Source organism: Macrosteles quadrilineatus, unplaced genomic scaffold, assembly GCF_028750875.1.
Source record: "Macrosteles quadrilineatus isolate MER2022 unplaced genomic scaffold, UCM_ALF_1.0 Scaffold_2__2_contigs__length_208266976, whole genome shotgun sequence".
Taxonomy (NCBI): Eukaryota; Metazoa; Arthropoda; class Insecta; order Hemiptera; family Cicadellidae; genus Macrosteles; species Macrosteles quadrilineatus.
The window spans coordinates 24,759,067-24,903,245 of record NW_026542595.1 but is presented as its reverse complement, the minus strand read 5'-3'; the positions used below and the strand labels follow the sequence as shown (position 1 = coordinate 24,903,245).

The window sequence follows — 144,179 nt, the reverse complement described above, 5'->3', positions numbered from 1 at the left end:
TGTGTAGAATTGCAAATGCTTTTTAATAAATTTCAGAGCAAATGCAGTACTAGGTCGATTTTAGTATGCAGAATCCTATGTGGGAGCCTAATATTTCAACAAAAGTAATTTCAAAAGCAGGACCTTGCGTATAAAACAAGTTTTGACTTAATTCTTAATAGTCCTTATTAAAGTGTTTTAAACGTTTAACGCATGTCAGCTGATTGCATCTAAGTTGTTTAAAGGTTTATAAAATATTTTCGTATAAACTAAACAACCTGGCCGTAGCGACCACGACGACGGCCAGCGGGTTAAAATTAACTCCCCCCTTCCTCACAACGGTACGCTCTGGAAACTAAAATATTCACCAAAGTAATAGTTTTGTGTTTTTAATAAAGAGTAGTATAAGTGTTAGTTTCAGAACTGATAATTAGGCTTTCTATAACGAGCAAATCATCCTCAAAAGTAAAAGTAAAGCAAATAGATAACAGAGTTAGAAAACTTTCCGAAATGTTTCAGAACAACACGTCTTAATCAGAAAATAATTTGTGTATGCTGTATCATAAAAAATACATCAGTGAACTTTATTTTCCGCCATTTAATCATAGATTTTAAGAAATTAGGTCAACTAAGTCTCTTTTTAATAAAAGGCTATTATTGAAATTTACTATTAAACTCTCTCAAATTAAAAACAAGTTCATTATTATCCATCATATGATATCATAAATGTTACAAACAATTTCATCCTCAAAAGTAAAAGTAAAGCAAATAGATAACAGAGTTAGAAAACTTTCCGAAATGTTTCAGAACAACACGTCTTAATCAGAAAATAATTTGTGTATGCTGTATCATAAAAAATACATCAGTGAACTTTATTTTCCGCCATTTAATCATAGATTTTAAGAAATTAGGTCAACTAAGTCTCTTTTTAATAAAAGGCTATTATTGAAATTTACTATTAAACTCTCTCAAATTAAAAACAAGTTCATTATTATCCATCATATGATATCATAAATGTTACAAACAATTTGTTCGCAATTTAATGAATTTAGGAAGTCTCAGCAAATATTCTTAATGACTCAATTACCCTACATTTTAGTTCCAATAATATTAGAAATTTAGGCAAATAAATGCAGGTTTACTGCAAAGGCAAAACTAAATTTGCTAAAAAACTAATTGCGAGATAAATACCCCTGCCGCATCAAACCTGCAGTCTAAGCGAATTGTCATTTGCCTGATTGGATTTTTGCATAAATATTTCCTTAAAAATATAAGTATTTGTAAGTAATGGACGAGACTGGTTTGTCTGTAAGTAGTACAATGTCTGGATAAACTCATAAGAATGAGGTGTAATGAGGTTTTATAATATTTCTAAAATTATTTTTTTACGTTTACCCTTGAAACGTGATAATGCCCAATTTTTTATACAGCCATAGTGTAGAGCAAAAAAGACAAACAATTTTGTATGTTGAAGCATTTTTGTACATTAAAGATTTGCGGGTGAATTTACAAAAAACTGTACATTTACAATTCTAATGGAGGCAAATGAAAAAGTTTAAGTTTATTTGTTTTAATCAAATTTGGCAAATAGATTTATTTCATCATATACTGTCAAAATTGATAAAGAAGACGTTGTACTCCCCCTTAGAATCAATCCAATGTTACATATTTAAATACAGCAGGAAATTAATATGACTTGTTAATTTATTCTCAATTTGTATTGGTTATAGCTATTTTTTGTATTATATGTTATGTATATTCTTTGTCATTTGTTGTTTTGTTGTACAGTATTGTTGAATTATTAATAGGACTCTTTAAGTAAAAAACCTGTCAGACAAATGGAAATTCGCTTAGTCCGCAGGTTTCCTGAGTTTGGGGTATTTTAGGTCTAATCTAATCTACTGGACAACAGGACGTATGGTACGTGGTACTGATAAAATAAATTGGTTCAGTTTTAAAAGCGTTTGAGATCTTGCTAGTGTCTGACATAAACCGCATACATTAAACATGCTCCCTTATTTATTTATCCATTCTTATGGATCCGATCAGTTGGAGACAATTTTAAGATACATCCAGCCCAGGGCAGTAAACACTTCTTTGATTGGACATATATTATTTATTTATTGATATTTTATTAAATTATTATAAATGGCTGTGACCAATCGTAACTATTTATACAAACTACTGTTTAACACTTGATATTATAGACAAGAGTACAGTTCGAGCTGTAAAATGTACTTTAAATACTCACTCAAACCATTGACTATACCCAAACGTAACCGGACGTGATTCACTAATAACAAGCTTAGATTTTACAACAGAAAGAGAATCCTAAGTGTACTAAAAGAAATCAGTGAAATTAGTCACTTCATACAGAGCTCTTCAATCAAAGTGAAAGTAAAATATTTTAGTACCAAACTAAAGAAAATTATCTACAGTAATACCGGGAGAATTGAGCCGTTAACTGATTTCTTTTGCAGACATATGAGCAGGTTGAATATGCATATTGTGTTGAAGTTGACTGTGAATTGTTGGCAAGATGTCCCGCATAATGCCACTAAAAAATATTAGACCTTTAGAGTACGGGAATGATTAAGCTAATTTTTAACAAATTTGACATAGTACCAGATCCCACTTCCAAAGTATTATATTGTATGTGCTTCCACTATCCCCACACTCGATTCCCTTTGTTTCCCAACAACATACGTTTCCTCCTACAAAATCTATTCTCACATACCTATGATTTCTATTTTTCCCCTTTCCTTTCCGAAAAAATACCAACCCACATATTCTATGTTAAGTCGGTATCATATAAAATTATTTTTTTATCCTCGCGTCCTTTTATTCTTATACACCCTTTTCCTCTCATCCTATAACCCTCTAACTAACTCCCTTCGTATTGTTTCTCCCTCATTTCGCAAAATACTCTTCCCCTATTCCTCGTTTCTCTCGATCTTTTACCCACATTTCACCCAACTTCCCAAGTTCCTTATCCGTCCTACTTCTACAAAATCCCTTTCCACAAACCAGAACCCTACTTCATCCTTCAATCGCCTTTACCTCATCCTCACAAAACGTCCTTCTCGCTATCCCTGATATTTTTCACTCAATTACTCCTAACCGTCTCCTCCCTTCCGCATAAAATCCGTCTCCGCTATCCCACATCCCAGGCGATCCTTTATTGACCTAAACTATCCATTTTATTCTTTCTCACACAAAATTCTCTCCTCCTTATCTATAAATTCTTTCCACTCTGTACCTTCCTCCTTCGTAAACATGCTCCCGTCTCCTACATAATCCCTTTCCCGCCTCTTACATCTCCCTGGTTCGAGTCCTTAATCATGGTCTTGGTCATGTTCGGGGAAATGTTCGGAGTAAAATTTTGCTGATATTTATCCCCCTTCTCCCTTCTCCCTACTCGGTTCGGGGTCTTGATCGGGGAAAAGATCGATAGTGTGTCACCGCCATTAACCTACACGAACTAACCCTTTTCCTCGTCCCAGTTAACCCGTCTCTTCCTTCTATCTTGAATTTCCCTTCCTTTATCCATATTTAGCTTACCATCCTCTCACCATCTCACTGGCAATCTCTTCACTTCTTTCTACCGTAAAATCCCAATTTCTAATAATTTTCACTCCGTTAACCACACTACCTCTTCATAACCTTATCCGAAAGAAAAAAATTCCATAACCCTCAATTTTTTGACGTTTCCAACAACAAAGTAAATTCCTTGTGCTATGGATTTTACCAAATTTATAAGAAACAGCGTTATCCGGGTGGCTTTGTTCACCAGCTATTGAGCAAAACCTACCCTTAAAAACCATCCTATTTTCTGTCCAGCATTTATAGTCCAAGCATCGAGACATTGTAGCGGAAAAAATCATGTATACGCCAAATTTAGTACACTCTTGTAGGAGAAGGGTCCCTAAACAACCTACTAAAAGTACTGACTGGTGGGGTGGAGCTAAGGGGGCTAGGGGGGTCTAAAGGTCCATTTTGTAAGTCTTTCGTAAATAACTCGAAGATATAGTAATTTCAAAAAGAATTAGGTTGTCATTTTTTCCAATCCAAGATTGCCTGCAAAATGGACCGCAAAATGTTAGGTAAGATCTTTTTTGTTTTTTTGGTTAACGTGACAAAGCCCATACACCTAAGGTCAAAATAACCAATAATTTAAAAACTCGCCAAAACTTCCAGCAATTTGACGCTTTAGTCATGTAAAATTGGTCCAAAATTAAGGCGAGGGCGAGCAAAAAAAAGGTTGTAATTTAAGAAAATATTACGAATAATACGGTTTTTCGCCAACGTCTTAATTTTGGACCAATGTAATGAACAGACTCTATTCTCTTCTCTATTTTCACCCCACGCTGTAAAGGGTCGCCAGAATTTTATCCCCCTGAAATTTTATCCCCCTGGACAAAGCTGACGTCACTATGATGTCACAACCCCTAACCACAACCCAAACGCTCAAAAGTTTGTTCGCGGGCGGAATTTTACCCCCGCGGATTTGGAAGTCCAATGAAAATAGACAGAGCGTGATTAATTAGATTAGCAATAAAACCCGGAACTTTACCCCTGTCCATATAACTAGCGTTTAGACAACTGAAGATGTACGGGCCGGATTTGTACCCCCCGGAATTTTACCCCCTGACCAGATATAGAAAGTATTAAATTACTGTTGCTGCCATATATTATTTATTTATTTGTGAGTTGTGTATTTGTACGACGGACGACGAGCAGCGCCTGGGAGGGAGTTCGAGAGCTCTACCTCTACCTCTAGCTGACCGTGCCTCAAGGTCAGACCAGACCGGTTGTCCTCCGTCATTCAGTGGTACCACTATAATAGCACCTCTCTTCCCACCATTCAGTGGTGCCACTACCCGAGGAAGTACCCATGCCGAAGGTTCAGTATTATGGGACCTTCGAAACATTAAGCTGATAATGATGCAAATAATACAAAGGAATACCGTTCTAAATGATCATTATTGCACCACGTCAACCATCAACCATCAGCCTAAGAGGGATTCCAGCTTATTGATTTCTAGCCCTGTCAATCAGGGTCATTAAAACAAACTTTGTACAACTAACCCCCTAAATAAACAGCATTATCTAAAATAAAATTGGCTTTGAGTTGGTTCGTGGACACATCTAAGTTAATGTCGTTTTACACTTACAGCCCAAACAAACACCTAATTCAAAAAATATTCAACAGTTTAAACAAAAATTATTTTGGCTACTGGGGACTCTTGAAAAAATGACATCTTCTTAATATGACTATCCAAAAATACACCCTAAATATTTTAATAGAATACAACTGAAATCGTAATGATTTTCAAATTTTCATCCATAACAAAATTCATGTTCCACCAATATCACATGTCGTTGGGTGACATGAAAGCAACATAGAACCTGTGTTTTATTTAAATATTAAATACTAAGATACACGTAATCATGATGTTTTCTTCTCATCTCGACAGCAACGAGGGAGTCTCGCACTCGCAACCACCGAGACAATCGTAACCAGGATATTCTGCGCGTCAACACAACTTTCGTCACCTATGCCTGACTGTCCGAAGTTATATAAAACTTATTATTTTAAATTTTGTCTATCAAATACAAATATATTTTTGCCTTACGTTTGTGCAGTTTATCTATACCCTACTATTATACAGGGTGAGTTTTAATTGTCCCCCCCCAACTTTTTTCTACGTTTTTTTAAATATCAATCCCAGACCGCTTCCAAACATTGTTGGGTAGTAAGTACTTCATTTTGACAAGGTGGTCATTTCCGGCCGCCATCTTGGATCCGCCATATTGGATGCAAATTTTTTTTTCAAATGTAAAGGTGGGGTTGTGACCCATTATTTCGAACTAGATTTTTACCCTGATTACAATGCCGCAAACTGTTTTTAAAAATCTTTATTCATTCTAAAGTTATGAGGGCTTTTTACAACTTTATTTTTAGCACATTTACTGTATAATGCAAAAAATAGGTGCAAAAACTACTTAACCAACTGGGCTTAAATTTTACAAAAATATAGTTACCATACCAAGGACCATTATAGGACGATTCACATTTCGATACTGACCGTAGGCTTTGCCCTTTTGGCTTTAAAAGTTGTGAGGTGAACATTTTAAAAGTAAATATTGATTGGTCTCCATGGTTGCAATGAGAACACTAACAATGTTTGTTTACATTTGCTTTGACATTTAAACTTAAACAAGAAGAACTGCTAAACTGCATTTTCACAATTTCAGACAGCTGATACAAAGAAATTAAATACAATATTAACTATGAGGTAGGTTTATGTTAATCTAACCTTTTATCATGGATTATTTATTCTAAAAATATGTCAATGATTATAGAAAAAAAAGATTCTATTTTTCAAACCGTTGCTGTGCCATCTCCGGCTCTGCTTTGGATTTTTTAAAGCGTCTAAGTTATGAAAATAATGTTATTGATATGTTTTCATGGAAACGGTATGAAAATTACAATGTATAGATGTTTTGTATGAATTTGGAGGCTTCTTTAAATAAATTCTAACTGCTTAACATGTGTTAGCATAACTTAACATAACTTGCAAATCACATTGTTTTTTAATATGTATATTTAGGTAAATTAAGTTATTGTGTTTTGCTAAACCTATGCTTAAATTAAACTAAAGAATATCATCAATAACTAAATTGTACGTTGTTGATTTTTGTTTTCTAAAATCTCTTGTATATGTGTAACTATATTCAATTATCAAATGGTAATACAAAATACTCTTATTTCATCCTAACATAGCTTTTAGTTCACATTTACTTTATTTGATACATTTGTTATTTGTGTTTTGCCACACCACTGATTAAATTAAACCAAGGAAAATATCATATAACTAAGTAGTACACAGTTTTTTATGTTTCTAAATCAATGAAATATCTGTTACTAGTTTACTTAATGGTAAGTGTGAAAATGTAAAGGCAATGCACATGGAACTGTTTAAAAGAACTGGTTTGTACATTAAGTTGTTTGTTAATATTTTTGTAGAATAGAATTAGAGATGCAATGAAACATACTGTATTTGCTATTAAATTTTTTAAGTCATGCAAATTTTTTTGATATGCTTTGATAATCATATTAGTTTTGTCAGCTGTCTTTAATGCTAAACTATTTGTTTACAATTTTTTATAGTACCTACAGATATAGTTTCTTTAATATTTCAAAAGACTGTATTGATAACAGCAATATTCCTAAAGTTTATAACAGCTGACTTAGTTTTGCTGATGATTTATTGTGAGTGAAGAAACTGAAGATGGAAAGATTTGTGATTTAATATAAAAAAAGAGTGATATTTTTAAAAAAAATGTTCATTTAAATTTAATACAGTAATTAGTATTTTTTCAACTTCAAAATTGAAATTTTAAATGTCAATAATAAATTAAAAGATATGCAATTAAGGGAGATGAAGGTAAATCATGTATGTCAAAGTTTTATTCAAAGATTTTGTCAGTTTTTCTCATATAAGCCTACAAAAGATTTAAAATTAATCAAAACCAAAATGGTGGTACTTACCAGATTTAAAAGTCATAACTTTAACTTTTCTATCAAGGCTATAAAAGTTGAATTTTGTTTCTAAAAGCGTTGGCGGATGTGTAACTATTATATGTAACAGATGTAAAGATTAAATATTTCTATTTTGTGTCCTCTTCCCGTTGCAAAGCATGGGTACAACAGCTAGTTATTAATAGAATTACGTAATATTTAGAATCATCATAGACTAACCAACACGTATGTTTAATCCATAGTATTTTTGAATTTACGAATTTGTTTGAGCAGCATGAATTTAACTGGATTGCCAAAAGCTTAAGAAATTGCATATGATGTAATAAATCGTGATTAACATTTTTTTTGTAACTTTATCTTGATTTATTCTTTTTTTACTGCATGATAAATCTAGAAACCTAATTGGAAAAATCATTTGTGGGTTTTCTTTGAAAATATAGACTACGCTTTAAAGATATTGTATTCTAATCAATTAAACGTTATAGCGAAACTGTATTGATAATTTCGTCACTTTTTTCTGATAGTATCAAATGACGCGCAATTATTCTGCTCTTCAGATTTTAAATATTATGTGAAGCAGCGATGGAGAGTTCAAAAGATTATACAACAAATCATGTTGTATTGCATATAGCTACAACCAAGAATATAAAGTGCAAATTGGTTTCCACTTTTTTATATAGAAAGTTATTTTACAAATATCTTTATTTGCAAAAATGATCTAATTAAAATGACCAAGCTATATTTACAGTAAAACTAGCTATTAAAGAGACCGAAACCTAAACTAAAACTAATAGAAGTTTAATTTTTTGTGTTTAAGAAAGAGAGAGAGAGGCGAATTAATTATTTCCATTATAGGTAAATATATAAAAAAAAACACCGATATCACTCACTATCTGTGCAATGTATAAAAACACGTAATTCTACCCTCCTTAAATTTTAGACACCATTACAGTTTCCTTCTCTGAGGCTGGTGAACGCTTTTTAGATCTGATTATGAGCGGACTGTCTAATCGAAATCGATCTCCAATTAGCATGATAAATATATTTACTGTACCGTATTGTATGTGAATTCAGTTTATGTATGCACATTTTCGAGGTGTGTGTTTAGACATTTCCATTCACAAAATGAGGGGAATATTTCTCAGTGAAGCTATTGTGGTAGGGTCTAGGGTGGTGATAGCCTTTCATAGAAGTTCATATAATTTTATTTTGTTATTTTGGGTGTTAAAGTGTTATTATTATTTGTATTCAAATTTTTACTTAATTAGTTTCCGTGAACTAATTATTTTTCTTGTAATAACATCCTTAGTTTATCAACAAAACCATTATCATAAAATAACCTTTTAAAACTTAGTCGTCCAGATCATTCAATTGTTTCGAAATAACTCGTCTTTGGCTCGCTGGGGGCTCCGCCACCAGGTCCCTTATTTATTTTAGCTGTAAAAAGTGCTGCCGGGGACAGGATGATATCAAGGATTTTTTTCTGCGTTAAAAACCAATCATAACTTGATAGTACAGTAGCAAAGTATTTCGTAGACCCACAGAGGGTTTGTTTAAGGGGAATAACAATCAGGTCTTGACATGTTACAGTCTCGATGTGGGTTGATGCTCTAATCATCGAAGACTATGGCTATAAAACTAACTTTAGTTTAATTAGTAGAGAAATAAATGTACAATCTTTATCGAAAGGGGGAGTTAACAATATTTTAGTTAGTCTTAGCCCCCCTTCCGTGGCTGGTGACCGGGGTTAACATCATCGGTACTTCACACGAGGGGGGGGGCGGTTTAAAATATAACGTGTTAACATAAATGAAGACTTTCAAAAAATCTTTTCAGACCATCAAAGTTAAAAAATTCAAATTAACTATCTAGAACATCTAGAAAACACAGGTTACATAATTCTTTTAAAGGAGGGATTATACAGGGGAGGCCTAAGATGGGATTGGTCACCATATAACTTTTTATATTGATTTATGCCCAATACCAGCTTATCTCATAACTATCAAATCCCTAGTCTGCCTGGAACCGCATTAATTTATGGTTATTCTCCATAATAGTTAACGGGTTTGGCCAAAAAACGTAAAAACCTACCTTTTTTTAAAATCCACCATTAAAATTTTTTTTGAGGGGTTGAAATTTTGAAATGTAACTTTTAGGATCTTTCCTTTAATCTAAGGAACATTAAAAGTGCAAATATAGGTCTGAAAGTAATTTAAAAAATAAAAAACATGTCAAAATCCAAATTTTTTTAAATTTTAGAAGTAGGTCGTTTTTGGGGATGAAGGGGTGTGATTTTCGGAAAATGCCTAAGAGCGTTTTCTAGAAAATGTTATTACTGACGATGAAAATTCTTTCAATCATTTTCTAACTCTTACAGTTTTTTAGTTATAGCCGTTAAAAAACGCGTTATTTTTAAAAGAGAAATCTAAGGGATTGGGGGGGGGGGGGTTAAATTTGAAAATGTAACTTTTTTGGATTTTTTTTATACCTGATCAGTCAGTTACACATCGGGCTGTATAGTTAATTAGGAGTTATCGCGTTAGTACTACGTTTAAGTTTAAAAATTGTGAATTAAGAAAATACAATAATTGCTTTAAAAAGAAGTTAACACTGAAATGTTATAAATTCGGCACTCTTTATGTAACGTTGTGTGGTTGCAGAAAATAACTAACAACTAGCTGTTTTGCTCTCTCAGGAAACTATTCTGTACTACCAACGGAAAGAAAACTCAGTGCAGAATATAGCGCAGTCCTCTTTATATCATAAAACATCTCAATGGTTAAAGGTTAAAACTATTGCATAAGTGTTGACCTATCAAGAATTAAATTAAATCTTAGAAATACATAATAAAATACCCCCGCCGCAGCAAACCTGCAGACTAAGCGAATCTCCATTTGCCTGATTGGATTTACACTAAAATGTCTCATTAATTAATGTCTCATGTGATTAAAAATATCACATTTATTCCCTATTTAAATAGCATTAGTTTAACGAGTACTTAGGTTTGCTGCAACAGGGAAGGTAAAAAGGTTTTTTTTGTAAAATGTTAATAGTTTAGTATGAAATTAATGCATTTTCCAAATTTGATCAAAATATGTTCATAAACAAGCAAACGACAACAGTTTATTTATTCTCCATAAGAATAACATGGGAATTTTAAATTAACAGTTTTTTGAAATTTTCTCCGTAACCATTAGGCGCATAATAACGCTTCAATATACTAAATTATTTGTTTTTGTTAACTCTACAAAATGGTTTGGAAATAAATTGTGAAATTTTATGTTTTTAGGGTCAAAAATGGGAAAAACCAATTTTTACCCCCTAAAACCCCCCGTAGACCCCTGTTCCCATAGTTCGATCATGCTGGTTCGCGAACTCGTTCGAACAAACGTAGGTTTACCACGTTTTTACCAAATTTAATCAAAATCGGATGATTTTTGCTCGAGTTATCGCGCTAACGGACACTGATATAAATATATACAGGGTTAGTAATAAGTGTGGAGACCCCCTGTTATTTTTTTAATGGCCCATACTAGAATAACTAAACTCGGCACACCTTTATGGCATGTTATGAAGTACTTTTTGGGCATAACCGTCACTTGGTGTACATCCCCAAAATGGGGGATTTTGGGGGAAACTCAAAACTTTCAAATACAAAGACCTATCGAGTGACCCCTCATTTTGAAGTTCCTGGTAAAAGAAAACCAAAAACGCAAACTAGAGGTCTTTATCTCAATCCAGTAAAAAATGGCAGCCAATTGAAATTCTCAGAATTTGAATTTAACTTGCAGCTTGCCAAGTCTGGAGACCCCCTGTAAATTTTGTAGCGGCTCACACTAGGAAAACTAAACTCTACACACCTTTTTGGCATGTTATGAAGTACTTTTTAAGCCTAATAGCCACTTGCTTACCAAACCCAAAATGGGGGATTTTGGGGGAAACTCAAAAGTTTTAAAAGATAAGCCCCATCAAGTGACCCCTCATGTTGAAGGTTCTGGTAAGAGAGACCTATAGTTTGCGTTGTTAGTTTTCTTTTATAATGACCTTCTAAATGAGGGGTCACTCGATAGGGCTTATCATTTAAAATTTTTGAGTTTCCCCCAAAATCCCCCATTTTGGGTTTGGGAACTTATGAGAATTTCAATTGGCTGCCATTTTGTACTGAACTGAGATAGAGACCTCTAGTTCGCGTTGTTGGTCATCTTTTACCAGGACCTTCAAAATGAGGGGTCACTCGATGGGTCTTTGTATTTGAAATTTTTTAGTTTCCCCCAAAATCCCCCATTTTGGGGATGAACACCAAGTGGCGGTTGTGCCCAAAAAGTACTTCATAACATGCCAATAATGGTGTGCCAGGTTTAGTTTTTCTAGTATGGGCCGTTAAAAAAATAACAGGGGGTATTCACACTTTTTACTAACCCTGTATATATACAATATATACAATAATAAATTAAAAGAAGATGATTCAATGATCCCAAAAGCGATAAAAGTAACGCTGTTGTAATAATCAACAAAAATGATTATGAAGCAAAAGTGGACACTTTTTTGAAAGACAACAAATTTAAAGTCCTAACCAAAGATCCAACCAATGAATATTCAAAAACAATTTATAGTAAAATAATGAAATGTAAAAGTCTAACCAAACTAGAACAAAACATGCTAAAATCAAATAACTCAAAAGCCCCAATACTAAGAGGACAACCAAAAACACACAAAATTAATATACCTATCCGACCTGTAGTAAATTTTCAAAATGCTCCTTCCTATAAACTATCAAAATGTTAGGACAACAAAATAAAAATAGTATCAATATGGATAATAGGCACAATATCAAAAATACTTACGATTTCATTGAAAAAATAAAAGATATAGACATTCCAGAGAACTCTTTACTGATCACATTTGATGTTTGTAACATGTACACAAATATCCCAACAAAAGAAACACTAACCATTCTGAGAAAAGAACTAATTGAAAAAAATATATTAAACAAAAAAGAAATTGAAGATATTATTCAGCTTACACAATTGACACTGAAACAAAACTATTTCAGCTACAATTCCTCATTCTAGTCATTCTATTTACAAGAAGATGGTGTTCCAATGGGTTCCCCTCTATCTGGAATAATGGCAATTTACAGGAGAAATTCAAAAAGAACAAATACATTTTCTAGATATTACAATCTCAGCAACAGACATACATTTAACATATTTAGAAAACCTACGACCACAGACATCATTATTCCATACTATTCCAATCATCCTTGGAGTCATAAAATCGCTACTTTCCATTCACTTATCCACAGACTTGTTAATATTCCCTTGAATAAAGAAAACTTCAAAAAAGAGAAAAATACCATTAAATACTTAGCAGAGAAAAATGGCTACAGGGCAAAAATGATGGACAATATGATAAAGAAGAAATTGAAAAACAAAATACAAAAGCAAAGAAAATCAACGGAAAATGAAGAGAAAAAGAAATATGTGTATACCTTATAACAAATATATGACTAAAGCAATAAGAAATACATTTAAAAACTCGGATATAAGAGTAAGTTACAGAACTAAGAACAATATATTCCAATTAATCAATAAAAAAATCAAATACACAGAAAATAATGAAGACGAAAAGTACAACAAATCAGGAATCTATAAGATAAACTGTAGTGACTGTAGCAATTAAACATCTCAAGTTTTAAAACAAGATTCAAAGAACATCTACAAGCATTGAAATTAAAAAATCAAACATCAATGAAGTCGAACTTCACCGACCATGATGAACTCAGACCACAGTTACAAAAACATGAAAGAAAATCCAACAATTTTAGAATATGAAAAAGAACATGAGAAACTTAATGTAAAAGAAGAGGTAAATATTTATCTACAAAACAAAAAGGACCCCAAGAACATACTTAACACAATGATTCCAAAATTAGACCAACCTATTTACGATAAAATTGAAAAACTAAGGAATGAAAGAAAAAACATTAATATAGTATAATGAAAAAAATAATACCAAAATTTATTAAGATTTATTTAACATATTTCATTACTAGCTGTAACCCGCGGGCTTTGCCCCGTTTAACTTCTTAATTTTCAAGATTATCTCGTTTGCATGGCTCAATCACGTCCTGGTTGAAGTTTGTTCGCTACGCTCACTCACCTTTAGGTTGGAGCTCGTTCGCTACGCTCACTTACCTTTAGGTTGGAGCTCGTTCGCTACGCTCACTCACCTTTAGGTTGGAGCTCGTTCGCTACGCTAACTCGCTATATGAGGTTATGGTAAATATGACTTCTCCGAAACATGTCGTCATTAAAAATAAAATAATTACTAAAAGGGTACTTTGTTAGCGATGTTTTTGATTTTTATTATATAAGTAGCCCTAAACATGCAAGAAAATAAAAACATATATACATATATATATATGAATTTGAACGGATGGTGTTTTTGGTCTATAGGGACCTCAAAACGAAAAAGTAAATCGGTCCCGGGTCCAGGTCTTACCATGAGTACTACGGTAATAGCTTATTCCCTATACGGGAAATTCGCTAAAAAAGGTGAACGTTACCAATCCACTCACAATTTTTACTTAATTGTGTTTAATTTGCCAAAAACCCAGCTAGCCTATTAGCTAAACGTAATTGACCTAACCTAATATGAAACTAAACATTAAAGTAGGCTATAAAATAAACAAAAAATATTATAATGAGTGTAACTATCGGCCATCCTCTTACCAGACAAATAGACGTATCATTGATGGTGGAAATACACATACAATTATCTTTCCCTAAAAAAATACGAAATCGGTGGTTGATTCAGGATTACCAGACCCCTTCACGTTTAATTCATAGATTATCCTCTTTTAGTCCAATAAATACTGCAATGTAATACGTTATAATATCACCTAGGCCTACATCTAAAGTATTTGGGCTATTTTCTTATTTACATGTTTTTACTCATCCTTAAGTCCAAACGAGTTTAACATACTCACTACCAACGGCTTTCCTGAACATGGGACATGCGTACAATTTATTTCTGAGTCAAAACTTCAGTTTATAACATTGAATAATTGGCACGTTTTCTTAGGGGGAAAAAGAGTTCAAGGAAACCCATAAGCAACCCTTAAGCCTGGTTTACACGAGTAGAGTTGTGGGTAGAGTAGAGTTGCTAGTAGAGTAACTATCTTGTCCACTCTACCAATTTCATGCAAGCGCCTGTTCACACACAGTAGAGTGTTGATGATAGTGTCCCTCTTCTTCTTCCTGTTCCTGTTGATGATAGGTTTGAATTCCTCAATATGAGCGTTGTTGCAAAGAAAAGAAAATTAATTAAATCAGTAATTCCTAGATATTTAAATGTGCTTATAAGAGAAGTTGCTGAGGCTATAGATGAAGAGTCAAATAGACAAAGAACGGTATGGGTAAGGGAATGGCTTAAAAGAAGAAATACATGCGGAGCATCCTCTCTCTTGTTAACTGAGTTAGCCATGGAAGATGTGAAAGAATATAAGAGATGTTTGAGGATGACACCAATAAAATTCAACAAACTTTTGGACATGGTGGTTGGGGACAAAATAAAACGGGAAGACACAATGATGCGTGAAGCGATACCTTCTAGGTTGAAACTAGAGGTTACCTTAAATTTTCTAGCAACGGGGAACAGCTATAGGAGCCTATCTCATTTCTTTAGAGTTTCAATACCAGCAATTTCTAAATTTGTGCCAGAGGTTTGTGAAGCAATCTCTGAAGTACTCAATGATTCAATAAAGGTAAGTGTAATAAGTTTATAGATGTACTTAGATAATTAAAAATATAATAAGGTTATAAACATAGCAAGGACAATGAAAAATTCTGTTAACTCTAGTTATATTCTCAGGTGCTGTAATCCAGTCTTAACTAGGTAAATTAATGGGAATTAAACATGTACCGATTAGGTTAAATAAAATAATGTTTGAAAAAAACACACTTTTATTGATAATTAATTGACAGTTTGACAACAAATAGAACTAGTATACAGTCAATGTTCATTTTTTTGTAATTTCCATTGCACGATTAATCAGAAGTGGTGTAGTTAACATTACCGGCATCTTCGATGGAATCATTTTGTTCATATTGCAAAATTACTTCCTGAGGTAGACTCCTTCGTCAACAATATACAAATCAGGGGTGGGATAACGGCGACTTCCATTGACTGTGTAGCTATTAGTGGGAGTGGGCGTCCATGATTCCTCCTGTGATATAACACACAGTCTGTGTTTCATTAAAACACCCTGAATCTCATGTTGAGCTAGCAATGCTGTTGCCGTCGGTAATACTTTTAGGCTAGCTGCAACAAAGTTGCCAAATGCATCATGTTCATTATTTGGATTGTTTTCTATTTCATAAACGGATTCGGTGACATGTCGGAGATTCTTGACTGCATCAGCTAAATGTTCTATCTTCCTCTTCTTAATACTTGGCTTTTCTTTGGCCTTTTCTGATGCCGACCTGTTGACGGACAATTTCTCCCGCGTAGGCTGTACATGTGTTTCAATTGTTGACTCCAAATTGGATTCAGGGTCATCAATAATTGACTCAATCTCTGTTTCCTCATTGTTTTGAGTCTTCTGTATAACAGTTTCCTGAAAAAGAAGAAAACAATATATAATATGTATGGTATCATAAATTTCTTATTTTTGTTACAGGTTCCACACAAAGAAGAATGGCAACATATTGCTGAGGGATTTGAGAAAACTTGGAACTTCCCCAACTGTTGTGGGGCAATAGATGGGAAACATGTTGTAATTAAAGCACTTATCAATTCTGGAAGTGAATACTATAACTACAAGGGAAGCCATAGCATTATACTTATGGGAGTCGTTGACCACCGATACCGCTTTGTGTATGTTAATGTGGGTTTTAAAGGATCAAGCTCTGATGGAGGTGTGTTTCAAAATTGTGGACTGTACGAAGCATTGGAAAATAATTTATTACCTGATGGCTTATTTCTTGTAGGGGATGACATTTTTCCATTGAAAATGTATTTGAAGAAGCCTTACTCTGGGTACAGAAGACGTCTTACTATTATGGAACAAGTGTACAATTACCGGTTGAGTAGGGCAAGAAGAATATCTGAAAACGCATTTGGAATATTGGTCAGCCGTTTTCGGGTTTTTGAGCGACCATTGTCAGTGCATACTACTACCGTAAACAAAATAGTTAGCGCTTCATGTTGCCTTCACAACTGGCTGGCAGACACGTCCCCTGAGACATATTTTGCCCATGGTTCTGTTGACATTGAAAATTTGGATACTGGTGTTGTAATTCCTTGCAACTGGCGGCAAGAAATAAGTGAACTAAGAAATCTTGAGCCTTTTGGTGGTCCTCAGTCAACTAAAATGGCAAAAAAATGAGAAATCACTTAAAACATTACTTTAGCGGCGAAGGAGCTGTTCCATGGCAGTATAAAAATGTATATTGATCTTGCTTGTTACTCACACAATATGTATACTCACGCTCACAAGTATGCATAATATTGGCTAATTAATGTATTAATTAATTAATGTATTAATGTTGTAGAGTTGTAGTGTATAATTTTAAATTAAAGCATAATGTTTACTAACCACAGAGTCTTCAGTTTTTTTATTTCCTTTTGAACTTTTAACTATGTTATCCATTATAGGGAACCATTTTAGGCTAGGGACATAAACTTCAGCAGAGCCCGAACCAGATTTCTTCGACCTCTGTATTTTTACGCACTCTTGGTTATAAGTGCATCAGAGGTTTTTGATTTTCTGCTTCAACTCGTTAACTCCAAAGCCAGCCATTCCAAACCTTGTTACGATTTCCTCTTCTGCGGCTTGTCTTTTGTTTCTATTTATATAATGAATAGTACCGAGGTTCCACAGGCAGTCATATTCATTGTACAACTCAATGAGTTTACAAGTTTCCTCTTCAGTAAACTTCATAATAAGTTTATTCATACGGAACACGCCTGGACACACGAAATACAACAACACAAGTCTCCAAAAACAGCAGACGGCAGACATTTAAGACAGCTTCACTCTACTGGAAACTCTACTCTACTACTGACTCAATCATGTTTACACGGGTATAGTGTGCAGGAGAGTGACAATTTTGCTAGTGGTGGGGGAAGTAGAGTAGAGTTACTATGCCACATATCGCTAGTAACTCTACTCTACCACCTACTATCTACTATACTAGCTACTAGGCGCTAGTGAGTGTTTACACGGGTAGAGTTACTCTACTAGCAACTCTACTCTACCCACAACTCTACCCGTGTAAACCAGGCTATACCTATAGTAGATGGAACATAGTTCTCCGGCTGAAAGAGAAAGTTTAGTTCAAAAGTTTATATACCTAATGAAAAGTATTTTAAAAAAACTATATTTCCACCCATGTTTTGGTTAATAACTTTCACTATAGATAGGAAGAAGACCCATTCCTCAGGCTAAGCAAGGCCCCACTAGAAAAACTTTTTCTAGTGGGGCCTTGGGCTAAAGCCGCTGGCAGGCAGTTTTGAACGAGTTGAACTATAGTGAGGTTTCATTATGTAGGCCTACTACTACTGTACTGTAATGAGTTTTACAGAACACCAACCAGCTGATTATATACTGTAGTTGACAATGAGTGAGAGTGGTTAGTTTATAAACAAAAACATAACCTCTCTTAGAGAGGTTATGACTAGTGATTTTTTGTCCTTTAGTCGGTGGTAATATATAAGGATTTGTACGGATTTAGTAGTTTGGCGTAAAATATCGTACGTCACTCGTCTAAAATGTGTTTACCGGAGTCGTATGGTAATCCCGTACTCGACTTCGTCTTGCTCGGGAACGACCACCCTCGTCTGGTAAATTTTCAGGACTAGTAACGTAATATACAGTACTATAATTTGACAGTTTGTTCAAAGAACAGAGGTTAAGAGGTACAGATTCTGCTCCCCAGAGATTCTAAAGTTTTATGATTAGGTATAAGAATAGTATCAACAACATGTGATTACAGTTAAAAAGGTTTTGGTTATGTATAAAATAGATTTAACATATTTACACAAGAGGGTTTCACCCACCGGATGTTACCACGTACACATTTTCCTACAAAAAATAACCTCGAGGCAGTATTAAAGTGTTTGTCGAGTTGAAATGAACTGTAAAATACTACAACAAATATTTAAACTGATGAACTGAAACTTCGTAATTGTTTCTGAAGTATTTACAAAATCGTTTTGAAAATCCGTAAATTATTCTTTTTTACATGTGATTTTAACTACTTAATAATAGTTAAAAAATTATTTTCGCTCATCCATTACAAGCTCTGATATGTTAAGAGCACAAAAAGCACACAAGCATTGGCAAAAATTAGTTTTAGAATGTTGAGAGCTTTACAATAGAGGCATGTTCAATCCCAAATTATATTTCAATCAATATAATCCGCCATCTTGAATTGAAACTCAGGCTGTCAGGTAAAACCCCCGTAAAGACTAAAAAGTAAAAAATAATTTATAAGTAAAAAAACTTTAAAAAATACCACTTTTTTAAATGCACCAAAAAGTAGAAAATAATTTGTAAACATGTGTGGAGAATAAAAACTTGTAAAATTTAAAATGAAAAACGTGGGGCGCCTGCAATAGATAAGGTAATAATAAAGCTGTCGGTAGGGAAACAAACAAATTCACACAGTACATCCTGTTTGTAAGATTTACATCTATATTTCCTAATTGACGTTAAAACTAGCTAATAATTCAATAGGTGAAGAAAATATTAAATTAGCTATTGCATGCGCCCCATGTTTTTCGTTTTAAATCTTACAATACATATTTATAAACTATTTTCTACTTTTTAGTGCTTTTAAAAACGTGGTGTTTTTTAAATGTTGTTTTTTATTTATAAATGATTAACCTTACTATATGTAGCTACGCAGAATTACTAACTGCTTATCATGGAAGTACAAAGATTTTTGTTTTAAAACAAAACATATTGTTTTATCGTAATATAAGCAGACATTCGATACAGATAGTGTTTTATTTTTAGTCTAGAACTAATTGGAACTGGTGACGAACAGAAATTGAGGAAAATGGGGAGACGAATAAAGGGGAGAAGTGTAGGGTGAGTGGGTGGTGCGGGTGGTGGGTGGTGGATTAACCCCAACCCCAGCCAGGGCCGACACAGCAGTAAAATAATTAATTTACCATATACTGTATGATAACACAGCACATTGCACTTGTTGTACCGTACTGAATCAAACTTAGATAGGACTACTAGTGATACTAATGCACGTGCTAATTCACTACTAAACGTGAAACCTTTTTAAAACACTTTAAATTTAAATATTAACCCCGCCGCAACAAACCTTCGGACTAGGCGAATTTCCATTTACCGGGCTGGATTTCTACTAAAATGTCCCCATCAGATTTATTTCATATTTAAATAACATTAATTTTAATGAGTAGTTAGGTTTGCTGCTAGGGGGAAGGCATCGAGGTGTTTTTTCTATTGAAATGTTGATAGCTTAGAATAAAATAAACAAAATTTCCAAATTTGATAAATTTGATAAAAATATATCCATAAACAAGCAAACTACAAAAGTTTTTTTTATTCTCCATAATTTGAGAATAACATTCTCCATAAGAATAACATTAATTTAATTTATCTCCGTAACCGTCAGTTATACAACAACCCTTAAATACAAAATTATTTTCTTAAGCTCTACAAAATGGTTTAGAAAGAAATTGTAAAACTTTGTGTTTTTAGTGTTAAAAATAGGAAACCCCTATTTTTACCCCATAAATACCTGTTGCCATAGTCCAATCATGCTGGTTCGCGAACTCGTTCGAATAAACCTAGGTTTACACGTTTGTAACAAATTTCGTTAAATCGGATCATTTTTGCTCGAGTTGACCTCGAAACGAAAAAGTAAATCGGTCCCGGGTTTAGGTCTTACCACGAGACCTACGGTAATAGCTTATTATAGGAAATTCGCTAAAAAAGAAACTTAAAAAGGTAATCTTGAGTTTAAACCTTAAAAAGTCAAGCAGTAATTACAGTGGGTAAATGGTGTGGGAAACATACATTAATACACTATTAAAAAATATTCCATTTGCTTCAATTATATTTCCTGGTCCGTTATAAAATGTAAGTGTTTCAACATAATGATTACTCGAAGTTTATGTATATCAGAATTGATAGTATAGAGTATTTTATACAATAATGCTGTTTTGTTTTATGTGGACGTTTAGCTATTGAACCTCGTTAGCGTATTGAAGTAATCAAACATACAAACTTGTTTTAGGTACCACAAAATTTTTAAGTAATTAGTTGTAAATTAATTGAAACTAAGTAAGCGCTCGTTGTACTATTCAAACAAAGAATATTTATATATTTTATTATGTCATTGTACGGCACGAAAATGCACTTTGCAATTTGAAAAGCAAGAAAAACTTGGAAACCAAATTTCCAATAATAAAGTAACATCCTTTACATCTTAATAAATTTTCACACAGACAAAAAATTACATGTGTACAAATCGTATAACTGTCATCGTTGCAAATATAATGAATATTCAGGCCTATACAATAACATTATTTTTTATTGTCAACAATCAACCTACCATCTGCGTTATTGTTTAACTGCAATATGTCTGAATGCAATAAAAAAATGGTGCATAGGTCAAATATGAAAGTATATAGTTTATTATAAAAAGTACAGTGTTGCCAATACCGCAGACTGCTCGACCCGGTTGCTATAGCAAAGCTAGGTCACTCAGTGCCAACACTCCGACGTTAAAATACTGTACTTATTGCTGAGATTTTAAAAACCAGAAAAATCATCTGAACAATTTGAACTAGTAAGTTATATAATTTTAAAATGTGTTGTTGTTTGAAGACGTTCTATAATGATGTTCTTGATTCTTTTGATTTATGTTTTATAACAAAATGAAATGTTTACAGAAGAATGAATCACCCCTTTTATGGTAGTATCCGGATGACTTATATTTTAAAATAAAAATTTTAAATTAAATTAAGTACATAAACATCCAGTAAATCAATATCCTATTAAAAACGTTTAAAAGAACAAAATAGTCTACTAGTAATGTCAATAAAATTTGTTTTAAAATATGACTAAAAAATTATATCACTAGAAACAAAGCAGTTTAATCAATTTAATATAACATTTTAAAATAAATAATTTCATTTCATACAGTCCGTAAGTGTGCAGTTATTTTTCGTTCCTGAATACAAGTGTAACTGTAAAATGTTCTGTTTGAATTAAGCCCCCACGTATTTTATGTTTAGTACCCTGTTTAAAATAAAATATGGAAAACATCATGGGATCAAGCACAGCCAAATAAAAACAATGGATAAAATGTTATTGCAATACCGTGAATATTTGAATATGTGTAAGATGGTACTAGGTGATCAATGTCATTGAACACTCCAATCATCATCAGACTTATTAACAGAATTTTTCTAGAATACCAAATTACAGTTATTGAGAAATATGTATGTCTAAAACTACTCAATAATTCATTTAAGAGTTCCAAAATTCAATAGTTTGCATGTTAACTTATTTAGCGTCTCGTTTATTTAAAGTATTGTTGTAATAATTGCTGAGTTTTGTAAGAGTTGAGATCAATTCTGTATTCTTCAAAAATGATAACAGGACATTTACCGTGCATTTTTCCTATGTTAAGATCAAAAGTTGTTGATATTCAAACAGTTAACTTCCTTTTGGAATATTAAATACCCCCGCCGCAGCAAACCTGCAGACTAAGCGAATTTCCACTTACCTGGCTGGATTTCTACTAAAATGTTCCCTGAAAATTGTCAGATTTATTTCCTACTAGCTGTTGTACCCGTGCTTTGCAATGGGAAGAGGACACAAAATAGAAACATTTTTAATTTTTACATCTGTTGCATGTTGCATATAATAGTTACACATCTGTCAACGCTTTTAGAAACAATATTCAACTTTTATAGCCATAATAGAAACGTTTAAGTTATGACTTTTAAATCTGGTATGTAGCGGATACCACCATTTTGGTTTTGATTAATTTTAAATCTTGTGTTGGCTGATATGAGAAAAACTTACCAAATCTTCGAATAAAACTTTGACATACATGATTTACCTTCATGTCCCCCCTTCATGTATCTTTTAATTTATCATTGACATTTTAAATTTAAATTTTGAAGTTGCAAAAGTACCTACTAATTATTAAATTTAAATGAACATTTTTATAATTTCACTCTTCTTTATATTAAATCACAAATCCTTCCATCTTCAGTTTCTTCACTCACAATAAATCATTAGCAAAACTAAGTCAGCTGTTATAAACTTTAGAAATATTGCTGTGCCTTATTAATACATTATTTTGAAATATTAAAGAAACTATATTCATACGTACTATAAAAGATTTCAAACAAATAATTTAGCATTAAGGACAGCAGACAAAACTAACATGATTATCACAGCATCAAGGACTAAAAAATGTAATAGCAAAAAATACAGTATATGTTTCATTGCATCTCTGATTCTACTCTACAAAAATATCAACAAACAACTTAATATACAAACCAGTTCTTTTAATCAGTTCCATCGTCCATTGCCTTTACATTTTCACACTTACCATTAAGTAAACATAGTAACAGATATGTCATTGATTTTAGAAATAAAAGAACACTGTGTACGCTTAGTTTTATGATATTTCCTTGGTTTAAAATTAATCAGTGGTGTGGCAAAACACAAATAATAAATGTATCAAATAAAGTAAATGTGAACTGCAAGCTATGTTAAGATAAAATAAGAGTATTTTGTATTAGCTACTATTGATAATTAAATATAGTTACACATAAACAACAGATTTTAGAAAACAAAAATCAACGACGTACAATGTAGTTATTGATGATATTCTTTAGTTTGATTAAAGCATATGTTTAGCAAAACACAATAACTCAATTTACCTAAATATACATATCAAAACAATGTGATGTGCAAGTTATGTTAAGTTAATCCAACACATGTTAAGCAGTTATAATTTATTTAAAGTAGCCTCCAAATCCATACAAAACATCTATACATTGTAATTTTCATACTGTTTCCATGAAAACATATCAATAACATTATTTCCATAAATTAATTAGACGCTTTAAAAAATCCAAAGCAGAGCCGGAGTTGATACAGCAACGGTTATAGAATCTTTTTTTTCTATAATCATTGACATAGTTTTTGAATAAATAATCATTAGGATAAAAGGTTAGATAAAAATAAACCTACCTCATAGTTATGGAAAATATTATATTTAATTTCTTTGTATCAGCTGTCTGAAATTGTGAAATATGCAGTTTAGCAGTTCTTCTTGTTTACATTTAAATGTCAAAGCAAATGTAAACAAACATTGTTTGTGTTCTAATCGCAGCCATGGAGACCAATCAATATTTGCTTTTAAAATGTTCACCTCAGGGGCAAAGCCTACGGTCAGTATCGAAATGTGAATAATCATATAAGGGTCCTTGGTATGGTAGCTATGTTTTGTAAAATTTAAGCCCAGTTGGTTCAGTAGTTTTTGTACCTATTAGTAACACACATACAGACAGACACCATTAGATTTTTATACATTAGCATAGATTTAAATAATAATTTTAATGAGTACCGGTACCTAGGTTTGCTGCTGCAGGGAAGGTATTGAGGTGTGTTTTTTATGTTGATAGCTGAGTATGAAATAAACAAAATTGCAGAAATTGTATCAAAATATATCCATAAACAAGCCAACTACAACAGTTTATTTATTCTCCATAACAATAACATGTGAAATTTAAATTTAAAGTTTCTTTATATTATCTCCATAACCGTTAGGCATACAACAACGCTTCAACATACAAAATTATTTCTTTTTTTAAGCTCTACAAAATAGTCTGGAAAGAAATTGTGAAATTTTATGTTTTTAGATTCAAAAATGGAAAAAAAACTAATTTTTACCCCATAAAACCCCCCATAAACCCCCGTTCCCATAGTCCGATCATGTTGGTTCGCGAACTCGTTCGAATAAACGTAGTACCATACACTTTTGTACCATATTTCATCAAAATCGGATAATTTTTGCTCGAGTTATCGCGCTAACGGACACATATATATATATATATTATATATATGAATTTAAACGGAGGGTGTTTTTGGCCTATGGGGAAAAAGTAAATCGGTCCCGGGTCTAGGTCTTACCATGAGACCTTCGGTAATAGCTTATTCCCTATATGGGAAATTCACTAAAACACGCGGATCACTTTAAGGCAATTTAAATTGATTATTCATATTTGATTTAGAGAGATTAATGTACATATTTGATACAAGTGATAAATAATAACATTCAATGACTTGCCTTGTTAAGTTTGTACTAAAGAGATTGTGGCCATCTTTATATATGACATCCCAAAACACGTAACCCAACCACACATAACCAGGCCATTAGACCTTATATCATTTTCAATAATTGTTACTCATTCTTGTTATTGGCTTTTAGCGAATTTCCCATATAGGGAATAAGCTATTACCGTAGTACTCATGGTAAGACCTGGACGCGGGACTGATTTACTTTTTTTTTTGAGGTCCCTAGAGGCCAAAAACACCATCCGTTCAAATTCATATATATATATATATATATATATATATATATTTATATATATATTTTTATATATATTTATATATATATATATATATGTGTGTCCGTTAGCACGATAACTCGAGCAAAAATGATCCAATTTTGATGAAATTTGGTATAAACGTGTAAACCTATATTCATTCGAACGAGTTCGCGAACCAGCATGATCGGACCATGGGATCGGGTGTTTGTGGGGGGTTTTATGGGGTAAAAATAGGTTTTTCCCATTTTTGACCCTATAAACACAACATTTCACAACTTCTTTCCAAACCATTTTGTAGAGCTTAAAAAAACAAATAATTTAGTATATTGAAGCATTATTGTGCGCCTAATGGTTACGGAGAAAATTCCAAAAAATTGTAAATTTAAAATTCCCATGTTATGCTTATGGAGAATAAGTCAACTGTTGTAATTTGCTTGTTTATGAACATATTTTGATCGAATTTGTAAAATACTTTCATTTCTTACTAAACTATTAATATTTTACAACAAAAATCACCTTTTTACCTTCCCTGTTGCAGCAAACCTAAGTACTCGTTTAACTAATTGTATTTAAATAGGGAATAAATGTGATATTTTTAAGGATGCATTTTAGTGTAAATCCAATCAGGCAAAAGGAAATTCGCTTAGTCTGCAGGTTTGCTGCGGCGGGGGTATTTAAACTAATTACGGTAGTAGGCCTGGATAGTAATGCACATTATGAATTTATATTTTAATGTTAGTAACTATTGGTCTAATTTGTAGTCTATAAAGGTAGTCTGTATCATGTTGTCAACTGCAGTAAATGGACAATAGTTCGTATTTAGTGTTAGTGTGATAATTTAGAAGATGCAAACAAGCTGGCGAAATGTACGTAGGGTAACAACAATAAGGTAATATCTACATTAATATAATTCAAGCTGATTATGCTGATACGTTAGCATGTGCGCTCAACATGTGACTGACCTTTCCTCTATCTTCGCGCGACAATTCAAACTTTTCTATTACGACGTCCTCATTCACATTTCCAATGTTTCCAACAATTTTACTTTTTAAACATTGATACAACTATGGCAAAATACTCCCGTCGCAGCAAACGTGCAGACTTAAGCGAATGTCCATTTACCTGGCTGGTTTTCTACTAAAATATTCTCTTGAAATAGTCAGATTGAATTCATATTTTAATAACATTAATTTCAAAGAGTACTTGGGTTTGCTGGTACAGGGATGGTATTGAGGTGTGTTTTCTTATTCAAATGTTGATAGCTTAGTTAATATACCCATAAACAAGCAAACTACAACCGTTTATTTATTCTCCATAAGAATAACGTCAGAATTTTAAATTTACAATGTTTGGAATAATTATCTCCGTATCTATAAGGCATAGGCCTGTAACAACGCTTCAATATACAAAATTATTTATTTTTTAAGCTCTACAAAATGGTCAAAATCATTTACGTGGCCACAACTCTTCTTTATTATATATAAACTTTTAATATTAGTAGGAAAAGGATAACAAACTGTAAGTCTAAAAAACCTTTGACCACAGAAAACGTACTAGTACGTTTTCTGTGCTTTGACTAACAGTATGGTAATAGGCAATGATGAAACGATAGATAGATGAGATGATAGTTAGACGATAGACAATGATAGCTAGATTTCACAGTGGCAGATTGTTGAGGTTTTGCCTAGACATACTGTTTTACGAGGGTAATATGTGTATAGCCTATAAATAAAAACCCTTGTAAAGTAATAATAAAACAAAACATACAAAGTGTGAGGTATTTAACGCTCAAGTCTTAAGGGCCCAGGAGCTAGTTGTATTAAGAAATGGAAGTTGTAGATAGAAATGGAGTTAATGGTGACCTAGTAGTGAAATAGTTGAAGATGAAGTAATGAGCGTATAGGAGCTAATATGGCATTAACTAAAAGGGCAGTCATTAGACAGCTAGAGGTGTAGTCATGAAGGTCCAGGAGCTAGCAGTCAGTTAGCTACAGGTACGGTCATAAGAGTAGAGAAGCTAGTAGGTAGTAAATTAGCTAGAACTGAGGTCCTGAAGATCCGAGAGCTAGTGAGTTAGCTAGAAGTAAAGTAATGACGGTTCAGGAGCTAGTAGTGAGTTATGAAGAGGTACAGTCATAAAGGTCGAGCTAGAAGTGAGTGAACTGTGGGTACACTCACGAGGGCCAAGATGGAAGTAGTGAGTTAACTAGGGGCACCATGAGATGAGATTGAGGAAATACAGTAGTAGTAGCATTGACTAGGAGATAGTAGTAAGGTAGGTAGAGGCGTAGTCATGGAGGCTCAAGAAAGCTATAGTAGCTTATAGTAGTGAGGCAGCTAGAGGTGTAGGCATGATGGCCCAGGAGCTATAAGTGAGGTAGCTAAAGTTTTAGTAATGAAGACCCAGGGGATGGAGCTAGTAGTGAGGAAGCTAGAGGTGTAGTCATTAGGGCACAGGAGCTAGTACTGAGGTAGATAGAGATATAGTCAAGATAATCTAGGAGATAGCTAGAGGTGTAGTCATGAAGGCCCAGGAGTAAGTAGTAAGTTAGCTAGAGGCATAGTCATGAAGACCCAAGAGCTAGCTAGTGAGGTAGCTAGAGGTGTAGTCATGAAGGCCCAGGAGTAAGTAGTAAGTTAGCTAGAGGCATAGTCATGAAGACCCAAGATCTAGCTAGTGAGGTAGCTAGAGGTGTAGTCATGAATTCCTAGGAGCTAGTTGTGAGGTAGCTAGAGGTGTAGTCATGAAGGCTCAGTAGATAGTAGTAAGGTAGATAGAGATATAGTCGAGAGAATCTAGGAGATAGTAGTAAGGTAGCTAGATACGTATATGAAGGCCCAGGTGTAAGTAGTAAGTTAGATAGAGGCATAGTCATGAAGACTCAAGAGCTAGCTAGTGAGGTAGCTAGAGGTGTAGTCATGAATTCCTAGGAGCTAGTAGTGAGGTAGCTAGAGGTGTAGTCATGAAGGCCCAGTAGATAGTAGTAAGGTAGATAGAGATATAGTCGAGAGAATCTAGGAGATAGTAGTAAGGTAGCTAGATACGTATATGAAGGCCCAGGTGTAAGTAGTAAGTTAGATAGAGGCATAGTCATGAAGACTCAAGAGCTAGCTAGTGAGGTAGCTAGAGGTGTAGTCATGAAGGCCCAGTAGATAGTAGTAAGGTAGATAGAGATATAGTCGAGAGAATCTAGGAGATAGTAGTAAGGTAGCTAGATACGTATATGAAGGCCCAGGTGTAAGTATTGAGTTAGCTAGAGGTGTTGTAATTAAGGCCCTCGAGCTAGTTGTAAGGTAGCTAGAGGAATTAGCTGTCATTTTGTTGACAGTGGTCCGATTTCAATTACAGTATCCTTATGCCAATTGTTTATTTTTATCACCCTCATGGTTATTTGGATTTGAAACGTTTTAGGGTGCCATTTTGTTACTAATGGGACGATTTTGGATTTCTTTATGTCAATTTTAATTCGTCAAGACCTGTAAAATGATACCAAACTCGACTATACTTACTATATGGACATTTTGTGCTACCCTCTACCAACGCTGCCACTAAGTGCAAAATTTTCTATATTAACTATCATTATTGTAACCCCCAATAGGGGGGGGGGGGCGAGCTGGTCTAGTGGTTGGAGCACGGGATTTCGGTCCAGAGGTCCCAGGTTCAAATCCCGTCAAATCAGCAATGGATTTTATCTAAGTGATAGAGTAATGCCGCAACCCCTAGTTCTAGTCCGTCTAGTCTGAAGTAATGTGAAAAACAACATAAAATTTCCCAATTTCTCGACAATCCATTTTGAAGAGCTTAAAAAACAAATAATTTAATACATTGAAGTGTTTTTGTAAAGATTGAACATTTGGTTACGGAGAAAATTTAAAAAAAATTAAAATTGCTATGTTTTTCAGTATAACCTGTTGTAGTTTGCTTGTTAATGGATATATTTTGATCAAACTTGGCAAATTTATTTATTTTATACCAAGCTATTAATACGAGTATTTTACTAAAAAAACACACCTTATTTCCTTCCTGTAGCAGCAAACCTAGGTACTCGTTGAACCTAATGTTATTGAAATAGATTTAATTGAAAATTAAATCAGACAATTGGAAATTAGCTTATTCTACATTCTACAGTATTTGCTGCGGTGGGGGATATTATTTGCATTTAATGGATAAACTATATCTATATTATTAACACTTTCTATATTATCACATGATTATTGCTATAGCCAATCAATTTATTTGTTAATTCTGGCCTAATAAATGAGTAAATGACACATGACTAAGCGTGCTTTATGGCCAAGCAAATGGCTAGACAGATTTATAACACTAGGAAGATCATGAACCCCTTTACCGGGCATGGTTACGTACTTATAGCCAGTTTTAAAACTACAGAATTTATATTATTTTTTTCGCTATCCCATGGTTCAAGAACTTGAATTATATTAATGTAGATATTACCTTATTGTTGTTACCCTACGTACATTTCGCCAGCTTGTTTGCATCTTCTAAATTATCACACTAACACTAAATACGAACTATTGTCCATTTACTGCAGTTGACAACATGATACAGACTACCTTTATAGACTACAAATTAGACCAATAGTTACTAACATTAAAATATAAATTCATAATGTGCATTACTATCCAGGCCTACTACCGTAATTAGTTTAAATACCCCCGCCGCAGCAAACCTGCAGACTAAGCGAATTTCCTTTTGCCTGATTGGATTTACACTAAAATGCATCCTTAAAAATATCACATTTATTCCCTATTTAAATACAATTAGTTAAACGAGTACTTAGGTTTGCTGCAACAGGGAAGGTAAAAAGGTGATTTTTGTTGTAAAATATTAATAGTTTAGTAAGAAATGAAAGTATTTTACAAATTCGATCAAAATATGTTCATAAACAAGCAAATTACAACAGTTGACTTATTCTCCATAAGAATAACATGGGAATTTTAAATTTACAATTTTTTGGAATTTTCTCCGTAACCATTAGGCGCACAATAATGCTTCAATATACTAAATTATTTGTTTTTTTAAGCTCTACAAAATGGTTTGGAAAGAAGTTGTGAAATGTTGTGTTTATAGGGTCAAAAATGGGAAAAACCTATTTTTACCCCATAAAACCCCCCACAAACACCCGATCCCATGGTCCGATCATGCTGGTTCGCGAACTCGTTCGAATGAATATAGGTTTACACGTTTATACCAAATTTCATTAAAATTGGATCATTTTTGCTCGAGTTATCGTGCTAACGGACACACATATATATATATATATATATAAATATATATAAAAATATATATATAAATATATATATATATATATATATATATATATATATATGAATTTGAACGGATGGTGTTTTTGGCCTCTAGGGACCTCAAAAAAAAAAGTAAATCAGTCCCGCGTCCAGGTCTTACCATGAGTACTACGGTAATAGCTTATTCCCTATATGGGAAATTCGCTAAGCGTTGAAGCGTTGTTACAGGCCTATGCCTTATAGATACGGAGATAATTATTCCAAACATTGTAAATTTAAAATTCTGACGTTATTCTTATGGAGAATAAATAAACGGTTGTAGTTTGCTTGTTTATGGGTATATTAACTAAGCTATCAACATTTGAATAAAAAAACACACCTCAATACCATCCCTGTACCAGCAAACCCAAGTACTCTTTGAAATTAATGTTATTAAAATATGAATTCAATCTGACTATTTCAAGAGAATATTTTAGTAGAAAACCAGCCAGGTAAATGGACATTCGCTTAAGTCTGCACGTTTGCTGCGACGGGAGTATTTTGCCATAGTTGTATCAATGTTTAAAAAGTAAAATTGTTGGAAACATTGGAAATGTGAATGAGGACGTCGTAATAGAAAAGTTTGAATTGTCGCGCGAAGATAGAGGAAAGGTCAGTCACATGTTGAGCGCACATGCTAACGTATCAGCCTGACTCACTTGTTGAATGGCTTACACTGCCATCCTTATCACAAACCGCGGTGTTATTATTCTTCTTCGAATTGAAGCGGTCCGAGCGAAGGGTACAGAGAACACCGAGCGCAGCGCCAGCAGCTAAGGCCTCCTCGATCGATTGTGCTGTAGTGGGGATACGGCAATGCGCAGCGGCGGGTGCTTTATCCAGCGAGAACAAGTAGGGGACCCACACCGACGCCGTTTCACTTTATGCAGCTGCGAGACGATAACAATAATGGGCTATAGGGCTGAAAAGAGCTGGGGAAATGCCAGATGGGCTATAGGGCTCCGAGAGAGAACGACATCTGCTATATTATAGAGGAAACCTTCAGAGGGATAGAATGAATTTTCGCCATCTATCTGCCTCATTATTTCGATTCGTGATTTTGCATGATTGAAATTTACTTTGTGAAACATTAATAATATTTAATTATTTAGGCAATCACTGTGGTAGTATGAGAAATAATTTCAGGCATAATGTGAAACCTAGATAAAAATTTGTTATTTGTTGAATAAAAAATCAGAGTGATTTTGGTACTCAACGATTTTTATACCTAAATTTAACTGTTTGTTAAATTATTTTCTAGTCGATTGCTGTATTGAGAGCGTATCAACTATCAACCCTTGCCAGCAGCATTCAGCAATCAGCATTGCCGTAGCTAGTGTCGCATTCTGGCGGATATTTCTGCACTAAAGTGATTGTTGCCAGACGGATCCAACAGTAAGCAGAAATTCTGCAGCACCGCCGCGCCGCTACCCCGCTATAAGGTTAATATTTTTGTTGACGCCAGGCTAAAGCGACAAGCATTTTCGTAAAGAAATATTTCTGAGAGAATTGTACTGCAGCAGGGTTGGAATTCATTATAGTCTGCTCTGCTCTAACAATAATTATTGGACTACAAATTATTTTGACATTTCGTACGGAATAATCTACCTATCTTTCTCTTGGTTTGTAATAACGTTGTGTTTCAATGCACGAATTTCTTTTATGTAGCCTATCAATAAATCTTGTTTCCACACAGTATTATAATATAACACTGTATGAAACATATAACATGTTAATATTGTGTTATATTGGTGTTATATTATTGTGTTATATTAGTGTTAATATTTTAATATTTCTTCTTTATACTCAATACTCTTATCAATTCATTGTATTAGTTTGTACAGTATTTATAGTGAATATCCACGTGTTGTTCCGACATTTCATTTTAAATTGTGGCAATTAGCAATGTATGTATGTCGGTGATTTTGCGCTATTTGGGAAGCTATAATTTTTTTTAATTTTTTTAATGTAACAATTGCTGTATTCTGCATACTGATTGTACCTATCCAATCACAATAATGGTTGTGTTTGTACTGTATAACGTCTCTCTTATAAAAATTAAATTGGAACAGAACCACTCTCAAAGTCTAGATATATTTTGAAGCCCTATTGCGCGGCGTCGCTGCTTTTATTCCATCCGATCTCTCATTCCCCGCTCCGCGCTCCTCTCCCTCGTTTCCCCGTATTCTCCCGTCCTCATTCCCTTAATTCCCTTCGCCCATTTGTTCTCAATTCTCGCCTCTCCTCTGCTCTCCCCTTCCATATTTTCTTACCGTATCTCAAAGGTTTTAGAACTAGTTTTTCTTTTTGATTTTGCTTAATTAAACTATCAAAAGGTACGGCATTTACAATTCGTCGAATCGTGCTCATCGCACTTTAGAAATAAAATAACGAGCTATATTAGCACATAGTGTTAGCTACTAAGTTCTAACCCATAAAATATAATAAAACTACAAGGAAAACAAGCAAAAATGGGTTCAATCTGGCAGTCTAATCAGCTAATAAATTGTTAGTGTAAACAATCAACTGCAATTCAATAATGGAAGAACGTATTGAATTTTTTTATAGATCAGGAATATAAATAATAGTATATTTCATCACTAGAGCCTAAAGTGACTCTTTTTGACCCGACCGAGGTTTAGTTTTACGATCGAGGCGAAGCCGAGGTCGGAAAATGAGCGTATTTAAAAAGTCACTTTTTGCCCGTGTGGTGATAGGTGAACTCTATTTTTCGTCATATTGCATCATTAAAGACGGTGACACACTATCGATCTTTTCCCCGAACAAGACCCCGAACCGAGCAGGGAGAAGGGAGAAGGGAGGTCGAAGGGAGGATGTTCGATAGTGTGTCACGAGTCCGTACACCGATCAAGACGCCGAACAAGACATCAGGCCGAGCAGGGAGACGAGCGCTCTGGAGGCGGTTTTTTGGGGAAAGATCAAAGAAAAGATCGGTCCGATGTACGGTCCGATGTACGATAGTGTGTCACGGTACATTTTTGCCCCGTACATCGTCGCGAGCGCCGCACCGAGCGGCCGCCTGCGCTAGCATTGATAGTTCCGCGCTCTCACTCGCACACACTCTCTATCTCTCTCCAAACTTCCTTTTGCCGCGCTCGGTAGAATTCGTCTGGTCTTGGTCATGTTCGGGGAAATGTTCGGAGTAAAATTTTGCTGATATTTATCTCCCTTCTCCCTTCTCCCTGCTCGGTTCTGGGTCTTGATCGGGGAAAAGATCGATAGTGTGTCACCGCCTTTATTAACAAAAACAAAGCTAGAAAATTAAATCATTTTTATGTAAAGATAACCTCTCAAAACGACTTCCAGCTTGTTTTCAGTTCTGCTAATGCAAAAGGGCAGGTGTTTAGTAAGATTAAATTATTTGATCTATTACGGTTGTGTTATTAAAATTGTGATTGCCATTAAAAAAAAAGACCAAACTATCTATATTCGTCATTCGTCTCAGTTTCAGTATTTTAAAATCTATAGCCATATAGTACAATAATTTTATGCCAGATCAACTGACACTGATATACAAAAATAAGGAAGAAAATAGAATGTTGACAGTTATTACTCCATGAGTGGTTCATATTTCAACCACTACAGTGTTAGCAAAACGGGAGTGCCGATGGAGACCAGGTAAAGTCCCTTCAAACGCACGCACCCCCACAGGTCTCCATCGGCACATGTTTAATAGTCAAAGAGGTTAATATGCATTTTATTGCAGCTTACAGTAGAAAGAGTAATTATCAATTGAGAAGTGCATAGGCCTAGTCAACGATATCACCTTACAATTCCATCGCATAGCTGCCTCTGGTCTGAATAGAAACTCCCTAAAATAAAAACGAAAACATCCAATAAAATTCACAGTACACATAATTATAACGTTGGTGTCCTGACATCATTAAACGAATCGTCCACACATATCCTTTATATCAATTTCACTGCATCAATTGTTAAATAAATAAGTGTAAACAAAGAAAAGTAAAAACAACAACATATAGTTTGTTTTGTAAACAGTTGAGTCAAAAATAAAATAATAGTCATTTGAAAAAAAGAACTGGTCACATGTTGAAGGAATTTTAAACGTAAACACACTAGTAAAGCTACGTAATTAATTGTCTATGTTTATTATCCATTCCGTTGTCAGTTCTAATATTCTTGATAATTAAACCACCCTCGTTGAAACAATGTAAACGTAATTCCCCATATTCATTCAACAATAAAATAATCAGCGCCTCCAAACGTAACCACAATTAAACACGCTAAACAACTTTTTTAGATTTCATAAAAGGATGGTTAGTATAATTCAGTATCCTAGGTCAATGATGACGTTGTGTTCAATCCATGTCATTCATCTCTATATCTTTGGAAAAAACCCGTCTGAGGTTGTGGTGGTAATTTAAAATCGTATTCCTGAGGCTTCTTGATCTCCTTCTTTATGACATCTATATTTCCGGGCCTAATCCAAACAAAGTTTAAGCATTCAAAAACATTGATTGTAAACAAAATGCCACCAAGATAAATTAAAACATGTAAAAATTGTGATTTTCCTACCCTTTCCTAAAAAATTTGAGCAGTAAAATAATTTGCATATCCTTTTTTAAGACTCGTGTACAGAGCCTCGACTTGTATACATCGATGGTGTTACTTATATCGGTGGTCTACTAATCTTACTTATTTCCTATAATCAATGACAAAATCAGAGTAAATAAAATAACCTCATAGTTCTATAGAGCATTTTTATATTTAACCAGCTGTTAGTTAAAACAAATTATTATCTATATATATAAAAGGCAAAGCCCTCACTGACTGACTGACTGACTGACTGACTGACTCACTCACTCATCACTAATTCTCCCACTTCCCACTTACCTAGGAGGCTGAAATTTGGTACACTGATTCTTTAGGCATTAAATAGGAAAACTAAGTGGTTTTTATTCTGATCGGACTCTCGGGCTCCGCCCCAGTGGCTCTGGAGTTTCCCATGTTAACCTAATGAGTACTCATATTTAAATGGAATTAATGAATCATTACAGCTGTTTCAATTAAACAAGTTGGTTCTGTTCTATGATGTTCAATAGCATTAAAGTTACAAGGATTACCAACAGAGTGCAGCACTATTATTTTTTTTTAATATTTGACAACAGCTAATTTGAAACCAAAAGGTGAGTGAGCGTAGCGAACGAACTTCAACCCGGAGGCGAGGTAGCGTAGCGAACGAGCTAACCTGAAGGCAAGTGAGCGCAGCGAACGAGCTCCAACCTAAAGGTGAGTGAGCGTAGCGAACGAACTTCAACCAGGACGTGATTGAGCCATGCGAACGAGCTCACGTATGAAGTTAAACGGGGCAAAGCCCGCGGGTACAGCTAGTATTGCTATAAAACAAATCGAAGATTACAAAGATTACTTGAAAGAATAATTTGAACATCCTACTATTTTACTGTATATTTAAATAATCCGTCATCCTCTTATCAAAGGCTTGAACGTATCAATGATTAGCATTACACATAGTACAAATAAGTCAACCCTTGGTATGTCTTTTAATCTTATCCAAATGCTGAACTTGTGTTACAAACGCTGAATGTTTACAGCTGTTATGTTAAGCAAATTATTATATTATACCAAAAGCTAGTTTAGAATCTTAGCGTCGGCTGCTAGACTTTTCAAAAATTAAAACTTAATTTCTAAATAACTGGGACCCTAAACTAAAATTATGGCTTTGACATTCCCTAGTTCTCAAAGTTATCTATCTTTCAACACAAAAATCATCAAAATCCGTCGAGTGGTTGATTCAGAATCGTCAAATAAAAAACCCTGTTGCGTTTTAATATTATAGATAGATAGATTGTCTTACAGCTGGTCGTTCGTTTTAGATGAGTTGTCTATCCTGATATCCAAAAGTCAATGATAATGTTAAAGTGTTTTTATAATTTACTAGCTGTACCCGCGGGCTTCGCCCCGTTTAACTTCATAAGTATTCGCATGGCTCATTCACGTCCTGGTTGAAGTTCGTTCGCTACGCTCACTCACCTTTAGGTTGGAGCTCGTTCGCTGCGCTCACTTGCCTTCGGGTTAGCTCGTTCGCTACGCTAACTCGCCTCCAGGTTGAAGTTCGTTCGCTACGCTCACTCACCTTTTGGTTGGAAATTAGCTGTTGTCATAAATAAAAACAAAAAAAAAAATAATAGTGCTGCACCCTGTTGGTAATCCTTGTAACTTTTATGCTATTGAACATCATAGAACAGAACAAAACTTGTTTAATTGAAACAGCTGTTAAGATTCATTAATTCCTTTTATATATGAAAAACTAGCTGTACCTGCGGGCTTTGCCCCGTTTAACTTTATAAGTGAGCTCGTTCGCATGGCTCAATCACGTCCTGGTTGAAGTTCGTTCGCTATTCTCACTCACTTTTAGGTTGGAGCTCGTTCGCTGCGCTCACTTGCCTTCAGGTTAGCTCGTTCGCTACGCTAACTCGCCTCCAGGTTGAAGTTCGTTCGCTACGCTCACTCACCTTTTGGTTACAAATTAGCTGTTGCCATAAATGTAAAAGACATAATAGTGCTGCACCCTGTTGGTAATCCTTGTAACTTTAATGCTATTGAACATCATAGAACAGAACCAACTTGTTTAATTGAAACAGCTGTTAAGATTCATTAATTCCATTAAAATATAAGTACTCATAAGATTAACATGGGAAACTCCAGAGCCACTGGGGCGGAGCCCGAGAGTCCGATCAGAATAAAAACAACTTAGTTTTCCTATTTAATGCCTAAAGAATCAGTGTACCAAATTTCAGCCTCCTAGGTAAATGGGAAGTGGGAGAATTAGTGATGAGTGAGTGAGTGAGTGAGTCAGTGAGGGCTTTGCCTTTTATATATATAGATAAGATTAACATGGGGAACTACAGAGCCACTGGGGCGGAGCCCGAAAGGGTTTTTGAGATAAGAATATGCTTTAATGCTAATCGGGAATGTGAGCTATCATCATGCCAAATTTCAGCCCAATCCGTCCAATAGTTTATGCGTGATTGAGCAACAAACACACACACAAACACACACACAAACATACACACAAACTCACAAACTTTCAGATTTATAATATTAGTAAGATGTTTAAATTTGATCTAGACTCTATATACGATACTGTGAGACACTTAACCGAATTCTACCGGTATACAAGGAAATCGTAAACAAAACACGACATCTACAGAAAACCGGACAGAACTAACAATAAAATTGGCTTCAGCTTCAGCATGGGATGGGATGGGAAATCCACTAAGGGACTATGTTTTATCCATGCCGAAATGAAAGCGGCAATACTAACACTATACGAAATACTAATACAGATGACGTCATTTTGAACCAATCACAGTGCAGAGTGGAGCTAACAATCTAACCTCTCGCTACATTCTGGATACTTTTTTTCAGCTAATCTGCCATATTTTGAGAAACAAAAGTAAACTGCCGGCTCCGTCCGTAAAAATCGAGGTTATGTCTTAGTGATTGCAAATAATTAAAAGTGCCTAGCCATGTTTAAGTATTAGAAATAAAATTATGTATGGAAGCTTTTTTACTATAAAACTCTCTCTGACTGTACATTTCCTTCTGTTATTTCCCAGTTCCTTCGATGTTCTATGACCATCCACTGGCGAACAGCTCTCCGTGCTGTGCTGTAAGCAATGCCACACGTCGGCTCTGGACCCATGAGCGGGCTTTCAGCTCCTTTGTTTGCCCACTTGTCAGCTCCCTCATTGCCAGCAATACCTTTGTGCCCTGGAACCCAACTAAGGATGATCCTGTTGTTTTTTCCCAGGGCTTTCATGGCTTGATGACAGTCCCATACAGCCTTGGAGGTGTAAAGTCAAAACTGTCAAGTGCCATTAGTGCTGCTTTGCTGTCTGAGTTTATGTATACAGTGTGGCCTATGAGACCGCGCTTCAAACACACTCTCGCACACTCAGACAGGGCAACAACTTCTGCCTGGAATACAGTGGCCATTTTTCCCAGGCTTACGCAGAACTGCGCCTTGGGTCTGACTCCATATATTCCAGCCCCCGTGCCCGTTGGCTTTTCGAGCCATCCGTATACCAAGTGATTCCCCTTTTCATGTATTCAGGTTCACCCTTGTCCCAGGCATCCCTGTCAACAAATTTGACATTGTATGGTTTTTCTAGATCTGTGATCTTCACCATCCTGTCTGGTAGCATTTCCAAGTTGTTCATCTGCACCTTGTCTACAATTCTTGTGTGCTCACTGGAGGCATTATACTTCCAGTTGCCACTGCAAGCCATTCTGTAGGCTGCCATCCTCGCCTCTCCTTTCACAATGATGTCGAGAGGTGGCAGGTTTAGCACTACTTCCAGGGCTGCAGATGGAGTGCCTCTCATGGCTCCTGTGATGTTAAGGCATGCCACTCGCTGGATCTTTTGTAGTCTCTTTACAGCGGTAGTTTGCATTACCTTGGTCCACCAGACCACTGAGCCATACACCAACATCGGTCTTGCAGCCCTAGTGTATAGCCAGTTAGTCATTTGTGGGCTTAGACCCCAGGTCTTCCCAACTACCCGTCTCATCACCATAAGTGTGATCTGAGAGCGTTGCGTTATATGTGCCAAATGGCTGTTCCAGGTGGGCTTGTCGTCCAGCATTTTTCCTAGGTACTTTAACTCCCTCTTAACCTGGATCTGATTACCGAAGAGAGTTGGTACTCTAGCGATATCAACATTTCTCTTCCTTTTAAATGGTACCATTACAGTCTTCATTGGATTGACCCTCAGACCTTCCTGGTTACACCACCTCTCTACTATGGACAATGCCCTCTGCATAAGTTCCAGGCAAGTGTTCCTAAATTTTCCTCTTATTAGTACAACAATATCGTCAGCATATCCTTGAGCGTACATGCCCTGTGCATTGAGCTCGGACAGGAGATCGTCGACCACCAGGTTTCACAGATTTGGTGACAAGACGCCACCCTGTGGGCACCCTCTTTGGGCCTTGACCCCTCTCACCGTCCCACACAGAGAAGCTTGCGCTCTCCTACTTTCGAGCATGTTGCCTATCCACCTCACTACAGTGCTTTCCACATTTCTTGACACCAGCTTTGACACAATAGAGCGAGTACTAGTGTTGTCAAAAGCTCCTTCTATATCAAGAAATGCAGCCACCGCTATTTCCTTATTCGAGATAGCACTTTCAATCTTGCTAACCAGCACATGCAGGGCTGTTTCGCATGACTTTCCTTTTCTGAAAGGCATGTTGGTTCGGATGCAAAGGACGGCTTACCAGGACCCTATCCTTTATTCGTCTATCCACTAATTTCTCCATGGTCTTCAGGAGAAACTATGTAAGGCTGATTGGTCTGAAAGCCTTGGACACAGCATATGTGTCCCTTCCAGGCTACGGAATGAATACCACCCTTGAGGCCCTCCATGCTACTGGTAATACTGTTAATACTGTACTGTTAATACTGTTCTATGAAATGGCGACCATACAAAGTAGGTATTTTAAGCCAAGTATGAATGGAGATGAGTGTAGGATGAGTGGCGCGATCTTGTAGTCTTGTTTAACTCCACTGGCTAAGCTGGTCCTGAAAAGACGCACCAACTGGAGTATCAACTGGTCCCCACCTTCCTACAAAAACCCAGGATAGATGCCATCGGTACCAGGAGCTTTAAATGGTTGAAATGCCCTAAGAGCCCATTTAATACCGTTAAAGGTAATCACAGCCCTAGCGCAAGCCCAATCTTCCCTTGCCGTCCGCACCCTAGCCTCTCTTTCTATCTCCTCCTGGACTATGCTTTGCGGTTGCAAGGATCCTGGGAAGTGAGCGCTCAAAAGGCTCTCCAGCACTTCTTCTGGGCCGTCTGTATATGTGCCATCCGCCTTAAGCATTGTTTCTAAAGGATTAGACTGACCTCGAGTTAGTACTCTTTGAAGCTTTGCACATTCAGAAACACTCTCCATGTTCTGACAGAATTCTCTCTATGACTCTTTCTTAGCTCTTCTAATTGTCCTATTGTAAACAGTGAGCATCTTTAAGTAGTTGTTCCAATTTCCTGTACGCTTTGCTACATTATACAGTCTGCGAACCTTCCTCCTCAGAGCTTCTAACCCACTATTCCACCAACAGGCTTGCCTGGACATGTTCTTTACAGTCTCCGGGCACGCTTCTTGGTATGAGCTTAGTATGGCCGCATTTAGAGAATTCGCCATACTCTCCACCCCATGCCCTTCTGTGTCTTTTAATTGTCTTAGTCTGTCTCCTAGCACCTCTCGATACTGGTTCTAGTCTATCCTTCTCACGTTCCTATAGGTCTCTTTTGTACAGATCGAATCTATAGTGAATTCAATGTAACTGTGATCTGACGCTGAGTGATCATCAGATACCCCCCATTTTACCTTTAATTGTCACCGCATAACTACTGGCCAAGGCTATGTCCAAAACCTCTTCCCTTAGTACCACCCCTCTCATCTGTCTAAAGGTTGGTTTGGATCCCTTGTTGAGTATAACTAAATTAGATTCAGCTATAAAACTTCAGCTATAAATGCTGAAGGCACCTACAGGTGCGATAGCGGCAGATGCCCTTGGGCTGAGTAGGAAGACCCTGCGGAAGGTGGTTGGCTTTATTAGCGGCCATTGGGTATTCCGTGGACATTTACACAAGATGGGAATTCAAGTTGAAAGCCTCTTATGTAGGAAATGTGGAGAAAGAATGAGGACCTGAGAATGAGGGTGCAAAATAAGCTGTTCTAGCTTCGCTGCAATCCCATGGTACTTACAGCCTGGCCCTCTATTAAAAAAAGTCTATTTGAAACACCCCAACATGAATACAACCCTGGATAGTCTAGTTTTGGCACAGTAAATACAATTTATTATAGGTACAGAAAAACAATAGAATAAATTATTGGGTGACATGACAACAAATACACATAACCTCTAATCACAGTTTATAAACAAGACAATCAATATGGCGTAAACTCGAATAGATCACTTTTTGCCGAGAGACGAAGAAGAAAATGCACTCAACCAAGGCACGGCCGCTCTAACTACAGGCCTCGCGGCCATGGTGGCCGACATAGGAAAAAACATAGGTGTGCTAGATCACATGATTGTAACCGTCAAATTAGTATGTATTTGTTTTGATTTGATTGTTATTGTTTTTATAATAATAATACTAATTTGACAGTTACAATCATGTGATCTTTTGTTTGCAATCCGAGTGACGTCAGAATATGTGGGAATAGCACACCTATGTTTTTTCCTTACACCATGGGCCTCGGCCTAGTAGAATTGGCAAAGTCGCAAGTGGTGTTGTTTAGTGACAGACGTCCCATAAGATAAAATGGCAGACAGGTGACATCAGCTCATTAATTTGCACTTTATTGATATAAATTTAAATTTAATTAACATAAATTTATTAAAATATTGAAAATAAAACATACAGAATTGAAAACCGAAACAATATGAATTAAAAATCTGTATCCGTACATTTTAAGCGGAGTCAATATTGTCATAGTCCAGTAACTATCGAACTCTATTATTAATAGAGATCGATGCCAGTAACGAATCTTTCGAAAATACACAAATACCATTACCATTAGCTGCTTCCAAACAGAACAGCTGTTACAACACCACTTGCGACGTTGCCACTTCGAAGGCCGCGGCCTGGAGTTAAAGGCTGCCGTGACCAAAGCCCCACTGGGAAAACTTTTTTGTTTTTCTAGTAGGGCATTGACTCAACCGTTCACTCAGCAGCTCAACAGGTGGAGTAGTTTTAGTTGGATAAGTCAACTGTCAATCGCTTGAAAAATACGAAACTATTGGAAAGGATCGAGTCAACAGTCTACTACATATTTAAAAAAATAGGGCCCCAGAAGAACGCGGCCTGGTAGAATTGACAACGTCGCAAGTAGTGCTATTTAAGAGTCCTTGGAACCTATACATTTTAACTCATAAAACAATAAAAATACTACAATGCGAATTTCTAATCCCACAGTTAGTATACTAGATACCTATTTAAATTACTTACAATCACTTTGGTTTTTGAAAAAAAAAAAAAAATTTAAGATGGTAAATCACTCTTTAGCGGCTGATTAACGAAACTAACATCATTGCTCTAATGGTGGGCAAATCCAAGATGGCCGTTGGTTTCCATCGACTCCCTTGGAAAACAATTCAAAACTATAGAGGCAATTTCTAATCCAATAGTTTATTAGATATTTAAATTATAATCACTTAAGTGTTTAAAAAAATATTGTTGGGCGATAATTAACTCTTAAGCAACTGTTTAAAATTATCCAAGATGGCTGCTAGCCTCCAAGAACTCTAAAGCCAGACGTTCCATGAAAGCTGGACTACACGAGCGTATGAAAACGCCGATAGTACGATCAAAAATGTCTAGGACTACACGAAGCCGACAATTAATTAGCAGCGGGCAGCGGATTGAACGCAAGAGCATTGACTACACGAGCGTATCTTAGAACGCTGCCGACTGTCCTCGGCCCTCGCCCAATGTGACTGACATTTGGACCGTTCCAATAATGTGCACGATACAGGTCGGATGTGTAGCTGGTGTATTGCCTTATTCTGGTACTTTCCTGTAAATTAATTTGTATTTAACAAAAGTTTTTAAGTTCTATTACGTCTGTGGTAACCTAGATGCGAAATACGCAGCAGAAGTGAGGAATATCCTCACCAACCCTCCAGCAGAAGAAAAGTACATTAATTTAAAAAAAATAACTTATAAAACGGTTTACCTTGACCCAGGAACGGAAGACGAAACAACTTTTGGAACGAGAAGAGTTAGTTGATCGGATACCATCACAGTTCCTGAGGCACATGCGTACTCTACTCTAGCTGGAACCATGGTACCTGATCCACTACTGAGGTTTCAGTGGCTTAGCCGTCTTCCTTCAGCATCACAAGCCATCTTGGTAACACAAAAGGCTGCAGACCTCGATCGGGATCGATACACTTGCGGAGCTCGCGGACGTTGTCCATGAAGTCAGTCACGGCCACCTTTAACTACAGGCCATGGCCTGGTAGAATTGGCAACATCGCAAGTGGTGTTGTTTAGTGACAGACGTCCCATAAGATAACATGGCAGACAGGTGACATCAGCTCATTAATTCGCACATTATTGGTTTCAATTTAAATTTATGAACATAAATTTATTAAAATATTGAAAATAAAACATACGTAATTGAAAAGCGAAACAATATGAATTAAAAATCTAGATCTGTACATTTTAAGCGGAGTCAATAGTCATAGTCCAGTAACCAATCTTTCGTAAATACACAAATACCATTAGCTGCTTCCAAACAAAACAGCTGTTACAAGTTACAACACCACTTGCGACGTTGCCACGTCGAAGACCGCGGCCTGGAGTTAAAGGCGGCCGTGAGTCAGTCCTCACCATCGGAGGCGTTCTTATCAGCTCAAGCTCAAAATCAATCTAAAGACTGTTTTCGTTGGCAACACTGACAGAAAAGAGTAAAAAACAATCCCAGACAGAAGAACAAACAAAATGAATTGCCAATACCATAACATAACCTCACTTATCGACTTATCAGAGAATTATTTATCATTCAATTAGGAAATAAAGAAAGACGTAAATTAATAATCGTCACTCACTGATGACTGACAGTTCATTATTGTGAAATTGTGGTTAGCCATCCTTTATCTTTGTTGGGATTAAAAATGATAGAACAGAAATCAGTTGTCACAAACCGGCCAAGAGATTGTTTGGCTTGTAGGCTTATCAGCGGATTTGGCCTGACAGGTGCTGGTGCTTATGTTGCTAAACAAACATTTAACATGAAAAAAGGTTATGGTCGGTCTCTCATACTCTCTGTTGCTATTGGTAAGTTCCTCAACGGACATCTGCATTTTCCTTTATTTTATTTTCTCTGCCTTTTTAGGTTGGCCTATTGAGTGGATTTCCCCTACCCACCTTAGGGAATAAGCTACTTATTTTACACTTAAGTCTCAAGGTAGGACCTGGATCCGGGCCACAATAACTTATGGAACAGAATTCAGTTGTTATAAACCGGCAAAGAGATTGTTTGGCTTGTAGGCTTATCAGCGGCTTTGACCTGACAACAGCAACTTACATACAGTAGACTCCCTCTAATCCGGACACCTTTTAACCGGACTACACTCGGCGGAAATGACATCTCTTTAACAGGAAAGTTTTTATCAGCACATTGGTTTAACCCTCCAAGTGTCTCTAGTTTTGGTCTTAATGTTCGCCCATTTATTGCAAAATCACAGGGTTTTATTAAACTGTATCTTAGAAACTTAAAAACGATGTAAAGTATACTGTTTTATATATCATTTTGTTTGGAAAATTATGGGCTTCAATGTAGGTAACATATAAAACATTACAAAAAAAAATGTTCAACAATTTTTGTGGGGTTAACATTTTTCAAAAATTATAAAATAAACAAAAAAAATTTATGTTTGCGCTCAATAAATTGTTACAATTTATAGGTCTAAAAATATTTTAAAATAGCCAATTTGTTCAGAATTTTATGAGGATTCCAAAAATATAATAATATAAGGAAGTAGATTTGCAAATAAATAAGTTATGGGCAAAAAACAGATTTCGGTACATAGCGTTTAGCTAAGAATGCATAGCCTAACCATAGCTAGGAATCTGGCTGATAATTTACATCAATATCACTACCTACTTCTTCAGGATCATCAACCAGCCCTTCAAAATCACTTAAATCTTCTTATAATGCACCACGTATATCACTACTTTTGATTTATAACACTATAACAATGACAAACGTAATAAAACACATCAGTCATCGGTGCGAGGTTAACCAAGCTGTTTACAAATACGCACGTCAGCTGTCTGCTACAATTATGATCGGCTCGAGAAAAAAAAAAGCGCTTAGAGACAGACCTCGGGAGAAAGCTTAGAATATGCCAAATAAAACGATACCTAACTCGATCCAGTTCAATCCGATTTTGTCAGTCATAGAGCCTTCGCCGTAAACAGTGTTTGTGAGTCGAAAAATCGACACAAAACACTACACAAAGTGTGTTATGTGTCGATTTTACGACACATAAAACTCGGAGGGTTAACCGGACTAGATCGTCAGGAAGTGTGTGGTACTAAAATAACTGTTCTCGTGGGAAAGATTTGAGACCAGTGATCACGTGTCTAAATACAATGCTCTCCTAAATTTAAGTAACTTAGAATATCACAGTAAACGTTCTGTTTTAACGAGTTTTTAGGGACATAAGTTTAACCGGAAAAATTGTTATCCGGACTGGCCTCGGTTCCGAGGACACATGACTTGCACCATACATAAATGCTTCAGTAGTGATTCATTCTTTGATTTCTCTAAGCACGTCGGGATTAGGTCAGGTAAGAAAGAGTACAGTCTAAGTAAACATTTTGTACCATGGCCTCACTGGCGCACCAGCCAAGGGGAGCAGTTTACCTCCCCCCAGTCTCTCAATGTTGTTTGAGGAGCATTTACTGATTCCAATCAACATTTTCAGGTACTATAGGCCTTGGTGGGGCCAGACTTCTTGATCTTCCTCCATTTGATTCTCTACATTAACCACATGTAAGGTATAACATAAATATATGCTATGCATTATACATTGATGTAAACTTTTGCAAATAAATAATAAAAAAATTTAATGATAGCCTTTTTATTTTTACTTCATTCTGACTTTTAATTATTGATTTAAATAGAGCTATTAAAGTTGATAAAAATAAGGTAGGCCTACTGTAGGCCTATATAGAAGTGTAACTTAGGTATAGACCTGATAAAACAGATCAACTTTTTAGTTGCACTAGCTTCTGTACCCGTGCTTCGCAACAGGAAGATGTAGGCTATAGGGTGAGAATGTAAAAAATACTAAGGACTAATTTTGATTGAATTATTATTTATTTACAAATAAATATGAAGAAAAAAAATCTGTACTGAACTGTTCTAGAAACCAACTTTTCCAAGTTTGGTGTCTGTCTTGGGGTTAGCAGTGAGATTCTGTACAGCAACAATGCATTCATTGATCTCAGTCTGTAGTGAACGTAGATCATGGATGTAGAGTAGCCGCAGTACCTTGGCAGCCTGGTTCATCACATAATCACCGGTATCAAACCCTAGATCTGCTTCCAGGATAGGATATGGCTTTCCCTGCAAGAACAAAAGTAAAAAGAATGTTATTTGAGGTATTATTATCAATTATTTAATATGGGGACGCCACTATGCATATTTTAACCCAAATATGAGTGAAGGATGAGTGGTGCGATCTTGTAGTCTTGTTAGTGACTAAAATTTAAAAACATCCCATAATAAATAAATAGTATATTTCATAACTAGGGCCTAAAGTAACGCTTTTCGACCCGAGGTCAGAAAATGAGCGAGGGTTGAAAAGACCCTTTTTGCCCGTGTGATGTACCATATTTTTCGTAGGCCTAGTGTTGCACCATCATTTAAACAAACTATGTTACAAAGCTAAATAGTTTTCATTTAAAGTAACCTCCCAAAACTACTTCTAACTGGTTTTCAAATTAATTTGCTAATGGAAACAAGCAGTTGTTTGGTAACCGATTCAATCGTTTCATCTATTAAGATTGTGTTAGTGTAGGCTACATTATACTATCAATATGTCAAACTATTTACAATAAGGCAACAATAACCAACAATCAATACATACTTATGATACATGCGATTGTTTACAATCTAAATTTACAACTGAGTTCACAACAGCTGATTTTTACTCCCTAAGGCAGCGGTTCCCAATTGGTGGTACGCGTACCACTGGTGTAATATATGTTTACGCTTATCCTGTTACTCACGAGACGGTAAATGCCCAGCTGCAGCAAACCTGCTGTTCAGTATTTAAAAGGCCAGCTGATAACATGTGTGTGAGAGAGAGAGAGCATATTAAAATAATCCCCACATGTCAACAACAATACAATAATAAAAATTTGAAAATGTAAACATTCTGGTTCAAAAAGTGCAATTTTTCTCGTAATATCGTTTCTTTGTGTAACATCATTAATTTCTCTCTCCTTTAATTTGACTTGTTTCATTTACCTTTTCCTTTTGTGTGCATTAAATAAACCCTTTTTAATTTGACTCTAAATTCTGTGTACTGTGAGAACATTTGGACATCATGATATGTTTCATATCTTCTCGACTAGAGACAACATTCGACCAGATCTTCTTTCAAGACCTTAATAACGTCAAAGTGGTAACATAATTATAGTTCAGTGTTAAAAATTCAACCAAAAGTCCATAATTATTTTCTGTTGTAAAAATTAAATTAATAACCCATATACAGTCCACTTTATTATTTCTACAATAATCTTTTGATTACGCTACACCTGCCGACTAAGCAAATTTCTATTTGCCTGGATTGATTTTCAATTAATCTATTAAATTAACATTTATGTTTAACGAGTACCTAGGTTAGCTGTTACAGAGAAACTAATACAGTGTGTTTTTATTAAAATATTAATAGCTTAGTATGAAATAAATAAGTCCGCCAAGTTTGATCGAAATATATCCATAAAAAAGCAAACTACAACATTTTACAATATTCTCCATAATAATGGAGAATATAACCATGGAGATAATATAACATTTCAAACCAGTTATTCAGTCTGATGTTTTGATGATGGCTATTCGCAGAATCCAAAGCAATGCTGTCGGTTCTGAAAAATCATTACTTTGAGCAAATCCTTCTTACGGGGTTGGCATATAAGTTTAAAATTATTATTGCAGTTATACTCAAGCATTGTGTTTGCAACGGGGGAGGACAAAGTTTGATACAATTTTCTTCTTTGATTTGACGGTATACTATGGTATTACTCATCTACCATAGCCATAATGCTCTACCACTTCACCTGAACAATAAAGGAAAATAAATTATTACAAATTCACAAAAAGTCACAAATTATTCATGACATAAAAAAAAAAAAACATAACTGTAAACATTTCTCATTGCGTATCACAGTTTTTTGTTGCTGTTTAGTTCAAACATGTTGCTCGAATTCGAGCAATTGCAAAGTATTACAGGAGTTATTTCAAAACGAATAACAGTCATATTTACAATGAGTTTAAAAGAGTCAACACAAAGATTACCGGTGTGTAACTCAGACCATGTTTATCTTCGTTATTGATAAACCTAAAGCATTCCGGCCGGTTTTCTCCTTCTCTAAATGCCTCGCTGTACAGGCAACACAGGTCATTGATAGAGGGCCAATTAAGAACGAAAAGTAGTGTTAGGGCGCATTTTTAACCTAATAGTTGAGATTGTCCAGGGTCAGGTGCTGACTGTGATGAGTTAAGCCTATTACGCGCCACTGTTCTGTAGCTACGGTCGTTATCACGATTACGCCTCCTGTCCATGTTTCGTTTTCGTCACGTCGGAGGCATATATAAGAAAAAAAAAACAACAAATAAACAAATTATAGGTACACAAAACAACGATAAATACACCAATTTTAGATACAACCATACTAACACGATCCGTCTTGGGGGTTATGTTTACACAAACTCAAATAGTAAATAAATGTTCTCAATGCATTTCATTGGATTGAAAAATAAATAACAGCAATTGACAGCAATTATACAGCTGATCAAAATGTAAACAATTATGTTCTTCATAAGGATAACATGGGAACTTTCAAAGCCACTGGGGCAGAGCCCAAGAGACTTATTTTCAAAAATGTAAGGCCAGTTTGCAAATCTACGTGACACGCTCTTTCCAATGAGACGTCAATGGATAAAATCGGTTAAGAAATGGCGGAGGAGTTCAACCGACAAATTTTCATGTAGCGTATTAATTATATAGATTTAATCCAGAAAAGTATTAAAGTATTAATAACAAATTTAATCCAGTTGCTGTAAACTATCTATTAATTTAGTAAAATATTGACACTGCTCGTATTGGCAACGTGCCCTTCTTCTTTGTATCATTTTGTATTATATTACACAATTGAAAGTATGTTAAATTATTGAAAACATGTATGACAATTTGACAATCTATATATATAATACGTGAAGCCGTTTTTTGTTAACACAACTCCTCCCTTATTTGTGGACCAATTTCAACGTTTAAGGTGTCAAAAGGTTCGTCTCAATATGTAGTTTTGCAATAAGGTTTTAGAATTTTAAAATTCCTACTCTTAAGGGCGTGAGGCCCTCTCAAAGGTCGGGTTTTCCCCATGAGAAATACATAGAACAAATTTAAATCAAAAAACAGCTGTTTATAAAAAGAAACTTATTAGCTTTTTGGAAACAAATATTTATATTTGTAATATTCATTAGTAGTCCAGGACCTGACTAGGGTTCTGTGTGCATGTCGTGTATAGAGAATTTTGCTTTTGCATTTCAATATAGGTGTCTTAGGAAGTGTTTTCCACTCGGGTGTCAAGTTCGCACCTGGTACATTTTCGAGCTATGACGTCATAAAGATGGCGGCTCGGCAATTTTTAAATGCGTATATTTCGCAAACCGTTTAACGGATCGGTATGATTCTTTTTTTGTTTGAAAGATATTTTTACAAACTATCTTTTTTGTATTTACACATTTGTTGTAAACTTAATATTCACCGCACAATATTTAAAAACGTCGTTTTTATTGTTATTATATTTATTGTTTTGCTTATAATTTCTTAACCGCTGATAAAATCAAATACCACCAGTGGCAAAAGTTTCAGATAATTCTATACCCTTTCCAATGATACCAAACAATATGTGATTGGACCTAAAAATAAAGCAAAGAGATTGAATAAACCGTAAAAAAACACTGAAAGTGGTGTACGGTCCGGGAAAGATTTAGTCCTGGACATGACTAGGGTTCTGTGTGCATGTCGTGTATAGAGAATTTTGCTTTTGCATTTCAATATAGGTGTCTTAGGAAGTGTTTTCCACTCGGGTGTCAAGTCCGCGCCTGTTTCGTTTTCGAGCTATGACGTCATCAAAATGGCGGCTTGGGCAATTTTTAAATGCGTATATTTCGCATACCGTTTAACGGATCGGGGTGATTCTTTTTTTGTTTGAAAGATAATTTTACAGGAAATGTTTTTTGTATTTACACTTTTGTTGTCAACTTAATATTTATCTCACAATATTAAAAAACGTGGTTTTTAATGTCATTGTTTTTTAATGTTTCCTCATAACTTGTTAAACGCTTATAGAATGAAATAACTACCCATTACAAAAGTTGTAGATAATTTTATGCCCTTTCCAACGATACCAAACAATTAATGTTTGAAACTAAAATTAAAGCCAAGAGATTAAATAAACCGTTAACAAAGTCAACAAGTTTGACATTTATTAATAATGCCTTGACTATGATAAGTTCAAGTACCGGTAGTAAGATTATACCAACTCTTGGCGGACCTTATGTTTTTATTGTTAACTTTTGTATTCCTCCTCTACTTCAATTGAGAAAAACGCAAATGGATTGTTTACTTCTAGGTTATATTGCCAGTTCCTCGGACAAACTATACAAAGTTTTTTGACTGAATTCACCAACACAATCCAGACATTTCAAGTCGAAAATAAGAAGTTTCAAAAACTCATTTGCTATTGAAAGTTTTAGTGGCAATATTAGACCAAACATAAGTGAAGGAATTAGTATTTATGTAAATGAGCCAACTTAAATTACTTAACAAAGGTTATCAGTAAGGCAACAGTTTTCTTCAATTCTCAATGCTGGAAAAACTTTGTAGCATCATGTTAACTCGAATTGAAGCAGATCGTTTAGGATTAATTAGAAGTTAGTTATCAGTTAAAACTGAGAGCAGAATTAATGTAGGCGAACCTTGACGATACGAATACAGATATTTAAAATAAAATTAGTTTCAAACAAGTGTTTAAACAACTCTAAGTTGTAACTAGAATTACTCGAATTTAAGCATAACGTTTTCCTCGGCATTATATTTATACTATGCGGCTCATTGAGCCGCACGGGTTCTCTAGTAATCTCATTAACCTATGATGATATGTCTTGGAGTACATGATAAAATATAGGCAACAGCGGTCACAAAGGCAGGCACCAACCCGTGCAACAGATATGGATATAAGATAATTCAATAAGAAATAATTTTAAGAGTTACTGAGATATTTAGATTTTCAACTTATTTTGTCTGCAATACTTGACACGATAAAATCAGTAAATAACATTGCAAAAATACTTCTTTTTGACTAATTCATGACACGACATGACAGACGTGATTGATAAAGATCTCTTTATGGGAATAAAAAAACTCGTAGATAAAATGGTCTCCAAATCATCCACAAAATCCTTTCTGGGTACCTTGAAAAAGCGAACAAAAAAAACATAATATGGTAAATTTATTGGTTCACTAACCTCAAAGTTTGTAGTTGGTTTTGCCATAACCTAAGCACCACAAGAGGGTATGTTTTATATATTTTAAAAATAAATGTTTGTAAATAGCATAAATTGTAACGGTTGTAAATTTTGACCGGCTCTAAGTTGATATTTACAAGCGTTAACAAGCAAAAGGTGTTAGCAGCGCGGACAATAAGCGGGTTCGGGGACAAAGGTCAATCCCGATAACAGCCACTAACCTACGACGCCGGCCACTGGAGACCGCTGAACACGGAAGTAGTTCCTGAAATCACCGTTGGAGCTCGCTACTTCTGAGGCGAATAAAACCGGAACCGCTAGCCGTTCCAGTCAGTCAGTTCAGTTCAGTTGAAAGCAGTTGAAGACCAACCAACAGTCAATATGACCTGGTAGAATTAGCCAATTGAAATTCCAGTTCATTTTCTCTGGTGTTGGCGTATTTTAAATTTTCCAGTCAAGTAAGTGTTGTCAGACTGTTTGTGAAGGAAGACTTGCAGATTTCAGCTATTGAGATATTTTATTTAGTGAGACTGGCATTAACGTTTGATATTAAGAGTTGACAGTGAAAATCAGTAATTGAGACGATCAAAGTCAAATAGCGAAGAAGCCCAACTGAAATCCCAGTTTAGTATCTCTGGTGTTGGCCCGTCTTTACTCTCAAGTCGAGTAGTGCTGTAAGTGTAATTTAGACTATTTGTGAAGTAAAGCCCTTGCAGTTATATTTCAGATATTTTGGTTTATTAATTATTTTACTTTAGAAAGACCGGCGTGTTAGCCTGGCAAGTAGGATTTTATTTATTTTATTAAATTGTTGTAGGTTAGAAAGACCGGCGTGTTAGCCTGGCCAGTAGGGAATTATTTTAGTTTATTTTATTATTTTACTTTAGAAAGACCGGCGAGTTAGCCTTGCAAGTAGGATTTTATTTTATTAAATTGTTGTAGGTTAGAAAGACCGGCGTGTTAGCCTGGCCAGTAGGGAATTAATTTAGTTTATTTTATTATTTTTACTTTAGAAAGACCGGCGAGTTAGCCTGGCAAGTAGGATTTTATTTTATTTTATTAAATTGTTGTAGGTTAGAAAGACCGGCGAGTTAGCCCGGCCAGTATGTAATTAGTTTAGTTTATTTAATCATTTTTTACTTTAGAAAGACCGGCGAGTTAGCCTGGCAAGTAGGGTGACATTTTAGCATACTGCATCGGTTAATTTGATTCAGACCGGCGAATTAGCCTGGCACGAGACACGCGAGAACACCCAGCGTTGGCAATTGTTTTAAAGGTGAAAAGCGATGATGAGTGTGATGACACTGTTGACCCCCTGTGGTGAGGTGTCACTCTGAGCTTTAACAGACAACAAAGACGTTTGATTCAAAATTGAGTAGTGGAAGGACCTTGGAGGATTCCGAGCATTTTATTTGTAAGGCAATACGGTAGAGGAGCGTAGTACGGGAGAGGCCTCAGATAGGAAGGCCGCGACCCCGGCGCGCCGTAGCACCTTACAAAATGTTAACATTTATGACGATGTTGTGTAACCTCAAATTATGTAGTCTAATACTATTGGATGGTTTTATCCACCGTACATGATAATAGTATACTTTGAACCTAGGGCTGAAAATGAGGGTTTGCCGGCAGGAGATCATTTTGTAAGTTTGAGACGAAGTCAAGAACTTTAAGCGATCGAGAGGTGCAAACCATACTATACCTATTAAAAGCTGAAAATTCAGAGTGCCTTACAGTAAGGAATTGTCCTGTAAACCAGATTCCAAAGAATGTAAATAGTATAAGTTGTAGTGGATCGGCGCAGTCATCTTTCTCAGCTTTAAACTCAATTCTACAAACCACCACACCAATCAAATAAAATCACAACATAATTTTATAAAACTTTTTCACCAGAACATTCAACACCTCCCCTCTAGGTTAAATTCACCATATAGTTGTTTTATCTGAACATGACACAAAAGAAGAGGAAATAAAAAGGGTTAATTTAAATTCTTATTCAATAAAATCTAGTTTTTTTAGAAAAGTAAAGTCTAAAGGAGGGGTTATTATTTTGACAGAGAAGAGTTTTGAGCTGAGAAGGTTCTTGGTGCCGGATACAATATGTAATGTTCTACTTGAGGAGTTACAATTTGAATTTTGTGCCTGTAAATTTATTATTAATAAGCAAAAATATCTCATTATTGGTATTTACAGGTCACCTAGATCAGATGTAAATATTTTTCTGGACAGGTTAGATATTTTAATTGATTATTTTAATAAAAAATATGATAAAATTATTGTAGCAGGTGACCTGAATATTGATGTTTTAGTATCGGATAGCAGACATAGATTGTTACAACAGATGTTAGAAAAAAATATGAGGAACCTTGTCGATTTCCCAACAAGAGTTACAGATAATTCGGAGACAGCAATAGATAACTTTTTGATAAAAAATATTAAATTATCTAACTTAAAGGTAGAAGGTCTTGTTACTTTCTTATCTGACCATGATGGACAGCTATTAAAAGTAAAATGCCAAAAATCTATTAAAAACTGTAAATTTTACAATTAAAAAGAGTTGCGTAAATTTTCATCAGAAAACATTAATCTTTTTACACAATTGCTTTCCGATGAATCTTGGTTCGATGTCATAATTCCAGCGTAGAAACAAAGTATGATGTCTTTTTAATTTTTTTTTTCTTTACATCAGGAAAAGATGACTTATAAAAGAGAATTGAATAAGGCTAAACACAGATATTAAAAAAAAAAACAAATTGGAAATTCCCAAAACATTCAGAAAACCGTCTGGAATATAATCAACTCTGAAGTTGGGGAAAATGACAAGAAACCATTAAAAAAAATAAAAAAAAATAATTTTTAAACAAAATTCAGAAACAGTTTTAGACATTAGTAAAATTGCAAATATGTTTAATGGTTATTTTAGCAACATGGCTACAGATTTAAATTTAAATCGCAGCAACCAGAATGTGCCGGCTGATGTGAAAGCTGATTATATCGATGACTTGTTTAAAGCCAACATTGGAGCTGAAACCTATCACTGAAAGGGATGTGGAAAAAATCATTCAATCCTTAAAAAATAAACACTCCAGTGGGCATGATGAAATTCCTGTAACAATAATAAAGGCTGCAAAAACCTACATCAGCAAAATTGTATTTCATCTGATCAATTCTTCATTTGTATCAGGCATTTTTCCTAGCAAATAAAAACAGACAAAAATAATTCCTTTATACAAAAAAAAATACCCTGAAAATATCATAATAAACTATCCAATATACTTAGTATCTGTTCTTCCTTCAATTTCTAAAGTGTATGAAAAAGCCATCTACTTACAATCATCAGAGTTTTATGGAAAAATTTAATATATTTTGGATGATAATCAGCATATCCATGCTGATTACCATCCAAAATATTAAATTTTTGACACACTCACAAACACCACTAAATCCTCCGGAATGGAAGATCAGTTGTGAGCGCAGCTGTTTCTTTTATCAAATCAGTCATTGATTCAGTAGACAAAGGACATTATACAATTGGCATATTTATGGATCTTTCTAAAGCATTTGATAGTGTAAAACATAGTAAATTACTAGAAAAACTTAAAATAATTGGAATATCTAAAAGAGCTCTTAACTGGTTTTCTTCCTATTTGACAAATAGATCTCAATTTGTGGAAATTACCCATTTGACAAATCATAATCGAATTATCAAATCATCATCAACTTATCAACCAATTAAATTTGGGGTCCCACAAGGTTCAATTTTGGGACCTTTGCTTTTTTTGTGTTACCTTAAGGACATGGAAGATAATTTAACCTACAAGAAAAATTTTATATTATGTCTTTACGCTGATGATTCTAATTTGATTGTATCATCTAACTCTCCAGAAGAAACTGAAATTTTTACATATGTAGAATCAGAGAATATTGGAAACTATTTCTACAATCATAACTTATTATTAAATTCACAAAAAACAAAATTTATAAATTTCAGAACAGCTCAGAACAAAATTACAAAAGAGCCAACAATAACTTACAACTCAAATAACATTCAAAAGGAAAAACTGATCAACTTTCTGGGATTAACAATAGACGAAAATTTGAATTGGGATAAACACACACAGAAAGTTTTGACCAAAACTAATTCCGGAATTTATGCATTGTCAAATATGTCCTTTTATAGTAATTTGAAAACCCTAAAAAGTATATATTTTGCTCACATCCACTCTCATCTTTCATTCGGTTTAGCATTATATGGGTCAACAACAAAATTTAATATGGATAGCATTCTGAATCGGCAAAAAGAGGCTATCAGAATTATGCTTAAGCTTAAACGAGATGATTCGGCAAAAGAACATTTTTTTAAAGAAATTACAAATGTTTACAGTTTATGGGCAATATATTTATGAAACAATTGTTATTGCAAAAACAATAATCTGAGCAAGTAATAAATTCAGTACATTCTTATAATTTCAGGAGGAGATACTGAAATGTAAATACTGAAATTACATCTAAAATACTGAATAAATTTTTGGGATTAACAATTGACCAAAATTTAAACTGGAAAAAATACACAACAATACTCGGCAATAAACTGAATTCTGCTTGTTTCCAAATGCTTGTGTTAAGGGATAGAACTGATTTGGAAACTAGATTAATGGTTTATTTTGCCTATTTTTATTCCATTATGAAATATGGAATTGAGCTATGGGGTTCATCGGCTGATTGGAAAAAAATATTCAAGTTTCAAAAAAGAATTGTTCCCATTATGACATTTTCGCGGCCACGAGTCTCATGCAAGCCAATCTTTAAACAGTTAGGATTATTGAGCCTTCCCTCTCTCTATATATATTCATGCTTACTTATTGAATTGCTTATTCAGAAGAATTTTGATCTTCTTTGTGGACAGCAGCATTTACATGCATACAACACAAGGTGCAAAGACAATTTTCAATACCGAATACAATAACTTAACAATCTATGAAAAGGGCCCTAGTTACATGGGTATGAAGTTCTTTAATAATCTACCGACAAACATTAAAAGCCAAATCTGTTTAAAGAGTTTTAAGAATACTCTAAAAAGTTATCTTTTAAACCAAGTATTTTACTCTGTAAGTGACTTTTTACAAAATTAAGCAGCATTGTTATATGTAATTGTTGTTTTAGAGTCAGACAAAAATGTTCTGTAACTTAATTGTATTTTTAGGTTTATATTGAATTGACAATGTCACCAGTTCAATAGCTTTGCTATGTACAAATGTTTTTATGTGACAATAAAGTGAATTTGAATTTGAGAAGAGGACATACTGGACAGATTGTCCAGCCTCACAAATTAAAATTTTTTGAAAAAACCCTCATACGCTGGTAACGAGTTTCTAAAATTTGTCCCTGAATTGATAAGAAAAGAAACAAACCTATCTAAATTCAAGAAAAAATTCTAAAAGATTATTTAATAAATTTAGCATTATATTCTTTTGAGGAGTTTTCCACCTCCCATATACAGAAATAGTATTTTTATTTTAAGTATTCTGACACTATTCACTGTACCACCAATGTACATGATTTATGATGAATAAAGGTGTTTGAATATGAATATATATATATATATATATATATATATATGAATTTGAACGGATGGTGTTTTAGGCCTCTGGGGACCCCAAAACGAAAAGGTAAATCGGTCCCGGGTCCAGGTCTTACTATGAGATCTACGATAATAGCTTATTCCCTATATGGGAAATTCGCTAAAAGCTAGGTTATGATAAAGAGTATGGGCCGCTTTCTATTGAACCTAATATGACTGAAGACGAACTAAATGCCAATACCCCCGGCACAGCAAACCGGCAGACTAAGCGAATTTCCAATTGCCTGATTGGATATACACTAAAATGTATCCTTAAAAATATCACATTCATTCCTTATCTATATTTATAAAAGAGGAAGTTTGTATATATATTTGAACGTTATGGACAGATTGTAATGAAACTTTCAGGCATTATTAAGCATTATTCAAGGATGGTTTGTGTGAAGTTTGGTGCAGATCCGTCAAAAGGGCTCCGCCCCAGAGGGTTTTAAGTGGACCAATGTCAGACTTTTTGAACTACAATGTTTACAAATAAATATAATTTAAAAGCCGATGTTTACTTTCACCAACTGTTTTGTAGGTTTGAATAATCACAACATTTTGTATTAGTCATGATTTGAAATAGTGCCACAATGTTTCCACAGAGTGCAGTACAGAAAACTATTTTACTTTTGATTAAGTCCAAATATATAAACCCCAATCGCAGCACACCTGTGCACTCAACAACGTTTAATTTCTCCATGTTAAAATATGTAAACATAAAAACCTATATCAAAGTATTATGAACAATAAAAGGGATGGCAATGCCTAAATATTTTTATCTTTTGTTCTATACCCACACAATCTAATATAAATTATTAAGTGAATAATAATCGTGTGTGCTATCTCAGGAATTCAAATGCCCCTCAATTTGTCATCAACCCACCACATTACTGTTATTAAAAGAAGGAACTCCAATAATACTAATGCAAAACTTAAATCCACCGAAGCTGTGCAACGGAACCAGACGGATTATTAAAGTAATTACACCAAAATTGATTGGAGCAAAAATTATCAGTGGTGAGTTTAAAGGAGAAATAGTGTTAATCCCAAGAATACTGATGATTTAATCCAAATTACCCTATGAATTTAAGCAACTACAATTTCCTTTGCGTCTTGTTTCGCAATCACCATTATAAGGCAATCCCTGACTATCGTCGGTTTAAATTTAGAAATTGCATACTTTTCACACGGACAGCTGTATGTTGCATGCTCACGTGGTGGTAGGTACGCCTAAAAACTTATATATTTATACACCTAATGAAAAAACAAAAAAACATTGTTTATCCACTGGCAATTAAGTAATGTATTCTTTTTTTATTTTTGGTATACATTTTTATTATTCATCGTAAAGAACAAATTACCATTTAAAATAATAGTTGTTAAGCGCTGCAACGCGCGCCGGGTAACTGCTAGTTTAAATATAATTACTTTAAAGAGTAGGCTAACGAGTAGGTTTGCTGCAACAGGGAGGGTAAAATCAGTTTTTTTTTTTAGAATGTTAATAGTTTGGTAAGAAATAAATGCATTTTCCAAATTTGATCAAAATATTTTCATAAACAAGCAAACTACAACAGTTTACTTTATTTATACATATAAATTTTCAGTTTATCTATATATATAAAAGGCAAAGCCCTCACTGACTCACTCACTCACTCATCACTAATTCTCTTACTTCCCATTTACCTAGGAGGCTGAAATTTGGTACACTGATTCTTTAGGCCTTAAATAGGAAAACTAAGCCGTTTTTATTTTTATCGGACTCTCGGGCTCCGCCCCAGTGGCTCTGGAGTTTCCCATTATAACCAGGACGTGATTGAGCCATGTGAACGAGCTCACTTATGAAGTTAAACGGGGCAAAGCCCGCGGGTACAGCTAGTCTAAATATATAAAAGGCAAAGCCCTCACTGACTGACTCACTCACTCACTCACTCACTCACTCACTCATCACTAATTCTCCCACTACCCATTTACCTAGGAGGCTGAAATTTGTTACACCGATTCTTTGGGCATTAAATAGGAAAACTAAAAACTAAGTAGTTTTTATTGTGATCGGGCTTTGGGCTCCGCCCCAGTGGCTCTGGAGTTTCCCATGTTAACCTTATGATTTTTCATATTTAAAAGGAATTTCTTAACAGCTGTTTCAATTAAACAAGTTGTTGGTTCTGTTCTATGAAGCGAGTTAGAGCAGCTAACGAGCTAACCTGCAGGCAAGTGAACGGAGCGAACGAGCTCCAACTTAAAGGTGAGTGAGCGTAGCGAACAAACTTCAACCAGGACGTGATTGAGCCATGCGAGCGAGCTCACTTGTGAAGTTAAACGGGGCAAAGCCAGCGGGTACAGCTAGTCTATATATAAAAGGCAAAGCCCTCACTGACTAATTCTCTTACTTCCCATTTACCTAGGAGGCTGAAATTTGGTACACTGATTCTTTAGACATTAAATAGGAAAACTAAGTAGTTTTTATTCTGATCGGGCTTTCGGGTTAATACTCATATTTAAATGGAATTAATGAATCTTAACAGCTGTTTCAATTAAAAAAGTTGGTTCTGTTCTATGATGTTCAATACCATTAAAGTTACAAGGATAACCAACAGGGTGCAGCACTATTATTTTTTTTTTTATTTATGAAAACAGCTAATTTGCAACCAAAAGGTGAGTGAGCGTAGCGAACAAACTTCAACCTGGAGGCGAGTTAGCGTAGCGAACGAACTTCAACCAGGACGGGATTGAGCCATGCGAACGAGCTCACTTGTGAAGTTCTCCATAAGAATAATATGGGAATTTAAAATTTACAATTTTTTGGAATTTTCTCCGTAGTTATTATTTGTTTTTTTTAAAGTAGGCTAAGATATTTTAAATGTGACTTAGCCCATTACATGTATATGTTTAACGGCTATAAACAATTCTGATTACAGTACTTCCAAAATTTAGTCAAAATCCTTTCGCTGGATATTGAGATATATATTACAGACAGACAGACAGACCAATAGACATTGCTCGTATTAGAGAATAGGACAAAAGCAGAGAAGCAGCTGTTTAAAGATGCCTGTTGTTTTAACCTATCCTGACCTTGGGTACAACAGTGTCCGGATTGTCCAGAGCATCTGAGTTGAGCCTCTTGGAGACAAGTCGGCTGATGGCTCTCAATGTTACCAGATGGTCTGGGTGAGGTGTCACTTGTAAAACTGCAGCTAACCCATTCACTCCATTCTTGAACTCAATACTTTCAACTGCAACGGTAAACACAAAGTCAATTCTGTCACAATTTAATAATAGTTTTAGGCTTAGTGAATATCAAAGGGAATGAAACATAGTACTGTACATTTAGTTACAACTCACAGTCACACCAAAGAGCTCGTTTTAGCAATGTAAACTAATCTTTCATGAGAAATATTTCCCATTTATAGCTATTGAGCACTAAACAAATTAGATCATTGCTAAATTTTAAAATTTTTTTATATACTGGAATGTAATAATCAACCAGCCTAATGTAATACCAGCCTATGTAAAAAATAGTATTGTTTTTCTAACACTAGGACTAGGAAGAAACATTCGCTGAACATTTATTTAAGCGGTTCTACAAACAGTATTTTATGATATTCACTCTATACTCAGTACTGTATTTAGGTTTCGAATGAAGATGGATGTGCTTAGGCGTCGGCATTTACTTGCTTGTACTGTTATTTAGGTTTCGAATGAAGATGGATGTGCTTAGGCGTCGGCATTTACTTGCTTGTACTGTTGTTTCTGCTACAGTAGAACAACTGATATCCGGCCTTGGTTTTACCCGGTCCTCTGTTTATCCGACCCCTTCCAGGAAGCCAATATCAAAATTTTTTTTCTAACAGCTAACACACGTTTAGATGCAAGCACTAGTCTTAGCAACTTAAGCGTTCTCACTATTTATCTGTTTTTTATACATTTTACTTTTTAACTATACTCAGTTGAGCTAGTAGGCCTAACCTCTGAACAGTTGGTTGATTATTTCCAAAAGGGGGTAATAGTTACAATACAGTACATTAATTTTTGTATTTCACAAAATGGTTAAGAAAGTTAAATAGATATGTATGTACCATTTAAGTCTTAATGATCTTCAAGGCCAATTTATTGTAATTTTGAACTCCATTATTATTTAATAGTTTTTGTTACCTGGAATCATAATATTTGTACGTACGTTCATTACTTAACAACTTAAACCTACAAATAAATTCCTTTTTTTTTACAAACATGTTTATTCTTCTAAAAATAATTCCAGAACAAACTTGAATGATACGTTTGACTGCATATATTGGTTACATATATTTGTTAGGTATGAATTGTCATTTTCATAATAGGTTGGTTTATCTGGCCAGGGGCTTGGCCGTATACTGTATGAGGAGTTATACTGTAGTAGGTACATATTACATTATCAGCTATTAATGGAGTCGTCAGTGGTGGCAGAGACTGTTATTAAGAAGATGATATGATTATAGGGGGCAGCACATCAGAGCGGACTTGATAGGTGGTTGCCTGTTCTCCAACTTTACTCGGAATTCAACTCTGCATTGCTTTTCTCTCGCCTATACTGTGATAATAAACTGTAGATTTTTTTCTTAACACAGTCCACATCCCCAATTTCTCTGGAGATTTCCATCAGACTGTTACGGTATTTCTTTTATTCTTCATCTTGTAGCTGTCATCAAGTGGGTTCCACAGTAAGCTGTTCATACAGCTTGATTAAAGCTAAAAAAAAATGTCTGTCCCAAAACTGGTTTTTATTAATTTTTAAACTACACAGAATCACTGCGGTACACAAAATCACTAACAACAAACACACTTTAACATTAAACGCAAAGAAACATGCTGCAAGGGGCTTCAACACAAAAGGCTGCTCTCTCTGAACTGGACTAAAGTTCGCTCATAGAGGCTGAACAAAAACGTTCTACCTCCAATTTCCCTCTCAGAATGTTCGATGTGTCAACACCTAGCGAACATCAAACATTCGACCTCGAACAGCAACATGATAGCAATAATTGTTCAGTGAACATTGTTCGCCAAGTGTGGATGCACCTTTATACTTAAAAATAAATGTAGGAACACTCCCTTATTTTTTACAGGTTACGCCGCCTAAATGACAGCACTTTTTTATATCCTGAAAATACTTCTATAAATGTCAATGTTTAATAAGAAGTTTATTGCTTACCGTACACTTTAACATGTCTGATCTAATTATTTATATTACACCAAAATCACAAGTTCAAACTATTTAGGTTCTACGAGCATAAGTGAAATAATCACTAGAAAAACTAAATGGTATAATATTTTTCTTTGGTAATACAGTAGACTCTCGCTCATCTGGATCGGCCTTGTCCGGACTCCCGCTAGTCCGGATCGGCAATCGTGATTTTTTTGTTTTCGGCACAGTATTATCAAATAAAGTCTTGGTCGGCAATCGTGATTTTTTTAGTGGCGCAGTACGTATTATCAAATAAAAATGTAACTAACTTTACGTATCAACGCCTTCATTTATTGTGCGAGTAAGCACACATCACATTAATGGCATACATTTTGCGTTTTCAAATTGTTCTTTGCAAAATCAATAATCATAGTAACAACGACACATGCCATTTTGGGAGAGGGAGGGGGCATTAACCATTGTCATTAACAGTGGCGGCTAGTTCATAAGGACTCTCGGATGCCACCCTCCCAACAATACATCAACAGATTACATTTTAATATTATTCAGTTAAAGTTGAATTAAAATTACTTTAACGAGTACGTTAAACAATATACAACATAAATATATCAAATAATTGGACAGTTCAATTCAGTAAAGACTTATTTTGTATCGTCGCTTGCTTAGTAAAGACGGCGCGGATGGCAGCCAAACCGTCTCAATCCAATACATGTAGTCTTATGGCAGAACAACCGAACAGCGTTGGGGTTGCCATGACGTCATTGCAATGCTTTAGTACTGGCGCTTTGGGGCTGAGTCCAAAGTTGCGCGAGCAGAGTCTAAAATTAGGGCAGCCACCACAATCTGGTTATTCTGTATGACAAGCTACCGTTATGATGGGTAGAACTGATTTTGGCGCACCTGTTTGTCGTAACTCAAACCATCTAATTTCTAAAACAAAACTAGAAAACAACTGAGCTAACCTCAAAATGTTATTTTGGTTTGGTGATGTTGTCTAGTGATTAATAAATAGTGATGTAGGAGTACTGTTCGTGCGTGTATTTAAGTAAAATACCAACTTTATACTTTATTAAATTTATTTCACATCCAGTTTAGTTAAAGGTAGGCCCTGCATTTCTGGTTGATTAATATTATTGAAGTATAATAGGTTTACTGGTATAAGTTTAAATGCAATTTGTTTTTGTAAGCAGTTTTACTTATTTGGCTTTCTGTATTTTATGAAATATTATCATTATTTTGTTAATTTTATTTTCAGGACAGATCCATTTGCAGATACTGTTATTAAGTTAAATACAATAACAGCCTTGGAAACAAGTTTAAATAAATATATATACCTAGGCTAGGCCTATGTGTGCTGTATTACAAATTTAAGCCCTAAATCTTTTCCAATTCTTTGACAAACGTGAATGATGTTAGACCTTCGTTTATATATAAACATATGCAGAGCCCTCCCACCACCTATGAACACCAGCCGCTACTGGCCATTAACCTCTGTCAGACAGTCTGCTACCTGTCAGTCTGACTGTAGCTTCGCGTGCATATTGTGTTCTGTATTGTGTTAAAATGAGTTGTGATAAACGTAAGAAGTTGTTTGTGACAGTTGAAGATTAACTCCATGCTATGAAGTGTGTTGATGGTGAAACGGCGAAAAAAGTTGCCTTCGAGCTAGGAGTTGGGACAAGTACCGTTTCGGACTGGAGGAAAAATCTGGAAAAAATAGAAACGTTCACCTCTCAAACTAGTGTAAGCACAAGTAAGGTGAGGAAAACAATGCGTTCAGGTAAACCTAATGAAGTTTAAGAGGCGTTATTTTTGTGTTACGAACAATTCAGAGGTAAAGGTGTTCCTGTTAATGGTCCCTTGCTCCAAGAGAAAGTTAAGTATTTCAAACGTGAAATTGAGGGGGATGATGGAAAATTCTCTGCTAGTGACGGATTGTTAGATCGCTGGAAAAAGCGATATGGGGTTCGGTAATTCTCAGTAAGTGGGGAAGCTTTATCTGGGAACAAAAGACGTTTTCCCAGAATTTATGAATTTCCTTCATAATCTCTTTGATGAAGAAGGAATTACTGGCGATCAGCTGTACAAGTGCGATGAAATATGCTTGAATTATAAAATGTAACTAAAACGCTTGCCTCAAAATAAGTAGCCGCTGCACCGGGGTACAAAAAAAGCAAGGAAAGGGTTACAGTGTTAGCTTGTTGCAATGTTACTGGAAACCACAAGCTCAGGTTAACTTTAATCGGAAAATCAAAGAAACCTAGAACATTCAAGAATTTAACCCTCCGAGTGTCCCTTGTTTTGGCCTTAATGTCTGCCTATTTTTTGCTCATTTGCAAGGTTTTATTAAAACGGATCTGAGAAGCTTGAAAACAATGTTAATTATACTGTTCTATATACCATTTTGTTTGGAAAATCATGGGCTTCAATATTATGCATAGAACATAAGGAACATTTGTTTCAAAAACAATTTTTAGGTAAAAAAAAATATTTTGGAAAATTTAAAAAAAAAAATAAGTTTGCGCTCAATGAAATTGTATAAATTATAGGCCTATAAATATTTGAAAATAGCCACTTTGTTCTAAATTTTATGAGGATTACAAATATATAATAATATAAGGAAGTAGATTTGCAAATAAATAAGTTATGGGCAAAAAACAGATTTCAGTACATAGCGCTTAGCTAAGAATGCATAGCCTAACCATAGCTAGGAATCTGGCTGATAATTTACATCAATATCACTACCTACTTCTTCAGGATCATCAACCAGCCCTTCAAAATCACTTAAATCTTCTTATAATGCACCACGTATATCACTACTTTTGATTTTTAACACTAAAACAATGATAAATGTAATAAAACACATCAGTCATCGGTACGAGGATAACCAAGCTGTTTACAAATACGCACGTCAGCTGTCTGCTACAATATTTTCGGAACTAAAATGAATAGCGCTTAGAAACAGACCTCCAAAGAAAGCTCTGCATCTGTAAAATAAAACGATACCTAACTCGATCCAGTTCAATCCGATTTTGTCAGTCATAGAGCCTTCGCCGTAAACAGTGTTTGTGAGTCGCTGCAGCGACACAAAACACTACACAAAGTGTGTTATGTGTCGCTGCAGCGACAAATAACACTCGGAGGGTTAAAGAAAGACTAAGTGCTGCCATTATGATACACTAACCAGCAAAAGGCTTTGATAAATTAGGCCATTTTTAAGACTTGTTTTTTTACTGATTTTGTTCAACGTGTTGAAAAATGTCTAGCCGCTAACAACTTGCCAAGAAAAGCGATTCCTGTTAGATAATGCGTTGAGTTGACCATTGCTAATGAGTTAAAGAACAACGACAATAAAGTTGTTGTTTGCCGCCAAATGTCACTGCCCCTTTTCAGCCAATGAACCAAGGGGTACTTCAGGCACTGTTGAAATCCCGCCCATGACGATAGTTTCATCGTGGAAGACTCTGTTAGACCACGAGGATAACAAATTCAAGGAGATCAACAGTGGGGAATTTTAAAACGATGAGAACAAAGTGAAAACAGAAAATGTGTCTCACTATTGGAGAAAATACCAGGATGTGACAAAGTGAACGAAAGTGACGTATTAGAGTGGATGAACAATTAGGGCGAAGATGAAATTACAGACGACGACTTTATAAGAATGGTGTCAAATGACGATGAAGCAGTGGACGAAGAGGAACTACCCGAACCCAAGCCACCAATTCCACACTCGGAAGGGTTCAAGATGCTGGACGGAGCCCTGGAGTATATCAGTCGTCTAGAAGGCATGTCTGCTGCCAACATAATGTGCATATGGAAGCTGAGGGACATGGCGGCAAAACAAGCCAAGATGGTAAAGCGGGCCACGATCAAAGACTTTTTTCAAAACATAAGTCGTACTGAACTAGAAATTATGTCAGTTTTAGAATACATGCGTTACATATAGGAGTAATTTAATTCCATACCTGGGAGTCATATATGACCATATATAGACCATAATTCCATATATGGAAGATATTTATGGCCATATATGGGCAATAATTTCATATATAGAAAACATGTATGGCCATATATGTACAATAATTTCATATATAGAAAACATGTACATATAGTACAGTTTTTATTTTTTAATTAACTGATAGAGTAATAACTGTCTAAAGTTACTGTATTTGTTATTTACGTCCAGTTTTTAAAGTTTAAATCTCCCAATTGTAACTTTTTGTTTTTTATGACAGTAGTCAGTTAACTTCCTAAAATTATGTAGGCTAACTAAAGTTTTCTGTTTTTGCGTTTACTTTTTTTTAAATAAATTTCTTATACAGTAAACCTACTGAATTGTACTAAGTTTAGTGCTGTAAAGTATATTTTGTTGATGCAATAAAATAATTTTATGCTCATTTCGTGAAGTTAATTATTTTACTCCTGTGATGTTTATTAATTGCTGTACTGTACTGTAAATAATTTATATTTAAAGAAGTATGGTAAATTGCTTTATTTTTTACAGTTCCCGCAATAGGCTACATTATTATCAATACAGTACAGTAGTCAGTAGTGCTATTGTAAAATACAGTACAGTAGCCGAGTGTAATTTATTACGATGAGTTTGTTTTAGACACTCCCGTTTGTATTAGCGGATGTTTTGACAAAACCACTTGCCATAAAAGCAAAATTTACAAATATTTGCTCGACTCTCGATAGTCCAGATTTTTTGTAATCTTTACCGGACATCCGCCACATTAGTCCGAATGAGCGAGAGTCTACCGTAATAAATTTGGTGTAATGTGCATTTTTCACCATTTCATACTGACTACACTGTGTGATCGTCTCTCCTCAGACACAGCTACATTGTGAATTTTCTATCATGCAATCTTTGCAGGAACTTTCTGCAATCAGGAGGAGCTTTCAGGCTTGGCTAAAAAAACAAGCCACTCACACTCCTTGTTTTTATGTACTATTGAATTAGATTAAACCTATGTTATGAATAAACATGTTTCTAAAAAAAATATTCACATATGGAGGTACTTACAATCCAAATTGTCAAGAGGGTTTGAAGAAATCACCTTTGGGGCTTTAATGTTATTCTTGACCACTTCCTCGGAGGTACGTTTTTTATATTTCTCAACTGTAAAGACAATTTAACATAACAGTTAAGATTTTAAGTGTTACCTTATAATAATAATACCCCCGCCGCAGCAAACCTACCGATTAAGCGAATTTCCAGTTGCCTGAATTGATTTTTAATTAAATGTATTTAACTAACATTAGGTTTTATGAGTGCATATGCTTGCTGCTATAGGGAGGGTATAAAAGTGTGTGTTTTTGTAAAATAATAATAACTTAGTATAAAATAAATAAATTTACCAAGTTTGATCAAAATAGCTAAATCCAATGTATGTTTGTTTGTCCTTTATGGACTCCGAAACCGCTTGACAGATTGTAATGAAACTTTCAGGCATTATCTATTATACTATTAAAGTGATACAATCAAATTTTATGTAAACGGTTAAGGCCATTTACAAAATAAAAATATAGGCATATGGCACATGAAAATGGAGCTTACAGTGTGTAGATTTACTGAAAATTATTGGTATGGACAAATTTCTCAGGGGCTCTGCCCCATAGGCCGATATCCAAAGCAAGGGCTACGTCTATTATGCTTCCAAAGGTTGAATCATCTAATTGAGCGGAGCGAGCGAAGCTCTTATACGTCGACTTTTATGCATTTTGTAATATGCAAACTCCTCCTAGACGGCTGAATCAATCGTTTTCAAATTTTGCATGGTGATAAAGACCATACCGGTGAGTGCCAACATCTATATGGCGTTAAAAAAGTCTCTCAAAGTTTCAATATAATCCTTATGGAAGCAGTATTTGACACATAAACAAAGACATATGATCAGCTGTTGACTTTTGAATGCAGTAGATAAATAAATAGCTGATAGCATTTTCCATTGACATTAGAACATAAACGGTGGTATGGATCATAAATATAATCAAATGACGACACTAGCTTGAGGTCCGTGACGTAGGAAGTGGTGAAGGAAGTAGTAAAGGTGAGCAGTCTGGAGCGTGGAAACTGTTTAAGACGATTAGATTTAGGTAGGTATCTGCATTCCTAAAATTCTATGGGAAGGGAGGAAAACGGGTCCGTGACGTACTGTTTATGACGATTAGATTAAGGTATCTGCATTCCTAAAATTCTATGGGAAGGGAGAAAAGCGGATCCGCGACGTAGGAAGTGGTGAAGGAAGTAGTCAAGGTGAGCTGTCCAGAGTGTGGAAACTGTTTATGACGATTAGATTTAGGTATATGCATTCCTAAAATTCTATGGGAAGGGAGGAAAACGGGTCCGTGACGTAGGAAGTGGTGAAGGAAGTAGTCAAGGCGAGCTGTCCGTAGTGTGGGAACTGTGTATGACAATTAGATTAAGGTATTTACAATCCTAAAATGCTATGGAAAGGCAGGAAAACAGGTCTGCGATGTACGAAGTGGTGAAGGAAGTAGTAAAGGCGAGATGTTCAGGGTATGGGATCTGTTTATGAGCGTTATATTAAGGTATTTGCAATCCTAAAATGCTATGGGAAGGGAGGAAAACAGGTCCGCGACGTAGGAAGTGGTGAAGGAAATAGTCAAGGCGGGCTGTCCGGAGTGTGGAAACTGTTTATGACTATCCGATTAAGGTATCTACAATCCTAAAATGCTATGGAAAGGGAGGAAAGCAGGTCCGCGATGTACGAATTGGTGAAGGAAGTAGTAAAGGCGAGATGTTCGGGGTATGGGATCTGTTTATGACCATTAGATTAAGGTATTTCCAATCCTAAAATGCTATGGGAAGGGAGGTAAACAGGTCCGTGACGTAGGAAGTTATGAAGGAAGCAGTAAAGGCAAGTTTTTCGGAGTGTGGGAACTGTTTATGACGATTAGATTAAGGTATCTGCAATCCTAAAATGCTATAGAAAGGGGAGGGAAACAGGTCCGTGACGTAGGAAGTGGTGAAGGAAGTAGTAAAGGCGAGTTGTCCGGAGTGTGGGAACTGTTTATGACGATTAGATTAAGGTATCTTGGTATCTACAATCTTAAAATTCTATGGGAAGAGAGGGAAACAGGTCTGCGACGTAAGAAGAGGTGAAGGAAGTAGTAAGGTGAGCAGTGTGGAGTTTGGGAACTGGAAACAGTTTGTAGCAGTTAGATTAATGTACCTGCAATGCTGAAATGCTGTGAGAAGGGATGGAAAGGGATGGAAGCATGCCCACGACATAGAAAATGGTGAAAGAAGTAGTAAAGGCTAGCAGTGCGGAGTGTGGGCAATGTTTGTGACAATTAGATTAACGTAACTAAAATACTAAAATGGTATGGAAAGTGATGAAAACAGGTCCACGATGTAGGAAGTGGCTTAGGAAGTAATGAAGTATGGACATATTGTGAGAACCATCTGTGGCAGTTAGATTAATGTATCTTCAATCTTAAAATGCTATGAGAAGGGAAGGAAACAGGCCCCACGACGTAGGAAGTGGTGAAGGAAGTAGTAACGGCTGGCAGTGCAGAGTGAGGGAACCGTTTGGGCAGTTAGATAAATGTATCTAATACTTAAATGCTATGGGAAGGGAAGGAAACAGGTCTATGACGTAGGAAATGGTTGAAGGAAGTAGTAAGGCTTGCAGTGCAGAGTGTGGGAACTGTAAATTACAATGTATCTGCAATTCTAAAATGCTATGGGAAGAGAGGGAAATAGGTCCATGACGTAGGGGTGGTGAAGGAAGTAGTAAAGGTGGGCAGTGTTGAGTGTGGGAATGGATTAATGTATCTGCAATGCTAAAATGCTATGGGAAGAGACTAGTTAAAATGATTATGAAGCACGAATCGTTACATCTTTCGATACGTATTCAATCGTTTAAAATATAAATTTACATCTGAGTTGACAACAGCTGAGTTTTACCCCATAGAGGCTAAAAACGAATTTTATTTCCTAAAGAGTAAAAATGCTACTTTAGACCCGGAACGCATGCATCAATGACGACTGTTTTTACTGCAGTATGACAAAAACAATATAATATGAACCCTTGATGATGACTCCGCTCAATTTTGTGGATGCATCTGTGAACGCCACCTAGTATAATGAAACAGCTGGGCAATGTAAACTGGTGTTTGTTTATTTACTGGAAAAAGATGTTTGTGATGCTTTATAAATATGTGAACTATTTAGAGGGTTATGTTCGGACAAAGAAAGGTTGCATAAGTTTTGTAAGAGTGTTGCCAGCATTGCTCACAGTTTCATTCGTAATTTATACAGTAGGCTACATGTAAAGAATCTTGACTAAAATTGAAGAATTGTGTTAAAACATTTCATCCATGACGCAGAAGGATTAATAACAAGATTGCTACACTAAGGTATGTTGTCATATTTGGATCTATTGACATCAAAAGTAGGGTTTAGAAAGTTTTCAACTTTTAAATCAGTCTTTTCAATCATCAGCAACACTTATAGAAGTCTAGGTTTTCTTCCCGTTGCAAAGCACGGGTATAGCAGCTTGTTAAGCATTATTCAAGGATGGTTTGTGTGTAGTTTGGTGCAGATCCGTCAAAAGGGCTCTGGAGTTTCCCATGTTAACCTTATGAGTACTCATATTTATTAAATTGCTTGTATGTTTTTCCCAAGTTATTTTTTTATCTAGGAAAATACCCAGCAATTTTACAAGTCTGAATTTCCATTTTGGAGGCTGCATAGTGTTAAACATATTTTCTCTTTCTTGTCTCTATTAATTTCAAAAGAAAATTACACTTAAAAACCAATTAATTATCAATATTGATCATGTTTATCAATTGTATGGATTGCTCTCTTAAAATCGTCAGAAGGCTGAATGAAGGATGTGTCATCTGCATATAGTACTGTTTTTAAAGGCATAGCATTTGGCAAATCATTAACATATACAGTAGTAGAACCCCGGTTAACCGAATTAGGGTAAACCAAAACCTGGGTTAACCGAAACGGTTCCATTAAACAACAGGGATACAGGGTTAAAATATAAGTAATACGTAATGTAAAATGTTTTAATAACTTCAGTTGTTATTTCAAAGTATTTTGTAACCCATTGTAACATTTCTGTAGCTGAAATAAAACACTGTATTATATAGACAATGTTTTTAATACATTTTTCCTGCACACCGTGGTAACACATAGGCTATTTTTAGCATATGACGGGTTAACTGAAAAATTGGTTATCCGAAACGGCTCCCCCCCCTTTATTTCGGTTAACTGGGGTCCTACTGTAAAACATTACTAGCCCGAGTACTGACCTCACTGACCTCGGCAACCTAAACCTGTGGCACCCCTGGCAAAAACCTCTTTAAAAGCTGATGTTTGTTTGCCGGATGCTACATATTGTTGTCTACTTTACAGCCACAAAGGTAGGTTTCAAAAATATTAAGTTTCCACGGTGTTTTATACCATAAAAATCCAATTTCTGCAAAAGTATGGTGTGCAAAACTGTGTCAAAAGTACTTATGATATGTTTAGTAATGTTTATATGTTTTTAATTGGTTGGTATTTATGTAATATATTATAACTTATTAGTGATGAATAAATCCTAAACTTTACTTACGATTGTCAGCAAATTCAAGCCTCACTGCAAATCCTAACAACCATTCAAGTTGTTCAGATAGTTTCCCTTGTACAGGACAAGCAACATCAAGACAGTACTGCTTAAAAGTGGCTGGCCAGTTGGGTGACTCAGTATCCCGTAATTCTGCTCTTTCTTCAACTTTATACTGGCGAATCTTTTGGTCTTCTAGCCAAAGGACAAGATTTCGAACTTGTTTTTCATCTGTGTACACACACAAAGGTAAATTAAATACAGAAACTGTGGTAATGGTACACAATACTTCAATTTAATCAAACAATTTATTTAAAGTGTAGCAAATTTTTTCAACATTGCCAATAAAACAAAGTAATAAGCCTATTAAATAGCCTAGCCTATTCTAACAAATGAATTTACTATGGCATACCATATGATAAGAACAAGATAAGAAGCCTTAATGTACCTATAGTACCTGTAGACTATGTGTATTACTATCACTAACAATAACACAACACAATAGATGATTGCCAAGGCCTTAACAAACACCTCTTTATTTTAAAAAGATTGTTGTGTGATACTTTAGGATAATGTTCAGACATTTGCGGGCCTAAGGGGCCGTACACATATTATGTAACGCTTAAGGAGGGGTTCGGCTTAGCATTACCATGAAGAGGGAGTGGGTTTTCAAGATCATTACGCTAGCACACTAAAAATGTAATTTCATTTCAAAGTAGACCTTACTAAAATTATCAAATTAATTAAGGAATAACTTAGTATTTTGGTAAACAAATTTTAAACATCAGTTTACATTTTGTATTGTTTCAGCCCCGTCTCCACCAACCGAACATGTCCGCTGAACACTGTTCGCTAACATAAAAAACGGACTAACATTCCACAATTAGTCATTTAAAGTAGCTCACGGACTGTTCGCGTATAAGGGATCCGGACATTTTGATTAGTTGGTGATCTTGAGTAGTGATGAGTACATCTACACACCGTCGACTTTATTCGGCGTGCATAGGCCTAGCAGCTGCTCATTTGCTCGTGACCACTCATTGACCTCCTCGTTGGTGGCAGAGACAACTGTTTAAGAGGAAGAAATGAGTGCAGTGACCTTTATCAAGCAGAACTGACAGCGAGTTGCTTATTCACAAATTTTACAAGGGTGTGTATTCAGGATTTTAAGGGGCGGTTCACGAGCTCGGGACTATCGTGGTCCGAGCCCAGAATCCGGAAATAACCGGTATTTGGGCCGCGACTTAAAAAATCGGGTTCACGAGCTCGAGACTATAAAAGCCGCGGACCAAACTGATAGGCGGCACACAATTAGTGCAGGGATAAAACCCGGTTTTAAAAGTTGGGTTCACGAGTCCAATTACAGATAGTCCCGGCTCTGATAATTAGTCCCGGTGGGTTCACGAGTCAAGTCCGAGCCCAAATGAGATGGTTCGGGCCCAAAAGAACAATGGTGTTTGGTCTCCAACTCAGACCTGGTAGGAGGCAGGTTTAACGTGACATGATGCCGGTTTTATCTAATTAGCTCCTTTATTTTTATTATTTGTTAAAAACTAATGTTTAAATATGGTTCCTCATTAAATTCCGAACAATTTCATTACCCACAACACCATATTAAAAAAATATGTAAAAATGGTAAAAAGGCTCATAAAACATGAAAAAAATCATCAAACAACTTAAAACGACAGATAAATTATGCACGTAACAAAGTAGTATCATAACTAAGATATTTCACTGATAAACCCCATGTTATTACAATTTTAACGACAAAATTATGCGTAGAATATAAATATAACTAATCAGCCACAGTTAAACCATCGTTATCCAGCATAATTATCAGAAATAGTTTTTTGCCGTGGGAAACATCAATCAAACCGTCAGTCGTTGAGTACGGTTCGCGGTGATATCACTGTCTTGTGTTGTACTCACTGGTCGCCGTGTGTATTGAATATGGCTATGAAATATCTATACTGTATTATGTTAACAATTATGTACCATCACTCCACTACCTCGCATAGGACCAGCTCGTTATCATGACTAGAACCCTTTTATGACTTGATGAATTTAAAGATAAATTAAAATGTTCCAAAGATACCGTCAATGAGTCATTTGAGGCGTTCACTCCAAGGCACGGATTTCCCGACAACAAAATCCATTACAGTATTCTAAATTGAAAAAAAAGTTGCACTAATATTTTTGGCTGATGGCACTTTTCATCGAGAAACTGGTGATTTATTGGATGTTAGTAAAGTTTGGATGGTAGCTATTTGTTTGTTAATGAAAGCAGAACAAATCAAATTTTCAGTTCGAAACTATGCCCAAAGAAAAAAAAACTATGTTTTCCTACTAGTAAATATAATATAATACTAGTAAATCCTTCCTACCTAGTAAATATAAACGCATTGTAATGAAACTGATTTTAAAAATCGCAACAACACAAAATGTAAATTAAAAACCATAGCTGTTAACATAAATAATATTACGAGCTAATTGCAGAATATTATTTTCAACATTTTACAGTTAGATTATTATAGAGTGGAAGAATAACGGAAAGAATATTCTTTGTTTACAGCCACGATTAAATCCAGCACACATACGATTTTTATATCTAATAATCAGTACCTCTAAATACATTTTAGTTTCAATAATTGTACCATTTAAATAAGTTTTGTTAAAGTTATCCTATCCAAAAATCACCATCCTTAATTATCGGGCATTTATGCAAAATAGGCATTCATCCGGTTATAAATAGGCCTACCCGGTTATTTTATGTCATGCATCTTAATTAAATTATAATAATGCACACAGAAAAATATATTTCATTAAATACTTCCATTATCTGATTTCATACAAACGTGGATTGTTGTGTTTATAAATCAATGAACTTAGATAGATTATCATAGGCGAGCATTGGGACAATGGAATACGAGAAAAATAATCGGTTTGGACGTTTTGGTTCAGCCTTTTTTCACGATAATCCTTTTGTATGGAAGTGCGTATGTCAACAGCAGTGGCTTCACATGTGTTTCCAGACTGTCGTTACTGGTTGTTACCAACGTCTTAACAGAAATTCCCTGCGAATCCCTGTCATTAGGCTCCGCTATGGATTTGGTCTCGACCTACAATGGGCCCGGCTTTCACATCATTAGGCTCTGACTCGTGAACCCATTTTTTGGTCGTCGCTTATATAGTCCGGGACCAACGTCTGGTCGCGGACTATGAAGTCCCGAGCTCGTGAACCGCCTCTAAGTTACTTATCACTGATTAGGCCAACTATTTCAAAACAAGATACTAATAATCACAATACTATAATCATCCGAAACTGATTTGTCAATCAATTAAAAGATGAATACAAAACACAAAGTCTAAAAAAAAAAAACACGTACAAAGTCAAACTTCACTAGAAACAATGAAAAATGCTACTAACTGCACAAGGAGAAACATTTGTTCTAGGATGAAGATTTACACCCAAACATCCAGTTCCCACCACGATGCTCAGAGTGTTCGAAAAGGCGTCTCCACCAAACCAACACCGAAAAACGTTCGGCTGAAATACAAAATGTTCGTCGAACATGTTCTGTTGGTGGAGACGCGGCTTTGTTTTACGTCTGGAACTGATGTTGTAGTTCCAAAACGTCTTACGAACGCATAGCTCTGATCTTACAGTCATAAAGGACTTCCTGGGTTGAATACAATGGAAAATAAGATAAAATCTGAATATTTTGTATTGTTAAATTACCGTAATTTATATTTTGTTTAGAAGTGCTACAGTAAAAAGACACTTAACAGAAGAAAAATGTTTAGTACAGTAGAACCCCGGTTAACCGAATTCGGGTTAACCGAAACCCGGGTTAACTGAAACGGTTCTATAAAATAATACAGGGCAAAAAAATATCAGTAATACCTAATGTAAAATGCTTTAGTAACTTTAATTGTTTAGTTTAAAGTATTTTCCAGCCCATTGCAACATTTTTTTTGTAGTTGAAATAAAACACTGTATTATATAGACATTCTTTTAAATTCATTTCTCCCACACACCGTGGTAATACGTAGGCTATTTTTAGCATATGATAGGTTAACCGAAAAATTGGTTATCTGAAACGGCTCTCCCCCATTCGGTTAACTGGGGTTCTACTGTATACATAATTGCAGTTTTTTTAAATAACCTTAAACGTGTTCAAATAAACTGTAAAGTTTGTTCTTACAATATTTGTTGTTATTGCCGCATGTACTATTCTCCCACGAATATGTAAATAAAGAGCATTGTCTAAATTGTCTATTATTGATAACATTACCTCAAAACCAATTAGGCCTAATATAGAATAATTAATTAATACATTTTAAGTAAACTCAATCAATACTATTTATTTACAAAAGCAATAATAATGTAAACAAACTAAACAGCAGATGATTCATAACTGAACATATCAGCTGATAACAATAATCCTACATTTCTCCCCACCCAATTTAGCTGAGTTTCCAAAACTATGTTCATCATCTTCAGGTTCCATTTGCATTGTCCATTGAGATGGATCAGTTGCACCTTGATTCAACCTTTTTCCAATGTCAGCTCTTCTCTCTTATTCCAATATGGTTTTATGGATGGTGGCAAGTTTCCTGTATCTTTTGGCCAACCATGTTCCAGGTAGTCTATGAGTTTCTCCATATTTGGGTCTCACTTATATTCCAGCACAAGTTCATGATTTGGATAAACTATGTCAATTTTCTCCTGAACCAATGCTCGAATCTCTCTCTCATCTGGATCCAATACTTCTTGGGTCTTGAGTGAAAACTGAGACAAAAAAATCAGCCAAACGATTATCGTGTCCTTTGATGTACTAGATCTCAAATTCATACTCCATTAAATACAAAGCCTAACGAACCATACGGTTGTTTACTACTTTGGTAAGATCTCGATGCATTCCGAATATTCTTTTAAGTGGCTTGTGATCCGTCCTCACCTTGAAATTTATTCACACTGAGGTATTGTCTAAACTGCTTTACTGCAAAAACTAACGCCATCGCTTCCTTGTCAACTGTAGCATACCTTTTTTCTGCTTCCGTTAGTGTCCTAGAGGTGTACATGACTGGCCTTTCTGTTCCATCTGGCATCAAATGTTGCAACAGTTCATAAAATTTTGTATAATTAAATAATATATAAATAGCTTATTACCAGTCAATTAAGCCCAAAAACCTATTTAAAATATACTATGTTTAAAATCTATTTCAAACACAAGCTAAAGTAAAAATAATTATATATATCCAAACATAATCTCAAAAAGTAATTTACCCAAATTAAATTTCATATACTATTAATTGGCCTGAGTGACTAAAAAGTGAACAGTGAACTTCAAGATATAGAAGACCTGAATACATTGTTGCTGAAAAACATGTGTTAGGTAACAACTGGATTTCCTGCTTCTTCTACCATGAACTAGCCTGGGTGAGAGTTTAAAAACTAGTTTGTATGAATTTTTATATTATAATATTTTTCTAGTAAAAAGTGAAAAGGTAAACCAATAGTCTAATTATTTCAAATAGTTTAAACAAGAAGAAATGTGGAAACTTGGAAGAAACTTGGTAATCTCCATCTTATTATTACAGACTATCCTATAGGTGTTGGACAATTTGAGAACATTAACCTAATTCTGAGGTGGATCGAGTAGCCTCATAGCTGTTAAAATTTATATTCTTGATTCAAGTAAAGACTTTTGTTTTAAAACAATCTTATCCAAATTCGATATAAAATTATTTAGTAAAAAAAAATCAAAGGCTAACTTTATTATCATAAAAAAAAAGTTTCAAATTAAAATAGGCTATTAGCAAGGAAATAGGTAATAAAAGAGAGTTCCAAGCACGAACCTAAAAACCCTGAGGTTGCAATTGGCGCCGCAACGAGTGGGGCTCTCTTATTGGGGTCGCCGGAATTGTACCCCCCTGGAATTGTACCCCCCGGCGATCGTTGACGTCATTTTGACGTCACGCCTAGAGGGGGTACAATTCCACCCCGTACACTTTGATTTTAACGAAATCTAATCTATTTAATGTGGGCAAGTGATCAGTGAACCGGATAATTATATTAGATATAAAAAAGAGCAGGAGATGTACGGCCCGGAATTGTACCCCCCTGGAATTGTACCCCCCGGAATTGTACCCCCTGCCAACATCAAAATATATATGTACGGGGTGGATTTGTACCCCCCTGGAATTGTACCCCCCATCAGAAAGCCAAATATGTACGGGGTGGAATTGTACCCCCCGGAATTGTACCCCCCTCTTGGACAGCTAGCTTGGCTTGTGTACGGGCTGGAATTGTACCCCCCACCCACTCGATAAACCTACTGTAATTGGTATTATGAAAATGAAGTAGTAGAGAATGCCTTCTACGACATATGTTGGATTTTCAAACCTGTACAGAATATAGTGATTGTACCAAGGAACTATAATTGTGAAGAGATTATCCAAAAATCTGGCTTCGCCACTTAACTTCACCTCGGGCTATATATTGTTTTATTTTCCTTAAACCATGAACAACTTGAATGCATTATTGCTTAGTTTGTTTTTACTGTAATACTTGTTATACACTATTATCTAATAACATAAAACCATAATAAAATTTAACTTTTAATCTCCTTCAAACTTTGAAAATACACAAGACGAAGCCACAATCACATCATAGGTCAACGCTTTTTCTAAGAGGCCATTAAGCAAACAGCAATGCAGGCCCGAAGATATAGGGATTATTGTAAGAGCAATGACCTTCGGTAATGATTCTTCGTAAAGCAACAAATCGCTCACAAGTAAGTGAGTGACAGGGTGAGTTTACATTTTGGATAATTAACTTATTCAAAATATAATGTTAATCTACGTTTTTACATGTTTACAGAGCTTCTTTGAAGACTGTGTTATAAACAATGTGGTCATATACGTTGTTTTAATGGCTTTGCTATTATACAGACATAGTTTTCACTGAAAAATTTAACCCAGCAAAGCCACAAACAACTTGTGTAAAAAGAAATCATTTTGTTTTAAAGAAAAGAGACATATTCTTTTAAAATGACTTGACTTTTATGAACACCTATTAATGGCCTTGCCGTACCAGATTAATTCAGCCTTAGAGAGTTTTCCTTTGCCAATCATCGTAAAGTTAAGTCTATGTTTCCTACAAAATAGTAGTACTTTGGCTAACATACTTGTTCATTGTTTGTGGGAATCTTCATTTAATAGGTGTTCTTCATTATATAGGTTGATAACGATAGTACTGTAATTTAAAAAAAGAAATCTCTATTTCTTCCACTTGGTGTCATTCTATGACTTTCCTATGTTTCCATTTTTAACACCCGGTTCTTTCAATGATTGCTCAAGAAATACAGAAGTAGGCCTACTATATCAATTCATTTTTCTTATTTGGTAAAAAACATCAAATTGTCCAGGCTTTCTATATTGTTTTACATTGTAATATTAACGAATGTAAATGAAAATAGTAAATATTGAATTTCAACAAAATCGGTAAATGTGTTTCATTGAATTGAAAAATAAATAACAGTAATTAAATTATACAGCTGATCAAAATGTAAACAATTATGTTCTTCATAAGGATAACATTGGAGCTTACAAAGCCACTGGGGCAGAGCCCAAGGGACTGTAAAAAAATGGAAAGTTAGTTTGCAAATCTACGTGACACGCTCTTTCCAATGAGACGTCAATGGAGAAATGGCGGAGGAGTTCAACCGACAAAGTTTCATGTAGCGTTAATTATATAGATTGAAAATCTATATCCGTACATTTTAAGCAGAGTCAATAATGTCATAGTCCAGTAATCAATATTTCGTAAATACAAAAATAACATTAGCTGCTTCCAAACTAAACAGCTGTTACAAAACCACTTGCGGCGTTGCCACTTCGAAGGCCGCGGCCTAGGAGGCCGTGCACGTGCAATCATAGCCTTCTAGTATATAGTATTATATAGTATATAAGACCACGTTGAGCGAGAACTGGCAACGTTGCGTATGTATTGTGTCTTGGTGCACGATCGCCTTATTACAATCAATGGAAGAGTCTCTCTGGCAAACGCCCGTACTACTGCGCCGACACTAGTCCAGATAGGCGAGGGTGCTTCTTCTGGTTAACCTACCCATTGGAATTTGGAATGTAAACAAACCACACACCCTTATACACCATTGGTATTCCAAATGTAAACAAACATCACAGCTTTCGTTATTTGGAATTCATTGGAGTTTTCTACTTTGTTTTTCCAACTTATTATCGGTCACATATTTTTACATTGACGTATTTGAAACCCCCTCCTGAATAATCCGTTAGTTGTCAACGTGAGGAGTTGTATTTCCTTGTCTTCTTTTTCAATTAGCCTATGTGATGTTGAATGAATTTTTTTATTTGTAATATTTAATGTATATTTCATAATGTACTAGAATTACTGACGTTTTCCAATGACTTTGTACTTAAAGTTCTAAAGGAAATAAATTGATCCTATGTCTTATGTACATTTTATTTTGTCGAGAATAAGTGAACTGTTGTTGTTTGCTTGTTTATGAGCATATTTTGATTACATTTGGAAAAAAACATTTATTTCATATTAAACTGTTTAACATTTTAAACAAAAAAATTTACAATCCCTTTTGCAGCAAACCCCATACACGTTAACAAAAGCTATTTTAATAGGGAATAAATGTGATACTTTTAAGGATACATTCGAGTCTAAATCCAATTATGCAAATGGAAATTCGCTTATCTGCAGGTTTGCTGCTGCGGGGCTATTTTATTTTATTATTATTTTTAAATTAAACAGATCTTGCTCTTCACCGCATCCGAATATTATTTCAGATATCAGTGCCATTGGAATCACAATTAGATACATATTTAGCAATCAATGGTTCTTTGATAAATGAAAAAAGTACAAGAATGAAAGCCACGCTTATTCGACAACAGTTTGTCGAAACAAAAATTAATCAATTAAGAGCCAGTGTCTTGGGCCTGTGACTTGGACCTACTTTTTCTTGAAGTGTGTTGCTATCAATTTTGCACCCATTTATAGGCCTAAACAAAAACCTTACTTTTTCAGTACACTACTATGAAATGACCTTTACATACTACCATAGAAGAGGTAGGTGCCGCAATACAGGTGCCTCGGCTTCAAACTACTACAGTATTCCTCGGTCAGATTTGATAATGTAGGAGCTCAAGTGAACTACAACCAACCTTGGGCCCTGAATAGGTTTGTCATCAATGATAATAGAGTTCAACATATAATGATATAAAAAAAGATAAGAGTTGACGTTTCAAGATCGAATTCTTAAATATACACAGAAAGGGACTGATGAACGTTAGGTCATCAGTAGGTACTTTTTTATGATAAACCTTAATTATTGTAATACTAGGTGAAACCCGTTGAAATCGACGGTTACTTTCAAGGCTTACGCTAATTCATCTAACTGCGATAAATTGAGTGAAATTATACATATTTTGAGCATTTAGCATTGTTTAAAGAGTAATAAGTGTAAAAACAATAATTATATTAATTGCGTTAGTTACCAAATATAGTTGATCATTCAACGAATAACATATTTCCCATAGGCTACTTTAGAAGAATCTTTAAATAGTATTAAAACCGTATTGGTGGATCTTTTTTATTAGTTAAAAACTTCCCCGATTTCATCAGTGTAATAAAGATTAATCTATGAGTTTATTTGAGAGAAAATATCTGCTTGTTGAGGAGACACGTTCTAACTTCAAAGGGAGGTCCATCCGTCACAGTGTAAGTTTGATTTTTCCTTCGTCACGTCGCATCAGTTCATATCGTACTTCTGTGCCAATGAATTACCCTCTAGTATAGTTTTGAGAAATCGGTTGTGGGGTTAATGTTAAAGATAAAAGACTCTTCTGCACTTGTATTATTTTGTATTGTATTACACAATCGAAGATTTTTCCAATGATTGAAAACATGTATGACAATAATCTCACGAACCTATGATGATCTGTCTAGAATAATATGATAAAATGTAGCCAAAAGTGGTGAAAAAGGCAGACACCAACCCGTACAATAGATATAAGATACTTCAATAAGAAATAATTACTGTTAAATAAGAGTTAGTGTGATAAAAGGATTTTCCACTGATTTCGTAATGGAACGTTATATTGCAAAATATGACATGATACAGAAGAAAATCAATTTTAAAATCAGAAAATAACATTGCAAATACTTCTTTTGGACAGTTCAGTAACTCCCAATAAATGTGTGTTGTTTAAAATACAATTCAAAAATAAACAGCTGTTTCATTAAAAAGTATTATCCACATGGACAAAATGTAAACAAATCTGTGGAGGGATCTTTAAGGGCTTCTGGGGCAGAGCCCTAACGGGATTCACTTAGATTTTCTTTTGGTAACTCATCTAGAGACCAAGACCTTTCTTTGGACACCTCTACCAAGTTTCTACGCCCAGTCGTTCTCTCAAATAAATGCAGACAAAGTTTCCAATTAAATATTTAGATTCCCCCATGTTAATCTTATGGGAGAAAATCCATCTTTGATGGAAGATCCTGCCCAAACTAATAAAGATTTCAAAAAACGAAAAAGACTTTGCAAAACTACAGATCAGGTCCATTCATTTGACACTTTAATCATCAAAATCGGTCCAAAAATGAGGGAGGAGTTCTGTTTACAAAAATCGGATTAGCGTATTATATATATATAGATTCAATGATTACCTTAAAGCAGTTATGGACAACATTTTTACAATATAAATTCTGCTCAACACTAACTCTAAACGGATTACATTTAACGGAAGAACTAGGTATATTCAAATGAAAATCAAACAATAATTAATTTTCCAAATAAAATGAGCATGTTTTTTTGCGACCAGGGTGATCGAAAAAACTAAGTACTAAAATTGAATTTTAATGACTAGAGAAATACCTGGGACTTTTGTGCCCAAACATAATGAATACTTTGTGCGAAAATAGAAATTTACATTTTATAATATCCACCAAAGCAATCTGTAACGAGTAGCCGTTAGTTACCTTATCACGTCTTGTTTTTGTGTCTCTTAAATCGCGTTTTCGGTAAATTACCACAATGTATCAGAGATCGCAAGAGATGATAACAAACAGCGTTGCCGTAATCGTGGAGAATGGCGACAAATTTGCCGTGATCGTTTGGGATAACTGCGATGTTCTTGTGATCGCAGGATATACCTGTTGCCTTCCTTAGTGACTTAATAAAAGTCCAAGCAATAAGGAATAAACGTTTACGAATTAACGCTGAGCTTGATTCCCTCATGGACAAAGCTTCTAAATAATTTTATAACCCAAGCTGATTGATTTTTTAAAACGATACAAACAGTGCAAATCCTAAGAAACTTTGTTTTTAAGAGGAGTCGCAAGCAGCGAATTTCGGCTTGGTTATATAGATTTGAAATACTTACCTTTTGATTACTGCACATAGGCCTAATAACTAAGCTAAACTAGTTTGTATACAATAACTACGCTATAAGAATGGAATGTTTATTTGTTCACGTCACTTTTCTTCGTTCTTTTTCAACGTAATTTAATATGACCGTGAAAAGAAGTTGGTGTGTTTCATTTTTGTTAATTCAAACATAATGTGCATTATTGTTCATTCGGTAACAAATTATGAACAGTTATTACTGGCAAAAGTAGACAAAATACCTGTTGTAAAATTTAATTCGGGACCACGTAAGTTTGCAGATGGTGCCAGCCAATCTCAAGACAAGGCTAGAGCGACTTTGCACATCGCCCGTTGACAACACTAATTTATTTATTTATTTCCCAACGGTTTACACCAGTTTACAAGAATGTATACAATATTGAAAGATGGCAAAATACATGCAACAGTGAGTGGTAACAGCAAGAACATAATTAATTAACAACAATTACAAGTAACAAGTAAATAGATACTATATAATAACAATCTTGAATAACAATAACAATAACAACAATAACAAAAATAACAAAATAGACAAGGAAAGACGATAAGTTAACAATAACAATTAGAAGCAGTGAAGATAGTTTTGGATAATGGTACAATGTAAGATTAAATTACTAAAAAATACTAATTAAAATATACTAAGCAATATTATCAAATCAGCTGGTATTATTAGATTTGGCAACACCGCACGGCTCTCATTGGTCCATTCAAAACCATATGGTAAATAGGCTCCTCCCTCAACTGCAAACTTACGTGGTCCCGAATATTCTGGTACAAAGTAGTTCACAGTTTGTCAAAGTTTTAACCTTTGTGAATTTAAGCTAGTCTATGAACAGTTAGTACTTGGGAAGGTTAAGAAAATATTAATGAATAACGTACAAATAAGTCTGTTAGGCCTCTCGCACGTTACTCTGAATGGCCTTAATTTGTTGTTTCTTAGAATATCCTTTTACAACAAGCAATTCATTAGGTGTCGGGTAACTTGCTTCATTTCACATTCGTGTGATTCCCCTCTAATATCCAACATAACTATTGTTTTAATTTTAGTTGGTAATCATAATAGACAAGCTCCTCGGTTAAATGGGGGGGGGGGGGGTACAATTCCGGGCCGTACATCTTCTTCTGCAGTGACCAGGGGGTACAATTCCAGGGGGGGGGTACAATTCCGGTCCTTTAAGAAGGGCTAGACTGACGGGGGGTACAATTCCAGGGGGGTACAATTCCACCCCGTACACTGGTCAAATAAAAGTGAGTTCTAACTGAGGGGGTACAATTCCAGGGGGGTACAATTCCGGTCCGTACAGTTTTTTAGATGCCAGTGGATTTAATCAAACCACTCGTGCATAACAATATCAAAGTTTTATGAGGGGGGTACAATTCCAGCCCGTACACGCCGTTTTGGTCGAGAAAATGAGACGTCATCGTGACGTCACAAACCAGCAGGGGGTACAATTCCAGGGGGGTACAATTCCGCCACCCCTCTTATTGACCAAACCTTGCTAATAATACAAGTAGGCTCATGTGTTTGAAATAGCGATTTTTAGGTTAAACTAAGAATAGCCTATAAGAGTGTTGTACTATTATAAAGGTATCTAAGTTAAGATTCCCCACCTGTTTCCCCTTTCATAATTAGCCTATCAGTCACCTGTTAGTTAAAGATATCCAAGATGATGAGTCAATACAATTTACGCCCAAACCCTAAACCCTCTAGGAAACTAGTCGAAAATAGCAGGGATAGTGACGATAATAATCAAGACGACAACAACATTGAAATTCACACAAACACTAATACCAGCGATATTAGTGAAGATGAATCATGCACTCTAACAGCGAAAAGCCCTGAAACATCATCACAACAAACACACTCAGAAAACAAATCCTTCGACGAGCGATCATTCCACGGTTCCGAGTCATCAGAAATTGTAGCCCTAACCTCAAAGCAAACAAATTTTACCGACCAACACCAAACCAACGTCCCGGTGAACGATGAACAAGGAATGATGGGAATGAATATGACAGCTGATAGGCCTACACTCCTTACGACGGCAACAGAAACACAACAGCCAATCACAACACAGTTTCATGACGATCAATCACAGCGAGCTTCTCATCGCGCTACAACAAGCACCGTCACTCAACTACCCGACCCGAAACCCGACTTTATGTCCCAAATTCAAACGCTATTCCAATCTTTGGATAATAAAATGATATCGTTGGAAACCAGCATTAAAGATGAAATAAAGACCCACTATAAAATCCTCGATACTAAAATTGAATCTATCACTGAATCACAAAATAAACTACAATTGGAATTAAACTATGTGAAGGAAAATCAACAAAAACAATCAGAGGAAATGAAATCAATTGAATCTAAATTAGTTACCCAAATTGCCGAAAGCTCCTATAATCTAAAAATGGACCTGATAGCAGATCTAAATGCCCATAAAACTGAAGTAAATAGCTTAGTCCATACCCAAAATCAAATTATTAGGGAAGAGATGAGCCAGACTATGAATACTTATTTAAATAATATTCAAAGTCAAATTCAGGAAACATATGAAACACAACATAAACAACTCAGACACACAGTAAGTGAAAACACTCAAAGGATTCAAGAACAACTAGAACCACAGATTAAAGCAAATCAAGACAGAGTTGAACAAAACATTGAATTAATATAAAACATGAAAACAACACTAAGTGAACATCATAACAAGATTGAATCTCTACAAAACGAAGCCACTGTTAAACAGAGTACATTCACCCCTAACATTTATGTATCTTGTGGTAGCGGAACTAATGTTGACTCAAACGTACCTAAATTCACTGGACGAGCACACAACCCCAAAGAGTTCTTAAACAAACTACAAAAATATTACTGTCGTAATTTGGTTCGCCAGAGTCCCACAACCGACCCTAAAGAATTCCTAATCGATACGATAGAGATGAGTTTAGAAGGGAGCGCTTCACGATGGTTTTATCTTATCAAAAGTAATATTAATACATGGGATGAGTTTGAGAGCATGTTTCTCATGAAATTTTGGAGCCAATAAGTACAGCGTGGAATTCGACATAGATTGGAAAACGAGAGGTACCGTCCTGGAGGAAAACTGACCCGCTCAGAATACTTTATAGAGAGAGTCATAACGTTGAAATCAACGTCCCCACCTTTGACCGATGAAGAAATTATTACATTGTTAAGCGATCACTTCAGTGAACTAATACAAGATGCCCGCATAGTACAGAATGCCAACACAATATTTGCATTTGAATCGATCCTCCAGCGTGAAGATATAAAAGACGGAAATCGCCGGAATAAACAAAACCATTCGCCATCACACAATACACCAGCGACAAACCGAAATGAACCAAGGCCCAACTATAACACACAACCACAAAACAGATATCCTGACCGCACTAATAACATCAACCAAAATGCATACCAACCAAGATATGACATGAAGTATCAACAAAACAATCGACCATATAACCACAACCAACAATACAACAACCGGCCAAACCAACAAAACTGGTTCCCTTACCCACAAGGCAGATTTCCACAAAATTCAAATAATTATCCCACTAGGAACGGAAACCGAACTGAACCCAATTATATGACCCCAGAACAACGACAAGTCTGTACCACCATAATCGATAAAACCGACCAACCACATAAGTCGGATTTAAACTAAAGAGCACTGAGAGCAAAAATGGCCTACACACCACTTCCCCTGAAAATAATATTCCCTCAATTGTCTCTTCAGTGCAAGAAAATCCCCTCGGAAAAATAAGGCCAAATGTATGTAATGAATTAAATAATTGTTATGAAACTGATGTAATCTGTTGTGACAGAGAATTTTTATTAAGTGAAGAAGATGAATCAATCAATGATTCCCATGAGATTAAACAAATTGATTTTCCAGAAATTAGTGTTAAAATTAATAAATCGAAGATAAATGCCCTAATTGACACCGGCTCTAATGTAACTTGTATATCGGAAAAATGGTTCCTAGAAAATAAGCACCACATAGGTCATTTTGAAGAATTGCCAATTACAAATACACATATTAAAACCGCTACAGGAGATCGATCTAAGCGCATAACTAAAATCATAATGTTACCTGTAATGATAGAAAATGAAGAAACTCAACTACAAGTTTTACTCATACCAAACTTAGTTAGGAATTTAATAATTGGGAATGATGTATTAAATATATGGCAGTTTGAAATGAATTTTAAAGAAAAAGTTATTAAATTGAAGATTAATAATAATAATATTACTTTGAAGTTCGGAGAGGTATCTGTTGAAGGTATAAATTGCAATTTTGTATTTGAGCAAAGCCCAAGGCGAAGCATTGAGAACGAAAATAATGATGATAAATATTATGAAGATAATTATGATAGTATTAATAATGATATGAAAACAAACAACAATCTACATTATATTAATTATATTAATTACAATCCTAATTTAAATATGAGTAAAAATACAGGAAGTCTACGAAGGCGCATTCAAGATCAGTGCAATTTTATGACATTCGAATCAACTTATAATGTGAGCACTCTAGATGACAAGAAGACATTTGGGCCATACCACATTTCAGCACTAAAAAGATATATTCCTCCTCAACCGAAGATACAAGTTTAATAATCAAAAGTATGTGTATGAAGAATAATAGTGTATTTGAAGAAAATTTTAAATTGAAGAAACATAAATGAAAAGTATGTGTAGAGAGACCATAAAGCCATGTAAATAGTTAAATGTAAATAATATAGACACTCCACAAAGTGAATTACATACCAGAAGAAATATATAAATTAAAAAACATAAAATAGACGCTCTGCAGTGTAATGAAATATTAACTTAATTAAGAAAAGTGTGATGTGAGAAAAGATGTTAAGGAATAATAACTCATATGAACTATAATAATAGTGATGAGAAATTCATATTCCCCATTGTTCCCAATATATAAACAATAGTACTTCCTTTTCCTTTCTCCTATCTTTAATGTTATTAATTGTTATAATTTTGTTGTTATATTGTTCATGATTCAATAATTGTGTTGATTAAGTATTTGTATTTCAATAACCATGTTCCACCAATCGTTCTTCATTAATAGTTAAGTCTTCTTTTATTAAATGTTCACATTTCAAACCAAAATTTATTTCACTGTGTATCGAAACCTCATATTACCTGTAATATTCAGTTTCTGCAGGGACTGCTTTACTGCGAAAACTAACGCCATCGCTTCCTTGTCAACTGTATCCTGTTAGTGTCCTAGAGGTGTACATGACTGGCCTTTCTGTTCCATCTGGCATCAAATGTAACAGAACTGCACCAACCCCTTTTTCACAGGCATCACATTCATCAATGATTGGCTTTGATATGTCGTATGGAACTAATGTCTTATATAATGACAGGATATTCTTCAACTTCCTGTACTAATCGCTGTAATTCTCGCTCCACAGCCTCCCTTAAGGGGAATGAAACTCATCATGCCCCATAAGATACAGGGTTTGTTCCGCTTTTCAAATGGATAACTTCATTAGAGTCAGATATCGTTCCTAGCTCATCTTGAAAAAGTTCGGAAAAATCCTGAGTTAATGCCTTGACTTCTTTTGTAACTCTTTTCTATAAGTTTCTTCATTCCTACCTTTCTCTTTCATATCTATTTTTCCATAGTCCATACGTCTAACCATTACTTCCCTAGGCAAATTAAGATTGAAAGCTACACTCCATGGCAACCCAAATAATGGAACATCATCTTCTAGTAAAACAATCACCAGCAACTGCTTAGTACGATTGCGTAAAGTAACGTCCACAAAATCCTCACCCATGACTTCCAGCTTATTTTCCCCATGGCCATAACTGGCTAGACATCAGACGTCTTTTTGAGGGATTCTCCACATGAATTTATTTGATCCCAAAGAGATAAACTTATAGCACTTACCTGAGCCCCGGAATCAAACTCTATTTTAACATTATACAGTTTGTGACGTCTAAGCTGGCACTTACATTTCCGCTACCTCGCAGGGTTGACTCCCCTTATATTATGTACTTGAGCGCCTTCATATGGGTCGTGAGGACAATTGATGTAACCCGCATGACGGGACATAATGTTTTTGAACTAGATATGAGTGGCGATCGGTCAAATGCCAGCTTTGTAACGAGTTATTTTTCCTAGGGGGGTAAATTTTCGCTATTTGGCCGCGCACCGGTTGTTGAGGTAGGCAGGCGGCGGCGGCGAAGCTACCTAGCGCCCTTTGACCCGGCTTATCAGTTCCGATAAGCCAGGGATATCCTAGATCTTCAGGACAGTATAGGAGAAGGACATTCGAGTCGTGGATCCCGGACAGTGAGGATAGTGTGGTGTCTTGTGGACGACTGGGATACGTCGGTGTGGTGTACGTAGAGAGTGGTGTACGTGACAGTGGTGTCGGAGTATACTGGTGGTGTGATCGCGCCGAGTGTTGGTGTAAGTTGGGTACTGACCCACTTGTGGTGAGTGGACGACTTGATATTATTAGTTTGAGAATATTAATATCTGGTTTTATTGCGAGAGTTAGAGTTGTAACCGTGCTGGTCAAAGCCTGACGGTAGTTAGGATTTATATTAGTCAGGAATAATATTAAAGTGTATTCCTGACGGTTCTGGGCAGGTGCTAGAGCGCAAATAATATAATTTAATTGACTGTAGTAGATATTATTTTGCGTTGTACCTAGAGTTAGTTATATTACTAATAACTCTGAGGCCCGACAAACCTAGGCTGCACGATTTAGCGTGCGTAGTTGGAAACACGTGGCCAGTAGGCTAGAAGCTAATATTATTAGCCTATTAACAGAGGCCCAGCTAAGTAACATAAAGTTGGTAATAGCAGTAGCAGTAGTAGGGTTGTTATTGTTTATTCATTTGATTATTTTAATTTAACCTGAACAGCTTGTTTGGTAGTCCAACACGTTATCTTGGTAGCTTGGATAGCGGAGTACCGGCTATCAGATAATATATTTATCTAGTGTTTGGAACGTATTTAATATTTATTTATCTGCTACTAAGTAGCTCAATAATTTAATAGTAGTGCAATTGACAGTTAGCTTTGCTTGCTTGGCTTGGTATTTATTGAGACCAGCTACTAGTGGTGTAGTCACTCTACATATAGTGCGCTTGTATTGTTATCTGGTATTATTATTGAGTGAGCTGTTTGATTGTTAGCGTGGGCAATAGAGTTGTGTATTGGATTATAGTGGCCTAGTAGACCCCGCCTGGTGATAACTCGCGTTGGGGTTTTTATTGGCAAGTCGTCGTGTAACTCACCGAGTTTTAGGCACTCTGGGCTTAACTATTGGATAGTTAGGACGAAGCCCGAGTTGCGTAGTCAGCAACGACCCCCTAGGAGAGTGGAGAATCGGCGTAGGCCTGGTGGTGATTATTGCACGTTTGTTTTGGTGACTAGTTTTTTTACTTGTTCACAGTGCCCGTGTATGAGCCAGCCCTATACCGGTTAGACCCGGCTTTTGGCCTAGTGGTTTCCCTGACCTTATCGCAGACCCTGGAACTTTACCCAGCCATTGTAGGCTGAGCTATCCCCGGCAAACGGTTGCGACTGCTGCACTTTTATTATTTTTTCCAGTGCAGAGAGTAGCGTCGCAGCTTAGATGTCACGAGCTGTACCCGTTCAAGTCTACATATATTGTAGCTCTGGGAAACTTACTCTTGACCGACCTAATTTGTGTTCCGCTAACATCAATATCAGAACTACACTCATTATCGTAAGTTTGATCACAAGAATCATCTACTTTTCTCAAATTACCGTCTGTTATCTTGAAAAAAATATTTTTACTTTTGCACATTCTTGCAAAGTGGCCTCTCTTTGAACATTTCTTACACATTAGAAATAGCAGGACACCAGTCTTCTCTAGGGTAATGCGCAAACCCACATCTATAACATCTATTGAAACCAGTAGATTTCTGTACCTTTGGTTTCCTATTTTCCGTACTGTTACTTTGAAAATCTTGTTTTTACATGAATGTTTGGAAACTTCTTCTCTCGCACGTTCCATGGATTGAGCTAACTCTAGTACTACTGTTGACTTATGAAATGAAATGAAAATGCTTCTTTATTGAGGCAAACTTAGGACCACATGGTCCATTCTTACAGTTAAACTCTAAAAAACTAATAATAACAACTAAATAATAACAAAAAATACAATAAAGTTAGTAACATAGCTAGTAATAAAATAGCGTAATCTATTCATCTTCCCTAACATACAGTCACACACACATACACCCTCTGCTGCATCTAGAGCTAACGCACGCCATCCTGCCAAGCCACGGCCATCCGGTCAAGGTAATATTCTTTCAGCGCCACCATCAGTCAGGATCAGTTTCCTATAGATTTGATGGGCAGAGGTATGGAGTTCCATAGGCGGCAGGCTGTTACTAAAAATGATTTATTATAAACAGTTGTTCTATGATGAGGAATGCGAAGCGTGGACGAGCCAGAGCGGGTATCCCTTGCGCCTCTTCCATTCAAAAATTTAAAATTCTTTGCAAGATAAATTGGGATTCCAAGATTGATCACTGAATGAGTAATGGAAAGTATTCGTATTTTTCTGACGTCCTCTAATTTCAAAATTGATTCATTAATGTAATAGGGTGTGACATGGTCATCACGCCTAAGATTGAACAAGAATCAAACACAATAATTTTAAGTACACGTTGTAATTTTGTTGCCAAAGCCACAGTCATATCATTAACCACGGTGTTGCAGTAGTTGAAGTGTAGTAACACGAGTGATTTGACCAGTAAGAGTTTAATGTGAAAAGGTAGAAGTCGTTGCATCTTCTTCAGTGTGTGAACAGCGGCAAACACTCTTTTACAAGTGCTTACCACCGCGTCAGTCCAGTCCAATGTACGGTTTAGAGTCAAACCAAGACTTTTTACTTTGTCCTGGTATTGCAAAGTGGTTCCGTTTACAGTGATTTTTGGTAAAATGTCTAAGTCCACTTTGTTGAGTAACCCAACCGTGAGTGACCTATGATGATTGGCTTTGTTTTGTCAGGATTGAGTCTAAGTCCGTTCTTTTCTGCCCATTGAACAATTCTGTTGATGTCGTGATTCATCATGTTTATAGTTTCATTTGCATCGCTCACTTTAAAATGAGAATAGATTTGCAAGTCGTCAGCGTACAAATGAAACTTTGCGTGGTGTAGAACTGTACTGATGTAATTGATGTAAATGGTGAAAAGCAGAGGACCAAGAATTGAACCCTGGGGAACTCCGCAGGGAACATGTCTCCAGTCGGACGTCAAGTTGTCATGAGAAACACACTGCTTTCTGCTCTGAAGATATGATCTAATCCATTTTAATGAATTATCAGAGAAACCTAACGGTTTGAGTTTGGCTAGAAGAATGCTATGGTTTACGGTATCGAAGGCTTTACTGAAGTCAAATAATGTTAAGATAGTACATTGGCTACAATCCATAGCAAATCGTATGTCATCAGTTACATGAAGCATTGCCGTTTCAGTACTGTAAGATTTACGAAAACCTGATTGAAAGCTATTGAGGATGTTGTTTTGTACCAAGAAGTCAGAAACTTGGGAGTGAATGACTCTTTCTAGTGACTTAGAAAGAGCGGGAAGAATGCTAATTGGTCTGTAGTCTTGCGGAAGCGATGGGAATGAGATTTTATTCAAGGGACGGACAAGCGCAGACTTCCACTTTTCTGGGAAAATACCTGATCTTAGTAAAGTATTAAATATGAAAGTTAATGTTGGGAGGAGAGCAAACAAAATATGTTTAATTAAAGAAATTGGGATTCTGTCAGAACCAGTGGCTTCAGACGTTAACCGCCTTATAGCCTTCAAAACATCGATTTGCAATATTGGCTTGAAGTTAAATTGAGTGATGGAATTTGGCAAATGGCGTAACTCTGTTAAATGGTTCTGAACTATTGTACCGTTTGCCTGTGATGAAACTGTTAAAAAATAATCATTTAAATCGTTCAACGGAATTGATATGGGGACAATGTTAACTTGTTTTCCAAAGCCAAAACGTTTTAGATTACGCCAGCAACCTAAAACGTTTCAAAAAAGCTTATCACGCTCACCTCGGTTATTAACTCCCTCGGGCCATCTTTGTCTGACTTCAACTTCAAATTCTGGACAGTTGCTACCTACTGCAAACCTATCTCGTACTCGTTCATCTAAGCTATCTCCATATCTTTCAACTTCTAGCTAAAGACTTCAATCTGTTATAAAACAAAATAAATGTCTCACCATCTTTTCTTATAGACCTAGCTAGCTCTTTCAAACTCAAACCTTGACCCAAAAAGGGTCCTTGTAGGCTTGAACAACCAGTTGGCTTCCTCTTTGACATGGTCGTAGGTGCAGACCCTTGGATGCATCTGGTCCGACAGTGCCAGGCCCGTTTTTGACAATGTCAGCGCCCTAGGCACAACTAATAGTAGCGCCCCTTAGCAATATATATAACAGGGTTTTTATATATATATATATATATAACAGGAATTTTTTTTAACTGGGAATTATGCGTGAATTTTGTATTTATACCTACAGTTGTCAATTTACCGCTATGGCGCATGACAACAGTTACGTTTCCGTGACCGCGGGACTCGGGAGACGATAATATGTCTCCACAAGACCGCGAGGGATGGTCAGAACTCGATCGCATGAGATGGTGATAATGTCTAAGCCTCCGGGGGATATGATCATGTTTTTTTTTCTATGATTATGATTTTATTTTACAAAAGACGATGGTCCACACACCGCGGGAAACGGTCAGAATTTTGCCGAAGACGATAATGATCTCCACATGACTGCGGGATTTTATTAACATTTTGCCGTAATCGCGGGAGACGATTACCATGTCTTCACGACCGCAGGAGACAATTGCGATATCTTCACGACCATGGGAGACTATTACAATGTCTTCACAACCGCGGGAGACGATTGCGATGTCTTCACGACCGCGGGAGACGATTATGATGTCTATACGACCATGGGAGACTATTACGATGTCTTCACAACCTTGGGAGACAATTGCGATATCTTCACGACCGCGGGAGACGATTATGATGTCTACACGACCATGGGAGACTATTACGATGTCTTCACAACCGTAGGAGACGATTACGATGTCTTCACGACCGAGGGAGACGATTATGATGTCTTCACGACCTCGGGAGAAAATTATGATTTTTTCACCATCAGCAAGTTTGGTTGGTTAGGTTAGGTTATGATAGTTTTATTATATAATAGATAGGCCTACCTAACTTATATTTAAAAATATCGATTATTAATCAATATTTTCAATTTGATAATTTCAATCAATATTAGCATAGCCCAGGCGTACAGTTTCTTAACTGGGCTATGCTAATATCGATTGAAACTATCGATTCGATTAGTAAAGCTCCATGCGATTTTTTCGGGTACAGTTTCTTAACTGGGCTATGCTAATATTGATTGAAACTATCAAATTGAAAATATTGATTAATAGTCGATATTTTTTAATATATCTATTATAAAATAAAACTATCGTAACCTAATCTAACCAACCAAACTTACTGATGGTGAAAAAATCGCATTAAGGTTTACTAATCGAATCGATAGTTTCAATCAATATTAGCATAGCCCAGTTAAGAAACTGTACCCTTTAAAAATATCGATTATTAATCAATATTTTCAATTCGATAGTGAGACTGAGAATACACCAGTACACCTTCAAACTATTGAGGTTGAGGTTATGCCTAGTAAACGACTTACCGCTGATTACAAAAGCATCTGGAGAGTGATACTTAAGCGCTAAAAGTTTTCTCTTGAACATAATGTACTTTTACATATAACTTGCTCAATTACATCAACTTAATCATCATAACGAAAATTAGGCCTAATATACGAATTTGATAGATGATAGGCCGCCTTACTGTTATGCCACAGTTGGTTGGTTGACTTGGTTGACAGTATAATATATAGCATATAGCATAGCATTAAGCATTAGCAGGAGGCCTTGCCGTCAGACCGTCACCGCTCATTTTTCGTCTGTCTAGAAACGGGACAGCGGAATTTGAAATCGGAACGACGCTTCCCCCACTACTGCGCTGTGCCGAACGCTTCCGAATCTTACCGAGCAGTGCCGAACTTAAACGTCAAATTCGATGCTGTCTGTCGCGTGGTCGCGTGGTGTCAACTGTCAACAATGAATGTGTGCCAGTTTTGCGATAAGACTTTTGTCAATAGGTGGGCCTATGCCCACAAGAGTGAGATCTACTGACAAACTTCTATTAAGGCAACGTGTTGAGTCAATTTTAACCCGGAGAGTTTAAAAGTAGCTGATCAATGCCTGAAAAACCTAGATGCAAAGTTGAAATGGATAAAACAGAGGAATATTGCCTTAAAAGTAAGAACCAAGACCAAAAAGATAAAAATCGAGCCTCAAAGGAGTTTTTTTTTCAACCAAAAACAAAAAGAAAAAAGGGTTGAAAGCAACTTCCCGGCCTACACGAGAAGAATCTCAGCACATTGCTTTAACAGCATTGTTGCTCAGTACAGGGGTTGAACCTTCAACTCCATGAGTTGCTTAACCAGGTAGGCTAAGATCAATACTAAGACTAGTTTATTTAATCCATAACTTTAAACAGTAATACATTATTGTATTAACTGTAGTCTTATTATTAATAATACATTTTTCCCCCAATTTTTATTTAATTTATATAAATGTCATCATATTTACTTATCATTTAATTTAAAACAGATTGTAAATAAAACCAATAAAACTTTGTAAAAGAAATATATTTAATAATTTTTAATCATTAGGTAATAATCAACCATCAATTATAAATTAAATGAAATAGTAACAGCTGACACATTCTTATTTTCTAAGTTAAAGTTCTTGTACTTCAAATTTTTTTACTTGTCTTGAATTTTCATAATTTGAGTATTTACTTAAACAGAATTGAATAAGCATGACTATTTACTTGTACTTCTAAAAAGCCTTTCCAAGAAAGTATATACCCTCAGAAACCTATAAATTTGGTGTGAATAACCATCAGCAAATACTTGCCTAAAGAGTAAATACTTGTTTTTCAACTAGTTATCAGTAACCCATGCTTGTTTAAGTTAACTTGTTGATAAATGCATGTAACACATTCAGTATGGTGTAATACACTTATTTAAATTATGTATGACTCTAGTGATTTCCACAAAATAATGCTTGGGTTGAAGATGGAACCTTTGTGGTATTCCTTCGTTATGTTCAAGCTATTTGTTAATGAAAATCCATCCACAAGTCTCAATAATGCAAAACCTTCACATTTTACATGTTTAAATGAAGGCCTTAGACCTTCAATAATATATATATATTTATCATATATAGCCTATAATATATATATATACTTGTACTGTATAATGTTTACTTTAAAATGGAGTACACTTGCAAGTATACCCTCATATCCGATAGATCAGTATACCATCTCATTTAGGAAGTAGTACCTGGGGACCAAGCTTTGCTCGGGGAAAATCATTAGTTTACTCTGAAAACAGTTTAATATTGCAGATACATTAATCCACTCCCAAACTCCACACTGCTTACCTTTACTACTTCCTTCACCACTCCCTACGTTGTGGACCTGTTTGCCCTCATTTTAGATTTGCAGATCTATAAATGCCACAGACAGTTCCCCACTCTGCACTGCTAGCCTTACTACTTCCTTCACCATTTCCTACGTTATGGACCTGTTTTCCTCCCTTCTCATAGCATTTTAGGATTGTAGATACCCTAATCTAATCCCCATTAACAGTTCCCACACTCCAGACTGCTCACCTTTACTACTCCCTTCACCACTTCCTACGTCGCAGACCTGTTTCCCTCCCTTCCCATAGCATTTGAGGATTGCAGATACCTTAATCTAATCGTCATAAACAGTTCCCACACTCCACACTGCTAGCCTTTACTATTATTGATAAAAAAAGTCCTCCTACAATGTATCCAGTAATCTTCAGTATCATCTTTGCTCAATAGTAACAACTGATGTTTTTCCTTTTGTACTGTATTTTGTAATAATTATTTAATAATTATGTAATTATGTAATAACTAGCTGTAACCCACGGGCTTTGCCCCGTTTAACTTCTTAATTTTCAAGATTATCTCGTTCGCATGGCTCAATCACGTCCTGGTTGAAGTTTGTTCGCTACGCTCACTCACCTTTAGGTTGGAGCTCGTTCGCTACGCTCACTCACCTTTAGGTTGGAGCTCGTTCGCTGCGCTCACTTGCCTTCAGATTAGCTCGTTCGCTACGCTAACTCGCCTCCAGGTTGAAGTTCGTTCGCTACGCTCACTCACCTTTTGTTTGCAAATTAGCTGTTGTCATAAATGTAAAAGAAATAATAGAGTGCTGCACCCTGTTGGTAATCCTTGTAACTTTAATGCTATTGAACATCATAGACCAGAACCAACTTGTTTAATTGAAACAGCTGTCAAGATTCAATAATTCCATTTCTCATAAGGTTAACATGGGAAACTCCAGAGCCACTGGGGCGGAGCCCAAAAGGATTTTTGAAATAAGAATATGCCTATATGTTAATCGGGAATGTGAGCTACCATCATGCCAAATTTCAGCCCAATCCGACCAGTATTTTTCGCGTTCACTTGTCACAAACATACATCCATACATCCATACATCCAAACTTTCTCATTTATAATATTAGTATGATTATTTATAAGCAATTATTGCTAGTATACTGTGGATAGACTACTAACAAGTCTTTTGTTTACTTTTTCCTTGTTATTCAATTCAACTAACATGGTTACTTAGCAACCCATAAGTCTTTCAGTTTCATTTTTCTACGTAATTAGAATTTTGTTGGCAGTTCTAACTGCAATAAACTCGTTTTTAGACCAAAAATAAACTATTTACAACATTTGAAGACAATCGTCGGAGCCGTTTTCGAGATCTTGGTGCAAGCATACATACATACAAGCAAACATTGCTCGTATTAGAGTATAGGATTTACTTGCAAGTAAAGAGTCGCTTTTATTCACAAGAGATTACCTGAACGATGAATACTTGCAAGTATTTACTCGCAAGTAAATACTTGCTGTACTTGTATTCACTCGGCCCAGTGGTATGCTAGTGAAATCTTTTACTGAAATAAAAGTTTTTGAACTTGAACACACACACTGACATCCCAGATATTTTCACAGAGAACCTACAAACATAAACGTAGACCCATGTTGAGTAACTTGTGACACTGACAAACAAACAAAATAAACAAGTAGGCCTATAGAAAATTCACAATAAGATATTTCTCATTTAAAATAGCCTAATCTTTATGTTCATTTTGTTGTTACAGTTTCCAAGATGAAGAAAATGTTGTAAATAAATGTAAATATTATTTGTGTGTGTTAGTGTGTAATATAATATGTGTTAAATTGTCGCTTTTGAAGACGAAGACCAGGAATTTTAACACGAGGTATGTTACTAGTTTTAAAATGTTCACAGCTGAAAATAGGCCTACCTGTAAGCTATAATTTAGAATGACATGGAATTAAACTTTTTCTTTCTATACTTTTGTTATTTAAACAGTGTAAACAACAAGTAATAATAGTTAGGATTTTTATGTAATTCATCTTTATTTGGACTTATATAGCTATTTGTAATTTTTAATAATTATTCTAGAAATAATTTTCAATTAACATATTTAGACTTATATTTAACATTAAACGGCTACGGTACTGTACTTTGTTCCCGCGTAATTTAAAACAAGCTCGGTGATGACAGAAGCAGAAACCCGCGGTCAGATGTTTAGTTCGGATTTCAATTCCGCTGTCCCGTTTCTAGACAGACGAAAAAAAGGCGGTGACGGTCTGACGGCAAGGTCTCGTAGCATTAGCTAGCTTAGCATAGCAAGTGATGTGACCGAGTTGAGTTTGTGAGTCGTGTTGACTCGAGTCAAGCAGTCAAGGAGTCAAGTCCAAGTCAAGACTAGGCCGACAAGACTCAAGACCCGTCATCTCATTCTTCAGAACTCGAGTTGGCACGAACTCGTACGGAGATTGCCGAAGGTACACGAACTCGGAACGTAACGAGTCCGACTCGCAAAACTTTAACTTGGTATTTACCACGAATATTAGAAAAATACCGGTATGGATCATAAACATAAACAAATGACGTTTTTGGCCCGAAAATAAACATTATTTAACATTGCTTAAATGGAACTGCCAAAACATATGGTCAATGCTATTAGTATAGGATTCGGGCCAACGACGTCATTTGTTTAAGTTTATGATACATACCGGTATTTTTCTAGTATTCGTGGTATTTACCACGATTACTAGAAAAATACCATTTACTCAGGGGAGATATAGAAGAGGCTACGATGACAGCTGTGGGCTTCTCATTAGCTGAGGGAACGCCATTACCGTAACAATACAACCTGACGCCATCGGCCTTGGTGGTCTAGTGGTTAGCGTGCCGGGTTGATTTGCTGAAGGTCCCGGGTTCGAATCCCGCTGGTAGCATAGCTTTTTGTCCAAGATTTTTTCATTATCAGCAAGTTTGGTTGGTTTGGTTCGGTTATAACAGTTTAATTTTATTATTAAGTCATTATAAAATTTTAATTGAGCAATTTCTAGTTTTATTTAATAAACAGAATTATTTTTTCTATTACTAAACTTTTGTTATATTATTTCATTTTTAGCAAGTTTGGTTAGTTCGGTTAGGTTATGATAGTTTTTATAATTAAAAAATAATAAAATTGAATTTCAGGCATTTAAAATTTTATTTTATGAACTCAACTATTTTTGCGATTAGTAAACCTTATCATTGCCAAAGTGCTCTCTACTACAGCGCTGTTCACGGAGGAATTTTGAACTAATGCCTCAATCGTACCTCCCCTAAGTCAGACCCGCAAAACTTCAACGCTATTATTGGCTCACAATTGTGTCAAAGCGAGTCAAGATAGCAGCAAACTGTAGCAAACCTAGGTACTTGTTAAACCTAATGCTATTTAAATAGATTAATTGAAAATCATTTCAGGCAAATGGAAATTCGCTTAGACGGCAGGTTTGCTGCGGCGGGGGTATTTAATTTATTAATGTTATTCCTTATTATATTACTCCTCAAATATTAGATTGATTGTTGATTAAATTGATGTCCATTTCTGCAATTGTTGTTATATCACTAAGAATAGATCTACATAATCTAATATTTACAAATGAAAACTAAGGAGTTTTTATTCTGATCGGGCTTTCGGGCTCCGCCCCAGTGGCTCTGGAGTTTCCCATGTTAACCTTATGATTTTTCATATTTAAAAGGAATTTCTTAACAGCTGTTCTTTGATATATATGTGTAAACCTACATTTATTCGAGTTCGCGAACCAGCATGATTGAACCATGGCAACGGGGGTTTATGGGGGGTTTTATATGGGGTAAAAATTGGTTTTTCCAATTTTTGACCCTAAAAAAATAAAATGTTGCAATTCCTTTCCAAATCATTTTATAGAGCTTAAAAAACAAATTATTTAGTATATTGAAGCATAATTTTGCGCCTAATGATTACGGAAAAAATTCAAAAAATTGTAAATTTAAAATCCCTTTGTTATTCTTATGGAGAATAAATAACTGTTTTAGTTTGCTTGTTTATGAACATATTTTGATCAAATTTGAAAAATGCATTTATTTCATACTAAAGTACATCATGGTGGAAGGAAAATACATAGGTGTGCTATTCCCGTCATATGCTGACGTCACCCAGATTGCAAACAAAAAAATCACCTGATTATTGCCATATAAGTACCGGTAGGTGTATAATTGTTTTGATTGACTGTTATTGTTTTTTTTTAAATGGTAAAATTTGTGTTTGCAATCTGAGTGACGTCAGCATATGACGGGAATAGCACACCTATGTATTTTCCTTCCACCATAAAACTACATAATGTATTAACATAAAAAAAAAACACTTTCAAACCCTCCCTGTTGCAGCAAACCTAAGTACTTGTTAAACTAATGCTATAAATAGGGAATAATTTAGTGATATTTTTAAGGAGATATTTTAGTGTACATCCAATCAAGTAAATGGAAATTCGCTTAGTCTGCAGGTTTGCTGCGGCAGGGATATTCTTATTTCATCAGCCTACACAAGAATTAAAATTTTTATCAAAACCAAAATTACGGTTTCCACTACTTGCCAGATTTAAAGCCACAAAAGTTTCTATAAAGGTCATTAAAGTTGAATTTTGTTTCTAAAAGCGTAGGCGGATCTGACCTGGATAACTTTACCCCCGCTAATCCTATAGTTACCCCAGTACATATTCAACCATTATGGTATTTCCTTTTTGCATATGCAATTTTACGATCAATGCCTAACAAATTAGGGGGTGTAACTATTTTATACAACGGATAAAAATGTTTCTATTTTGTGCCCTCTTCCAGTTGCAAAGCACGAGTACAACAGCTAGTACTTTATAAATACAATTTAATTAATCTTTATATTTTCTCAATTAATTTTATTTTAGATAAAAGAAATATTCTTCTAAAAAATATGTAGGGGAAATCATATAAATCTTGGCATCACTCCCATCCTGTAACTTTTCCTTTGGTTTGCCATCTTTCAAAGTGCTAGGAATTAGGAATTAATACCCATTGTTTGATGATTAATAATCTCAATTTTAGAAATATTTCAAATGTAAATGATGTACTGTAGGTACTATTCTGTTTTTTACAAAACATTTTCCGAGCTAAGAGCGGGCAAAACAGCTAGTTTACAATAAATTCTAAGGTAAAGTAAAAGGTTTGCATGCATCATACACTTAGTGGATCAGCCGATCAGCTGAGGCTTTAAGATTTTATCATCCTTGTCCAACTTTAAAAAAATTTTTATTTGTGATGGTAATCTGATGAAACACACTTTTAATTTAATAAATAGCCCAAACGTGTTTACCTCATGACATCTCAAAACACATTTAATTTTGACTAACATTTAATTATCATATCTGAAGATGAATATATTCATCTCATTGTGTTTTGTGGCATAAAAGTAAATACTTGTAAATCAATGCAGTGAACTGAATAAAGTAAACTCACAACAATTGTCTTTGATGTATGTATAAGGTAATAACCGTTTATTCTTCTGATGATAAGGGAAAAATAAAAGCCTTGGTGCTTTCTAATGACAGATGCGTGTAATTTTGTGAAACAAAAGTTTATTTAGTATGTTCTGTTAAAAGAATAAGGTCACTACTAACCTGTTTTCCGTGTCAAGTAGCTCTGTGGTTTTATATAAGGTTGGATGAAAATGTCAACACATTTTGCAGTGATTTTGATTAGTATTTTCATTTGTGAGTATAAAATCATAAAATAATATTTTTGATAAGACACATATAGTACAGTGCAATTAGCCAAATAAATAGCTAAACCCAGACATCCAAAGTGAAAGAATCTAAGATTCTGTAGCTCTCTGTAACCATTCACTTTAACAAGATAATGAACCACTCTTTTGTTAAGAATTAAGAATTTTGTAAAGATTATTTTGTATAGGAAGTGTACTTTGTTTTGCACTAAAATGCATAGGTAGATTCTGAGAGATTTAAAACCAAAAAAGTGTTATTTTTCAAACTTTTACCCCCTCCACCCCAAACCCTATGCTCAAATAGGTGTAACTTTTTACTGAACATTATGTGGGCTGTACTGAACAACTTGGAGTCAAAAGTGTGCTTTCACTTTGGATGTCCGGGTTTAGGTTTAATTGCTTAGTTTAGGTTTAATATAGGAGTAGTTTTTATTGATATCACACTTAAACCTTAGGTTGCCATTTTTGGAATTAAATATTCATTACAAGATTCAAATTACAAGTTACAAGATTAAATACCTCTGTTACAGCAAACATGCAGACTAATAGAACTTTCATTTGCCTGATTGGCTTTTTACAATAGTTATTTGTGCAACTAGTGAGCAAAGTGAGCAATTGCCTCACTCGAGAGAAATCCTTACTCACGAGCCGTAGGCGAGTGAAGAATGGTTTCTCGAGTGAGGCGATTGCACTTTGCACTTGAGTTACACATTACATTTTTCCTACAGCTACCATAAAACAAATAAATTGGTAAAGAAACTTGCCTTCACGTTGTTAACATTGTCTCACTGATGAGCGAATTGGCCACTTTGCTTTCTCAAATCAGTGAGAGAACATGTACATTTAGGTAACTGTAGGAAAAGATTGTTTCCAATCACCTAATTAAAAAAAATAATCCAGGGTAAAGGGCCCATTCACAGCATACAGTTGAGGGCCCTAATTGTCCCAGTCCAGGCCTGACCAACACCCAATGGCAGCTAATAAGTGAGAGTTGGTGTGGACCAGTCTGCTGAACACCAAGTCTGCATACAAGGTACCCTATTGTCTAGTCCCCTCCCTTCCCCGGGTAAACTCCCAGAGTCCCCCACAATTTATAAGCTCATGTATTATTGTCTACTTCAAAGTCATCTGATAATATATGCTCCTGCCCCCCAAAGTATATGTGTCTAATTGGACCCTGGCATAAATATTTATTGTTGAAAATGTATTATTGTTGTTTTGCAGTTTCCTGTATCAATGCAGTTGTGTTGCAAGATGAAAATAGTGGCTATTCAGAAATAAATGGTTTGAACAAAAAACTTTACCCAAACAATCTTACTACGTAAGTCCCTAAAGTTACTAATATTAAAATCGCAAAACTATATTGCATTATAATAATACATTGGTAAGAAATACCCCACTGCAAATTGAATGTACAGAACATTATCTGCTCATGCTAACCGCCCACCACCACTTTCCCCTTTTTTATAAAAAGTGGAGCACTCTTATAGCTGCTATTCCTTTTTAATTGCCTCCTTCCACTTACCTAATTGTTTTTATCAGTCAACGCTTCTTATATGCTTGCTATATAAGTACTATGTTAAGTATTATTCTGAAGGTGAAAAATCACAATTTTGTCCCTAAATTTCCACAGAGCCACTTTTGGGCGATTTTGCATCATGGAAAATTATTGAGAAATGAATTGCAGGTGCAATTGCTTTGTTTGATTTGAATATGTTAACTTTAAAAAAATTCATTCAATATTTAGTCAAGGTTGTTTTTAGAGTACGGTATGATGTTTCCAGAAGATCCAAGATGAACATCCAGATTTATGAGAATCGTTGTTATTTAAACTACAATTTAGAATGAAGAAAAAAATGATTACATAATTGTTATGATAAAACTACTCAAAGATGTATTTATACTTACAGCTTGAAGGAAACTGATGAGGTGGAAGAACATTTTGGCTGCAAGATAATGAGGGATCTGAGGGTCGAGTCTATGATTTGTTTTGACAAGGTTGGCACCCTTGAATGTACCAGAACATTACCAGTAGGTACCCTGGTCTGGTTCTCGTGTCCCCTATATTACAAAGCACCCAACAAAATGTCTATGTGCAAGAGTGATGGAGGTTGGACCGTTCCCATAAAATGTAAACCAGGTATGTGAGATCCATGTTAGAGGCATTTTGTATAGAAGTAACTCAAACACGTTTAAAAGAAATAAGCAATTCAAACCTCTCAAATTGTTTGGACATATATTTTAGCAGCTATAAAAACCTATATTATGTGTTTCATACACACACTGCTTCATAAGCATATGATTTCTTATTTGTATCTTAAATTGTTTTTTTTAATAAAAAAGTCTTTAGCCTATAAAATTTTTATTGCTGCAACTGCAAATGATTTTATTAGAGAATTTCCCTATAGGGAAATATTAGCAAATTTCCCTATAGGGAAGTAGCTATTAAACAAAAATTATCTTGGTACCAATGTGAAATTTCAAAATGGCGGCCATTTTAAAATAACTAAAAAATTATATAGGTAAACAACTAAATAAATAATTAAAAATACTAAAAATTCCCCCACCACAGCAAACCTGCAGACTAAGCAAATTTCAACTTGTCTGATTACATTTTTACTAAAATATTTTCCATTAATAAGACATATTTATTCCCTATTTAAATAACAGTACCTGGGGACCGAGCTTTGCTCGGGGAAAATCATTAGTTTACTCTGAAAGCAGTATAAATCTCCTGCGGTATAAACGTCATCTTCGTCTACCGCGGTCTCAAAAACGTGATCGTAGTTTTGTGCGATAGCGAAAAACATGAACATCTCCCATGGCTGTGTAGACATCATCATCACAATCTAACGCGGTCACGATACAATCCTGTACATCATCCACGATAACGGATGAATTTTTACAACTCCCATGTTAACGGCGAAATAGTGAAGATCTTTGAGGCCCCCGGCAACCACCGTTAGGGAAATACGGCCCTGAAGATTGGTTGGAACAATCCTAAGATAAAAATGTTTATTTAAAAAATACATAATGGAGGATATCTGGCAAAGGGATTTAGAAAAAAAATATTCTTGATTTTCTCTTTATTTTGATCAAAGTAATCACTACGTGAATTATGTCCCTACCCTACCCTTTTTGAACATCCTGCATATATATTAGATTTATGTGTCCGTAAACACGATAACTCCAGGAATTTTTTTCCAATTTTGATGAAATTTGGCTTGAAGATACGGGACAGGATAAACTTGAATGAGTTCGTGAACCAGCATGATCACATGGGAACAGGGGTTTTTTAAGGGTAAAAATTGGGTTGACCCTCAAAACACAAAATTTTTCAATATCTCTCTAGACCACTTTGAAGAGCTTAAAAAAATCAAATAATATATATTAGGCTCTATGTTAAATTTTTGGTGTATGCTTATTAGTTACAAAAAACATTCCAAAAAATTGTAAATGTTAAATTCCCATGTTATTCTTCTGGAGAATATTGTAAACTGTTGTAGTTTGCTTGTTTATGGATATATTATGATCAAACTTGGCAAATTCATTTATTTTATACTGAGCTATTAAATTCTAATAAAAACACACTGATCTACTAAAAGCCTCGAGTAGCAGCACTACTCGTTACTCGTTAAGTCGTTAAACCTAATCCTATTCTCTAATACAAGCAATGTCTGATAGTCTGATTGTCTGTATGTAATATATAACTCAAAATTTTGGACTAAACTTCTAAATATCTGTAGGTTAGGATTTTGACTAAATTTTGGAATCAGGGACTTATAGCCCTAAAAACACAAACGTCCACATGTGGGTGATTGGCGACAGCCACTGCCTCTGCAGGAAAATTCGTATTTCACTATTCATATTACACAACTAACTCGAAAATTAAAAAAATTAACATTGTTCATATGGGTTGCTGTATAACTATTTTGGTCGAACAAGGAAAAGGTAAACAAAGAACTTGTAACATGTGTTCATAACAAGCCATCCACAGTACCGGTATACTAGCAAATTAAAAATACAGTACCAAGGGAAAAACATCATTTGTAACTGTTGAGCAAAGATTACACTGAAGATTACCCAATATAGGGGAAAATATTTTTCATAAAATACTGATTAGGCCTCTCCCACCAAAACTTAATCCCAAAGTATTGAGGCAGTTCCAGGCCCTGTCTTGCTCCATTGGAGGCCCTCAGCTAGATGGTGATTTGAGGCCCCCGGCCGGAAATAAAACAAGGTCCATGGGGTCCTCTCACGGCAACAATAGTTATCCTATGTTTGCTGCATGTCAAAGGTGCATAAAAGGGGCCTAAGGTTGTTTTAAATTCTTTAATTTTTTTATAATTTGGATGAAATTAATAACTGCTAAATTTCCATAAATTATAAATAGTTGTATTTATAAATCTAATTCCAAGGTATCAATCAATTTAATTTGATATAAAATTTGCTCGTATTTATATTCACCACTATAGCTGTAATAAAATTTAAAGGCCTATTCTTAAAATTGTTTTAAATTTAAAAATAAGACCAAAACCTAGTTCTTGGAGTTTTTGCCATTACATGGTAAAAAGCATATCCATGTACCACTGTTGAATTTTGAATACATCTATGATTGAAGCACATTTACTGTTTATCACACACTTTACTCCCTAGTTGTACTTCAGCAACAAAGACAAACAGAAACAAACAAAAGTATTTTAAGTTGAGGGCATCTAGGCTTATAAAAAACTTGTGATATTTCCGCCTACCTGTTTGTGACTTCTCATTTGTTGGTAGAACCGGAACTGAAACCAGCTAACCATAAGTTCAAACTTGTTGAACTTTGTTTTTATTTCAAAAGATTCCCTATCCTTTTTAGAAAATTTCCCTATAGGGAAGTAGCTATTACTGTAGAGTGTAGGTGGCACGATAAGACTTACTTAAAGTAGTCCTGGGACCGATTTACTTTTTCATTTTGATGACCCCAGAGGCCAAAAACACCATTCCTTCAAATATTTATATATGCATATATATACGTCCGTGAACACGATAAGTTGAGTAATTTTTGTCCGATTTTGATGAAATTTGGTTTAAACATGTAGGCTAAGGCGGGATAAACTTATGAGTTCGCGAACCAGCATGATCGGACCATGGGAACGGGGTTTTACGGGGGTTTTTATGGAGTTAAAAATTGGTTTCCTCATTTTTGACCCTCAAAACACAAAATTTCAAAATTTCTCTCTTAACCTTTCTAAAGAGCTTAAAAAAACTAACAATTTAGCATATCAAAGTGTTTTTTTTTTACAATTATTGGTAACGGAGAAAATTAAAAAAATTGGAAATTTAAAATTCCCACATTATTCTTATTGAGAATATTGTGAAATATTGTAGTTTGCTTGTTTATGGATATATTCTGATCCAAATTGGCAAGTTTTTTTTTATTTTATACTAAGCTATTAATATTTTACAAAAAAAAACACACACTTTATTTGTTTCCTTGTAGCAGCAAACCTAAGTACTCGTTAAACTAATGCTATTTCAATTGAGAATAAATGTCTGCAGGTTTGCTGAGGCGGGGTATTCTGTTTATATTTTGTTGTTATTTTGTCACCAACATGGCAACTCATAATGTTGGTGTGTTAATTTCTTTAAATTTAAATTCATTTTTTGTGCTAGATTTGAACCTATTTTAATTTATAAAGGGATTCTGCACATCTACAGGAAAATATCTTTCATTTGCTACCAACAGCGTGTAATTTGGTCCAGTAATATGGTCAGGCTAGCTGTCATAAGTTTTGCAAAAGTTTTTTAGTATATGAGATATAAAGCACACTCATTACATACATAAATAATCATATTTTTCATGATTATCTATATAAATAAAATTACAGTTTTGTCTGTACATTGCTTAGAATCATGCAGTTTTTGGTTATTTTTACGTTTCATAGCCTAAGAAAGCCAAAACGAGTCTCATCTCAATTTCTGTCTGTCTGTCTGTTTGTCTGTTTGTCCATTCTGTGATTCCGTCTGTGAAGCCAAAATGTCATTTTACGCGGCCTACTCCTAGAAAACAAGAGTACCGATCAAGGTTCTAATAATTTTTCTGTATTTACTTGGATTGGTTAGAGTGTCTTTGGCTATAAAAACATGGCCTCGCTTCTTTGAAAACAAAATAACGAACCATCAAAAACCCAATTTTGTTCGATTTTCGTCAAATTTTCTCCCAATGTTTACTATTACATTTTATGAAATAACGATCAGCTGTTTGGATTAGTTCTCACTTCTAGCTTGCCCTGATATGTTTACATTAAAATTTGTTTACAAATACCGCAACCATTTCCGATCAAGTTTTGTTAGCACATCCAAACCAAGTGAGATTAAAAACGTTGTGCTTTACTTAACCGGCTTAATTAATCGCAAGTGCAACGATTGTTCTTGAGTTTTGATAACCTGGGTAAATACCGTGAATCTGTGTTGTATTAATGCTGGGAAACTTACATTTTATTAATCATCGTCACCAATAGCTTACAAAAAAGGTTTCCACTCACTGACGGCGCTTCAAGGACAGTTGTGTTAAGTGCAAAGTAAAAAATCACAACTGCAGTGGGTGATCGTGGATGTTGCTGCGATCTTGGAAAATCTTTCTGATTTCGCTGTGATCGTAACAGAGGTTTAACTTACAGATGTAGCTGAACTCGCTTTTCCAATGTGTCACTTTTGGTTTCTACTTTACTTACATTTCGACAACGATATCGGCTTTTCCTACTTACTTAGGAAGTAAAACTACAAACGTCCAAAACCCCAGATTTGTGCGTTTTTTGTCACATTTCCTCCGAATTTTTGCTAGATATATGTTCTGATTATCGTTTAGAGATTACGTAATCTTTTAAATAAGAAACCTTCGTTTGGATAAAGGTGGTTTCTTCAAACTGTCATTAATTTGTTAACATTAAAAGTTGCTTAAAAATAATACTATTAAATGGGAAATAACTTTGATTTTGTAAAAATTAAAAAAAAATTAAAACCAAGGGAGATTAATAACTTCGGAAGTGCACCACATCAAGTGAAAGTTTTGTTGAGCAAACCATAGTGAGTTTTTAAAGCTTTACGTTGTTAACGTTACATGTTACATGTTTTGTGGCCTGTGTATTTATTTATTTATATATTTTCCAACGGATTAACACCTATAATACAATTTGACTAGAAGGACAGTTTGAATTGGTCGTAAGTACCTACTATAGTTCTTTTCTTAAATGTAAACGTTGGTTTTTGGTACTGCTACCAAAAATTCCTTAGAACCGGTGGTAGCAGTAAGAACAATTTTTACGTACAAACACATCACTATTTACAACTAAAGTTACCAGTATCGTTAGTGCTGCACCTTATTTCTTATTAAATTTAATTGGTGTCTTACTGAATAATTTCTGTGTTTTCTATCTGGACTTCAAAATGTTAGTTTATGCTAATAAAATTATAAAACATTAGTGAATGATTTTTTTAGCAAACCATCATGAATTTTTAAAGCTTGGCGTTGTTAAACGTGGTAAATGTTTTGTGGACGGTGTATTTATTTACTTATTTATATATTTGTCAACGGATTTACACCAATTTTACAGTTTGATTAGGCCTAAAACGATTATCATAAAATTTTATGACACTATCCAAAACTTTCAAATAATTATTTTGTTTGTAATTTGCTTCGGTTTAAGCGTAGCAAATCCCCTTATTCACTTCTGTATTTGTGTGTGTGTGTGTGTGTGTGTATGTGTGTGTGGGTGTGTGTGTATGGGTGGGTGTGTGTGTGTATGTTTGTTGCTAACACATTAATGTCCTTATTTCTCAGTGTTTCGTGGAAAAGAGCACCTTTGTTAAAGAAAATTTCAACCCGAATAAAGTGTGCAGTAGTGAGGTTGAGGTAGTATTTTAACTACTATTAACCAGTGTGAAAAGTAACTTTCAATTACAGGCCTACCTTAGGGCTATGCCTCATAGATCAATAAAGCAATTCCTTTTATCATTAGATATAAAATATGGACTAACACGATCGGGTGACATTTAATTGCGAAGCATTCGTTTTGGCTTTGAAACTGTCAGATATTGTATTTGTGAAGGTTTATGTATATATAAGCCTATACGGTAATAGTTTGGCCAGCATATCTGGAAAAATGCACACTAAATATGCAAACCAACTCCTGTTCTGAATATAAGGTTTCAACTTACTACAAGATTCCGATACGTAGAACGGGCACACAACTAGTTTCTAAATAAATTACATTGGGATTAATACAAAAGTGTTTATCTTATTGATGGTTTTGATTCAATAAATCCTCTGGTTTGAGCAAACACAACTTTAGAGTATGTTAATGATTGCTTGATGATTAATGACTGATAGTTTGAACAAAGATCTGGTTTTGATGTATCCACAAGAGAGGAGTGTATACTCACGACTCACAAGTACATCTGAATGCAGAGTGTGGGGTCAAGTCTTCAGAAGCTATACCACTGATCATGCATGGCAAGGGTGCTGTGTTAGGTCAGTTCCCATGGGCAGCAGCTCTCTACCTCCGTTTTGACAAACAGTGGAGTTTCAACTGTGGAGGGACCCTCATTGCTGACAATGTTGTAATTACAGGTGAGGTTAGCTTTCACTCCAAGCGAAGCCATGTAAGTCTTACAAGCTGATATTAGATTGAAATTAAATTCTCCCCACTATAGTTTTTACACTTTTGTTGTGGTATTGATTATTTCTGATTGCTACTGAACATTTTTGTCTGTTAACTAACTCCATAAGTTTATTTAATAGTAGGCCTACAAAGGTTTGATACGATTTATAATATTTGATTGGACCTAAAGTAGACTCCCTGCTCTTTCTTATTCAAAAATGCTGTCAGTGACAGTGAAATATTCTTAATAAATACAAGCACCTGTAACTTGCATAACTATTTATTCATAACTGAAAAGTAAATATAGGGTGTTTTTAAAAGAATGCCGGGATTTTAAATTGTAATTGTTTGGATAGGTACTATTCAAGGTAACTAAACGTTTTATACGTCAAATTGAAGCTAAAATAACTAAGTTTTGTAACCCGTGTGGCAAGGGAGGAAACTTTGACTTTGGCATGCGTAATACAGGTGCGGGGTGATAGGCCGCTATTGTGACTCATACGCCTGACGCCAGTCGCCAGTACGACTTTTACGGTGCAACAGAAGGCACAGATTGAAATCTGTAGTTCGCAGAGTTTATATCCATTGCTAAATTAAAATAAATTTAAATCTACTTGATGATAAAGAAACTTGAAGCTGGTTTAATGAGTTTCGTGGCACCGTAGTGTTTTGAAAAGACATTCACCTGGCCAGCTAAAAACAAGCGATGACATAGTCAAAGAAATCCGACAATTCTGCATCAGAGGCCGGAAAAAATCGATTGCCCGACAAAGTCTTCAGTTTAACAAACCTAAATTGGTCACTTTATGATGTTATCTATAAAAGATAGAGTCTTTGTACCGAAAAGATTCAGTTAAGACATCAGACAAACCCGACGATCGCCCTAAGCATACAGACTTTGCCAGTTTTACGCTCATATAAGATTGATGAAAATCTGAATTTTATTAAATCATTCCGAATCGTATGAAAGAATGAGAAAAAAACTGTATTCTTTTCCCTTCAATTTGACGTTCAAATCGTTGAATTATCTTGAATAGTCCCCGAGCAACGACCCTTTGAAATCCCGGTATTCTTTTAAAAACACCCTTTATTATAATTTGAAAAACGTAAATAATTAACATATGGATTAATATAAGAAGTACAGAAGCAAAATATATTACAGTGGTCTCACCCTAACATGCAACATTTGATCGATGTGGCGTCTCCAGATTTGTCCATCATCCATCTTGAAAAAATAGTGAATGTGACCGTTTCTACTTTGGATATTTCCATAACTCCGTTTACATTTTCCGGAATAGTTCCATACTTGTACTCGTTCACCTGGTTTGAAGTATATCACTATTCCTTTGGGTTGTTTTGTTTCTTCCTTTCTCTTAGGTAACAGTAAACTTAAGTACGTGCGGATCCTTCTATTGAACATCAAGAAGTATGAGCTGTTGCCAGTTGAATTCGGAGCTTGACGTATTTCCATCAGCAGTTGGTGAAGCTTTTCTTCCATTGTGCCAGGTTCGTCTGACATACAGTTGATTAGTTTCTTTATCGTTTGTACAAAGCGTTTGACTTGGATGTTCAAAGAAGGATGGTAAGGAGCTGTCGAGCTGTCATTTTGTCCAAATTTCTTCATTTCTTCAAAAAGTTACTAATTCAGAAGAGGTGAACTGACGACCATTATCAGAGACTATAACACTTGGTAGTCCAAAGGTGGTGAATATTTTACGCAGCTCTCTGATTGTCCATGAAGATGTAATACTCTTCGTAGGTATGACTTCAACTCACTTGCTGAATGCATCTACTATACTAACAGAAAGTAGTTTCCGTTGGTTGGCCAAGCAAAATCTATGTGGACCTGCTCCCATGGTGCACTTGCTGGCTCCCAGGGATGGCTAATTCTTTCTAGTTCTTTCTTCAGTAAATTTTGTTATTCCCTGCACTGTCCGCATTTTGAAATATTATCTTCTATATCTTTATGTCCATACCTTTCCAGTAGTAAAAGCTCCGTGCTAAGGCTTTGGTTTTTACCACTCCCAGATGACCAAAATGTAGTTCTTCGAGGACATGTTTTTGTAAAGATCTAGGAATCATCACCCTCCAACCTTTCATGATACAACCATCATGTAGACATAGCTCACTGTTATGATAACCATAGTGCTCCAGCGATTTTCCAGTTTCCAAAGCTAGTAGCAAGTGTTACATGTTTTCGTCATTTTTTGTTTCTTGAGCAATTAGGTTATGGTTTAGGTTGATCGTTGCAATTTGGTTCATATAGAAAACATAAGTCATGCATGATGGCATTTGAATGTTTCTTAATATGGAATCTTGAAAGGACGTCCGCATTTCCATGATTATTTGTTTGTCTAAACTCTATTTTGTGGTCAAAACCTGATAAGAAGTCTGAATAGTTAAAAGTCGTGTAGCTGACATAGAAGGTAGGTTTTTATCAGGATTGAATATTGTAACTAACGACTTGTGATCCGTTACTAGAATGAATTTACGTCCATAGCAAATTCGGAAGAACTTTTTTAGTCTCCAATAAATTCCAGTGGCCTCTTTGTCAATTTGGCTACATTTCTCTTCTGGTTTTGTCAGTGTCCTTGAAGCGAAGGCTAAAGGTCTTTCACTTCCATCTGGAAATCTATGTGACAGTACTGCGCCAAGTTCCACTGGAGATGCGTCTGTTGCCAATACCAAAGGTAAGACTGGATCAAACAAATGTACTAAACAAAGTTAAAAAGTCAGAAATTGTGTTCCAAACTTTTCCCTCTATAACTTACCCTTTTTTGAGCATTCATTGCCTGGACAAAAATATGGTTCAACTAGCTGTAACCCGCGGGCTTTGCCCCATTAAACTTCTTAATTTTCAAGATTATCTCGTTCGCATGGCTCAATCACGTCCTGGTTGAAGTTTGTTCGCTACGCTCACTCACCTTTAGGTTGGAGCTCGTTCGCTACGCTCACTCACCTTTAGGTTGGAGCTCGTTCGCTGCGCTCACTTGCCTTCAGGTTAGCTCGTTCACTACGCTAACTCGCCTCCAGGTTGAAGTTCGTTCGCTACGCTCACTCACCTTTTGGTTGCAAATTAGCTGTTGTCATAAATGTAAAAGAAATAATAGTGCTGCACCCTGTTGGTAATCCTTGTAACTTTAATGCTATTGAACATCATAGAACAGAACCAACTTGTTTAATTGAAACAGCTGTTAAGATTCAATAATTCCATTTCTCATAAGGTTAACATGGGAAACTCCAGAGCCACTGGGGCGGAGCCCGAAAGGATTTTTGAAATAAGAATATGCCTATATGTTAATCGGGAATGTGAGCTATCATCATGCCAAATTTCAGCCCAATCCGACCAGTATTTTTCGCGTTCACTTGTCACAAACATACATCCATACATCCAAACTTTCTCATTTATAATATTAATATATATACTAGCTGTACCCGCGGGCTTTGCCCCGTTTTACTTCATAAGTGAGCTCGTTCGCATGGCTCAATCACGTCATGGTTGAAGTTCGTTCGCTACGCTCACTCACCTTTAGGTTGGAGCTCGTTCGCTGCGCTCACTTGCCTTCAGGTTAGCTCGTTCGCTACGCTAACTCGCCTCCAGGTTGAAGTTTGTTCGCTACGCTCACTCAGCTGTACCCGCGGGCTTTGCCCCGTTTTACTTCATAAGTGAGCTCGTTCGCTGCGCTCACTTGCCTTCAGGATGAAGTTCGTTCGCTACGCTCACTCACCTTTTGGTTGCAAATTAGCTGTTGTCGTAAATTAAAAAAAAATAATAGTGCTGCACCCTGTTGGTAATCCTTGTAAGTTTTTAATGCTTTTGCATATCATAGAAACAACTTTTTAGTTGAAACAGCTGACTAAATTATTTAATTCCCTTTTAATATGAATACTCATAAGGTTAACATGGGGAACTATAGAGCCACTAGGGCGGAGCCCGAAAGGATTTTTGAGATAAGAATATGCCTATATGTTAATCGGGAATGTGAGCTATCATCATGCCAAAATTCAGCAAAATCCGTCCAGTGGTTAATGCGTTCACTTGTCACAAACATACATCCATACATCCATCCAAACTTTCTCATTTATAATATTAGTAGGATAGTAGGATAAACACGCAAAAAAATTAACATTTACTATTACTAAAACTGGTTGACTGTTATATACTCAAACATTACATGGCTCATACAGGTGACACAGCGTCGGTGGAAAGGTAAGTCTTGACTATTTTTCCAACAGCACGTAACAGTTGTAGTTAATTATACTGCAACAAAACATTTTGACAGACAACTATACTGATAACTGAAACCTTTATTAGTACCGGTACCTGTTGTGGTTTGTTAAAAAGTGAAGAGATCTTTAGGCTTTTTAATAACCCTGTGTTTGTATATATTATCCCTGATTCTAGAACCGTGAACCACTTCACTATTCACCCATATCTTTTTGAAAGTTATGATCCCTAAGACGATATTTAAATACATTTCTCAACAAAAGAGAACTATTTTAAGGTTTCAGCGGGTAAAATATGATCTGTAGTTTTTAAAGTAAGCTAAAAGGGACTGTAGCGACTCGCTACAATAGCGCAAGTCACGTGACTTAACTGCGCGCGCAGTCTCCCCGCGGCAAGCACACGCGACGAGAGTACACAGTACAGTAGTGTGTCGACCAGCAACAGTTCAACTGACCAGATAAGTACTAGCATTAAGACCATGTCTAGATAGGTTCGTAGGGGTTGGGGAAGGGTGTAGGTTAGGGTAGAGAGTAAATTAATTATGTAAGTTATTAGGTTCACCAATGGTCGTGGTCTGGAAATCAATATCCCAAATTTAGAATAACATAAAAGCTGGCTGTGATATGCAGCTAAGGTAATATTGTGCACTTTGACGAGGTAGCTAGCTTCCTTGGAGTAGAGTTGAACAACGACTGGAAATGTGCGTGATTTGGTAGTGGTGAGAGGAAGGTATATAGAGCCCAGGTATCTTCATTTACACTCATACTACTCCACTTCACCACAGGACTGTGTCATCACTTACAACTGTTTTTGTATGACATAATTTATGAATGAAATGTATGATTTCAGCGGCTCATTGTACATGGAATATTGAAAAAGAGAGTATGCTAATTTCTCTAGGAAATATTCCTCGCACGCTACCAACAAACGTTAACCATCCACAAGTATTCAAGGTAAATTAAAAACAGCCAGTTAAGTTATTAGTTATTAGTTATTAGAGGGTGTTTTCCCATACAGTTGAAATTATTGTCACGGCAATACTAACACAGACTGCTGTAGTTGGAGTTACATTATTCTTATACTGATTTGTTTTAGGGTCTTCAAAAGCCAAAACAGAATTCTTTCAGATTGTTTTATACATACAAGTACACTCAGTCGAGTCGTCTCTGGTTGAATAAAATGTAGTACAAACTTCTGAATCTATTTTAATTAGTTTAAACAATTGTTTTAAAAAATGGCGGAGGATTTGGTTTGAACCTCAAGAATCCAGCACACCATATAAATTGACGATTTATGTAGTTTTCTTGATACGAACGTGGCGGCCTTATGGTACATGAGCCAGTGAAACTTTACGTAATAATATTCAATAATTTTCACTAAATACAGTAGTACAAGAACCTATGATAGCTCTTTGGTTAAAAATGGCAAATGAGTTTAACTATAATAATGGAGTAAAAATCAAAAACAAGAATAACTAACAAATTAACTTTTATAAATTTAATGACGTTTTAAATCATCGTGTCGACTTTGTTATGTCACTATTCATAGGGTGAGTTCTAAATGTAACACTCTGGAATGCTCAAACCTACCCAAACCATTTACTGAGTAAAGCATTGTTTTCAAGCTTTCTACTGTAATACTGACTAACACTGTATGTGGGTTTAGATTAAAAGAGTTTACATCCTGCCAGTATTTAGAGAGGCAACAAACTATTACAACAGTGATATTGCCATTCTGGTTTTGGAGACACCTGCTCAGTTGTCTGAAAGTATCTTACCAGCTTGTTTGCCCGATTCAGTTGGAAATGTTTCTGTAACACCGTTCACAAGTGGAGTCGTAAGTTCTATACGTTTTAAACCTCTTGCTCTTAAATAACAATAATTTTAGTTAGTAAGCAATACAGTGGCAATTAATCCAGTAAAAAAAATATTCTGGCATGCCATTATAAATAATGTTGTTTTTTTAACGCAACCCTAAATTTCAAGGTTCATTGTTTAGGGACAAAACAAGCTCATACGTTGGCAACCCTTCTTTCTTTACTTCACTATTGATCAGTTTATATGCATTTTACCATTGTTACCTTCTCGGTTTAGTGTAGTTGGGAATTTGTTGTGAATAAGACTCAACATGTGTTTTCGCAAGCTCAAAGAGAATGTATAGTAGAAAGTAGAAGAATACATTAAATGTAAGCATTCACAAGAAATGTTTGCTATTTCCGTTTGAGGTGAGATTTCAGTACCTAATAAATAATTTACAGGTTATATAAAATGTAATGATCCACAATGTGATACTTATTTTATCAATATATAGGCGCCTTAAAATAAGAAAAAAATAGCAAAACCTATAAATAATTAGAACACAGATGAAACCATTGTCATTTGTTAGAGAAACGTTGTGATTACATATCAAAAGTTTCCAAAAATATCGTTGGTCGAATTCAGTACTTTTGTGGTGGATTATGCCACTAGCTCCACTGTGGCACAAACCAAGTAGGACTTGAATTTACAAAGTCACCGCAGGGAATCACACATAAGCCCAACTTGGATTTAATTCTACAGTAAACCTTAAATAGTTAGACACTCCTTGTAGTTCGACACGGGCTGAGGCTACCCGTTTAAACATTAGCGATCGATATTTTGTTTTTGTACGCCGGTCAATGACCGGGACCAATTCTTTCCTGTTATCAGAGTGAAAAACAATCGAAGATCACAAAATATTTAATGTATTGATATTTAATGGTTACTATTTTGATGTAAGTTGACTTGAACATTAATTTTTCATTTATTGCTGACTTGCGACTAATGAACAGTGAAATTGTTAAGCTTTTTAGTATTTAATAAATTTGGGTGATTTCTGTATAAAACTTGATTTTTACTTTCCTGTATACTAAACTCCATTTACTCCATATAGTTTGACACCCCTTAAGTCCACAAAGTGTCAAACTATCGAGGTTCTACTGTACTTAAAATAGCCTTGAAGTGTTATTTTGTTGGTTTTAATTGCCTTTCTTATTTATAATAAATTGGTTAATTTACATAGAGAAAATGACAGTTAATATATTTAACATGGTACACTATAACAGTTTTAGGGCTCTGCATTACTGTACTTAAATAATTATGATAAATTGGTTAATTTACATAGAGAAAATGACAGTTAATATATTTAACATGGTACACTATAACAGTTTTAGGGCTCTGCATTACTGTACTTAAATAAAATAATTTGGAGTGAGGATAACAGGTAGGACAAAACTGTGTTATGTTAAGAATGAAAAGAACATTAATGAATGAAATGTGTCTTCTAGGTTGCAGGCTGGGGAATGAACGAGAAAAGGGAACAACCAGAAAGCCTTAATTACATGAAAGTTCCAATAATTGATATGGTTAAATGCATGAAAAATGTTCCAAAACAATTCCGAAAATTTATGTCTTTTACGTCGTTTTGTGCAGGTTATATAAATGGTAAGTTTTAAATCAAATTCTCATATTTTCTACAAGGTGCGGAAAAAAAACCGGGTCTATTTTGTGCAGCCCTGTTCACTAACAGATCGTCTGAAAATGGTGGGGTTAGGCTTGTTAGAAATCCTACACATTGCCGTTATCTGTAGTCATAGAGCAGTGGTTGCCTGAGCTACACACGTTTGTTATCGAGTCATATTTTAAAAGTAATGATTCAGTCATTGCAACTCAGTGGCAGTTCTGTGCATAACAAGAAGTTTTGTCGCATAGTACAATCATGCGGTGAGTTACTTTATTTACGCCAGACAACTAACATTCTATAGAGTTTGTGCTGCTGTGAAAAACAGTCCTCTTAGGCCCCCCCCCAAAAAAAACAAGCGTCTGCTTTGAACATGTCTGACCGCTCAGTTACATGAATGTTGAGGTCTGATCTTAATTTTCATCCCTACAGATTAATGTGTATCAATCTGTTTAGTTTTGTTGATTATCCATACAGATAATCGTGACAGAACCTCTCCACGTCAACCTAATTAAAAGACTGCATGGAACTTCCACTGTGTTGCAATGGCTGAATCATCACTTTTTAAAAGCGGCTCGATAACAAACGCACGTTGCTATGTCACCATAATATAATTGGTCACTCTATGACTACAGATAATGGCAACGTGTAGGCTTTCCAACGAGCCTACCCCCACTACTCTCAAGACGACCTGTCGCTGAACAGTGTGCTGCAGAAAATAGATTGGGTTTTTTGTGGCACTCTGTATAATATTTGCATTACCTACTAAAAACGGCCAACAGGACCCTGCTCATGATACCATATTTTATTATGAGTTTAAAATTATATTCTCACTAGCCGCCATACCCATGCTAAGCAATGGGGAGAACCCTTAAGAGAATAATTAAATATGTTCTATAGATCTGCAGTATGAAAAGTTATTAACTCATAAATAAATGTCCACAATTTTGATAAAGCCCCAAGAAAATCATTTTCAAACACCTGGTTTAAATCAATTGGGCCAAGTGTATTCATAATAATAGCACAGAAACTGTGGAAGCCATCAGGGCAGAGCCCTAGGAGAGTGTTGAATAAAAAAATTAGTATTTCCTTAAGCCTGTGGCATATTAGCCCTATTCATGAAAATATCATAATTGGTCAAGTAGTTTTCTTGTTATTGACATACTCCAAACTTTCACTTCCTATAACAATAGGTCCTTCCACCCAGGTCATGGACTCGATCAGTAGTCCACTAAACGGGCTACTCCGTTTCCCAGACATTGTTTTTTAGGTAAAAAAATGTTCCCTTTGGCTTTAGGTCTCGAACCAAAAACAGGTTGGTCAAAATTTGTTTGCTTTGGAAAGTGTTGATTTTTAGGCAAGAATATCGATTTTCAAGCCAAGCCGAGCTTTGAGACATCTAGCACAAAGTTAGAAAATCAAGATTGAGCCGAGCTTTAACGAGCACCGAACATGTCTGCGAAGATTATGCCTACGCAATTGAAAGATCCACACATTTCGCAATTGCAGATGACGATGAGAGCATTCCCCCTGGTTAACAATGATTATGTCCCTGCAGAAGCACGAAATGTTCAATATTTTGCTGCGATTGCGAAAGAGGATAACGATTTCCACACAACCGAAGGAGTTGTTCAGGATTTTGCTGCAATAGTGGAAGACAATATTAATTTTTCTGTGACTTTGATCACAAAAGACGAAGATAATGATTTTTCCTACGGCAGATATTTAGGTTTTTACCGCAATTGCGCAAACAGATGGTGTTTCCATCACCGTGGGAGATATTGGGGATTTGGCCGCTATCGCTGGAGACGATGATGTTGTCTACACGAGCGCAGGAGATGACCTGGGTTTGGTTGTTTGTATTCACGGCATACGATATTTCCGTGACCTATGAAGATTTCAGGATTTTGCTACAATCATGGAATACAATGATGATGCCTCGGTGCCACGGGAAATGCCGTTCCAAGCCCAAGTGCAAGCTTAGGTGGAAATACCTGTGATAGTTCTGTTTATAGTCAATGGTGATAGCAGAACTCATCCCACAAACCAGACAGCATCTCTGGTCTCACAAATTTTTTGAAATTGCCTAACCAACGAGTTATGTTTTTTTTAGTTGGTGGTTTAACAGCAAAATCTCTGTGAAAAGCCCTGCTGCACTGTAATAGGAGACTCAGTTGTTGCAAATTCTGCCACACAGAAAATCTTATGTTGCTTGGTAGCAGAGGTGCCCATCCCCCCTAAACCCAGAGGCGCAATCCCCCCCCCCCCAAGCCAAAGGAGTATCCCCCCCATTTATACTGCCGTATATTTAAACCTACCCTCCCCCCGCCAATTTATCTGTAAATTTCCCTTTTACCTCATAAAACGAGTATTTAAAGTATTTAGTAAAAGTTGAGGTAAAGAAAAACAAACTTTCTGATAATCCAAATTAAATGTTTAATAGTAAAGTCATTTAACAATATATCATTATATCTAACTAATGGACGAATTAGAAGTTTTTCAATTTAAAATTCAGAATCTGTATTATCAGCCAACAGTTACTCAGTATTGCAATAGAAAATGTCTTCAAAACGTACAACAATATACTCGGTGAATTACTCTACTCCAACACAATACTGTAACTGTACAATATATTAAGTGGCGTTAATTTACGGGGCTTAAGAATTCAAACAGGTTTAGGTGCATTAATAAAACTTTTGCAAAAAGTAGGCTATCTTATTTCAAAATTATAGGCAGAGTCACGAAATAGGACAGAATTGCTCGCCACTCGGCTTCCTTCTACAAAAATCGCCGGACAAAATACCCAGAATTCCTTAATTGCCACCAGCATAAAAGGTTTTTGTGATTAAGTAATCTTATAATAAATTCATTTTGATAGCCCCAGGATTGCCTCTTATGACTAATAATGGTGGAAACGCATCTTGTCAGACAATCCTTAATAATATATGTAAGGTAGAGTCGAATTTTACTTGCTACATATGTTCTGGCGGTTCTTTAACTCCACCATCGGAGGCTTATAAAAGGATCCACTTCTGGAGGTGTCGTCAGAATATGTTACAAACATTAAACACGAAACACGAAACGATAACAGATATGCCTATCAATTCACGCGTGTATATTGCCGCGGGCAGGACTGGAAGTAAACTGAATCAGGTTATGACGGAAAGACGTGGTCTCTGGATTGTCGTCTGTGTTATCAAAAGCTAATATTGGAATAATTGTAGTGACGAAGGAGAGTGTTGAAAATATAATGGGATTCATAATTCAAAATTATTAACAATAATAACCAATTTATATGCTGGATATAAATGATCCGATGGTCTCGAAATTCTACAGTACCCTACTGCGCGAAAGGAAATTTATTAAATACTTTTGAAGAGTTTGAGGTTTATAAATACATAAAACTAGGGACAGCACACAATTTTTGAGTGAAAACACTCGATTAACTATGAATTCCAGTATATTTTCAACACTCTTCTCAGTCATTACAATTGTGCAATATTAGCTATTGAAAACGCAGACGACAATCTAGAGACCACGTCAGTCCATCTCCGTCATAACCTGAACCTGATTCAGTTTACTTCCAGTCCTGCCGTGCCGACGGCAATGTACACGCGTGAATTGATAGGCATATCTGTAATCGTTTCGTGTTTTGTATTTAATGTTTGTAACGTATTCTTACGACACCTCCAGAAGTGGATCTTTATGTAAGCCTGACGATAATGGAGTTTAAGAACCACCAAAACATATGTGACCACACTTAACTAAATATAATAAAATTACTAAAATATCATCAAATTGTAAGCCAATCAGGTTTGGAGTACCTCAAGGATCAATTCTTGGGCCTTTGCTTTTTCTTTGCTACCTGAGAGGAGTAAACAGCGCATTAATCTATAAGCTTAATAGTAAGTTGTGTCTTTACGCTGATGATTCAAATCTCGTTTTATCAACTGCCTCACAAGAAGAAACTGAAGTGTGTTCTTACATTGAATTGGAAAACCTTGGAAACTATTTGAGAAATCACAATTTACTTTTAAATTCACAAAAAACTAAATTTGTAATGTTCAAGACAGCTTAAAGTAAAATACTACTAGAACCTTTAATAATACATGATAACCATAACATTGAACACGGAAAAAGTATAAATTTTTTGGGTCTGACAGTAGATCAAAATCTGAGTTGGGACGAACATGTGCATACAATTTTGGGCAAAATTAATTAAGGAATTCACGCATTATCTAAAATTTCTTATTACTGTGATCTGAAAACATTAAAAAATATTTATTTCGCCCATGTTCACTCTCATATATTGTTCTGCATAGCGCTGTATGGTTCAACAAAAAATTTAAATTTGGAAAAAATATTAAAACAGCAAAAACGAGCAATCAGGATCATGCTTAAGTTAGAGTATGATGCACCAGCAAAAGAACATTTCAAAAATCTAAATATTTTAACTGTTTACGGGCAATATATTATTGAAACTACTTTCATTGGAAAGAATTGTACAACTATCAATTTTAAGTCCCCAGCTCATTCGTATAGTACTAGAAAGAGAAATGAGGTTATCCTGCCACATAGATTAAAGTTTTTTGAAAAGAAACCAAACCTACACAGGATATACTTTTCTTAAATATATTCCAGAAAACATAAGAAGAGAAAATAATTTAAATAAGTTCAGGAAATTGCTGAAAGAATATTTAATACAACTGGCCCCTTACTCCATAGAAGAATTTTCCACCTCCCAGATATAACCTACTGTAGATATATAAATATTTTTGTTACTTTTCATTTTTGCTTGGTTAACTACTGTAAATAGTAGATTTTAATTAGATTTAGTATTGTATAATATATGACGCTATTTACTGTACAAACTATGTACAAAAAAATGAATAAAGAACTATGACTATGACTATGTATCAAGTAAAATCCGACACTAGAATATTAAGGATTGCCTGACAAGGTGTGTTTTTGTTTTTACCATTCTTAGAAGCAATCTTAATTACGAATGGCAAAATGTTGTTGGTGTTGATAGTGAACTACTTAGAAACACTTTGCAGGCTGCTTATACAAAATTATACATTCATTATGATAGCTAGCAAACAAATGTCCCCCCCTCTGGGCACCCCTGCTTGGTAGGTATCTTACTAACAACAGATGGTAAAACAAAATGGCTGCCCATTGTTGCGATAACTTTTTCGGTCACATACGGAACTATATTAAAAAAAATTTGAAATTTCCTCTTTTAAATGGTGTCAAGTTTATGTCTATCCAATTTTTACTTCTTGAGATCATGAAGTTGGGTTCATATTTTTTAATAGCCCTATGTACATTGTATGTGAGGAAAGACTTCAATGTATAATGTTTCATGTGACCTCTAGATTATTGTACTAGGTACAGGAGCATGTAATGGTGACAGTGGTAATGGACTGCTGACTGAGACTGATGGTCGCTGGGTGTTGCAAGGTGTTGTCAATATTGTAATGTTTCATGTGACCTATGGTTTATTGTACTAGGTACAGGAGCATGTAATGGTGACAGTGGTAATGGACTGCTGACTGAGACTGATGGTCGCTGGGTATTGCAAGGTGTTGTCAATATTGTAATGTTTCATGTGACCTATGGATTATTGTACTAGGTACAGGAGCATGTAATGGTGACAGTGGTAATGGACTGCTGACTGAGACTGATGGTCGCTGGGTGTTGCAAGGTGTTGTCAATATTGTAATGTTTCATGTGACCTATGGTTTATTGTACTAGGTACAGGAGCATGTAATGGTGACAGTGGTAATGGACTGCTGACTGAGACTGATGGTCGCTGGGTGTTGCAAGGTGTTGTCAATATTGTAATGTTTCATCTGACCTATGGTTTATTGTACTAGGTACAGGAGCATGTAATGGTGACAGTGGTAATGGACTGCTGACTGAGACTGATGGTCGCTGGGTGTTGCAAGGTGTTGTCAATATTGTAATGTTTCATCTGACCTATGGTTTATTGTACTAGGTACAGGAGCATGTAATGGTGACAGTGGTAATGGACTGCTGACTGAGACTGATGGTCGCTGGGTATTGCAAGGTGTTGTCAATATTGTAATGTTTCATCTGACCTATGGTTTATTGTACTAGGTACAGGAGCATGTAATGGTGACAGTGGTAATGGACTGCTGACTGAGACTGATGGTCGCTGGGTGTTGCAAGGTGTTGTCAATATTGTAATGTTTCATGTGACCTATGGTTTATTGTACTAGGTACAGGAGCATGTAATGGTGACAGTGGTAATGGACTGCTAACTGAGACTGATGGTCGCTGGGTGTTGCAAGGTGTTGTCAATATTGTAATGTTTCATCTGACCTATGGTTTATTGTACTAGGTACAGGAGCATGTAATGGTGACCGTTGTAATGGACTGCTGACTGAAACTGATGGTCGCTGGGTGTTGCAAGGTGTTGTCAATATTGTAATGTTTCATGTGACCTCTGGTTTATTATACTAGGTACAGGAGCATGTAATGGTGACAGTGGTAATGGACTGCTGACTGAGACTGATGGTCGCTGGGTGTTGCAAGGTGTTGTCAATATTGTAATGTTTCATCTGACCTATGGTTTATTGTACTAGGTACAGGAGCATGTAATGGTGACAGTGGTAATGGACTGTTGACTGAAACTGATGGTCGCTGGGTGTTGCAAGGTGTTGTCAATATTGTAATGTTTCATGTGACCTATGGTTTATTGTACTAGGTACAGGAGCATGTAATGGTGACAGTGGTAATGGACTGCTGACTGAGACTGATGGTCGCTGGGTGTTGCAAGGTGTTGTCAATATTGTAATGTTTCATGTGACCTATGGTTTATTGTACTAGGTACAGGAGCATGTAATGGTGACAGTGGTAATGGACTGCTGACTGAGACTGATGGTCGCTGGGTGTTGCAAGGTGTTGTCAATATTGTAATGTTTCATCTGACCTATGGTTTATTGTACTAGGTACAGGAGCATGTAATGGTGACAGTGGTAATGGACTGCTGACTGAGACTGATGGTCGCTGGGTGTTGCAAGGTGTTGTCAATATTGTAATGTTTCATGTGACCTATGGATTATTGTACTAGGTACAGGAGCATGTAATGGTGACAGTGGTAATGAACTGCTGACTGAGACTGATGGTCGCTGGGTGTTGCAAGGTGTTGTCAATATTGTAATGTTTCATGTGACCTCTGGTTTATTGTACTATAGGTACAGGAGCATGTAATGGTGACAGTGGTAATGGACTGCTAACTGAGACTGATGGTCGCTGGGTGTTGCAAGGTGTTGTCAGTATTAGTCCTCGCCGTGGAACTTCCAGATTCTGTCATCCCAGAAACTACTCTCTTTATACCAAGGTATTTTACTTCTTATTTAAATGTATGCTATAGCTCAAATTTTAAAGTTTGTATCGTATTATCTTATCCATCTACAAGTTTGAACTATCATATCACAATAGATTTTAAATTTGAAGGTTTTAAACAGGCGCCTATGTTATTTAACTTAATCTGGTATTTAACTCTCGAGGTAAGGTCCGTGTAATCAGGGCCGGTTCTAGGAATTTTTCAGAGTTAAGCGAACACCCAAATCAGCGCCACTTAGAATTCCCCCCCCCCCCCCCAAACCCATGAACATAACTTAACCGTATTTGTAAATTTTTTCCCAATAATTTTGGGAAGAATTTTTTTTAAGTTTAGGTAGAAGAATACTAACTTGCAATAAAAGGCTGTTTATTATTCGAAGAAATGTGACATTTATACACTTTTACTCATCATATAAACTATAGCAAAACCAAGGACACACGAAAAAAAACAGGCCGTAATGTAATGCTCGTCAAGCATGACGTCACGATAGAAGACGGTAATGACGTAATGTTTGCCGTTAGTGATCAGCTGCTTGTTTTAATCTTTCCTTCGAAAATAAATAAATAAATACCTACGTCATTGCCGTCTTCTATCGTGACTTCTTTGGGCTGACTGGACTCGCCACCAGATGATTTCTACAAAAGTCTACTCATTGATTTGGCTTTTTTTTCTTCCTCTTCCAAATTCGCCTTACGCTTTCTATGATAAGTGCCAGACGGTTTCTTTTTTTCTGCCATTGTTTTCATAGTTTCGACTCGAATATGTTTTACTCATTAATTCAGTTTATACTTTCTTTTTATTTAATGCGCTAATTATAAATTAAACTTAATGCACTCGTAATAATTCGCTTATCAACAATCATGAATCATCAAAACAATGCCAATACGATACCGACACGGTATAGGCCTACGCACGATTACTAGAAAAATACCGGTATGGATCATAAACATAAACAAATGACGTTTTTGGACCGAAAATAAACATTATTTAAACATTGCTTAAATGGAACTGCCAAAACATATGTTCAATGCTATTTGTATAGGATTCGGGTCAATAGCGTAATTTGTTTATGTTTATGATCCATACTGGTATTTTTCTAGTAATCGTGGGCCTACGTATACAACTAAAAGAGTGCAATACAACGTAATGCTCTGCTCTAGGATCAGAGGCAGAAAGGAGTGAAAGAAAGGGGAAGTTTCTCTTTGTGACAAGTGGCGCTGCGCGCTTGCTTATCTCGAGCATGAGTGATTCGTGAAATGAAACCCATATGTGTCGCGCTGGCGCTGACGCTGCCGACTGCCGAGCGTCAGCTCAGTTCAAATCGAACCTGCAAATGGCATTGAGTCCTTGAGTTGTTGTGCTGTACAAATATACACAATTTTCAAGTGCTGTCGGTACAAACAGAATAAATGCCTTGTGGTGCTTTGAATACTTGAACTCTGAGCAAAAATAAACAAAATTACGTTGTTCACGTAAAAAAAATGTTCCGTTGGCGCCACGGCGCCACTTCTTCGTGGCGCCATATGCGGCCGCGTAGTTCGCGTATGGGTTAAACCGGCCCTGCGTTTAATATAACTCGGCCTTTGTTCTCAGGTGCTTTGGTAGTAATACCTTACTACTGCAGCTTGACTGAATGCATACTAAAGGCAGCATATAAAGTCAGCTCAGTAGCAGCATATAATTTTCTTTAATATTAGCGTTGACTATTGGATACTGAAGTAGACTTACCATCTATATGGACCAGCTGTAGCAAATTTTTTTATTTAAGAAGAATGTCGTTGTGTGAGCCAATCACAGAATGCGCTAGTGTCTAGAATTCTATTTTATACCTTATTTTTTGTTGCTGACCTGGTTGATGGGTCATAATAGTTGCTATAACTCAACATAAGTCATTCCCTATGTTTGAATTGGTTAAAAAGATTGTGTACTCGGCATAATTTAGTAATTTAGATCAGCACAATCTGTAGGTGGCTCACATCAACTACGACGATTTTGATAAAAAAGCTGGCTACAAATTTAACATGGGGATGGAATGTCAAAGATATTAGGCTACAAATAAAAAAACCAATATTGCAATTTCCTAAAAAAATTGTTTGATATAACAATTTTTACAAATCAGGTAAGGTTATTCATGCAATTAATTAATGCAAGAAGCATGGGAATAAAATATGTAATCTTTGACTGACTCAAGGCGACACTGACTGTATAACATTTTTTATTAAATTGACAGAATTTTTAATGGAAAGTAAATAAAATTTAGAATTTTTTGGCGAAACAAAAATATCACATTTTTTATTTTGTTTGTTATATCAAAGAAAAGTATATATATATTGTAAAAGGCCCCCACGCCAAGTTTGAAACTGTACCAAATGTGTCACATATAGTTGATTTTGTAGGTCATGATCTATGTGGACTGGATTCTGAAAGTTCTTGCATTTGAAGACATAAAAACACTACAGGATGATTAGAAGACACCTCTACTTGATCACACAGCTTTGTTGTAACAACCTTTCAAAGTAAAGCTATAACTTCAATAAGAACTACTTTACTTTTGACACAAACATAAAAAAAACTAAGCTATTAGACTTTTTTTTAATTTCATTATCATCTTACTACAGTTGGTCATTTTTCCCATCCAAAATTCTTTTTTAACGAATTTCCCTATTGGGCTATTACCGTAAGTGGCACGGTAAAACCTAGGCCCGGGACCGATTTACCTACTTTTTTATTTTGATGTCCCCAGAGGCCAAACACTCCATTTGTTCAAATTTTTTCTATATGTATGTATATATTAAGGGTCTCAATCCCAGGATCCTGAATCCCAGCCGATTTTTTATACCTAGAAATCCCGGGATTGGTGACTTAATCCCGGGATTGAAAAACCTATGTTTATGTTTAATTTTTGTGAATATGGGGACTTTTACTTACGGAAAATAAATAAAAATACGTCTAATAACAATTGAAACACATATACTCTTTATTTTTAGGACGATAAATATATATATAAAATAGTATAATCTATTTTGATTGGAAAATTAAATTATCATTAAACTCAATAGGCGAGCAAATGTAAGTATATGTTTAAGTTTTTAGACGATTTGGATTAACTTTCTGTAAATGTTATTACATTAGTTAGAACTTAATTACAGCAGCCCTATAAGTTATTTTGAGTTTTACTTTTGACATTAAACGTAAACAATGCAATTCATGTAGCAAACATAACGTTTTTAATCAAAAAAGTGAAGTATTATTTTCATTGAAGCCATAAAATACAAACTATAAACACACCATTATAATTTCATTAGTAAGATTGCTTAAATTTAGGGTCTATAACTTAATCTTTTTATTTGGTTATTAGTGTGGTGATTAAATTTCTTACAATCCTAAATTACATTTTTCATACACACGCTACTACATAAGCAGATGGTTTATTGTTTTACAATATCTTATATTGTTTTATTGCTGTCAGTCAAAATAACATTTTTACGTTGCTACTTGTGATTCTTCCCATTTTAGCTTTTTATCTTAGCTATCTTTAATCTATCTATTAGCGTGACGCATAGGCTACATGCGAGTGCGGTTGCTCGTGATTTTTTAAATGTATTTATTATATTCTAGAGTGACATATCAACATTTAAACACTCTGTAAATAAAAAAGACGGGTGATGAAAGTTCCGGCGAAATTCCGCAGTTTAACACTGGTAAGGCCAGTTTAAAACATTATAGTACTCAACAAAGGGACTTATCGCTCATTTAAAATGGCTAAAAAGTTAAAAATTATAATATTGTATAATCCCGGGATTGGGTTGAAGGCCCGGGATTGAGACCCCTAGTATATATATATCTTACTAATATTATAAGTGTGAAAGTTTGTTTGTTTGAAGTTCACATTGATTGGGCTGAGATTTGGTATGGTGATAGCTCACATTCCTGATTAACATATAGAAATATTCATATCTCAAAAACCCTTTCGGGCTCCACCTCAGTGGCTCTGGAGTTTCCCATGTTGAAGCGTGTTACTACAGTTTATAGTAACGGTACTGGACTCATAAGGATCGTTAAGGCTCATTATAATCAATCTGGTGTTGCTAGCGACATTCTGAGTTGAATAATAAAGATCTAAAATTAATTACTGAGCCAAACCACATCCATATCACAGCCATTTTGATGATCTAATAATTTCAAATGCATCTAATTAAATATAATAAGGAAATGAACACCTAAAACTTCCACTCGTACCTTAAGGGTACGAGTGTGCTCTAAAATATAATTTACATATTAAGCTGAAATAATTAATAGTTCCCTAACCCCTTAATCCCCCCTTCCTGAAAAAAATTAGAACAAATTTTAATATTACTTATACTAAGGAAAACTTATCAATCGGCGGTGGAGTCCACCCTTGACCATGGCGCCTACACCCTCTTGACTATGGAACACGACTGACCTCTGTCTCTGCGCTTCCTACCCCCTCCCCCGTTCTCCAGCAATCAGCTGATCCTTACCGTGTGATGCGTCGCTGCTGTGACGCAAGCGTCACAATGTCAACCTTATGAGTATTCATATTTAAAAGGAAATACATAATTTTGTCAGCTGTTTCAACTACACAAGTTGTTTCTATGTAATTAAATAGCATCAACAAGTTATAAAGTTTACTAACAGGGTGCAGCACTATTAATTTTTTTTTAATTTATGACAACAGCTAATTTGAACCAATTAGCAACAAAAAGCTTTGATATACAATGAGAACTTTACTTTTTTCTATTGTTTAGGTGCAGTGGTGGAACGGCTAATTGTTGCTATAAGGTTCCATATTGTTAACAGTATGGTAGTCCTATTAAATTGTGTATCCGAATGTAGAAAAAACTGATAACTCGGTTGTTTATCATCTGATTTTAACAAACAAGGTCTCATTTGATTTTTATTTAAATTCTCTATAGTTTTTATCTTAAAAACAATTTTCTTAATATTTACGGTTTTCATGAAATTTGGCATTAAGGATTTTATATTTTATATGATCGGACCATGGGAACAGGGTTTTACGGGGTGAAAATTGGTTTTTCTCATTTTTGACCCTCAAAACAAAATTTCCCAATTTCTCTCTAGACCTTTTTAAAGAGCTTGAAAACAAATAATTTAGTATATCAAAGTGTTTTTGTACGGTTATTGGTAACAGAGAAAATTGATGTAAAATGTTGTAGTTTGCTTGTTTATGGATATATTTTGATCAAACCTGGCAAATTTATTTATTTTAAACTAAGCTATTAATATTTTAATAAAAATCACACATTGTTAGTTTCCATGTAGCAGCAAACCTAGGTACTCGTTACCAAGGTTTATGTTATTTAAATAGATTTAATTGAAAATCTATTCAGACAAATGGAAATTCGCTTAGTTGGCAGGGTATTTAATGTAAAATTCATCTTAAAGTTTTCTTTCAGCTAATGTTATTCACCCTGAATAACATTAGCTAATCTAGGGGTAAATTCTTTTATTTTCAAATCGTTAAAAATAAAACAAAATTGTAAATACAGTCAATTTTTGCTCTCACGAATCTTGATAACTCGAAATCTTTGATAACACAAATTGTTTTCACTCCCCTTGAAAAAGCCTGTCTAACTCGAAGAAATTACAATACGTAACACAAACTGATTTTCCAGTAAAATTTTACCTCTGTAAGTCAAAGTTCGAGTTTGATTTATTTATTGACTTTCAGAAGGCTTACAACAGCATAAGAAGGGACAAATTATGGGCACAGCTAAGAAAATTCGGCATACCGAATAAAATTATAGCCTTAATTAAAATGAGTATTTCAGGATCTAAATGTTCAGTTAGAATTGATGGCCACAACTGCAACCCCTTTGAAGTAAACTCTGGTGTCAGACAAGGAGATGGGATATCACCGATCCTATTTAATTTTGCCATTAAAGGAAGCTCTACAGAAGGTAGCAAAGAAGAACATAGGAGTGAAAATAGAAATCAAAATAAACATCTTAGCCTTTGCAGATGATGTGGTTATAATCACAGAAAAACTAGAAGATCTGAAGGCCTTAACCGAAGTATTTATGAAAGAAACAGAAAAAGTAAGCCTAAAAACAAACTATTCAAAAACTAAGTACATGCACTTTTCAAGAAACTTGGATAATACTGAAGAACCAATAGAAATTGATGGCCATACATTTGAAAAAGTCAACAGTTGTAAATACCTAGGAGTAATTATATCCAACCAAAATACTGATGAACTATAAATCCAAAGCCGAATAAATTCAGCAAATAAATGTTTTCATGCTTGCAATAAATTGCTTTCATCTAAATCTTTGTCCCGCAAAACAAAAGTCAGGCTGTACAAAACAATTATTTGCCCAGTTCTCCTATATGGATCAGAAACCTGGAAATTAAATAAAAGAGATGAAAAGAAACTAATAGTATTCGAAAATAAAATTATTAAGGAAGATTTTTGGACCAATATTTGAGCAAGGAGAATGGAGAATAAGACACAATAGGGAATTAAGGGAACTGTATAATAGCACAGATGTAATTGGAGAAATCAAGTGCCGAAGAATCAGATGGGCTGGTCATATATTAAGAAGAGGTGAAGATTGTAGACTGGGAAGAGTTTTAAAGGGAAACACTACAGGAAGGCGACCCCGGGGAAGACCTAAGCAGAGGTGGTGGAAGCAAGTGCAAGAAGATTTGGAGAGAATTGGGGCAACGGAGGATGATGCGAAAGACCGGTTAACTTGGCGAAGATTTGTTGGTGCGGCCAAATATCACCTCCGATATAAATGGCCCTGGGAGTAAGTAAGTAAGTCAAAGTTCGAGTAGACACTCAAGTTCAGTTAACTTGAGGTTAACTCTATACCGCGAAGTTTTCAGAATGGACCTTTTTAATTCGAAATCCTGGTGTTTACGTTACAACCTGTCGGAGAGTCAAATCCGGGGTCAATCATCTAGTTTGGCTGCAGTCTCAGGTCTGTTTACTTTGTGCGAGGCTTTTCAAGTGAGTGATGACTGCTTGTGGGTAGAATACTGTGCGAAAATTAGTGCAAAAAGACAACACAAAGCAACGCCTGTTGGTGACAAGCTAAAAATAATAAAGATGGTGAACGAAGGGGCGTTAAAGAAGAAAGACATCGCTGCTAGGGGTCTCAATCCCGGACCTTCAATCCAATCCCGGGATTTCGGGGTTTTTATTAGCCGATCCCGGGATCAATCCCGTGATTATATTATTTTATTATTTGAACTGTTTCGCCATTTTAAAAGAGCGTGAAGTCCCCTTGTTGAGTCCTTAATGTTTTGAAGTGGCCTTACCAGTGTTACACTGCGCAATTATGCTGTTATTGCTGCAATATTGCTGTTTTTCTAAGTAAAGAAATATTACCATACGGAACTTTCATCATCCATCTTTCTTATTTACAGTGTATACATGTTATTATGTCATTCTAGAATTTAATAAATACATAAAAAAAACTGCAGCAAAGCAAGCGCACTCGCATGTAGCCTACACGTCACACAACACTAAACTTGCCAAGAAGCACAGCTGGAAGTTTTACTACTAAGAATAATATGCTAATATAGAAACTAAATAAACCAAAATATTAAGATATAAAGATAATATCGGAAGAATCATCAGTTGCAGCTTAAAAATGTTAAAGTTGACTGAAAGCAATAAAACAATTTAAGGTACAAACAACAAACCATCTGCTTATGTACTAAGCTGTGTACGAAAAACGTTATTTAGGATTATAAAAAAATTAATCACCGCACTTAAAACCAAATACGAAGATAAAGTTATAGACCCTAAACATAAGTAATCTTAATAATGAAATAATAATGGTGTGTTTATGTTCTCAGGCCTTTAATGTTACGATGTTAAGAAAACAATTACTTCAATCACAGATTGCCATATTTTATGTTTCCCACACCAATTGCGTTGTTTGCGTTTAATGACAAAAGTAAAACTCAAAATAATTTATACTTACTTACTTGTATACTTGTGAAGATCCCACTAGTAGCTTTCCAGCCGTGGTCGTCAAAGTTGTTTAATTTTCAGGTAGGGCCTATCTTCTCTTAATCCTCCAAAAATTCTTCCAACTTGTAGTAGGCCTTTTCTATTAAATAATTTTTGAGTTTTTTCTTAAACAAATTTTTGTCTTGGCTGCTTCTTATTTCTTCTGGCAATTTATTAAATATCTTACTTGCTGTATGATGTAGTCCAGCTATTACCAATGATGTTCGGTGACAATTCAGGTGTATATAGTTTTGTTGCCTGGTGTTGTAATTATGTATTTCGTGGTTGCGTTTGAAGACTTCTGGAAATTTCCATATCATCATAGCTGATTCCAATATATAAACGGAGGTAAGGGTGGGAACTTTAAGATTAATAAAAAGTGGTCTGCAATGTTCTAAAAATGGGTTTTACAAATTATTCTAATAATTCTCTTCTGTAGTAGAAAGACTCTGTTTGCTTCACTGCTGTTGCCCCAAAGTACGATGCCATAACTCAATACGCTATGAAAGCAGCCATAATAAACTTTCATCAGGATTTGATGATCCACTATGTTTTGTAGTCTGCGCATAAGACAGCATACTACCACAAGTCTTGAGGTTATATGATCAATATGGATTTTAAATATTTCATCTAAGGTTATTGCTTATTTTGATTCCAAGATAGTTTACGTTATCATTTATTTTTAAGTTTTGTTTTTTTTATTTTAAGAGAGGGCTATGGTCAGGTGCCTTTGTATTGAAAAAATTTAAAACTTAGTTTTGTTTTCATTTAGTACTAATTTGTTGTCGTTGCACCATTCTTCCATCTGATGAACGCCTATCTGGGACTTGCATATTGTTTCCTCAGAGTTTTTATTATTAACTAGATGGCAAACATCATCCGCAAAAAGCCAAAGAGCTCCCTCTTGTATTGTCTCTTGTAAATAATTGACATACAGGGTGATTGGTACTCAGTGTGACAAAAATTTTTTGGTTGTAAGTACAAAGTAAATGAAGTGTGATGATGCATATCAAATGTTCCAAGTCTAAAAATTTGCTTCCCAAAAAATTATTTTATGTTTTTCAAAAATAGCCATGCTTTTAAACTTAATACAGCGATTTCTCAATTACCTGTATAAGGATTTAAGTAATGTCATTTTCGTATTCTACATTAAATTTTAAACAAGAATAATAGAAAGTGACGGAGGATCAGTTGTAAACACTTCATTGTAAATAGATTCAAAGATAAAAATTAAGATGTTTGATAAAAATTTGAAAAACAATGGTATATTGCATATTTCACACCCTGTATACAAGAAAGTGTCGGAATATGTTAAAAACTGCGACATTTTATAAGCTTTCCAACCATATGCTACACCATTGAGCTTTATGCCTGAGTAGAGGGTGGGGACAGAGCTACCCCGGAAGTAGATGTCGGTTGAAGGGTGGATTTAATAGGTTTAAAGGGTATAAGGCGGAAATGGGGTAAAAATCCGGAAATGGCGTTGGATTTGAGCTGACGTCACGATGGATGATCATATGATGTTCAAGGTCATTTGTTTGTGTTTTAAAAAAAGGAAGCTAGCCTACAGTTGTACTGTAGGATAGCTTCCTTGTTTTGTTTATTGTTTATTTGTATAAAACATGAGGAATGACAATAACTTACATACTATTACAATTAATAAGGAAAACATGTGCGAACGTACGTATCTAGAGAGAGCGTCTGCTAAAGTGTAAAACGAATGAATTTATTGGTGGCCTTTATAAAGGCCGTTTTGTGTAGCTCGGCAACGCTTGTGTATTTGGATGTTTACTTCTTCAACTCCTCTATTGCATTATGGAGCTCTTTCCATCTTGCCATATCTGCTTTGTGCTCGGCCCATTCGATGTCGTCTCGAGGCTGAGCGCACCAAACACGATCAAATTTGTGTCGAATCTCTTTCTCCTCCTCTAGCAGTTGAAGTAGTTTTTCCTTTTGTTTTCGCTCCTGCTCTTCTGCCTCGATGCATGCTTGGTGTAGGTCAGAGTCTCCAATATCGCTTGTCCACTGTTGTTGTTGTTGTTGTTGATTGGCCATCTTGTGCAAAGTAAACGAGAAAGGTTAAGTTGACTGGTGAAGAGCTGGATGTGAAGTGACTGTTGCGTGTAAAGAAGTGCAGGTCCCTGACGAAGTGGGTAGGGGTGGGGGAAAGTAGTAGAGGTGGGGGAGAGCATCATGAGGGCATCATTCCATCCGTTTTAAAAGTATTTTGATTCTACGTCCCTTGTCTTGTGAGCGATTTTTCCGTTTTTCTTGATACGTTTTACAATTACATTGACAATATGAGAACGATTCACATTTTTTACAAGCCATTCCATCTACTTGAGATTCAGGTGTTTTGAAACACTTTAGATTACAACAATAGTATTTTAAATCGTATTCCGATTTGTGATCAAAAGATGAATTAGAATTACACTGTGACATGTTGCTCGACTGAATTCTAAAACAAGAATGAAAAGCAATGTGTTGCAAGCTGCTATATATAGTGTAAAAGCCTACAGCTGTCGTGCATCTGCCACATCTTAGTCCACATTTTTCCAGAGTAGGTTAACCATTTGTGTTAGATCGTGTATGTAATTTAGATGCTTGTCTTGATATGTTTTACACCTACATATGCAATAGCCAACAGAGTCACATTTTTTACAAGCTTTTCCATCAACTTTACTTTCAGGTTTTCTAAAACATTTTAAATTACAACAATAGTTATCCAAATCATATTTGGATTTGTAAAAAAAAGGTAAATTGTATTTACGCTGTGACATGATGCTCGATGAATTGTTGAAACAAGACTGAGAGCAACTGCGTGTAAGACCTGTTATTTATAGTAAAAATTTCAAGGTCATTTGTTTGAATTTAAAAAAAAAGAAACAACATATCAACATATAGAATTAACTATATGCTGATATGTTGTTTCCTCTTTTAATTTTTAATTTATTTATTTTTTTACAATGACATAAACATTTTACAAACATATGTACATAGACGGTTATTTACAGAAAAAACTTAAAACTAACATTGATGGGTGATGTGTAGAGATAGTTCAGTAGAATTGTTCCCGCAAACTCCGTGTGATACCAAATAGAGGGATCCAGGTTGAATACCTCGCAGGTCTTCGTTTTGTAGTTGCTGCACAAATCGTCTTGGAAGATAAACTTGAAATTTTGGTTCATCACCTGGTGAAAACGGTGCCTCGCTCAGTGATGCTAAAATTGCGTCTCCATGTGAAGTTTCTGTCTTCTTCAGCTCGTGAACGATGTAGTGTTTGTGTTCTTTCAATTCGTGACATTTCTTAGTATTTAGAATGCTGGATTTGGACTGGGTGTTGAACTGATCCACCAAAGACTGGAGAAACTGTTGTGAAGCCATTTTCTTGATTAGGACTACCCTGTGAGATGTTGCCTCTGCGATGTCTGGAGTAATACTGATGAGGATCCTGAGACTGACCACTGTATTTATAGCACACGTTCCCCCCTCCACTGCTATTTCCTTCGTAATACTTCCACTGTTGCTGTTTGAATTTATTTTTGTCCCAATAGTGAAGAACTAGAAAATTAGCTAATCGGTATGCGTTTTGTAGTGCACATTGTGTTACTGTGCGATAAGAGTGATCTGTTAAAGTACAAATAGGTCCATAATTAATTTGATGATCCTTGTCCATTCTTATGTCGAAAACATCGTGATATGTGTATCGTTGTATCCATTGTCTTTTTTCCGATCCTCTTGTATAAATATGGGAAAACTTGTTGGAAAAATGATACATGATATTGTTCAAGTGCTTATAGCTTATCAATCCTTCGTTCCACTGAATATGGTGAAAATGTTTAGTTATCCATTTGTTTGTTCTTCTTGTTTTGTCATTCAATTGGTTTACTGAAAATGGAGCTTCAAATATAAACGGGTATACGACATGTGTAATCAAATCTAAAATCACTAATTCTTTTATCACAAATTCATCTTTGTTATCACGAAATGCTTGAAATTCTATTACACAGGGTTTTATATCCATAATGTTTAACCCTATCTACACACCACCACGTATAGTGTTCAACTGAATTCACACCGCACCTTGGTCACTCTTTTATACTGTTTTTCTTTAATTACACTTCTTGGGTTGCTGGTTCTTCTTGGTTTATAGTTTCATATTCTTCAACAGCTTCTATCGCTTCTTCATCAATTGATTCGAAGTTCCTTAACTGTCTCCACATACTAACTTCATGAGGCAATCTATTAAAAATAGATGTATCCACGTGTCCGTATAATATGGTGCTTTCCGGTTGTTTTTCCAGTGTATCAATTAAATACTCCTTGATGATTGAACTTGAGAATACAAGTTGTTTCATATATCTAGAGATAGGAGACGTTGCATGCATTAAAATGTAGAATTCTTCACGTGAGAGTAAAATTTTACTTTCATGTTGAGTTAAATCTCTAAATCGTACTTGTAGTGTTCCACGATTCTTTACTATGTCAATTTCATTGTCAGAATCCAAAAGTCGAATATTAGTTTTCCTTCCGCAAACATTAGTATTTAAGTAACATTCAATTAGATTTAAATGTTTCAGAAAAGATTCCCATGCCGTTTCAGAAAATAAAACCATTTTTGTACCATGCTGCAAGATTACTGTGGGTGTATATTCCGATGATTTCATTAGTCCAGCTGTTACACTTTTACCCAAGCATAGTGAGATAGGATAGTAAATGCGTAGGAAAACTTCTTTCAAAATATTAATCGGTATTGTATCTTCATCTTTCCGCTTCCTCTTAGTGCCATTTTTTTTTATTTTTTCTTCTTTTTCTTCCTTGTCCTCCTTGTTTTCTTTGTCTTCTTGTTTTCGAAACTTTAAAAATTCTTCTATTTCATTGACGATTTCTTGATGGTTTTCTTGATCCAATAATTCTGCTTCCTCTGCATCCTTTTGTACGACTGATGGAGAACTCATTTTACTCATGATGTAGTGTAGGATGTTACCCATTCAACGAACGAGCAAAGACTGATTGGTGGTGTGCGAAGCTCCTCCTTTTATAGCCGACTGGTGGTTGTGGTGAAACTAATTTACAACACTGTTTTGACTAATCCCGTCAATGGTGTGTACGTTACAATTTTATCATGCAAAATTAAACAATATGCAGATGTTGCATCAGGAACGTTCTCTTCAAACTCCATTTCTATTTTTATGTCCACACTTGATGACTTTACAGATTCGTTTTGTTTTGATCAATCTATTACAATTATTGGAGCTTTTGATTCGTACTGCTCGGGAGACAGTATCGGGGTGTTTGTTTTCCCGTAGTATGAACTTTGGAATCTAGCGTACATATCATACAAAACAGTGTACCTCTTCTTAGTAAAAGAAATATTAAAGTTGTCGTAAGGGAAAAATTGTGAATTAAGAAACACTTTACAATTTGTTAGTTTGCAATGATCGAATTGGCCAGCATTAGCTAGTATATTATTTCTTTTTTTTTGTTTGCAGTGCAAATATTACATATCTTGCTTTTTCCAAATGAGTAGATGTTTTTACAGTCCATGTATGTCTTTGTGTTTTAGGTAAAACTGGATATTCATGAAATTCCCAACTTCTGAATGGTATTACAATATCTCTATCTGATTTCAGTTGTCTCAACAGTGTTATTCTATGTTCGTCATTTAATCGCACATGTGGTACTCTCCAAACGATTTTGTCCAAAGTTAAATTCCAGTCTAAATTTGCATCAGTGGTTCCAGCTGCTGCGCAAATAGTATCCTTATCATTTGATGATCTTAATAACACTAATTCCTGTTTCACATTTATTATTATTCTTCTGTAATCTTCAGCAAAGCCTAGAAATAATTTCAATGGTATGTAGAAATCAAAGTTCCCTGCAGAATCAGGGGTGATTGTGTCGTTATCGGGTGCAACCCATCCTCCAATTCTTAACAAATTCTTCTCGTTTTGTGTCAAAGATGCTAATCCTTTTAATGTGCTTGTTAAACCTACTTTCTTTGTAGAATCCACAGTTACTCCAGATATTTCATATCTAATTTCATCAAATAAAAATGCCATTGGATTATTGATAAAAGGAACGGTGGTTCCAGCTGTTCCATCTTTTTTTGTTACTCTTCCTTCAATATATAGATAACTTTCGCACGGAAGAGTGTAAATATCCTGTTGCTGTATAGGAATCCTAATTTCATCATTATTATTCAATTTTGACGAAGCGTAGGGGTTGTGCGTGTGATACTCCTTTTCCCATAAAGTCTCGTCGAATGTCGGTCCTTGTGCTATATCCAGTATTTCCATTTTCAATGAGTTTTAATCCAATATCCTGTAAAAACCGAATGTTTTCAGTAGTTAATCCTTTTGCAGATGATGAGCTAGTTAGGTGTTTACCCGACAACTCTCTCTTCTTGAATGACAATCCCATGGTTTATGTGGATGCTTTTATGTGAATCCTGATCGTAATACGTTCTTCTCTGAAGTCTATGAGGTTTCCGTCTTGATCTAGTATGTTCAACACGATGTCTGAAACAACACTGGTGTTTAAGGGAAGGTACACCAAGTTTTGTGGCTTTTCTACAATCTTAAAACCTGGGGCGACTGTCGGATAGAATGTGTGCAATATATGACTATTCTCTCCATCTCTGTATGATCCTTGTATAATGTTACATGTAATGTCTATCGTATTAACTCTCAGTATTGTTACAGTTTTATCACCGGAATAGGTCTTTTTAGGTTCTAGTATTGGAGTTGTTTCAGAAAACCCTAATAATCCTCCAATTGAATGTTTTTGAGTAAAATCAATATAATAGGAAGAAGTTATTTCAGCTTTCATGGTATTGTTATTTCCTCTTATTGTTATATATTCTTTTTCTGATTCCTTTTGAACAAGTTCGTTTAATTCTTCGTTTTTCATTTGTTTTTGTATAAATTCGTTAATATGGTCTATTTCGTAAGATCCTGTCGGTAAACTAATTTCTTTCATTGGTGTTAATTCTCCTAAATTATTTTTGCTTTTGTAATAGTGTAATTTGTTATTGACTCCTTCAGAAATATTTGGAATAGAATTGTATGTTGTTAAATCCAATAATGCGGCTTCCCATAATCTTCCTTTTTGCAATCGTAGAGCTGGAAATAGAATACTGCGCAGAGTAGATGAAGTGCCAGTCAATGAGACCGTATACGAAGACATCTTAAAGTTGACTGACGCTTCTAGCTAAAAAATCTAAACATAAGTGTCCACAAATTGTTGTATTGTCAGGTTGTTCTCTGTTGTAGTTGTAATATACTTGTTTAGCTGTGCGAAAGTAACGTTGAAGCTCTTTAGGTGGTGGCCTATTACCGTAACTATCGAAATAATAAATAATTTGATCAAGTTTTTTATAACATATCCAATGAGTGCCAGAACCTTCACTGTTTTCTAAATTAACTATTCCAGTCTCATTCTTCCATATTTTACTGGGTAATGCATCTTTCATAAACACTCCTCTAAAAAATGGTATTTTCATACAAGAAGCGTATATAATTAATTCTTTATTTGTCAACTCTTTGTTTGGAATTAATATTTGTTTTTTCTTATTTAATACACACGGTACGGTCTTAAGTATAATCCTCCTCCTTTTTTTATCATTGACCATATTGTTGGTTTCTTGTTTTTTTTATTTTGATTAGTCCTTCTTTTTCTTTTAATACTACCTCCTTGCTTTTTGCCCGTTCGTTTTCGGCCTCTTCTCCTCTTTCCTCCTCCAAACGTAGTTTTTGTCTTCATTGCTGCCGTTACTGCCAAAGCTGCTGCTTTTTCACCAAAACTTGCGTCACTAGATTTTACTCTTTGCCAAGCTTTTTCAGCAAGTGCTCTATCCGCTATGGATCTATTTTTTGTATCTGCAAACTTTGAATATGCTATATCGTGCTGTTTGCAAGCTTGATCTAGTTTATTTATTCCAGAATCTCCTCTTTCGAGACGTTTTTTCAATTTTGTTCCAGGTCCACAGTATTGATATCCTCCGGGCAAATGCAGTTCTACTGGTAGTAAATCTATTGTTTTGTTAACAATTGCTCCAATTGGCTTAGATAATAGAGAAACTGCTGATGATGTCAACCCTCTTCCTCTCTTCAAGCTCTCTATGTCACGACTGATGTGTTTAGCCTTTAACATCTCTATTTATAGGGGAATGTATCCACATTGGCTTCACTCCTCAAGTGTTTGACAATAAATGTTTCATTTACAAATTGATTTCTCATTATGTACCTTTATTGATATGTTCTCATAATACCTCTATTAATCCATATAATTTTTGTATTTTCATGTTCTTTGTTATGTTTTGAATATGTTGGTATCATATTGTGATAACTAAACATTATATCACCCAAAGGTCTAGCAAAATAGTTTACATTGACGGTTTGAGTCATGTTTTGTAGATCTAGATTTGTTATTCTTTTATTATTACATGTATATACTTCTTCATTTTGTTCATCTTTTTTTAACACTGGCTTTTTATATGATATTTCATCTAATCCAAAGTTACCACTTCGTGAGGTTAAACTTCATTTTAAACATTTTTCTAATGGTGAAATCTTTCTACAGGTTTAGTTCTAAGCATCTTTGTTCTGCTAGACATAAAATATTGCTTCATAATAACCCTATCAATCCATTGATCTCTTTGATCTGGATGCACTTTGTTATGTCCTGGATGTGCTGGTATCATATTGTGAAAATCAAACATTACAGTACCCAAAAGTCTAGCAAGATAGTTTACATTGACAGCATTATCCATTTGTTGTGGATCTTCAAGATTTGTAATTCTTTTATTATTACATGTGTATATTTCTTCATTTTGTTCATCTTTTATTATACACTGGCTTTTTATATGATCTTTCATCTGATCCAAAGTTACCGCTTCGTGAGGTAAAACTGCATTATGAACATTTGCTAATGGTAAGTTTTTACAATCAAAAGTGGTGGTCTTTATATTATTATGTTTATATTCATCGGTTATTACAGGAACTTGTTTAAAAACTACCACATCTTCAGGATTTACTCCACCTTTTACATTAGTTATCTTTTTGTTCCCAGCATGCCAATTTCCATTCTTTTGTAACATGATTTGACTTACAGTGGCAGCATCTGTTGGTTTTAATCCTTCTTTAACCTTATGTAATATTTTACCTTTGCAATCAATTTGTTCATTATCGTGAATAATACAATTATCTTTAACATATTTGAGGTTAACTGCATCCGAATCTTCTTTAGGGTATCCTATATCATTTATAACAAAGTTATAAAAAGAGAATCTATCTTCTTTTCTTTCAGGGATTATAGAATGTAAATATCCTTTATTGACTGAATCTTGACTATCAACAGGATCAGCTAAGTTTGTAACTCTTCTGTTTTTAACATCGTAAACTTCATTATTAACTTGT

At 35.4% G+C, this 144,179-nt stretch overlaps 2 protein-coding genes and 1 long non-coding RNA gene across 3 annotated transcripts; 2 read left to right on the top strand and 1 right to left on the bottom strand.

The window, feature by feature from the left end:
- The first annotated feature begins 43,859 nt into the window (after positions 1-43,859).
- Positions 43,860-46,122, top strand: LOC128987628 (uncharacterized). Its single transcript, XR_008490259.1, has 2 exons — positions 43,860-44,322; positions 45,978-46,122. It is a non-coding gene; the product is annotated as an uncharacterized LOC128987628 (long non-coding RNA).
- A 228-nt stretch (positions 46,123-46,350) lies between these two features.
- LOC128987995 (RNA transcription, translation and transport factor protein) lies at positions 46,351-95,647 on the bottom strand. Its single transcript, XM_054409158.1, has 5 exons — positions 95,447-95,647; positions 72,210-72,431; positions 67,637-67,732; positions 60,504-60,664; positions 46,351-46,621 (listed from the first exon to the last, which is right to left on the bottom strand). Exons 1-5 carry the CDS (start codon positions 95,505-95,507, stop codon positions 46,418-46,420), a joined length of 744 nt encoding a protein of 247 aa, XP_054265133.1. The 5' UTR covers positions 95,508-95,647; the 3' UTR covers positions 46,351-46,417.
- A 7,246-nt stretch (positions 95,648-102,893) lies between these two features.
- On the top strand, positions 102,894-129,220 carry LOC128984009 (CLIP domain-containing serine protease HP8-like). The gene is made up of 14 exons (XM_054403290.1): positions 102,894-103,016; positions 104,252-104,348; positions 104,938-105,167; positions 111,480-111,641; positions 116,750-116,853; positions 117,566-117,736; positions 119,205-119,361; positions 125,623-125,730; positions 125,867-125,938; positions 126,111-126,182; positions 126,233-126,304; positions 126,355-126,426; positions 126,601-126,746; positions 129,149-129,220. Exons 1-14 carry the CDS (start codon positions 102,968-102,970, stop codon positions 129,218-129,220), a joined length of 1,584 nt encoding a protein of 527 aa, XP_054259265.1. The 5' UTR covers positions 102,894-102,967.
- Positions 129,221-144,179: the final 14,959 nt, after the last annotated feature.

Bases quoted from the DNA above. Each gene is read 5' to 3' on its own strand.
- LOC128987995 (XM_054409158.1), bottom strand. From the start codon at position 95,507: ATGTTCAAGAGAAAACTTTTAGCGCTTAAGTATCACTCTCCAGATGCT. The intron at 72,432-95,446 runs GTAAGTCGTTTA...GTGTGTACACAG, and splicing joins AGATGCTTTTGTAATCAGCG to ATGAAAAACAAGTTCGAAAT. The intron at 60,665-67,636 runs GTAAGTACCTCC...TTACCGTTGCAG, and splicing joins CCCTCTTGACAATTTGGATT to TTGAAAGTATTGAGTTCAAG.
- LOC128984009 (XM_054403290.1), top strand. From the start codon at position 102,968: ATGAAAATGTCAACACATTTTGCAGTGATTTTGATTAGTATTTTCATT. The intron at 105,168-111,479 runs GTATGTGAGATC...ATCTGAATGCAG, and splicing joins TCCCATAAAATGTAAACCAG to AGTGTGGGGTCAAGTCTTCA. The intron at 125,731-125,866 runs GTTTATTGTACT...TTATTATACTAG, and splicing joins AATGTTTCATCTGACCTATG to GTACAGGAGCATGTAATGGT.